At 39.8% G+C, this 144,179-nt stretch overlaps 5 protein-coding genes, 1 long non-coding RNA gene and 2 pseudogenes across 6 annotated transcripts; 5 read left to right on the plus strand and 3 right to left on the minus strand.

The window, feature by feature from the left end:
- Positions 1-7,632: 7,632 nt before the first annotated feature.
- LOC143870056 (putative pentatricopeptide repeat-containing protein At3g23330) lies at positions 7,633-9,447 on the minus strand. The gene is made up of 5 exons (XM_077376564.1): positions 9,120-9,447; positions 8,751-8,931; positions 8,449-8,667; positions 8,199-8,343; positions 7,633-8,061 (listed from the first exon to the last, which is right to left on the minus strand). The coding sequence occupies exons 1-5, from the start codon at positions 9,445-9,447 to the stop codon at positions 7,633-7,635; spliced, it is 1,302 nt and encodes a 433-aa protein (XP_077232679.1).
- Positions 9,448-14,085: 4,638 nt separating this feature from the next.
- LOC143864368 (receptor kinase-like protein Xa21) lies at positions 14,086-17,806 on the plus strand. Its single transcript, XM_077375300.1, has 2 exons — positions 14,086-16,832; positions 16,996-17,806. The coding sequence occupies exons 1-2, from the start codon at positions 14,123-14,125 to the stop codon at positions 17,442-17,444; spliced, it is 3,159 nt and encodes a 1,052-aa protein (XP_077231415.1). The 5' UTR covers positions 14,086-14,122; the 3' UTR covers positions 17,445-17,806.
- Positions 17,807-38,048: 20,242 nt separating this feature from the next.
- LOC143864378 (uncharacterized) lies at positions 38,049-59,776 on the minus strand. Its single transcript, XR_013241147.1, has 2 exons — positions 59,347-59,776; positions 38,049-38,345 (listed from the first exon to the last, which is right to left on the minus strand). It is a non-coding gene; the product is annotated as an uncharacterized LOC143864378 (long non-coding RNA).
- Positions 59,777-65,940: 6,164 nt separating this feature from the next.
- On the plus strand, positions 65,941-69,399 carry LOC143864384 (receptor kinase-like protein Xa21; annotated as a pseudogene).
- Positions 69,400-87,061: 17,662 nt separating this feature from the next.
- On the plus strand, positions 87,062-90,440 carry LOC143864393 (receptor kinase-like protein Xa21). Its single transcript, XM_077375325.1, has 2 exons — positions 87,062-89,752; positions 89,916-90,440. Exons 1-2 carry the CDS (start codon positions 87,334-87,336, stop codon positions 90,362-90,364), a joined length of 2,868 nt encoding a protein of 955 aa, XP_077231440.1. The 5' UTR covers positions 87,062-87,333; the 3' UTR covers positions 90,365-90,440.
- A 4,193-nt stretch (positions 90,441-94,633) lies between these two features.
- On the plus strand, positions 94,634-95,642 carry LOC143870057 (uncharacterized). The gene is made up of 2 exons (XM_077376565.1): positions 94,634-95,013; positions 95,096-95,642. Exons 1-2 carry the CDS (start codon positions 94,634-94,636, stop codon positions 95,640-95,642), a joined length of 927 nt encoding a protein of 308 aa, XP_077232680.1.
- A 36,273-nt stretch (positions 95,643-131,915) lies between these two features.
- Positions 131,916-135,236, plus strand: LOC143870058 (receptor kinase-like protein Xa21 pseudogene; annotated as a pseudogene).
- Positions 135,237-142,879: 7,643 nt separating this feature from the next.
- Positions 142,880-143,679, minus strand: LOC143870059 (pentatricopeptide repeat-containing protein At4g14170-like). The gene is made up of 3 exons (XM_077376567.1): positions 143,519-143,679; positions 143,217-143,435; positions 142,880-143,111 (listed from the first exon to the last, which is right to left on the minus strand). The coding sequence occupies exons 1-3, from the start codon at positions 143,677-143,679 to the stop codon at positions 142,880-142,882; spliced, it is 612 nt and encodes a 203-aa protein (XP_077232682.1).
- Positions 143,680-144,179: the final 500 nt, after the last annotated feature.

The following is a 144,179-nucleotide window of genomic DNA, read 5'->3' on the forward strand; positions in this document are numbered from 1 at the left end:
AATGATAAATAACATTAATTAGTCCAGACCAGCCGCTGGATAGCCTAATAAAGTAAAAGAAAACAATATTAAACACTTCTATGCCCAACCACAAACACCTCCCCAATATGGGGATGAAATCAGATGATGCTAAAGTAATCATCTGATATCATATACACATGATAATATTTCTATATCCCGCCTTGAGATCAGACAGTACTCATGTCGATAATATCGAATAAAGTAGTCATCTGATCTCCTTCTTCCTATTAAACAATTTATTTAAATAAAAAAAGGAATGAGTATAATAAACTTTGAGATAATCTCACCTGAACAATCCATTTATTACCATCTTCGAACCCTAACTCAAAGCTTAGTATGAAAGAGAAGTATTAAATTTCCAACAGATTATAGAAACACATTAAATGATATTTTCAATTTGTACATCCGAAAAGAAGAAAATCTCTAATTCATACATCCAACTCCTCTCTAAGAAATTCAGTGACTGAGCTGATATCAATATCAAACAAAAAATAAGCTCGTTTTTAATGTTTTGCAGATTAGAAACCTTTCATGAAAGCAAAAGTTAATCACAATCTCTCAGCTTCTTGAGAGGATAAGACCGCAGACAATTCCTTTTCTATCTCAATATATTTTTCCTAACTAATCAACATGCTGTCTGATGAAACAATTCCTGTAACTATCAATGGAAATAAGGACCAATTTGCAGAGCTCACATTGACACCATCATCATACAAATCATGGGTAAAAGGGAGAGGGGAAGAAAATTACCTGAACTAATTGGTATCGAACCTGTTGGATGCAGCAATTCCAAAATCAGTGATGACAAACGCAAGTCACAGAAGCGGCCAAATGAAATGAAAGCCAGAGATCGAGATGATAACGGCGGAATTGACAGATCCGACCGGAGAAGGAATGAATTCGCCGGAGATTTATTGCCAGAGATAGTAGAATTAGCCAGAACTTGTGAAAATAGATTGAATCTGTGGTGAATCGCCCAAATCGTCGGATCGAAAATGAAACTGATGACGAAGCAGAAATGAAGAAATTAAGCTAGAATCTGGCAATAATCGCCAGCGAAGATGGACCTTCGATCGGAGGATATGACGAAATTGCCGGAGTTGCAGAGATGATATTGCCAGAGAAAATGAGGTTTCTTCTTTCTAAATCAAGATCTCAATTCTCATATCTGAGATTTTCTTTTCTCAGATCTCGGTTCCTTCTTTCACTCCTTCTCAAAACCCTCTTTCTATATGTGTATATGTAGATCCACTAATTTTGCAAATGAATGATGGCTTGATGGTGATGATCGGAGGTTGATCGGAAAAGAGTAGCTCGCCGGAGAAGAAGGCTTTTGGCAGATCCTTGCCGGATCCACCAGATCTGAGATGAAAATGACTCTAATTCTCTGATTTCCTATGTAGATTGTGAAGAAAATTGATCGGATCTCCGGCTAACTGATCGGAAGAGGAGATCGGAATTTCTGCCCTCTTTTTCCCCTCTTTCTATGCTAGGGTTTCATAGTTTCTAAGGCTTGTGTAGAGGAAGGAGAAGAAGAGTACGTTGTAGCAGAGGTGGCTGGATCTAGAGAAAAAAGGAGGAACGGCCGGAGTTCGAACCTGTCGGAAAATGGAGATCGGAGAAGAAGAAGAAGAAGAAGAAGGGAGTTATGGTTTGACGAGATCTCTCTCTCTCTCTCTCTCTCTCTCTCTCTCTCTCTCTCTCTCTCTCTTTCTCTCTCTCTCTCTGTTTCACAAAGAAAAATGAGATCCCCTTTCTTGCAGACCTCGGATCTTGGATCTATATAAGAAAATGGCCGAAAAAAATCGCTCCTTGCCGGAGAAGATGATCAATCTGAGAATGAAATTCTACCGGGGAAGGAGCTTTAACCAGAGAAGAAGAAGTACGGTGATGGCCGGCCGAAGTTTTGCCGGAGAAGATTGGAGAAGAAATGGGTTTCGGCGAATTTCGGGATTTCTCTCCTCTCTCTGTGTTATATCTCTCTTAATCACCAAAATTTATTTTTTTTAAATGAGATTAAACGATTATTTATAAAGGAGTTTGGGTGTTGATATTGACACTCCATTTGATGAGCGCGCGATTTTGCGCGTCCCATTCGGATAAAAATTACACCATTCCAGAATAAAATCGCCCCCCTCTCAGGATAAACACACCCCCCTTTTCTGTTTTACACTACGACTTTGCCTGGGTTCGTTTGCTAGGCAAACGCGCTCGGTTTTCAACGAAATTTTACGGGGAGCCAGATGGGACCCTAAGCCAGCTTAGGGTGAAGTTTGGGACCCTAGCTCACTCATTTGATGGGTTTTTTTCGCAAAATTGGGTGGATTAGGGCACGGTCAAAATGGGGTGTCTACAGGACCACTGCAAAGCCAACACCAGTCTCTGCTAGGTATGACGCCTGGACCAATCGGGGACTTCCACCTGTCCCTCTTAGGGATGACACCTGGTCCACACAGGGGCTACCACCTGTCCTGGTAGGTGGCTCAGGATCACTATAAATAGCCTTCACTTGCTCAAAGGTGGGGGTGAACAAAAATCACCACTCAAGGCACTTAACTGGTCCTCTGCTGTTCGGACTTGTGACCCCTGCTCATACTGACTTGAGTGTCGAAGGGTCCATCCGGAGCAACCGCCCCGGTTCGGCCTTCTGACCTTATGTGTCTTGTGCAAGACAGGAAAGCGCCTTGCTCGCCAGCTGTGGCGTGCCAGATCAACCCTTCCGGCCCTACCATAACCTGTTACCAATTTTAGACCTAACAGATCTTGTTTGGATCAATAATCAATTGAATCGTGAAAATCAATGGTTAATCTTATTGGAAAGTATCCACTATTTCTTGGTCACGATCCGATCATATCCCTTTTCAGGTGGATTTCTTCAATATGCTTTTCGGATCATACATTTGAGTCACAATCTATTTCAATTCAGACCGTCCATGTCCTAGGTCCTACCTACGTTAAAACACAGTTTAAGAAAGGAAAATGAATTCCGAAAAGAATGGTGAACGAAATGAAGAGAAAGAAGAGAATTTATATGATGGGTGGCCGTGAAAACACGTAAAGTCTGAAAAAAGTAGGTACGGCCCACTTTTTTTGATGATCCAAACCGTTCATCTATTTGGGCACAACGTAAATAGGTTGTGCCCCAAAATTAATATTTTTAGTTGCTATTTATTCCTGAAAACAATGACAAAATGCTATAGCTAAAAAAGGCCATCTCTTGAGTAAAATGAATTGTTAATGCTATTGCCCATACACATTATCAATATGATGCCGGTGTTGGCTGATTATCACCCCATGTAAAATTAGTTAAGATCGTATAAACACCCTGCTCTTTCAATTGTGAAGAGATCGACTTACTGTAATGACTTTCTTAAGGGCAAATAAAAATATTAATAAAGAAGAGATACACGGGGAAGCCCCGGTGATTGAGATGATCAAAGGAATACAATGGGTCATCTCTGGGTAAAAAGAAATCAGATCTCCAATGTTTGATTCTCTCCCAGCTAACTCCGACTTTGCTTGCTCCTGAGGAACTGAATGGGAGGCGTTGGACCACCAAATTTCTAGACCAAACAGAGACCCCTCCACCAACCTCCTAGCTAGGCTCAGCCTTCCGGTCCCATCTCTAGGATTGAATGAGGATTACTTGGGGCCCACCCAAACAATCTCCAATCCTCTCCTTCCACCTCATATCTTCTACTGCCCTCTTCCCCTAACTCAGACCAATGCCCAATGCTAGGACTAGGAGTTACTGACTGACATTTCTAGAGTTATACAACTTGTTAATATAATTGTCCATGCAAATTAGCTATGTGATGGAGTTAGTTTTTCTGTTGACAGACTGTCGGCCATGTGGAACAAATAGTTGAAATGCTATGGACGGCTCTCTCTCTCTCTCTCTCTCTCTCTCTCTCTCTCTCTCTCTCTCTCTCTACCTTTTTTCTCTTCTCTTCCATTTTTGGGGTCATCTAGTCCCCTCTTTTATCTTAATCTTTGTTATCTCTCATGTAATTAAAATAACACTACTCTTTCGGTTGTGAAGAGTCCTACTGAAATGAGTTAAATTCAGATTGTTCAGTTTGGTATCAAACTCCCATGTAACAGTGCTAGACTACCAAGTTTCCATCAAAGTGACAATCTTCTAATGGAGGGTTACTTCATGTGGCGGACATGATGGAACTGAGCCACGTCTAAACGGTTAGATAGGATGCACTTAGACCAAGGTATTTCTCCTGAGTTGACCATATGAGATAGGAGTATATGAGATGTGTGTAGTGCCAATGTAAAGAATAAGTCAACTCTATGTCATCTCAAATTTGTAGGTGTTAGCTTCTTTTTTGGACCAAATGGATGTATGCGTTCTCCAATAGAGGTACATGAGGCGTTGTTCTTGTTACACACTTATTTCTTCTATATTGCGTTGCCTGAGCATCTCATGACATAATAACCCGCCATTCCTCCTATGTGTTGCAGAGACTGTCCACTAATTCAAATAGAAACATATTATGGAATTGTGCTATTCTGATCAAGGTCCCAAAAAATCAACCTTAATTACGTGAAAACACAGATGCCTACAGAAAATAGTATGCAAAATGTGTACATGGCTACATGCTACATCACCTGATAATTTTGGCAGCACCAAATCCAAGAGTGTCATGAAATAAATCTTTGAAGTTATTATCTTGTACAAGCAGCTGCAGCAGATCGGGGTTGTTATATATAGCCATGAGATATGCCTCACCATCATTGCTTTCATTCCAAAGTGTAGTGAACTTGAAAAGGTTCCAAGTGTCTTCTATTGTCCTCAAAATCCACTGCTTATATTGCTGCACGATAAAAAACATTTAGGCATAAGTTGTGGCAGAAAACACGCCATTTATGCCATCAGTGCCCAAAGCAAGAAACAACTATAAGATGCCTGTCCAAGAGAAATTAGTATTCAATTAAGGACAAAAGATCGATTTGGTAGTAATATATATCTTTTATAGCACGGAATCAACATGTAGAACAGAATATAAGAGTCATGTAGTATATCACATGAATAACAATAGAGTAATCAAAGAAAAATAATAATCTGAAAGAGTATGATGACATTCATGGAGTCAGCATCCAACAGCAATACCAGATTTATCGCTCACATGGACTAAAATTCTATTTTTCCCTTTTCTTTTTGACCTCATGTTAAACTTATGTTGTGATATGTACTTGTCAGGAATTTTCAAAAAAGAAGAAGATAGGTACTTGTTAGGAAAATCTGCTTGCTAGGCAGGAGAAGATAACAGTTGGACTAGGTAATATAATTCCTAGAGACACGACGTCAAGAACACAAAATGAAAGCAGAGAATCAGGTAGTCGGAACTCTTTTTTAAGCTCTTTTTTAGTTAGCTTATGAGTCAAGTTCTGCTTTGTATAGAAATATACAAGTCCCGTTCCCTCGCCTTGGAATAGGAACAAAGAGGATAGAGTAAAATGGGGTACGTAGACCATTTCAACAATATAATTGACATCAAATAGCCAATACGAAGAATATGAACTCACAGCCTATAGTAGTGCATGCATTTCGCAAATCACAATTGGTATCTAATCGTGTTTCTTGAACCCATATCAAGGATAAAACACCACTATATGTCATCTTTGACGATGTGCACAAACAGGCTCGGACCTGGCGAACATGATCTATGACGAACAATTTGCCCATGTAAAACTATCTTGCAAAGGCTTTGAAAATAGAAAAATCCCGAGAACTTGTGAAATGCAAGTCTAGAAGAAAAGAACCATTGAAAGAGAAAAGAGGGAGGTTTTTTTTTCTCCATGTATAAACAACAAGTCTCGCACTCAACGTCTCTCTCTCTCTCTCCCCTCTCTCTCTCTGTTTGGCAAAAAGAGTTACAAAGAAAACATCAAACAATGAACCAAAACGCTCAATGAAACAAGGTGCAAAATGTATAAAATATTAAAGAATTATAAAATCTTATAAAGAATTAAAATGGCATTGTACAACATTTGAAATGTGATTCACAAACTGACAAAAAAAATTAAATGCATTAAAATTCCAACAGCATATACACTTAAAATATAAGAACAAAAATGTAGAGACAAAATAAAATATAGAATAAACACTATATACAGTAAGTCTAAGGGACTCTTTGGATGCCACTAAAAATTATTTGCATATAAGCTTATATGCAAATGATTTTGAAGGTAGATATGATTATAAGCAAATAATGACTATAATTGTTTTATAAAATGATATAGTTAATGGCTTCCAACAAGGCCTTAATGTTGCCTTTGCAAATAAGATCAAACTAACATAATCCTATTTTCAAATAAGGAGAGATTTTGGTGGCATCCAAAGATGCGCCAAGGGTATCTTTCCAAGTTTCCTTACACGTAATAAAGGAATTCTACCAAGAGAGTGCTCCCCTTCGTCATAAGGACTCAGAGATGTGCTGCTCATAAGCTTGATCTGTCTGCGATCAGCGCAGGATACTCTAATTGTTCACCGTTATAATTGGGACCAAGGAAGCAGGAATCTCTAATCAGAATAGGGAAACGTGATTCTTTGAAACGCATTCGGAAATGGGACCTTCTTGATTACCCAATTTTTGAGATTCTCGTTTCAGAAACTTGGGAAATGCGATTCCCACTCTATGTGAAGCGTGTTTCCTATCAACCGTCCTTGTCACTTGCTGGTCCTCTTCTCTTCTTGGTGGTCCTCTTCTCTTCCTCTTCTTAGTTACATATAAATATAAGAATACCCCCCATTTCAATGTATTAAAAATAGTTTCAAGAGCTAAATTTAAAAGGATAAAAAGTCAACTTTCTAGTTCTAGTACAAAATTCGAAAAAATGGATCGGGTCAAAATCTTAACTTCCAAATGATGGTGTATTTTTCTAATTTTAAAAATTCATAAATCCTATCATGTACAAACATTATTAAAAATAAAAAGCCCGGTAAAAAAAACTCATAATTTGGTTTCTAAAATTTTTTCATCTTGTCAGGCACTCGTCAACAGACTGGTCAATACAGGCATTCAACAAATAGTGATTTTCCTTTAAGTAAATGTTGGATTTTTTAATAAAAAGTGTTTTTTAATATTTTGTTCATATAATTATTTCTTATATTTTTTAGTAATTTTTTATTTTTTAGATTTCTTAAATATTTAACTATTAAAAAAAAATCCCCCGATCCTTCCAGCTTTCCGCCTTCCTCGGAGCCTTTTCTTTCCGCTCTGGCACACATTAACACCAATGGAAACTAGAAATGCATCTCGCTTCCATGACACGAAGATGTAGCTATTCTATTTGGTGTCAATATCCTCCATTTCTATCACCATGAACCTCAACAATGTGAGTTGGGCACTAGATCGAATTTCTAGACATCAACAGGTTTTACACCCAAGAAATATCTCATAAGGCCAATATTAATGGAGCCCATAAGATTATATATCTGATTTTTGTCTATCAATAGATTGGTGATTCTTGTAACTGTCATAGTACATCTTCTTTCTTCTTCCTGCCCTATAAATTCATTTGGATTTGGTATTGCTTTTACCAGTAATCTACACATTTCTTGCCCAAAAAAATGAAAACGCCTAATGCTACAGCCAGCTACTCACAGTAATAAGAAATGATTGCTTCCTTTTGCGACTCATCAACGTCATGAACTGCCCGCTTCTCATATATCGCCTCCCTATTTTGTTGAGTAACATCTCCTGCTATGAAAATGTTCCTTCGGCTTCCAATGTCAATCCAGCTGAACCCAACGTCCCTCTTTAACCCTCTATCTTTCATCAGCCTCCTCACTCTTACTGCATCATCCCACATACCAAAGGCAGCATATAGATTAGCTAGAAGAATGTGAGTATGCTCATCTTCAGGTTCCATCTCAAGAATTCTTGTTGCAGCAAGCACACCAAGTTCGAGTTGCTTATGTGCATAGCACACCCCGAGTAACACCCTCCACAAGCTCAAGCAAAAGTTCCACTTAGTCCCAATAAGAGCAATGCTAGTCTCAACCAACTTTTCAGCTCTTCCAAACTGACAGGAATGCCCGAACATACCAACCATGCAAGCATAGTGCTCATTGCTCAATGCTCATGGAGCTGAAAAATGAGGGTTCCTTCTTTGACTAGGCCTGCATGAGCACAAGCAGTAAGCAATCCGAGAAAGGTTACGGAATTTGGTTTGACACCTTCTGCTTTCATCCTCTCAAAGAGATTGACTGATTCATAATCATGTCCAAACCCAGTAATCATGCCAGGCCATGAAAAAACATCTCTTCTTTCCATCCTTTCAAATACACTAATCGCATTGATGATGCTACCACATTTTGAATATATGGATACCAAAGCATTATTTATTGACAACACATGAGTTTGCTGATTAGGAATCTGAAACTGCTATTTTATGGTGAAAGCATGAAACTGTTTGCTGAACTGCAAGGAAGCCAATCTGCTGCAAGTTGTAAGAAGAAACGAGAAAGCCAACTGATGGAAATGCATTCCTTGCTCAAGCATATCTAGAAAGAGAATGATGGTGTCATAATAATGGCCACTGATGGAATACCCATTCATCAACACATTCCACGTGTAGAAATCTCTCTTGCTCATCGCTTTGATGATTTTCTTTGCATCGGTCAGCCAACTGCATTTTGAGTACATTGCTAAGATAGCATTAAGCTCTCAAATAATAAGGTTGATCTTCCTGCTTTTCAGCACTTATCATACATTGTAATAAGAGAATTGGATATGCCCATCTCATCTTCAAGTCCCGACTTGATCATCTGCACATGGACTTCTTGACCATGCTTTAGAGCTGAGGCGGCAGATATAGCGCTCAGGATGCTGGGAAATGTTATGAGGATTGGCATTACACATGATTCTGACATGACTAGTCCACGGAATAAATCTATGGCAATTTTGCTGCAACAAATTCTGTTCATATCCTGCGACAAATTTTTTTTTTTTTTTTTTAAATTGACTTTTATTACCAAGAGAAGATGAAAGGGGGACAAGTTGTCCCCACATACATTAGTTACACCCCCAGCTTAGAGATCATCAGAAAATGATAACACTTCAACATATTCTTTGCAATACCCTCCATCTCGGGCGCTATAAAAATGGACATGAATTCACGCAGAACACCATCCTTTGCCAGCTGATCAACGACCTCGTTAGTCGATCTCCTCCGATGTTTGATTGTTGGCATTATGACACTCACCAAATCCCTAATTTCAGTCACGAAGTTATGCAATCTCCAGGGTCTGTTTGAGTTTTTGGTTGCCCAAGCAATGGTGTTTGAGGAATCACCTTCTACAATTAGCGGTCCGAGCTTGCTATTAGCGAACCATTTAAACCCAAATAACAGCGCTGGTACCTCAGCTTCATTAGCATAACAGATGCCTGCCGGTCCTGAGAACGACATCAGTATCGTCTCATTGTTATCGCGAATGACTCCACCGATCCCTGCTTTTCCGGGATTTTCTGATGGAGCTTCCGTCGAAGTTTAGCTTGAACCAGCCAATCGGCGGAGGTTGCCATTTTGGGGTAACTTTTTCCTTGATCATCTGCTCCCAAATAATAGTATTCCAATTAATATATCCTCGATTCCATAATTAATTCTCATTCTATCTTTGATCCATGAAATTAATTTAATTTTAATCTGTAAGATGACCCAATTCAACCTCCTTTCTTTATATCCGGTTGTTTCTTTTGTTCCATACGTTCCAGATGATGACACAAGTAAGGAGTTTCCACATCGCTTGCCCAATATCTCCAAATGTACCACCACGCCAGTTCAATAAGGTCCTTCTAATGCCTTGTAAAAGCCCATGACACATCAAAGGATCTAAGAAAATTCATCCAAATTTGATATGTTAACGGACAATGTAGAAGTAAATGATCAATAGTTTCCTCCGCTTTCTTGTATAGAACACACCGGCTTGCCATCTGAAATTTCCTTCTCTTTAGTCTATCACATGTATTTATGCTTTTATGACTGATGGTCCAAGCGAAAGCCTTTTATGACTGACGGTCCAAGCGAATACCGCCACTCTTGGAGGTGCCCAAGTCTTCCAAACTCTCGCCTGACACTTAGCCTTCCTATTCCCACTGCACAAGGCCGAAAAGAAAGATCTAACGGAGAAACTCCCGTCCGGATCAGGTGTCCAAATTCTTTCATCCATGACAAAAATCGACCAATGACAAGAATTTACAAGCTGTAATTGCGCTGTGAAGCTCACAATTTCATCATCTTTAAGAGCCCTGAGTAGCCGAATATCCCAAAAACCCCTTCCATGCTCTGACCCCCTAATTAGAGAGTCTGAGATTTTGGACTCACTGCTGGTGGCAAGCCTAAAAATGTCAGGAAATAAACAATACATCGGGTTCTCTCCCACCCATAGATAAATCCAGAATCTTACCTCTTCCCCATTTCCCACCTTGAAGCGCACGAATTGCTCAAATTGATCCCGAGAGGCGCAGATAAACTTCCACGCTCCCCACCCTTTTCCGGCCGTAAGATTTTTAGCATTTCATGTACCCCATTCTTTCCCATATTTTCCCCCTATAACATTGTGCCAAAGAGTCCCCTTTTCCGCTCCATACCGCCACAACCACTTCGCCAATAATGCCTTATTCTAAGTTCTAATTTTCCCAATCCCCAGTCCTCCTTGTTTCTTCAATTTTGATACCTTCTTCCAATTGATCAAGTGCCTAGATTTCTTTAGTTTTCCATCCCCATCCAAAGGAAATCTCTTTGTAGTTTTTCGATTCTTTGAAGCGATCTTCGACGGGATTTTGTACAAGGTCATGAAATATACCGGCATATTTGCAAGGGAAGTTATCAATGTAATTCTTCCACTAAGAGAGATGTATTTTTTCTTCCATATGGCCAGCTTCCTTTCGATTCTCTCAACTACCGGATCCCATTGAGTAGCTGATGGAATTCCATAGCCAAGCGGGAGTCCCAAATATGTAATCAGTAACTTTTCCATTTTGCATCCAATGCTCACAGCATGACAGGCTTGTGTTGAACATTGATCCCAGCCATGACACTTTCAGAAAAATTAATTTTTAATCCGGATGTAATTTCGAACCATCGGAATAGTCTTTTAAAGTTTGCTACCGATCGCCCATCTTCCTCTATAAATGGCAGCGTGTCATCTGCAAACTGTAAATGGCTGACCGGTTTAGAAGCATGACAAGGCTTCAATCCTCTGATATACCCTTTTTCTTCAGCCTTCGTTATCATAGTGCTAAGCACTTCCGACAACTGTATTCAATGAAACTACATTCTTTGGGGATATCATCTCGAACATTCTGTTTGCATCTTTTAAATTCCTAGATGTTAGGAATTAACAACGAAGCAGAATAACGATGCAAAGATAAACGAAAGATTCACACACAGATTTACGTGGTTCACCCAACCAGTTTGGTATGGGCTACGTCCACGGCAGAGCGACAAGCCAACGATTCCACTGTTCTGAAGAAGAGATTACAAACCCTCACGCCTCTCTCACAATCGGGTCTCCTGATATCACATCCCTTTTATATGGCGTTCAGAAACGCGTTACAATAAAGAAAAAATACCTAATTCACGAAAGTACAAAACTACTCCTTGTATAAAAATAACAATCTTCCACTTGAAGACTGATATCTGCACTTCTACAGATAAAGATGTACAGTACTTTCCAGATTAGACTGAGATTAGGCTTCACCAATAACACTACACTTATAATAAAATGTAACGAGAGAAATCCCCATAGTAGTCCTGTTGAACAGCCCATCTGTGACGTTTTTTCCATGTATTATCCTCCCATACTCTTCTGCTCCAACAGAAGTACAAGCATTGAGCATGCTAGCATAAGGAATTATGTTGGACGAACAAGTCCTATGCAGAGCATGTCTAAAAACAAATGAAAGCCTTCACTCTAATTCCCATTTGAAACATTAGCGGATATGATCGAATTCCATGTCTGAATGTCCTCATGCAAAGGAAGAGGGACCTCGCAGAAAATCCTCCGAGCATCATCCAAGATTTCGCATTCTGAGTACATGGTTATGAGGGAAGTCCGCACACCAACAACTAATGCAAAACCAGTCCTTACAGACCAACCATGGAGCTTTTTGCAACCCATACATCACCTAGACCAGAGATCGCCTTAAGAAGGCTGCCCAAAGTGAATTCGTTGGGAATCAAACCCTCGTCCATCATCTCCTTAAACATATAAAAGGCATGAAAGAAATTCCCACAACGAGTATTTGCAGCAATAATAGGAGACTAGGAGACTGCTTTTCGTTCGGGCATTCTCTCGAACAGATAGTGTGCATCTTTTAGATTTTCCCGCTTTTGGGTTGTAACTTGTAAGTGAAAGTGTGGGGTCGAAGTGAGAGGGTCAATCATCTCCTGTGCTTTTTTATTAGTTTAATTATCCAATGTCCAATAATCATCAACTTATGGGCAGATGAAACGGTGGGTCCCACTGATTTGGATAGATGATCTCCATAAATATGAACAAGAATATGAAGGGTATTTTCATACGATGGTGTCCTGCATTTGGATAGATGATCTCCATCGGATTTTGTTACTAACTACCCGTCAAGATCCAAAATAATTTCAGACCTTAGGAAGTGGATCCAATGGACACATTTACAGTCCAACTGTTGTGCCCAAATTCAATTCGGATCCTTGAACACCACCAACCATTCTCAAGCATAAGTAATTTTACTCTTTCTAAATGTAGAGCGGAGAGAGACAAACCCTCTCTCCCTTGATTTTTAATCTAAGGGAGAGCACCGTTTTTTACTTTTCCTTGGTTTAAAAACTAAGGCAGCAGGTTTTGTCTCCTTCCGTCTTTTACATTTTGACGGTCGGGCATCATATAATTTCTCCTAAACGTATAATAAACGGGCCAGAGCCTATTTGTTTTGATAATGATACTCATACTTTCAACTATAGACATTGACTTGACTAATTAGTGTATGGTCACAAAGTGTTCTTGGAGGTAAATCTCTTTTGTCTTTTTCTGCGGAAAGACAACATCCATTCCAAACCATCCCTCGTGCATACGGCAGCGGAAGTCAAGTATTGCGGAGATAGGGTGACTCCAAGCATTGATGTATGAGCGTATTGCGGAGCTACAAAAATGCACCGAAGGGATAATCATAGCCGTCCATTTAGTAGGTTTTAAATGTTGATAAATCTAAGCCTCAAGAAGTGTTCACAATTCACAGGTTTCTTCATACCTTCACGTTCACTGAATCAACTTGTAAGAATAAGCTTTCTATTCTACGGCCTCTTTCTTCTCTTACGGTGTACAACCTATTTGCATTGCAGCGTAACAAATGAACGGTTTAGATCATCCTATGACATGGGCCTTTGTACGTTTGGATAAATACTAGAATTCATACGCCCACAGGGCAGAGCCTATAAAAACTCAGTTTAGTATCTTTGGACTATTGTGGTATATGCATGCTATAATTTTTGGTCCTTTAAACTTGATGAATTTTAATAGCTCCAATAGCTCCAATAGGGGGTATGATATATTTGCCCATTTTATTACTTGGGACAGCTCCTTTAGTGTAAAGAGGAGTCATAAATGCACTAGTAAGAACATGGATTGCAAATGATACAAGGGAAATGATATTTCTAGTTTTCTACCCCTTTCCCTAAATTTCCAAACTTCAATTTGTCTTTCCTAAACTAAATCAATGATCATGGAAGAATCATTTATGCCATACAACTTAACTCAAACTAGTTGGGGTCGGCTAATCCTAACGTGAGGAGACATGGCAACCAAAGTCAAGTAAACGTCGTGGGGCCCCACTTAAAGTAGAAGGCCTAACGTGGGGCCCCACTTATGCCATCTTTGACAAAAATGAAAAATCGGTAGAAGTCCAATATTAATGACAAAGATTAAACGGTAGAAGTCCAATATTAATGCCCATCTAGTCTTATCTTTCTATCGACCAGTCAGATCTCTCTCTCTCTCTCTCTCTCTCTCTCTCTCTCCCCCTATAAATAGAAGGGTTTGAAGGTGATTCTGCATCTTCAACCCAGGCTTGTTTTCTTAGGGTTTTAGAGTTTCTCTTCCCTTTCCATGGAGCTTCCAAGTAAACTGAGTTGTAGGTTATTGCCTTCATCGTTTCTCTTCCATGTCTTCCTCCTCTGTCTCCTCTTCTTATCTGTAGAATCTCTCACTCTAGGAAACGAAACCGATCGACTAGCTTTGCTTGCCTTCAAACATGAAATAACCCAAGACCCTAATGGGGCTTTAAACTCATGGAACAATTCTCTCCATTTCTGCCAATGGCTGGGAGTCACATGCGGTCGTCGCCATCCTCAAAGGGTCATTGCCTTGAAACTTGGCGATCAAGGCTTGGTCGGACCCATGTCCCCTCACATAGCAAATCTCACCTTCCTCCATGAAATCAACCTCGCAAACAACGGATTCTCTGGCCAACTCCCTCCAGACATGAGTGGTCTATTCCGTTTGCGTTCTCTCAATCTGAGCCTCAATTCATATGAAGGAGAAATACCAGCCAATCTGACTCCCCATTGCCCAAAACTCACGTCTATGAATTTAAGTTACAATAATTTTGTTGGGGGGGTTCCCTACAAGTTCCACTCGTTCTCTCAGCTCGCTTACTTAGACCTTTGGAAAAATAATCTCATGGGAAACATCCCAACTTCCCTTGGGAACCTTTCATCTCTCATCTATTTAGATCTAGGATATAATAGTTTGGAAGGAAGCATCCCGTATGAGCTCGGACGACTAACCAGCTTAGATTTCCTTCAACTCAGTGTAAATAATTTGTCAGGTATGATACCTCAACCAATTTACAATCTCTCGTCTATTTCTACTCTCTCACTGGCAGAAAATCAGTTGCATGGAAGCCTTCCACCCGACCTGGGCCTCTCTCTCCCTAATTTACAATTGCTTCTCACGGGTGTGAATCTATTCACAGGACTCATTCCAGTCTCTTTTTCTAATGCATCACGCCTTTTAGACCTTGATTTTGGTTATAATAGCTTTAGTGGACTTCTACCTATGAATTTGGGAAGCCTTCAAGATCTCTATCGTCTTAGCTTCGGAAGTAATAAGCTAGGAAGCAGAGGCAAATCCAACGACATGATTTTTCTCACTTCTTTAACCAATTGCTCTGGTCTACAAAAGTTATTTCTGGACAGCAATTACTTAAGTGGTGCACTGCCCGACTCTATAGCTAATCTCTCAACTCAACTGACAAAACTGACTTTAGGAAGAAACCAGATATTTGGGAGCATCCCTTCAGGTATTGAAAATCTTGTAGGTTTAAAGACACTAGGCATGGAGAATAATTTTCTCACAGGTACTATTCCTGTTGGACTTGGAAAGCTTAACAAGCTGCAATTATTGACCTTAAACAGAAATGGATTGTTCGGGCAAATTCCATCTTCCCTCGGTAACATAACTCATTTGTTAACACTCGATCTATCTACAAATAAATTACAAGGACACATTCCACCAAGTCTTGAAAATTGTGGAAATTTGGAATCCATATATCTTCATCATAACAGCCTGACTGGTACCATACCCAACCAAATTCTTAAGCTTTCCTCTCTATCAATGTACCTTGGATTATCATATAATTCTTTAACCGGGCCCCTTGCTTCAGAAGTAGGAAACTTAAAACAACTTGGGAGATTGTACATGTCTGGCAACAGTTTGTCTGGAGAAATTCCAGACACGTTAGGCAATTGTCTTAGTTTGGAATACCTTTATATGGATCATAACCTCTTTCAAGGAACCATTCCGTCATCATTGGGCAGTTTAAAAGGTATTCGAGAGCTAGATCTTTCACACAATAACTTGTCTGGAAAGATTCCAGAATACCTGGAAAAGTTTCGCGGCCTCGAGTATCTAAATCTATCTTTTAATGATCTTGAGGGTGAAGTACCAAAGGAAGGGATTTTTCAAAATGCAAGTGCGATTTCAGTTCACGGAAACAACAAGCTTTGTGGGGGTATCCTAGAACTACAGTTGCCAGCGTGCCCTCTCCACATTTATAACAAACGTGGAAAATCTCATTCTCTACTAGTAATAATTTCAATAGCAAGTGTGGTTTTATTTCTTATTATATTATCCTTTTTCTATATTACCTTCTATTGGAAAAGAAAGTCGGGGAAGAACCCTTTAGTAATGTCACCTTCGGTGGATCCATGCTTAAAGCTTTCCTATGCGGAGTTACTTAGAGCAACTAATGGGTTCTCTTTGGAAAATTTGATTGGTGCTGGAAGTTATGGTTATGTTTATAAAGGATTTTTAGACCAGAACGAAACGGTTGTTGCAGTGAAGGTACTCAACCTTCAACAACACGGGGCCACTAAGAGCTTCAACACCGAATGTGAAGCCTTGAGAAACATTCGGCATCGGAATGTCATTAGGATCTTAACTTCTTGCTCAAGTATTGATTACCAAGGCAATGATTTTAAAGCTTTGGTTTTTGAGTACATGCCTAATGGGAGTTTAGAGATGTGGTTGCATCAAAGTGGGGATGGGCAACATCCATTGGTGAACTTGAGCCTTATTCAAAGGCTAAATGTAGCCATTGATGTGGCCTGTGCATTGGATTATCTTCATCACCATGGACAAACACCACTTGTTCATGGTGATTTAAAACCGAGCAATGTTCTTCTTGATGATGACATGAATGCCCATGTGGGGGATTTTGGGTTAGCAAGGTTTATTTTTGAAGACACTGCAAATCACTCTAACAATCAAAGTAGCTCGCTGACAATAAAGGGATCTATTGGATATGTTGCTCCAGGTAAATGACTTTATCATTATTTTTTATTCTTTATTATTATCTTATAAGATTTTATTATTTTCATTAGCTTGATTACAAGATGAAGTTTTATTTGGCAACATCTCATAGTTTCTTTCTAACAAGATCAAAGCTTTGATTTTTGTATTCATGTTTAAATGGAAAGAGTATGGTATGGGTGGAAAGAGATCTACGCATGGAGACGTGTACAGTTATGGAATCTTGTTGCTGGAGATGTTCACAGGAAAAGCTCCTACCAATAACTTGTTTACAGATGGCCTAACTCTCGACCAGTTCGCTAAGACGGCACTGCCAGATCGAGTGATCGAGATTACAGACCCACAATTGATCTCAGAAGAAGTCCAAGTTGTCAACAATAATAACAATGAAAATCATACCATTATGAAAAATAGAATCCATGACTGTGTGGTCTCAATGTTCAGAATCGGTATCTCTTGTTGTGCAGAATCCCCAAGAGATCGAATGCAGATGGGTAATGTTGTCACAGAATTGCATGAGATCAAAAAATTATATCATGGAATTGGCATCCATCGAGACAGGAAAAATAGGATGCCAACTTTACGTGAGGGTTCATCGTATCTTAGCAACAACTAAGGTATTGATTGAAGTTGAATGGTTCAATGACAAGAATCGTTGGAAACATTTTCTCATACCCTCATCATGAGATATGCAACTTTAATGTGAGGGTGTTTATGCCATGCATTTATGTTGATTTTCACCTTCATTTGTTTGTATTCTCTTGAAAATTCCAGCTAACTTCTTTGTTTGTTCTTGAAAATAAAGTGATATTGAGGAAATAGACAAACAAACAATGCTGCTGAAGGGGGTTGAAATATCATTTCCCTTTTGAGAATGCTATAAAGTCCATCACTTGGCATAGTGGGTCTTTCCTCATTGTAGTACTTCAGTGGATTTAGCTTCGTTGATTGTTTAGTTCAATGTTAATTTAGGTTTATTCTGTAAAATAAAATTTTAATAATATCAGTCTTTATTCTTCGTACCGAGGGCCTCATTTCAAAAAAGTACGCTTAAGTTATGATTGATTTTGGGAAATGTTATCAGCACTACTGTATTTTGATGATCGCATTCTTCACTTTATTAAAAGTAAGGTCTGGCCTGCACCATAGGATGATCCAAACCGTCCATTGGATGGGCCATAGCCTAAATAGGTTGTGCCCCAAAAATCCTTTCCATATATAGGTTGTTCTTAACCCTCAGATCTGTAGAGGATTAGGATCAAACAGTCCCTCTACATATCGGAGGGTTAGGATCAACATATGGAAATAATTTTTTAATGAAACAGTGCTCCAATTTGTTAATGAAACTTTATTTAAGTGGGACACATAAGGAACCAACCCATAAGAAAAGGAAAAAGGAGGTGAAAGAGTCCAAAAGAGGGGTTTGTTGTGTTGTTAGGGAAGGTATTGGTGGAGACAAAAAGGGATGTTGGGTCACATGCTAGAGGGAATCTTCTTGAGTAAGGCACAAACGTAGGGCGTGCGTCTCATTCATATGTGTAAATATTGGAGTGCCATTATTGAAACAAGGGAGTGTGGATATCAACGATCACCCCGGGAGCCCGACAAAACTGTGGGTTTGTTTACACGCATTGATCTTAAGAGATTTCTCATGCTCTCTCCCCTCCCTTCTGCCCTTCATTCTCAGCTCCTCTCTCAGAATTGGACCCACAAATATTCCATGGAAGAAATTTTCATGGCTGCCAAACATCACCTTGGTATTTTTCAAGGGAAATGGCATCCCTACTCTCTTTTTTAATAAGTGTAACCCTTTATTTGTTTTATGTTGTTCTAATCTATACTACATAGAGGAATGCTAAACTGAAGGACATCCTTGCAAACCCTAGCTTAATGGCTCTTCATGGGGTCCACGCCACTCTCTTTTTTAGCCTTATTTCTTATAAACAAGAGACCATTCAAGATGGAACCAAGATCATGTGTGTCACCAATCTTAATTAATCTTGACAATGATCTGCCTCGATTAATTCAACCACATTGGGGCTGTTTGGAAGTAGGGAAATTTTTAATAGAAACTTATTAATTAAAATTTTTGTTCTAATCTTTTCATTCCGTTTTCAAGGAGAATCAGAATAGGATGCCAATTCTGATTCTTGATTCCAACAATCCAAACACCAATCCAAAGGGTTTTCATATTCTCATGCCCCCTTTTAAGTTATTTTTTAATTTTATTATACCACTTTGCCTACCCCAAGAAGAATCCCTCTCTTCCATTACATTCCATGTGAGAAGACGACAATTCCATTTTAATGTCATGTATAAGGTCTATTGACAGAAATATCCTTGTGTTTCTTCTGCCTCTCCACTCTTGCATTTTATATTAACTTTTCTACTGTTTTATCTCGTAAGAGGTAAAGGAACCATTAGAGATACTTACAAGGAAAACGATAAAAGTCATGTTTTGCTTTGATAGGGTGGCTCCCAACATTTTATACCCGAGCATAGAATGGGTGGGGCGGCCACCATTTAACACTTAATTTGATTGGCCCGGCATCTCTCTCCAAACCCATGCATATAATAGGGCCCACTATTTCACACCTCGTGCAATGATGGGTGTGGCCCACCATTTTACACCATATGTTTTATTGCGTGGGCCCACCATTTTACACCTCAGGTTTTTTTACGGGGTGTGGCTACCATCTCTACCCAAGCCTATGCATTAGGGTGGAACCCATCATTCTATTAAAGAGATTGAAGAACTTTTCCTACGTAGCTACATATAGTATGCACTTACATATAGTACGTACTTTGAAGAATATTAACGTTTACTTTGTATGTACCTCGAATAATATTTCCTTAGAAAGGACTTTCATATATCTTATATTGCTAAATTTATTTATTAAGTATTGGAAATAAGAAAGTATAAATTATCAGTAAAGGAGCAATGTCTGTTCTTTCTCTCATCGATAATGTGTAAGTGATTATAAATTTATGGAGCATTAATTATTAGAGCCTTAAACGTATATGTTCTTGAAACTTAATTTACTAAATAGTGATTGAGTTACGACTAAATTCTACCCATATAATATCTTCACCATCAAAACTGTTCATGCAAGACTTATGTTTGAAGTTACATTTTCTATATAATTTTGGCACTCTATTAAAAGTTTATATTTATCTTGCTACCTATATATTTTGAAATTTAAAATATTTATAAATTTAAAATTTAAATAATAAATGTCATGGGTTATTTAGTATTTTTTGATTATTTGATAGATTTTGAACACTGAAACAATATTCTTATCAGTTCCTTCTTATTTCTTTCCTCCAATTATTTAGTATCTTTTTTATTATTTGATAGATTTTGAGCACTGAAACAATATTCTAAGTCATGACTCACAATATATTTTCCTTCTTATTTCTTTCCTTCAATTATTTGAAAATAAGTTCAAAATTCTAATAATATATTGGGATGATTGGAATTATCAAATACAGCTGATTAACAGTGAATTAAATCAAAAATTCAAATAGGGTTTATATGAAAATTTTGAAATGCTGACTTCAACCGGAATGAAGCGAACCGACTAACCAGGTTACATAGATCCTGACTATCAATGTTCGGATTTTTTTACTAACAGTCGCCCTAGGAACCGTGAGGCGGGTAGTCTAGCTCATGGGAGTATGACTAGAGCCGAGCTATAATTTTTTGAATTTCTTCCTCTCTAAGAAATTATGTCTGTTTATTTGGCTTTTGTACTCCTAGGCCCATGACCCGCCTTGATCTTTGGCACTCTTTTTTCCTAAATAAAGTACCAACTCAACTCAACTAAGCCGTTGTCCCAAACTAGTTGGGGTCGGCTACTAAATCCTTTAGAAATTTTTCATGAAGAACTCGATAAAGTAACACCATTTCATAAAATAAAAAAATAAAAAACTAAGAGTCGCCCCATTATGAGGTCTGTTGATCCATTGAACAACCTCTGGTCCAGCCTAGATCAAACAATCAGAGTCCGTCTATCTAGGATGCAAATAGGATGCCCATTTAGCTGGCATGTGAGCTACCCTCATTATTGTTTCAATTCTCAATAGGATTTGCTATTGAATTTTTTGGAAAGACATTTGCGGCTCACTTTTGCAGTAGATAACACCCAGCTCAGATGAATCAAAAGAATAAGACAAAATCTGTTAAAAACTGAGAATATTGTTTGTTCTCTTGCACAATTAAGCCGAGAATTGACTTTCCCCAAAATTGCCTAGCAATTATCAACATTCCAAATCACTCAAATTTATGGAATCTTAGGCTGATGATTAGGATAAAATCCTACCAATGACCAATAGGCTAAATTGGGAGAGGAAAAGGAGTCATTAGGAAGACACTACATTTTTAGGAAGTTTGTAACAGCCCTCCCAGTTATACCACGTGTCTATCTACAAAAAGTTTAACACAGTTAAGGGTGTGTATAAAACTCTTTTTTCTTTATATATAATTTATGGAATTCCGTTTTCAAAGTGTTAATGTTGAGAAATTATATGGTGTAAGGGCTTACAACTAGGGGTGCAAGTTTGGCCCTGTCAGCCCTGACCCGCCCTGAGCCCGAACTGGGTCAGGGCTGGATTTTCCAACCCTGAGGGCGGACCAGGGTTTATTTTTTTAGACCCTGACTTAGGTCGGGTGTGGTTCTGGGTTAATGCCTCGGGTGTGGTTCTGACTTAGGGAAGGTATTGGTGGAGACAAAAAGGGATGTTGGGTCATATGCTAGCTGGAATCTTCTTGAGTAAGGCAAACGTAGGGCGTGGGTGTCATTCATATGTGCAAAGATTGGAGTGCCATTATTGAAACAAGGGAGTGTGGATATCAACTATCAGTTTGTTTTATCAGAAAAGTAAATGCAAGATAAGGTCTTAAACGTTCCACGATCACCCCGGGACCCCGACAAAACCACTCAACCACATTTAAAGCTGCATAGAAAAAATGCAGAAACTGAAGGAAAGATTAATGCGGTTGAGTGCAATGGGTCCAATAGGATGTCCTCGTGACTGGGTTTTTGCAAGAGCATACTTCAATTTAGCATTCCTCATATATGAGTGAAAGCCCCCCTCTTACCTTTTAAGGGGCTAATTAAAATCAATTTCCAAAGTTTGGTGAAAGAGGGTTTTACCTACCCATCCTTTCACTTCCTAATAAAACCCTAAACTATCTTGTAAACTGCTAGTATATAATTTGATGTTGACCTCTCCTTGATCAATCAAGCCTAGTGCTCAACTGGTTAAGGTTTTTCTTCAACCTTGAGGTCGGAGGTTCAATCCCAACTTACCAACTTAAAAAATCTAAACTTTTCTTTTCGCTTTTTTAGCCTTATTTCTTATAAACAAGAGACCATTCAGGATGGAACAAAGATCATATTCTCATGAATTATCTGCCTCGATGAATTTAACCACATTGGGGCTGTTTGGAAGTAGGGAAATTTTTAATAGAATCTTATTAATTAAAATTTTTGTTCTAATTTTTTCATTCCGTTTTCAAGGAGAATCAGAATAGGATGCCAATTCTGATTCTTGATTCCAACAATCCAAACACCAAAGGGTTTTCATATTCTCATGCCCCCTTTTTAATTATTTTTTAATTTTATTATACCACTTTGCCTACCCCAAGAAGAATCCCTCTCTTCCATTACATTCCATGTGACAAGACGACAATTCCATTTTAATGTCATGTATAAGGTCTATTGACAGAAATATCCTTGTGTTTCTTGTGTGGGGGCGGCCACCATTTAACACTTAATTTGATTGGCCCGGCATCTCTCTCCAAACCCATGCATATAGTAGGGCCCACTATTTTACACCTCGTGCAATGATGGGTGTGGCCCACCATTTTACACCATATGTTTTGATGCGTGGGCCCACCATCTCAACCCAATTTGGTGCCCACCATTTTACACCTCATGCTATTAAAGGGACGGGGCCGTCGTTTTACAAATAGTGACTGAGTTACGACTACATTCTATTAAGAGTTTATATTTATCTTGCTACGTATTGTGTGGAGAAGATTGAGTTTATATCATATCTATAGAATGATCCTAACCCTCTTATCTATGGAGTTTATATTTCTGAAATTTCTGTTTTGTAACCCTTTTGTGTCGGTCTCGACCAAAATCCGAAATTTCGGATTTCGGTCGAAATTTAAAACCATGCACATGATACAGTAGGAGTGAAAATATAATCTCACTTCTATTTGGTTGCCTATTTTGGAGGGATTGTAGGGCTTTCAAATGCTGGAAGATCTCTCAAAAGCATGTTTGGTTGGCATTTAGCCCTTTGACCACTAAACAACTTCTAGACATCATTGTTACTTTTTATCCTACCTGGCGCCTCCATCGTGGACATGTTTCCCCCCATAATCTTCTCCCCAAATTTGGTGAAATTTGTGTAGGAAGATCTCAAGAAGTTCTTATCTTATTTTTCTTTTCTCTCTTTCTCTCTCTTCCACCCTTCATTTTAGTAATGGCACCCCTACATCTTCCGCTAATCTTCTCGTGGATGCCACGCAACCAAACATAACAGTCAATCTTCAACTTTTCTTCTTCCAATCTAATCTTCTTGTCTTCTCCCCTTTGACGTTTTCTTCTCCTAATCCCCCACCCAACTTACAGCAACCTAACAGAACATAAAAAGAAAATGAAATGATATTTCCACTCCCTTTTCCCACATTTCCACCCCAGGCTCCTGATATACAATCCAAAAAAACATTTGGATTGGTGAGAATCCCTCTCTTCCATTACCTTCCATGTGAGAAGACGAAAATTCCATTTTCATGTCATGTATAAGGTGTCGAGATGTCGACAATGCCTTCTTTATTGACAGAAATATCCTTGTGTTTCTTGTGGCACTCCACTCTTGCATTTTATTTTAACTGTTCTACTGTTTTATCTTGTGAGGGGTGCACAAGGAGTTTCTTCTTTGGATTGGTTCTTCTAGAGGAAATGACCAAACACGCGGTGCACAAGGAGTTTCCAATTCTAATTTGGTTTCCAATTTCACCTTCAATTTCCACCAAACTCCTTCAACCATCCCTAACAGGGATTTGCTAGCGTCCATCGCAGAAGGCATTTCGTAATTAATGAGGTAAATGCTAGAATATGTTTCCCACCTCTAGAGGTAATATTTTGATTCGACTCCGAACATAATGAAATTTTTAATAGAATCTTATTAATTATAATTTTTGTTCTAATTTTTTCATTCGGTTTTCAACGAGAATCAGAATAGGATGCCAATTCTGATTCTTGATTCCAACAATCCAAACACCAATCCAAAGGGTTTTCATAGTCTCACGCCCCCTTTTTAGTTATTTTTTTGTTTTATTATACCACTTTGCCTACCCCAAGAAGAATCCCTCTCTTCCATTATTTTCCAGACGACAATTCCATTTTCATGTCATGTATAAGGTGTCGAGATGTCGACAATGCCTTCTCTATTGACAGAAATATCCTTGTGTTTCTTGTGGCACTCCACTCTTGCATTTTATTTTAACTGTTCTACTGTTTTATCTTGTGAGGGGTGCACAAGGAGTTTCCTCTTTGGATTGGTTCTTCTAGAGGAAATGACCAAACACGCGGTGCACAAGGAGTTAATTTCCAATTCTAATTTGGTTTCCAATTTCACCTTCAATTTCCACCAAACTCCTTCAACCATCCCTAACAGGGATTTGCTAGCGTCCATCGCAGAAGGCATTTCGCGGAGAGTTCATTCTATGAGAGAGCAGCCACATCAGATGAATTAAATGAAATAAGACAAAATCTGAGCCCATGTGGCTGCTCTCTCATGCAACGGATGCTCTGCGAAATGCCTTCTGTGGTGAACGCTAGCAAATCCCTCCCTAATAAATACTAGGGATTTTTCCTGATTAGTCCCTACATGGCAAAATAATTTCTTAATAGTCCTTAAGAAAAGCTTATTATCCAAGCAGTCCTACTTTTAGAAAATTATTGCTAAAAGGTCTCTAAAACTAACATACGTCTATTTTCTCCGTTTAAAATTTTAAAATGGCAATTTTACTGCCAGCCACTTTAATCCGTTTTAGCCTATTTTGATTTCCCTTCCAATATTTTACTCCCAACCCTAGCTCTTATTCCCAAAAGTTTGAAAGGAAAATATAGTCCTAAAATTTCTTACTTTATTTACACATGAAGAAAAGACAACTCCAACGGGCCCTATTTAATTTTTTTAGAGGGGTTTTCTATTTATTATGAAATTCATAAGTAACCTAAATCATATCATTCAATTTGCAATGAAAAAAGTTAACAACTTGTCGAATGTTTTTTTGTTTAAGGATTTTTGTCGAAAATCTATTTTCGCCTATTTCCTAATTTATTTCTGAAAATATTGGAAGGGAAATCAAAATAGGCTAAAACTGATTAAAGGGGTTGGGGGTATAATTGCCATTTTAAAAATTTTAACGGTGAAAATTGACGTATGTTAGTTTTAGGGACCTTTTAGCAATTATTTTTTAAAAGTAGGACTAATTGGATAATATGCTTTTCTTAGGGACTATTAAGCAATTGTTTTGTCTCTTTCTAATTTAATGGTGAAAATAGTCTATGGGGCCACATTGTAATAGTTTGCATGCCTCATCTAATTTACCAAATTTCTAACTCAACCACAAGAAGGGGTTTTTTTTTGGGCGATGATATTTTCACCTCTCTGCAGTACGCATTCACCCCCCTTTTAACGTGATCTGATGTCAAAGAGAGATAAAGTTGCCCGCTGTTCATGTTATAAGGGGGGCAAATGCGTACTGCAGAGGGGGTGAAAATATCAGCTCTCTTTAATAATCTAGGTGTCTTTTGGTCAAATTAAGTTCCTGTGACCAAATTGGCTTCCCACGATTCAAAACTGAAGTATTAGACTACTTGCATGACTATTTCCAACTTTTATTTCTCAATTTAAAATTTCCTTGAATTCATATTAATGGATTTTTTTTTCATCATTTTAAATTCATAAGAAGTCAATGCAAATATTCGTACTCAACCTCATTAGCATTCAAAAGAGTCAATATAAATGTATTATTTAAAAGCCTTTACTCGGATTCTTTGACCAACTCTTTTCACCCCTTTTATTTTGTCTCTTTCAAGCCATGGTTGTTAATCTCTTTCTCGAAGCCACTTTTTGAGCCCCACAGGTAGACCTGGCAAACGGATGGGTCGGGCCGGGTCAACCCGCGGGTGGTGCGGGTGCGGGTCACACGGGTCAGAATTTTGGTGACCCGCATTTTTGCGGGTCAGAAATTTGGTGACCTGCGCGGCCCGCGGGTGGGCCGGGTCAACCCCCGCAAATAATATAATATGGGATTGTAACTCTCCTGATTTGACGTGATTCGTGATTTGACATTTTGACCGCACAGAAGTTTTTCCCGTAATTGTAATAACTCTATACATGTTGTTGGTATTTTTCTCGTAATTTTATAATTTCATAACCATTTATCCGTAATTTTTCATTTAAGTAAGTTATTTTACTTTTCTTTCTCTAATGATTACTTTTTTTTTTACTTTTTGCTTTTGCTAGAAACCTTGCATCTTTACACAGAGTATTACCACATATTAAAAAAAAAAAAAACCAAATGTTATCAACACTACCGAGGGCACTCTCACTTTATTAAAAGTATGATATGGCCCACACCATCGGATGATCCAAACCGTCCATTAGATGGACCATAGCCAAAATAGGTTATACTCCAAAAATCATTTCCATAGGATGATTTTCCAAGTGCTGATAACATTCTCCAAGAAATTCATAAAAATTACTGTAAAAATGCGGGTGCCCGCGGGTTGACCCGACCCGGCCCGTGTTTTTGCGGGTTGGGTCAACCTGCTGTTTAAATTTGACGGGTCACTAAAAGTCAGACCCGTGCCCGCAAATTTGCAGGTGAGTCGGGTCGACCCGCGGGCACGGGTTGCTTTTGCCAGGTCTACCCACAGGTGCAAAACCTGGGTGTGATCCGAACGCCAATTACATCTAACCCATTGTCGCTTGACCTCTCCTTGATCGTATGACTCCTAGCACGTTCACCAACTAACTTCCTTTTAGGGCTCCTACAAACAAAGCTAAACGTTTCTTGGACTTGACCCTTGCGCTCAAATGATTAAGGCTCTGTTCTTCAACCTAAGGAGGCTGAACTTTTCACTTCTATTTTTTAGCCTTATTCCTTATAAACGAAATGACCATTCAGGTTGCATGTGTGCCACCAATATTAATCTTGACAATGATCTGCCTAGATGGATGTAAGGATTTTTTTATTTTTTGTTTTTTGTTTTTAAGGGGGTATATTTTTCCATGGAAATGAGTTTTCCAATGCTATAATCGGCATCATATTCCGATTCTGCCTGGTTCAACAAAATTCAACAAAATAAACAAAATCAAGGAGCAGGAATGCCATCATGGCGTAATTAATGAGGTAAATGCTAGAATATGTTTCCCACCGATAGAGGTAATATTTTGATTCGACTCCGAACATAATGAAATTTTTAATAGAATCTTATTAATTATAATTTTTGTTCTAAATTTTTCATTCGGTTTTCAAGGAGAATCAGAATAGGATGCCAATTCTGATTCTTGATTCCAACAATCCAAACACCAATCCAAAGGGTTTTCATAGTCTCATGCCCCCTTTTTAGTTATTTTTTTGTTTTATTATACCACTTTGCCTACCCCAAGAAGAATCCCTCTCTCCCATTACTTTCCATGTGAGAAGAAGACAATTCCATGTTCATGTCATGTATAAGGTGTCGAGATGTCGACAATGCCTTCTCTATTGACAGAAATATCCTTGTGTTTCTTGTGCATGGCACTCCACTCTTGCATTTTATTTTAGCTGTTCTACTGTTTTATCTTGTGAGGGGTAAAGGAACCTAACATTAAGGTGAGGGATACTTACAAGGAAAACGATAAAAGCTTTAAGCCAGATTATTTTAGGACAAATTTCCTCTTTGGATTGGTTCTTCTAGAGGAAATGACCAAACACGCGGTGCACAAGGAGTTTGCTTGCATTTGCTTCACACTCGTGAAAACTATGCTGCATACTGACTCACTGATTCTGTTCAACTATAACATCAAATGTTATTTGTTATATCTATTATGCTTTAGTAAGCATCTATTTATGGGTGAAATCTTCTGTTTTGCTTCAACCATCCCTAACAGGGATCTGCTAGCGTCCATCGTAGAAGGCATTTCGCGGAGAGTCCATTGCATGAGAGAGCAGCCACATCAGATGAATTAAATGAATAAGACAAAATCTGAGCCCATGTGGCTGCTCTCTCATGCAACGGATGCTCCGCGAAATGCCTTCTGTGATGAACGCTAGCAAATCCCTCCCTAATAAATACTAGGGATTTTTCCTGATTAGTCCCTACATGGCAAAATAATTTCTTAATAGTCCTTAAGAAAAGCTTATTATCCAAGCAGTCCTACTTTTAGAAAATTATTGCTAAAAGGTCTCTAAAACTAACATACGTCTATTTTCTCCGTTTAAAATTTTAAAATGGCAATTTTACTGCCAGCCCCTTTAATCCGTTTTAGCCTATTTTGATTTCCCTTCCCAACCCTAGCTCTTATTCCCAAACGTTTGAAAGGGAAATATATTCCTAAAATTTCTTACTTTATTTACACATGAAGAAAAGACAACTCCAACGGACCCTATTTAATTTTTTTAGAGGGGTTTTCAATTTATTATGAAATTCATAATTAACCTAAATCATATCATTCAATTTGCAATGAAAAAAGTTAACAACTTGTCGAATGTTTTTTTGTTGAAGGATTTTTGTCGAAAATCTATTTTCGCCTATTTCCTAATTTATTTCTGAAAATATTGTAAGGGAAATCAAAATAGCCTAAAACTGATTAAAGGAGTTGGGGGTATAATAGCCATTTTAAAATTTTAAACGGTGAAAATTGACGTATGTTAGTTTTAGGGACCTTTTAGCAATTATTTTTTAAAAGTAGGACTAATTGGATAATATGCTTTTCTTAGGGACTATTAAGCAATTGTTTTGCCATGTAGGGACTAATCAGCAAAAATCCCTAAATACTAATAATGTTTCTTTTCATTGTCCTTCATTTAATCGTTTTCTTCCCCAAGAAAAAATTAATTGGAAAAACGTTTCTTTATACCTCATGTTTTGCTTTGATAGGGTGGCTCCCAGCATTTTTTTTTACCTGAGCCTAGAATGGGTGGGGCGGCCACCATTTTACACTTAATTTGATTTGCCGGGCATCTCTCCCCAAACCCACGCATATAGTAGGGCCCACTATTTTACACCTCGTGCAAATATGGGTGTGGCCCACCATTTTACACCTCATGCTATTGATGGATGAGGCCACCGTTTTACACCTCATGTTTTTTATGGGGGTGGGGCCACTGATGCAGTGCCAACATGGCAGCCATGTCATGCCTAGGTGGTTTTGGTGGAGTTCCAAGGTGCAGTCCCTCATTAATGTTGCTGGCCCGTTTTGAACCTGATTTTTGAGCTTCTAAATGGAAGAATTATGGAAAGTGATAAACTACAAAGTTGTAGGTCTCTTTGAGATCTTTCCAACAATTATTTATGCTTGAAAATTGGACAAGAGGGTAGGAAGTTATGGCAGTTTTGGTGGACTGTGTCTGTGGGTTCCCAAAACAGTCAAAGTTAGTGAGTTCCAATGCAATTAATGTTATGTTAGTCCCTAAGCTAGCTAGTTCTTGAACGAATTTGCTTTGGTTTTCTTTTATTTAAAGAGTTAGAAACCATCTTTAGAGGGGATTTTGGATGTTGATAAACTTATGTAATTGATGGAATATCAATTGGGTTGAGCATTGCTCCCATTTTCTTCTTCTTCTCTTGTTGTGTTCTTGATTTCTATTTTTCTTCTTCTTCCCTCTTAAGCACCCGCATTATCTGGTATCAAAGCTAACGTTACTCTCTTGGGCTAGCTTCAATTTGATTTTCATGGCGGCACGAAGAGGTAGAGGAAGGCGTGGTAACCAAATGATGGAAGATTTGAGAGATGAAAGAGATGATGAACTTCAAGCACTTCGAAGACAAGTTGAGCAACTTACCATGCGACTTGAACGCCAAGAGGCTCGTAGTGAGCATGGTAGTTTAAGCCGTGGAGGTTCTAGTGATGAATCCGATGTGAATCCCTTCGCCAATACTCGTGAAGTGGCTAGGTTGGGAAGGTTCTATCGTGATTTCGACACCGTCAAGATTGACTTGCCGGAGTTCCATGGTCGTCTACAACCCGAAGAGTTTCTTGAATGGCTTAGTGCCATTGAGAAGTTCTTTGATTACAAGGAGACACCCAAAAGCCAACGTGTGAGGCTTGTGGCTACGAGGCTTGTGGCTACAAGGCTTCGTGGCTACGCTTCAACATAGTGGGATAAAGTTCAAGAGATGAGAATCCGCAAAGGAAAGCGTAAGATCTCTTCTTGGGAGAAAATGAAGTCAAGGCTGAAGGAGAAATTTCTTCCGTTGGATTTTTCCCAAATTATCTTTTCTCAATTCAACAACCTACGCCAAGAATCCAAGAGTGTGTTGGACTACATCGAAGAATTCTACAAACTCATGGCTCGTAATGATATTCAAGAGGGTGAAGATCAACTTGTGGCAAGGTATGTTGATGGTTTGAAGTTTTCCATTCGTGATGAGGTGGAAATGCACCGATCATTGAGCGTCAATGATGCTTATCAACTAGCCTTGAAGGTGGAGGCTAAGCTTTCTCGTCGTGGTGCTAAAAAGTATGTGGATGTTCGTAGTCTCTATCCTTCTTTCGAAGGTGAATCTTCACATGGTGGAGGTACAAAGTCAAGGTCCGAATATTTCAACAAAAATTCTACAAAATCAGCCCCTACATATCAAGTTGGAAATCAGCCCAATCGTCCCAACAATTCAAATGCTTGTTTCAAGTGTGGTCAAGTTGGCCATCGTTTCAAAGATTGTCCAAAGAGGCAAGTAGTTGCCTTCGGTGATAAAGAAAATGATGATAATTTTGTTGATGATTCAAATCAGCCCATATATGATGAGGATCTTATTGACTATTCAAATCAACCCATATATAATGAGGAAGATGGCATACAAAATGTAGAAATCGAACCTGAAGAAGGAGAAAGTTTGGTGATTCAAAGAGCACTTGCTACACCAAAGGTTGAATCCGATGATGATTGGCTTCGTTCCGATATTTTCAAGACTCGATGCGAATCTCATGACAAGGTTTGCTCCATTGTGATTGATGGTGGGAGTTGTGAGAACATCGTTTCTCATAAAATGGTGAACAAGCACAAGCTCAAAACCGAACAACATCCAAAGCCGTATCGGATTGCATGGTTCAAGAAAGGATATGAGAGTAACTTTTTTATTTCCAAGAACGAATTTGATCAAGAGACCAATGATAATGGTAAATTCAATTCTCTACTTGTTGTTGAAACTAACGAGGAGTACGAGGAACTTCAATGGCAATTCAATGAATTCATCACCAAAGAAATTGGATTCGATTGCATATTAGGTGAACCGATGGATATTGAAGTGATGGGTGAATGGAAAAATATTACATAAATTTTTTCATCCAATTACATCGATCCATTTTTATTCGATCCTATATTGAAGCTCACAGTTGATATTTATATATTCAAACATATTCAAAATCTAGACAAATTATCACTTCTTCATGTAGATTTTGAAGTGGAGTTTGATCTTGGGAAGTTTCAATTGATGATCATTCTTCGATACTTCAAAGTTCGAGGGCGAGTTTTCTCGAACCAAGGAAGTTTAGCAAATTTCAAGATCGTGTGGATGCCCCTTTTCAAGTGCTTAAGAAAATTGGGGATAATGCATTCAAGGTTGAGCTCCCTTCAAATATCACTACTCACCCAACTTCAATGTCAAAGACTTGACAACTTATCATGGAGAGCTTGATGAGAACTCGTGGGCGAGTTCTTTCTCACCCGGAAATAATGATGCAGTGCCAACATGGCAGCCATGTCATGCCTAGGTGGTTTTGATGGAGTTCCAAGGTGTAGTCCCTCATTAATGTTGATGGCCTGTTTTGAACCTTATTTTTGATCTTCTAAATGGAAGAATTATGGAAGGTGATAAACTACAAAGTTGTAGGTCTCTTTGAGATCTTTCCAACAAGTATTTATGCTTGAAAATTGGACAAGAGGGTAGAAAGTTATGGCAGTTTTGGTGGACTGTGTCTGTGGGTTCCCAAAACAGTCAAAGTTAGTGAGTTCCAATGCAATTAATGTTATGTTAGTCCCTAAGCTAGCTAGTGGAGGATCTTGAACGTATTTGCTTTGGTTTTCTTTTATTTAAAGAGTTAGAAACCATCTTTAGAGGGGATTTTGGATGTTGATAAACTTATGTAATTGATGGAATATCAATTGGGTTGAGCATTGCTCCCATTTTCTTCTTCTTCTCTTGTTGTGTTCTTGATTTCTATTTTTCTTCTTCTTCCCTCTTAAGCACCCGCATTAGCCACCATTTTACACCTCAGGTTTTTTCCGGGTGGCGCCAACATCTCTACCCAAACCTATGCATTAGGGTGGAACCCATCATTCTATTAAAGAGATTGAAGAATGTTTCCTACATAGCTGCATATAATATCCACTTACATATAGTACGTACTATGAACAATATAAATTTTCACTTTGTATGTACTTCGAATAATATTTCCTTAGAAAGGACTTTCATATACCTTATATCATTGAAGTTATTTATTAAGTATTAGAAATATGAGAGTATAAATTATCAGTAGAGGAACAATGTATGTTCCTTCTCTGATCGATAATATATAAGCGATTAAAATTTTATGGGGCTTTAATTATTACAGCCCCAAATGTACATGTTCTTGAAACTTAATTAACTAAATAGTGACCGAGTTAGGACTACGTTCTACCCATATAATATCTTCACCATCAAAACTATTCACTAAACATCCTCACCTATCTCATTATGTTCGTGAAAGACTTATGTTTGAGAGTTCCTCCTTCAAAATATAATTTTGGTACTCTATTAAAAGATTATGTTTATCATGCAATGTATATATTTTGAAATTTAAAATATTTATAATTTTAAAATGAAAATAATTCAATGTCATTGTTTATTTAGTATCTTTTGATTATTTGATAGATTTTGAACACTGAAACAATAGTCTAAGTCATGACTCACACTATATTTTCTTTTTTATTTCTTTTGCCTCCAATTATTAGAAAATAAGCTCAAAATTCTAATAATATATTGGGACGATTGGAATTATCAAATAGAGCGAATTAACAATGAATTAAATCAAAAATTCAAATAGGGTTTATATGAAAATTATGAAGTGCTACCTCAACCCGAATGAAGCGAACCGATGAACCAGGTTACATAGATCCTAACTATCACTGTTCGCATTTTTAACTAACAGTCGCCCTAGGAACCGTGAGGCGGATAGTCTCCCTCATGGAAGTGTGACTAGAGCCGAGCTATAATTTTTTGAATTTCTTCCTCCCTAAGAAGTTATATATGTCTGTTTTCTTTGCTTTTGTACTGTTAGGCCTGTGACCGCCTTCGTCTTTGGCACTCTTTTTTCCAAAATAAAGTAACACCAACTCGACTCGACTCGACTCGACTAAGCCTTTGTCCCAAACCAGTTGGGGTCGGCTAATGAATCCTTTAGAAAGTTTTCATGAAGAACTAAATAAAGTAACACCATTTCATAAAAAGAGAAGAAGAGACTAAGAAATTATAGCAACAAAAAGAGAAGAAGAGACTAAGAAAAAATGCCTCGAGTCTAGACACCATTTCATTGCAAACGAACCCTTGTCCCTTTTATACTAGGTTGCATTTCCTCTTAATCTAGACCGTCCTTTTTCTTTTTCTTTGATCTCATAGTTCGTATGGATTGCTTCTCAATTAAGTAACACGAAATGCCTGGAGTACCCTCCAAAAGAGGAAAAAATCATCCCCTCTTTTATCTGAAAGCTACTCTTCGTTGCAAGTTAGGAAATGCGGCCAGTATCTACTTGAGCCAAAAAAAAAAAAAAAAATGAAATGCGGGTATCCACAGGTTCACCCTACCCAACCCATATTTTGGCGGGTTGGGTGACCCACGGGTCATTTTTAACGGGTCACTCATATGCCAACCCATACCCACAAATTTGCAAGTGAGTTCGGTCGACCTGCGAGCACGGGTTGATTTTGCCAGGTCTAACTGTCGCCCTAGGCTCCACTATGAAGTCCATTGATCCAATGAACAACCTCTTGTCCCGCCTAGATCAAACAATCAGAGTCCGTCTATCTATAAGTCACTACTTGGATTCTCCCTAAAAAGGTTTATACTCTTGTTTTTTATAGGCATTAATCTTGCAAATAGGAAGTCCATTTAGCTGGCATGCGAACTACCCTCATTATTGTTTCAATCCTCAACAGGATTTGCTAGGCAATTTTGCGGAAAGACATTTGCGGCTCACTTTTGCAGTAGAAAACACACAGCTCAGATGAGTCAAAAGAATAGGACAAAATCTGTTAAAAAGTGAGAATATTGTTGTTCTCAACATTCCAAATCACTCAAATTTATGGAATCTCAGGCTGATGACCAATAGGCTAAATTGGGAGAGAAAAGAGAGTCATTAGGAAGACACCACATTTTTAGGAAGTTTGTAACAGCGCTCCCAATTACACCACGTATCTAACAACACAAGTATAACACATTATCATGCCAATAGTACCCTTCTTTTTTGTATAACACATTCGTCCAAGTGGCAGTATTATAATGCCTATTTTGGACGATCCTAAAACAACTGCATCATCCCTGCAGCTATGGAAAGACGAACAAATGCGAGGATGGCTTAGGGGTTTTGCTTGGCATTTGTATGGGTTGCCAATATAGCAACTAAATCTCTAAAGACTACCCTCCTGGTTTTACAATTTCATGTCTGCTGATTTGTCTCCCTTGTCTCCTTCCAAAGAGATCGAAGCCAAATTCTGCAAAGAGGTGGAATTTATCTTGAATTTCTTGGGAATGATGCTTTTCTTCTTTCTTTCTCCTTACTCTCTTCTCCTTGTATATTGGTAATGACCCTCCTTACCACTGCTCTATGAGGTTGACAACCAAGCACTTCTTACCACTATTCTACTAGGTAAGTTCCATGTACATCCAAGGCATGTCTAGTACTTACACCACCCCTCTACGAAGTAAATGCCTGCAGTCAAACATAGTCTAAATGGCAGGCATGGTTAAAACAAGGGTCGTTATCACCGGCCATCACTCAAATTACAAAGCTAATAATGTACATTTTTCATCCTTGTATATGGACGGTCAAAAACTATATAGTGGGAAACGGTTCACATTTAACAACAAAAGGTAAATTAGAAGTGCACGATTGGCATAATTTTTGGGTCACAATAGATCCAAAGAAAAGCAAGGCATGTCAAATGACAGATTGGATCAATCAAGCTAGACCAACTATGCTATAGTGAGGGAGTGCCGTACTAAAGTATTTCTTATAAAAAAAAATAATGTATCAGGCCCACCTAGTCCCATACCTAGGCTGGCCCCACTTAGGATTAAAACATTTCACCACGCTTCCGCATTTGCTACCCTCGACAGCCACTCTGTGGTGGCTTTCACTCTGGATTTTTTTTTTCCAGGTAACCCTTTTCACAACGGCCCACTCTGTGATAACTTCGCTCTGATAGGAACCTGCAATACCAAAGTCACAGGTGGAACCCGTTAGGCTACGCCCTTTAAACCTGTCCCATACCAGGCTGGGATCCAACTAGTCCCATACATAGGCAGGCCCCCATTTAGGAGCCTAACAGATTTTTAAGTTTAAGATGGGGGCAGGGGTGGGTCAAAATTATGGAATTTTTTCAAGAACTTTTCCGCTTAAACAAAGAACTTTTTTGTATTTAATCATAAAAAATGCACCAACAGGAGCATTCTTGGTATTTATAATTTCCCAAAATTTCAAATGACCAAGCAGATAAACATCGCTTATACCATACATAATAATATGCATATAACCAAAACCAATTCACAATGAAATTTCACAGCATCAAAGTTTTATTTTACATCGAGTAGGGCTCTACAGAAAAATGTCCAAATAAAAAAATTACAGTCATTGCAGGGTCTCATCCTGAATTCCTGATGATCCTCTTATCTCAATGTGGAGCTCACTGGGTAGCCACAAAAATGATAGGGACAGGAGAAAACTAACAGCACTTGTATTACCATTTCCACGAAAGAAAATGGACTATAATCTCTGTGATTTTATATAAACTACAGTAAGAAAAATTTTCAATCATCTGAAACTTTAGCAAGCCAATATCTTGAGGCTTATCACAAAGGAACTTCCTTAATAGCTGAAATAACTTGATCAATGGTTTGGAATCGGTGTCTTTCCTTAAGGAGCATTTTTGCAAACTCAGGAGCTCCACGTTAGCAATAGGCTCGCTTGCTAACATCATCAATCAAATCGAAATCCTCAGCATGAGTTACACCCACTATCCTCTTGAAACTCACAGATTAACCATTGATATTAGAACAGATTCAAAGTCCAGAACACGGATTTTTCACAAGTTAAATGAAACAGAAGATGACTGACCCTGTATAAGGTGATGATTGAATAAATTTCTATGGACTAAACATAGTATATAATGTACACTAACATAAGATCCCTGCAGTACTTTGAACATCACAAGTACATGTATAATTTGAAAGCTTCTCACAAAATGACCATTTTCAAATTAGATCTCCTGTATTTTCATGTCGGTGGAAATACTCCAGTCGGGTTTGAAATATATACACTTACACTTTCGTTTGAATGCTTTGGCATGTTTTTTGTTAGAATTTATTTTGGTTGCTATTTATTCCTGAAAACAATGACCAAATGCTATAGCTAAAAAAGGCCATCTCTTGAGTAAAATGAATTGTTAATGCTATCGCCCATACACATTATCAATATGATGCCGGTGTTGGCTGATTACCACCCCATGTAAAATTAGTTAAGATCGTATAAACACCCTGCTCTTTCAATTGTGAAGAGATCGACTTACTGTAATGACTTTCTTAAGGGCAAATAAAAATATTAATAAAGAAGAGATACACGGGGAAGCCCCGGTGATGGAGATGATCAAAGGAATACAATGGGTCATCTCTGGGTAAAAAGAAATCAGATCTCCAATGTTTGATTCTCTCCCAGCTAACTCCGAGTTTGCTTGCTCCTGAGGAACTGAGTGGGAGGCGTTGGACCACCAAATTGCTAGACCAAAACAGAGACCCCTCCACCAACCTCCTAGCTAGGCTCAGCCTTCCGGTCCCATCTCTAGGATTGAATGAGGATTACTTGGGGCCCACCCAAAAGATCTCCAATCCTCTCCTTCCACCTCATATCTTCTACTGCTCTCTTCCCCTAACTCAGACCAATGCCCAATGCTAGGACTAGGAGTTACTGACTGACATTTCTAGAGTTATACAGCTTGTTAATATAATTGTCCATGCACATTAGCTATGTGATGGAGTTAGTTTTTCTGTTGAAAGACTGTCGGCCATGTGGAACAAATAGTTGAAATGCTATGGACGGCTCTCTCTCTCTCTCTCTCTCTCTCTCTCTCTCTCTCTCTCTCTGCCTTTTTTCTTTTCACTTCCATTTTTGGGGTCATCTAGTCCCCTCTTTTATCTTAATCTTTGTTATCTCTCATGTAATTAAAATAAAACTACTCTTTCGGTTGTGAAGAGTCCTACTGAAATGAGTTAAACTCAGATTGTTCAGTTTGGTATCAAACTCCCATGTAACAGTGCTAGACTACCAAGTTTCCATCAAAGTGACAATCTTCTAATGGAGAGTTACTTCATGTGGCGGACATGATGGAACCACGTCTAAAAGGTTAGATAGGATGCACTTAGACCAAGGTATTTCTCCTGAGTTGACCATATGAGATAGGAGTATATGAGATGTGTGTAGTGCCAACGTAAAGAATAAGTCAACTCTATGTCATCTCAAATTTGTAGGTGTTAGCTTCTTTTTTGGACCAAATGGATGTATGCGTTCTCCAATAGAGGTACATGAGGCGTTGTTCTTGTTACACACTCTTATTTCTTCTATATTGTGTTGCCTGAGCATCTCATGACATAATAACCCGCCATTCCTCCTATGTGTTGCAGAGACTGTCCACTAATTCAAATAGAAACATATTATGGAATTGTGCTATTCTGATCATGGTCCCAAAAAATCAACCTTAATTACGTGAAAACACAGATGCCTACAGAAAAAGTATGCAAAATGTGTACATGGCTACATGCTACATCACCTGATAATTTTGGCAGCACCAAATCCAAGAGTGTCATGAAATAAATCTTTGAAGTTATTATCTTGTACAAGCAGCTGCAGCAGATCGGGGTTGTTATATATAGCCATGAGATATGCCTCACCATCATTGCTTTCATTCCAAAGTGTAGTGAACTTGAAAAGGTTCCAAGTGTCTTCTATTGTCCTTAAAATCCACTGCTTATATTGCTGCACGATAAAAAACATTTAGGCATAAGTTGTGGCAGAAAACACGCCATTTATGACATCAGTGCCCAAAGCAAGAAACAACTATAAGATGCCTGTCCAAGAGAAATTAGTATTCAATTAAGGACAAAAGATCGATTTCGTAGTAATATATATCTTTTATAGCACGGAATCAACATGTAGAACGGAATATATGAGCCATGTAGTATATCACATGAATAACAATAGAGTAATCAATTTCCCAGAAAAATTATCTTCATCCAATCAGAAAAGTGCTTAACAAATTGCAAAAAGTGGTGGCCGAGAAGCTCTGGAGATGCCGGAGGATTTTTTTCACAGTGGAGAGATCGATCGTTGAGATCGCCTCACCTAGAAGAAAAGAATGGAGCCTGGCTTTTTCCGATTGGGAGATGAAAAGGGGATCTGAGATCTGGCTGTGTGAGCCTGGCTTTTTCCGAATGGGAGAAGAAAAGGGGATCTGAGATCTGGCTTTTGCGACGCTTCTTCGATCAGCTGAGAAAAGGGAGCCTCCATCACAGGAATTGCAGAATAGGAAAGGGTATTCAGTTATCTCTCAGGTTTTGGATCGAGGGCTCGAACGGCACGATTTGGATCTTGTATTCTGAGAAATCTCGCCCAAGCACTCTTCTCTCCATCGTGGGTTTTGTCCTCCCCAACGATCCTCTGCTTGTGGGTGTTTTCGGCATCTTGTTGCTATTGGGTTGTATCTCTCGTTTGTTCCAGAGGAGGAGAAACAAGATTGTCCTCTCCTCGGTTGCATCTCCCGTTTTGGGGATTTTAGGTTTGCATCTTTCTCTTTCGTTCAAACACAGAGAGAGATTTCAACCTCTATAGTAGCTGATCCGGAGGAATGGAGCCTCCATGGCTGATCCAGAGGAATCGTAGGACAAAGAGAGTTGATAAAATGTGGAAAAGAAGGGGATCTCATAACCTTGGAGACTGGAAGTGTTGTAAATGTAGCTTTCATAACTTCAAGAGAAGGGTAGAATGTTGGGGCTGTGGAAAAATTTGGTCTTCTTTTGACATTAACTTAGCAGGAAAGGTGATGGATCCGAATCATAATGCTACAAACTCTCGAAGGATTGTTGATAAGGAGATCGTTGGACATCCTGGTACCAATATCTCTGATTCTTCTCTTAACATTGTTTTTGGCGAACCCGAGAGTAGCAATGTAGTCCCCCTGGTGTCTTTAAAAGGCTCTAATCGTAGCTTATGGGGCAGGATCGGACCGGGATGGTCTGGTAATGTGCAGGCGTTGGAGTTCTGGCTGAATCAAAGGAAGGTCTCTAAGGGGTCTATCAAGGTGTATAAACTTGATGAATTGGAAGTGATGATAATCCTAGAATCGGAGGCAGTTTTGATGAACGAAAAACTTACATGGTTTTCTGCCAGGAATTCGCCTTTTGTGGAGCTGAGTACCTGGTCGAAGAAGTTTGAAAACTTGGTAGAGACGGAGTGGTGGAGTATTTCTGGAGTTCCTCCTAATGCTTGGTGTGTGGAAAACTTTAAGAAAATTGGCATGAAAATTGGCAGGGTAATCGAAATAGATGAATCATGTAGAGCTGCAAGGGGATATCAAAGGGCTAGGTTGCGTATCGCGACCAGTTCGGAATGTCCGGTGGTGGTGTCTATCCCGGTGTGTATTGAGGGTTTAACGATGTGGGCAAAAAGCTCGAAGGAATCGGCATTATCCAATAAGGAGGCATATGCATCATTGTCGGATCGGAGCAGTTCGGAGGGATCCGAGGAGGATTTTAGCATCGATGGAGATTCCAGGAGTGTTGAAGGCAGTTTGGAGAGGGGGACAGAGATGGTGGAGGTGCAAACTAGCAAGGAGAGGGAGGGCGTTCAATCCATGGCGAATGATAGGCTTGGGGCGCAAAATAGCTATGAGTTTGAAAATCAAATTCATGAAACACATGTTAATTGCCAATTGGAGAGAAGTGGGCGGGAGGAGATCTCGGGATTTGCGGCTGTGGGTGACAGCTGTGTGGGGGTTGGTGATGATTATCTTTGCAATCAGCCTACCGGTTTGGCCGGTCATGATTTACCGAGATTTTATGGGCTGGATCTCCCTATGGCAGGTAGGAGGCCTATTGTGGACTCTTCTGTAAATGAACATGAGTTAGAATCTGTTGACCCGGTGGATGTACCATTAAATGGGCTGAGAAATCATTTGATCCAAATGGTGGATAATATAGTCAGCACTCTGAAAGCCAACGTGGGTCATGCTTATGGGCCCAAGTCGCCTTCTAATTCTAGATGCAGGGGATTGTCCCACGGGATTGCATTTCCACCTTTGATTGAGTTCTCTCCTATTCCAAACCAGTGTTTATCGCCTCCTGGGATAGGGATCGAAACTTCGGATGCTCAGGAACTTAGTTTTGGCGATTGGAGGGAGATATCTGTTGGGGCAGAAAGTGTAATTGGTGGTGAGGAGGTTATGGGGTGTGATTCCTCTATATTGAACCAGGGAGATCCTCGAGCGAGAAGAGGAGGCCATTATCAGGTGGAGAAGGATATTTCTACGGAAGTTATGTTCCATAGAATTAATGTTGCAACTTGCATAGCATCATCATGCGTAGATCAGGTTCTGATGTTCCGGGTGGAGATCTCTGTTTGGGCGAGGGAAGGAGTCCAAATCCTCTAGGCAGAGTAGGTGCAAATGAGCGGAACCATGCAATCAGGTTTCACATGGAAGATGATATTTGTAGCCCTTGCGGATCGCACGTAGAAGATAAAGAGGGTGGGAGTTATCGGGATCAATTCATCAGACCTCAACTGGTGTTAAGGGTTTGTATCCCTAGAGGCATGTCCGTCGAAGGTATGAGTTCCTTTAATTTGGTTTTGGCTAATGATTTTTCTTCTCCTTGTGTTGATGTGCAGAGAACTGATTTGGGCTATAGAGGCCTTTATGAATGTGTTGACAGATTAAATCCGGAAATTCCATTACCATATTCTGATTTAAATGGCGCTTATACTAGAAGCATAGCACTTGATTTGGAACATCCGTTAAGGGATCCTGATTCTTGTTCCCTGATTAGGGGTGCTTCTGTGGGAGGGTTGGAGAGTAGTGTAGGGTTAACTGGAGAAAAGAGGGCTAGAGAGGTGGATAGAATGGTAGATCATACTATCGAGGTAAGTAAAAAATTAGGAGTGAAGTATAGAGGCCCGGTGGAAAATTACCGTGAGATGATAAAGTCGGCAGAAATTAGAGAGGTGGAGGGGGATGAGTCAAGGAAGTCTAGTTTTGCTGAGTGTTCTAAGAGGTCGCTTAGGGAGTTAGCGAGATTGAAATCCGAGATAAATTACGAAGGGAAATCGAGTGAGGTGGAGGTGTTGGTCTCTCCATCCGCCAAGAAGTTGAGTGGAAGAAAGGGGAGGAAATTCATCAAAATTGTTTCATTATGAAGATTCTCTCATGGAACATTAATGGATTGGGGGCCCTGGCAAAAAGGGCCCAAATCAAAGACCTTGTTAGAAAAATAAAACCAACTCTGATATGCATTTTGGAAACAAAACTAGAAGTAATAGATAGGTTTACCTTGAAGAGTCTAGGGGTTAGGGGGATTGGAGTTTCTCATATATGGGTTCCAATGGGGCCTCGGGGGGTATTCTTGTAGCATGGGATGAGCTGTGTTGGATAAGTGTGGATGAATGGATAGGAAATCATTCACTTTCCGTTGTCCTCCAGCGGGTGGAGGATGCATCAAAGGTTGTTTTCACTGGGGTTTATGGGACTTCCTTAAGGGTGGAAAAGAGAAGGTTTTGGGAGGAATTAAATGTGGTTCGGGACCGGTGGGTCTTTCCATGGTGCATAGGAGGAGACTTTAATGAGATTAGATTCGTAGGTGAAAGAAGCGGTTGTAGGAGAACAACAAGAAACATAGTAGCATTTTGATGATTTCATTGCTATCCATGAGTTAGTTGATCTTCCGTTGGCTAGGGCTCGTTTTACTTGGAATAGAGGCGAGAGTCAGAGCAAGATTAATCGGTTTCTTATATGTCCCGGTTGGTCAAATCTGGTTCCTGATGTGTATCAAAGATCCTTGATTCACTCGGTGTCCGATCATTGCCCTATTCTTTTAGATCCTAGGCTTGAATCTTGGGGTCCTCCTCCGTTTAGATTTGAGATTGCATGGTTGCAAGCTCCTCATATGGAGGAAAGGTTGGGGAAATGGTGGAGTTTTCTTAAATCGGAAGGGCCTTCAGATGTGGTAATAGGTCGTAAGCTCAGATTTGCGAAGAAAAAGTTGCGGGAATGGGTCAAAGAGAAAAGAGCCTTTGATCAAAATCGTTTGAGATGGTTGGAGAGTAGGATAGGGGAAATAAATTTTCTTGAGGGTGAGGGGAATGGGACCAGCATCTTGAGAGAGGAGTTGGGTAGAATTAAGGCGGAGCACAATGGTATACTTCTGCATGAGGAAATATCCTGGGGACAAAAGTCGAGAGTTAAATGGCTAAAGGAGGGGGATAAGAACACGGCATATTTTCATGCCATGGCTAGTGTAAGGAGGAGGGGTAATAGGATTGAGTTCTTGGAGGCTGAGGGTGAAAAGATCACAGATAAGGATGAGATCACTGGGGTGATCTTGGAATTTTATAAGAAATTGTACTCGTCGGATGGTTCTTTAAGACCAACTCCGGAGGAGTTGGTTTTTAAGCGCCTAGACGAGGATCAATGCAGAGTTTTGGAGAAGCCTTTTGAGGAGGAGGAAATTGAGAGAGGGGTTTTCTCCTTGGGTAGAGATAAGGCTCCTGGGCCGGATGGTTTTTGTTTGGCATTCTTCCAAGCATGTTGGCCATATGTGAAGGAAGATATAGTAGGTTTCTTTAGGGAATTCCATTAGGGCATGGTGTTAGACAAGGGTACTGGGGCTACTTTTATTACTCTAGTTCCAAAGGTTGTGGGGGCTTCCAAGGTTTCTGATTTTCGACCTATTAGTCTTGTGGGATGTTTGTATAAGATCTTAGCTAAGGTGTTAGCTCCGCCTTAAAAGAGTGCTCCCTATGATTATCTCTGATAGTCAATGTGCCTTTGTGGCCAAAAGACAAATTTTGGATTGTTCCCTCATTGCGAATGAGGCTATTGATTATTATCGCAGGCTTGGGTTGAAAGGGATCTTGTGTAAATTGGACATGGAAAAAGCATATGATAGGGTGGAGTGGGAGTGTTTAGATATGTTACTCGATAGAATGGGGTTTGGGGGAAGATGGCGTCAATGGATTAGGATGTGCTTATCCTCGGCGTGGTTCTCGGTTCTGATCAATGGGTCTCCCAAGGGTTTTTTCAAATCCTCTCGGGGTCTTCGGCAAGGGGATCCGTTATCCCCTTTCTTGTTTGTAATTATGGCAGAAATTCTTAGTAGATTGCTGGCTAAAGGTAGCAGTCTGGAGATGTTTAAGGGTTTTAAAATAGGGGGTGATAATGTAGAGGTATCTCACTTACAATTTGCGGACGACACCCTTTTATTTTGTGAACCTCATAAGGATCAAGTGCTCAATTTGAAAGCTACTTTAAGATGTTACGAACTTATCTCTGATCAAAGATCAAGTCTAAAATGTATGCCCTAAATATTCCCTCGGCTGAGGCTTTAGAGATGGCCGGAATTTTAGGGTGTGATCTTGATTACCTTCCCGCTTCTTATCTTGGTTTACCTTTAGGAGTTAGTAAACCTGATAAAACTGTTTGGGAACCGATAATTGAGAAGATTGGGAGAAGGTTGGATACTTGGAAGAGAAATATTGTGTCTAGGGGAGGTAGGTTGGTATTGATTAAGGCTGTATTGGCCAATTTGCCTATATATTTTATGTCTCTTTTTATGTGCCCGGTTAGTGTTGCCTTGCGTATTGAAAAGATCCAGCGTAGATTTTTGTGGGGTGGAAATGAGGAGAAGAAAGGCATCTCTTTGGTGAACTGGAGCGATGTATGTGTGCCTATAAAGTTTGGAGGTTTGGGCATTAAGAGGTTTAGGGAGTTTAACCATGCCTTATTGGGAAAATGGTTGTGGAGATTTGGGGAAGAACAGTCTAATTTATGGGCTAAGGTGATTTGTAGTAAGTATGGCTGTATTCCGGGTGGGTGGGAATCAAAGGACGAATATAAGAAAAAGGGGTTGACTGCGTGGAGAGATATCTTGAAATTAGCTTGCTCCTTTAATCTAAAGGTGAGGTTCAGGGTCTATGGTGGTGATAGAATTAAGTTTTGGAGTGATGTGTGGTGTGGAGAGGAGCAGTTAAGGATCTTGTTCCCTAGGCTATATCGGGTGGCTGTTAACAAAGAAGCCTTCGTTTGTGAAAGTTTTGATCGTAGTGGTGGTAAGTTGATATGGTGTCCTGCCTTTAGAAGAATCCTTTTTGAGTGGGAAAGTGAGGATGAATCTCGGTTGCGGCGGCTCCTTAATAAGTGCTATGTAAATCGTGGGGGTCAAGACAAAAGAATATGGACAGTGGAATCATCCGGCATTTTCTCTGTCAAATCTTTTTATAATGGTTTGATGCCTCCTTCTGTTCCTGCATTTTCTGCAAAGGTATGGAATTTTCATTGCCCACCTCGGGTTAGTATCTTCGGTTGGGCCGTTTGTCGTCAAAGGATACAAACCATTAACTTCTTGAGAAACCGTGGGTTGTTGCTAATTGATCACTGCCGTCTTCGTCTTAATGATGGGGAATCTGTGGACCATTTGTTCATGCACTGTTCTTTCACCAGGATCATATGGAGATGTATCTTTCTGAGGTTTGGAATCACTTGGGTCTTCCCTAGAACTATTCAGAATCTTTTGAGTATGTGGGGGTTTACGCCATGGAAAAAGAGAGGGAAATTATTGTGGAATATGTGTTTGCTAGCTACGTGGTGGGTGGTTTGGAAGGAAAGAAACTCTAGGGTGTTTGAGGGTTTGGCCAAATCACCTTATTATTTGTACATGTGGATTATAGCATTGGTCATATCATGGGTTAGATGTCTTCCATCTTTTCTTTTTATATCGGCCTTTGATCTTTGGGAACATTGGAGGGAAGTGTGCTTTAGTACTGAGAGGAAAATTAACATAGTCCAAAGATGGGAGCCTCCGATGCTAAGAATGTTGAAAATCAACTTTGATGGTGCTTGTTTTGGAAACCCGGGTCCAGCGGGGGTGGGCGGTCTTTGCCGTGATGAGTTTGGTGAGATTCTTTGGGCTTTTTCTGGTCCTATTGGTGTGTGTGATTCTTCTGAGGCGGAAGTTAAAGCTGCCTATTTTGGGATCAAGAAGTTGAGCAGAGAAGTATTAGACCATATCATTGTTGAAGGGGATTCATTGAATGTCATTCGGTGGTTGAAGGGTGGTGTAGCTCCTCCTTGGAGATTTTTGGCGTTATTTGATGAAATTGAGGATTTTGTTGCAGGTTCGGCTATTGTCTTTAATCACATTTGGAGGTCGGCAAACGAAAAGGCGGATGGGTTAGCCAAGCAAGGAGTTGGGAGGGAGAGTATTCTCTGGTTCGATCATCTTCCCCCGTAATTTAATCTCGTTATTTTTATTGTATCGTTTCTTCTTCTTCTCTGTTTTTTCTTTCTTGTTTTTGTTCTCTGGGTTGCCCCTTCTCGGGTGCTCCCTTGTCATCTTTTCTTATTAATGCAATTCGCTATTTCAAAAAAAAAAAACAATAGAGTAATCAAAGAAAAATAATAATCTGAAAGAGTATGATGACATTCATGGAGTCAGCATCCAACAGCAATACCAGATTTATCACTCACATGGACTAAAATTCCATTTTTCCCTTTCGTTTTTGACCTCATGTTACACTAATGTTGTGATATGTACTTGTTAGGAATTTTCAAAAAAAAAGAAGATATGTACTTGTTAGGAAAATCTGCTTGCTAGGCAAGAGAAGATAACAGTTGGACTAGGTAATATAATTCCTAGAGACACGACGTCAAGAACACAAAACGAAAGCAGAGAATCAGGTAGTCGGAACTCTTTTTTAAGCTCTTTTTTAGTTAGCTTATGAGTCAAGTTCTGCTTTGTATAGAAATATACAAGTCCCGTTCCCTCGCCTTGGAATAGGAACAAAGAGGATAGAGTAAAATGGGGTACGTAGACCATTTCAACAATATAATTGACATCAAATAGCCAATACAAAGAATATGAACTCACAGCCTATAGTAGTGCATGCAATTCGCAAATCACAATTGGTATCTAATCGTGTTTCTTGAACCCATATCAAGGATAAAACACCACTATATGTCGTCTTTGGCGATGTGCACAAACAGGCTCGGACCTGGCGAACATGATCTATGACGAACAATTTGCCCATGTAAAACTATCTTGCAAAGGCTTTGAAAATAGAAAAATCCCGAGAACTTGTGAAATGCAAGTCTAGAAGAAAAGAACCATTGAAAGAGAGAATAGGGAGTTTTTTTTTTTCTCCATGTATAAACAACAAGTCTCTCTCTCTCTCTCTCTCTCTCTCTCTCTCTCTCTCTCTCTCTCTCTCTCTCTCTGTTTGGCAAAAAGAGTTAACAAAGAAAACATCAAACAATGAACCAAAAAGCTCAATGAAACAAGGTGCAAAATGTATAAAATATTAAAGAATTATAAAATCTTATAAAGAATTAAAATGGCATCGTACAACATTTGAAATGTGATTCACAAACTGACAAAAAAAATTAAATGCATTAAAATTCCAACGGCATATACACGTAAAATGTAAGAACAAAAATGTAGAGACAAAATAAAATATAGAATAAACACTATATACAGTAAGTCTAAGGGACTCTTTGGATGCCACTAAAAATTATTTGCATATAAGCTTATATGCAAATGATTTTGAAGGTAGATATGATTATAAGCAAATAATGACTATAATTGTTTTATAAAATGATATAGTTAATGGCTTCCAACGAGGCCTTAATGTTGCCTTTGCAAATAAGATCAAACTAACATAATCCTATTTTCAAATAAGGAGAGATTTTGGTGGCATCCAAAGATGCCCCAAGGGTATCTTTCCAAGTTTCCTTAAACGTAATAAAGGAATTCTACCAAGAGAGTGCTCCCCTTCATCATAAGGACTCAGAGATGTGCTGCTCATAAGCTTGATCTGTCTGCGATCAGCGCAGGATACTCTAACTGTTCACCGTTATAATTGGGACCAAGGAAGCAGGAATCTCTAATCAGAATGGGGAATCGTGATTCTTTGAAACGCGATTCGGAAATGGGATCTTCTTGATTACCCAATTTTTGAGAATCTCTTTTCAGAAACTTGGGAAATGCGATTCCCACTCTATGTGAAGCGCGTTTCCTATCAACCCTCCTTGTCACTTGCTGGTCCTCTTCTCTTCTTGGTGGTCCTCTTCTCTTCCTCTTCTTAGCTACATATAAATATAAGAATACCCCCCATTTGAATGTATTAAAAATAGTTTCAAGAGCCAAATTTAAAAGGATAAGAAGTCAGCTTTCTAGTTCAAGTACAAAATTCAAAAAAACGGATCGGGTCAAAATCTTAACTTCCAAATGATGGTGTATTTTTCTAATTTTAAAAATTCATAAATCTTATCATGTACAAACATTATTAAAAATAAAAAGCCCGGTAACAAAAAACTCATAATTTGGTTTCTAAAAATTTTTCATCTTGTCAGGCACTCGTCAACAGACTGGTCAACACAGGCATTCAACAAATAGTGATTTTCCTTTAAGTAAATGTTGGATCTTTTAATAAAAAGTGTTTTTTAATATTTTATTCATATAATTATTTCTTATATTTTTTAGTAATTTTTTATTTTTTTAGATTTCTTAAATATTTAACTATTAAAAAAAATCCCCCGATCCTTCCCGCTTCCCGTCTTCGTGGGAGCCTTTTCTTACCGCTCTGGCACACATTAACACCAATGGAAACTAGAAATGCATCTCGCTTCCATGACACGAAGATGTAGCTATTCTATTTGGTGTCAATATCCTCCATTTCTATCACCATGAACCTCAACAATGTGAGTTGGGCACTAGATCGAATTTCTAGACATCAACAGGTTTTACAGCTAAGAAATATCTCATAAGGCCAATATTAATGGAGCCCATAAGATTATATATCTGATTTTTGTCTATCAATAGATTGGTGATTCTTGTAACTGTCATAGTATATCTTCTTTCTTCTTCCTGCCCTATAAATTCATTTGGATTTGGTATTGCTTTTACCAATAATCTACACATTTCTTGCCCAAAAAAATGAAAACGCCTAATGCTACAGCCAGCTACTCACAGTAATAAGAAATGATTGCTTCATTTTGCGACTCATCAACGTCATGAACAGCCCGCTTCTCATATATCGCCTCCCTATTTTGTTGAGTAACATCTCCTGCTATGAAAATATTCCTTTGGCTTCAAATGTCAATCCAGCTGAACTCAACGTCCCTCTTTCACCCTCTATCTTTCATCAGCCTCCTCACTCTTACTGCATCATCCCACATACCAAAGGCAGCATATAGATTAGCTAGAAGAATGTGAGTATGCTCATCTTCAGGTTCCATCTCAAGAATTCTTGTTGCAGCAAGCACACCAAGTTCGAGTTGCTTATGTGCATGGCACACCCCGAGTAACACCCTCCACAAGCTCAAGCAAAAGTTCCACTTAGTCCCAATAAGAGCAATGCTAGTCTCAACCAACTTTTCAGCTCTTCCAAACTGACAGGAATGCCCGAACATACCAACCATGCAAGCATAGTGCTCATTGCTCAATGCTCATGGAGCTGAAAAATGAGGGTTCCTTCTTCGACTAGGCCTGCATGAGCACAAGCAGTAAGCAATCCGAGAAAGGTTACGGAATTTGGTTTGACACCTTCTGCTTTCATCCTCTCAAAGAGATTGAGTGATTCATAATCATGTCCAAACCCAGTAATCATGCCAAGCCATGAAAAAACATCTCTTCTTTCCATCCTTTCAAATACACTAATCGCATTGATGATGCTACCATATTTTGAATATACGGATACCAAAGCATTATTTATTGACAACACATGAGTTTGCTGATTAGGAGTCTGAAACTGCTATTTTATGGTGAAAGCATGAAACTGTTTGCTGAACTGCAAGGAAGCCAATCTGCTGCAAGTTGTAAGAAGAAACGAGAAAGCCAACTGATGGAAATGCATTCCTTGCTCAAGCATATCTAGAAAGAGAATGATGGTGTCATAATAATGGCCACTGATGGAATACCCATTCATCAACACATTCCACGTGTAGAAATCTCTCTTGCTCATCGCTTTGATGATTTTCTTTGCATCGGTCAGCCTACTGCATTTTGAGTACATTGCTAAGATAGCATTTAGCTCTCAAATAATAAGCTTGATCTTCCTGCTTTTCAGCACTTATCATACATTGTAATAAGAGAATTGGATATGCCCATCTCATGTTCAAGTCCCGACTTGATCATCTGCACATGGACTTCTTGACCATGCTTTAGAGCTGAGGCGGCAGATATAGCGCTCAGGATGCTGGGAAATGTTATGAGGATTGGTATTACACATGATTCTGACATGACTAGTCCACGGAATAAATCTATGGCAATTTTGCTGCAACAAATTATGTTCATATCCTGCGACAATTTTTTATTTTTATTTTTTTTTTGAAAATTGACTTTTATTACCAAGAGAAGATGAAAGGGGGACAAGTTGTCCCCACATACATTAGTTACACCCCCCGCTTAGATATCATCAGAAAATGATAACACTTCTACATATTCTTTGCAATACCCTCCATCTCGGGCGCTATAAAAATGGACATGAATTCACGCAGAACACCATCCTTTGCCAGCTGATCAACGACCTCGTTAGCCGATCTCCTCCGATGTTCGATTGTTGGCATGATGACACTCACCAAATCCCTAATTTCAGTCACGAAGTTATGCAATCTCCAGGGTCCGTTTGAGTTTTTGGTTGCCCAAGCAATGGTGTTTGAGGAATCACCTTCTACAATTATCGGTCCGAGCTTGCTATTAGCGAACCATTTAAACCCAAATAACAGCGCTCGTACCTCAGCTTCATTAGCATAACAGATGCCTGCCGGTCCTGAGAAAGACATCAGTATCATCTCATTGTTATCGCAAATGACTCCACCGATCCCAGCTTTTCCGGGATTTTCTGATGGAGCTTCCGTCGAAGTTTAGCTTGAACCAGCCAATCGGCGGAGGTTGCCATTTTGGGGTAACTTTTTCCTTGATCATCTGCTCCCAAATAATAGTATTCCAATTCCTTAATATATCCTCGATTCCATAATTAATTCTCATTCTATCTTTGATCCATGAAATTAATTTAATTTTAATCTGTAAGATGACCCAATTCAACCTCCTTTCTTTATATCCGGTTGTTTCTTTTGTTCCATACGTTCCAGATGATGACACAAGTAAGGAGTTTCCACATCGCTTGCCCAATATCTCCAAACGTACCACCACGCCAGTTCAATATGGTCCTTCTAATGCCTTTTGTAAAAGCCCATGACACATCAAAGGATCTAAGAAAATTCATCCAAATTTGACAGGTTAACGGACAATGTAGAAGTAAATGATCAATAGTTTCCTCCGCTTTCTTGCATAGAACACACCGGCTTGCCATCTGAAATTTCCTTCTCTTTAGTCTATCACATGTATTTATGCTTTTATGACTGACGGTCCAAGCGAAAGCCTTTTATGACTGACGGTCCAAGCGAATGCCGCCACTCTTGGAGGTGCCCAAGTCTTCCAAACTCTTGCCTGACACTTAGCCTTCCTATTCCCACTGCACAAGGCCGAAAAGAAAGATCTAACGGAGAAACTCTCGTCCGGATCAGGTGTCCAAATTCTTTCATCCATGACAAAAATCGAACAATGACAAGAATTTACAAGCTGTAATTGCGCTGTGAAGCTCACAATTTCATCATCTTTAAGAGCCCTGAGTAGCCGAATATCCCAAAAACCCCTTCCATGCTCTGACCCCCTAATTAGATAGTCTGAGATTTTGGACTCACTGCTGGTGGCAAGCCTAAAAATGTCAGGAAATAAACAATACATCGGGTTCTCTCCCACCCATAGATAAATCCAGAATCTTACCTCTTCCCCATTTCCCACCTTGAAGCGCACGAATTGCTCAAATTGATCCCGAGAGGCGCAGATAAACTTCCACGCTCCCGACCCTTTTCCGGCCGTAAGATTTTTAGCATTCCATGTACCCCATTCTTTACCATATTTTTCCCCTATAACATTGTGCCAAAGAGTCCCCTTTTCCGCTCCATACCGCCACAACCACTTCCCCAATAATGCCTTATTCTAAGTTCTAATTTTCCCAATCCCCAGTCCTCCTTGCTTCTTCAATTTTGATACCTTCTTCCAATTGATCAAGTGCCTAGATTTCTTTAGTTTTCCATCCCCATCCAAAGGATATCTCTTTTTAGTTTTTCGATTCTTTGAAGCAATCTTCGACGGGATTTTGTACAAGGTCATGAAATATACCGGCATATTTGCAAGGAAAGTTATCAATGTAATTCTTCCACTAAGAGAGATGTATTTTTTCTTCCATATGGCCAGCTTCCTTTCGATTCTCTCAACTACCGGATCCCATTGAGTAGCTGAGGGAATTCCATAGCCAAGCGGGAGTCCCAAATATGTAATCGGTAACTTTTCCACTTTGCATCCAATGCTCACAGCATGACAGGCTTGTGTTGAACATTGATCCCAGCCATGACACTTTCAGAAAAATTAATTTTTAATCCGGATGTAATTTCGAACCATCGGAATAGTCTTTTAAAGTTTGCTACCGATCGCCCATCTTCCTCTATAAATGGCAGCGTGTCATCTGCAAACTATAAATGGCTGACCGGTTTAGAAGCATGACAAGGCTTCAATCCTCTGATATACCCTTTTTCTTCAGCCTTCGTTATCATAGTGCTAAGCACTTCCGACAACTGTATTCAATGAAACTACATTCTTTGGGGATATCATCTCGAACATTCTGTTTGCATCTTTTAAATTCCTACATGTTAGGAATTAACAACGAAGCAGAATAACGATGCAAAGATAAATGAAAGATTCACACACAGATTTACGTGGTTCACCCAACCAGTTTGGTATGGGCTACGTCCACGGCAGAGCGACAAGCCAATGATTCCACTATTCTGAAGTAGATATTACAAACCCTCACGCCTCTCTCACAATCGGGTCTCCTGATATCACATCCCTTTTATATGGCGTTCAGAAACGCGTTACAATAAAGAAAAAAAACCTAATTCATGAAAGTACAAAACTACCCCTTGTATAAAACTAACAATCTCCCACTTGAAAACTGATATCTGCACTTCCACTGATAAAGATGTACAGTACTTTCCAGATTAGACTGAGATTAGGCTTCACCAATAACACTACACTTATAATAAAATGTAATGAGAGAAATCCCCACAGTAGTCCTGTTGAACAGCCCATCTTTGACGTTTTTTCCATGTATTATCCTCCCATACTCTTCTGCTCCAACAGAAGTACAAGCATTGAGCATGCTAGCATAAGGAATTATGTTGGACGAACAAGTCCTACGCAGAGTATGTCTAAAAACAATTGAAAGCCTTCACTCTAATTCCCATTTGAAACATTAGCGGATATGATCGAATTCCATGTCGGAATGTCCTCATGCAAAGGAAGAGGGACCTCGCAAAAAATCCTCCGAGCATCATCCAAGATTTCACATTCTGAGTACATGATGTTAGGCCAAAAATCGGTAACAGATACGGCAGTGACGTCAGAGCTGAGCTGGAGGACCCGAGGAGCCGAAGTTCACGAGATGAGTCCGGCGGGATCGAAGTGAAGGGGCTGAGTCCCCCGGGATTCGTCCCTCAGATCGAGTAGCTCAATCGGCAGCGATTCCACCGCATTTTTGCCCTTGAGTGCCATTGCATAGCACTCCCTGGACTGGGGTTGGTCTCCCCGAACTTCTCCCACGCCGTTTGGCGTTATGAATTTCATCTTCTGGTGATACGCTGAAGCGACTGCACGGATCAGGTTCTGGTCAGGCCGTCCCAAGATAGCGTTATAGACCGAAGTGGCCCTCACTACCAGGAAGTTGACCATGGCGAAGGCTTGACAGGGCGGTTCTCCGACGAGGACTGGGAGTTCAATCTGTCCCTCCACTTTCACGACCTCTCCTGAGAAACCGAACAGATCCGAGTTCGCCGGCCTCAAACGGTCGTCGCCTATCATCATTTTCTGGAAAGCATGATAGTACAAGATGTCTGCCGAACTCCCGTTGTCGACAAGGATTTTCTTTACTTCCCAGTTCGCGACGAGCATGGTTAAGACCAGGGCGTCGTCGTGTGGCAGTATCAGGTTGTCGAGGTCCGCATCTGAAAAGGATATCTCATTCTCCGTCTTCATCTTTTTGTTGCATGTGTGCACGGCGTTTACTCGGCGTGCATATGATTTTCGAGCAGCAGATGATGTGCCCCCAGCGGCCGGTCCACCCATCATTGTGCCGATGACTCCCCTTGGCTGGGATCGCTGTGCCTCTGGTTGTGAACTAGATGGCACGGGAGATTGGTTCCGGACAGGGGGCGGCTGTGACCGTCGAGGGCTCCGGCCCTGAGGACTCTTCTCTCGGCGCTCCCTTCTATGGTCGTCACCTATGACATACTTTTTCTAGTATCCCCGGCCAATCAGCAACTCAATTTCTTCCTTGAGCTGCCAGCACTCGTCCGTGTCGTGACCGTGGTCCCTATGAAACCGACAGTACTTCGACTTGTCTCTCTTGTTTCCCTTGGAGATCATCCTGGTCGGCCACCTTACGAACTCTTCTCCTCTGATTGCGGCCAGTATGTGTCTCCGGGATGTATTGAGAGGGGTAAAGTTTTCTTCCCTCCTCTGGGGGGACTTCTCTCTTCTGGGGGCCTTATCGTCCCTACGCTGCTTGGTAGGGTTCTTGTCTTCAGAGGTTCTCCTCCGATTTGAGTCCAGAGCTGCCAGCGTTTCCTCCACTGCTATGTATTCCTCAGCTCCGGCCATCAGATCCGCCAGTGAATGCGGATTTTAGCGAGCCACTGAGCGGCGGAAATCATTGGATCTAGCACCCGCGAGGAGCGCATTCATGGCGGCTGAGGGATCCAGATTCGGCACTTGAAGTGCCTCCCTGTTGAAACGGCTGACGAACACCTTCAGGGGTTCGTTGTCCTCCTGCCGTAAGGCCATCAAGGATGCTGTTGTTTTTCTTGGCCTACGGCTGCTCATGAAATGGCGGATCAGGTCGTCCCCAAAGTCTTCAAAGTTGCTGATGGAGTTCGGTTTGATCCTGGATTACCAGTCCTGGGCCGCACTAGTCAGTGTGGTAGGGAATGCTCTGCAGAGGAAGCCATCGGATGCGCCGTGGAGGAGCATCATCGTTCTGAACGTCTCCAAATGATCCACAGGGTCAGTGGTCCCATCATATTGCGGGACGGTTGGTATTTTAAACCCTGTGGGCGCCGGAGCGTTCATAACGTCGTCGGTGAATGGCGTTCTACTTGAGAATGCCCGCGCAGCAAGCCGGCTCTGATCTTTTGCCAGCTCTTCTATGCGGTGATCCATTTCTTCCATCCTTCGAAACATCGGATCAGCTTTACGGTCTGGTCGGTCCAGCGATCTGTTCCTCTCTACTGACGGGCTCGTCGCAGAGCCGAACTGACTTTCCGGACTCCTTCGACGAGGTCGGGATTTTTCTTGTTGTGTGCGGTCTTCATGAGCTCGGTGCCTTCGCGCAGAGCGGGAGCACGACCTTCGGTGGCGGTGAGGCTCTGTATGGGCACGCCTTGCCCTGGAGTGATGGGCTTGTAATAAGTGGTGAGTCTGGTCTTCATCGTGGCGCGCTGGCTCTCCCCTATGGGCATTCGACCTTTCCTGTACAGGTCGTGGAGCTTCTGGAGGATGTTGGGGAGGCGTTTGGAGTAGTTGTTGGTATTGACCGACGAGGGCCGTCATTTGTTGAAAGAGAGCTTGAACTTGATCCGGAGTCGGTGTAGGATTGAGGTGTTTGGAGTAGCAGAAGTAGCCACCATCTGTGAGGCGATTCGCTCACTCCGGGTCCTACAAGATAGCACAGCGCGGGTAGTCCGTGCAGTTGGTACTCGAGCATTCCTCCGTCCTGCCATTTTTGTAAGGGGATTTGAACAGCTTTTAGTTCGTGGTCCCACGGATGGCGCCAATCTGTTAGGCCTAAAATCGGTAACAGATATGGCAGTGACGTAAGAGCTGAGCTGGAGGACCCGAGGAGCCGAAGTGAAGGAGCTGAGTTCTGCACAAGAGCAAACGAGGTCAGAAGACCATCCCAGAGTCGTTACTCCTGACAGGCCCTTCGACACTTAAGTCAGTATGAGCAGGAGTGCAGAGCTAGTTTTAAGGATTAGGTTCAAAAGCTATCACCCATTGGTTTGAGCTTTGGACCTCCTTTTATAGAGGGAAGCCTGGGGTGGTTGGATTACCTACCCCAGGACAGGTGTCGGCCGGTTACAGGTTCGAGTTTACCTACGCCGAGGTATTTACCATAATACCCCTGGGCTGACGCGGATTTGGTGGTGGGCCATCCTGGGGCCACGTGTCGACAGCTAACTGGCTGCTGCTTTTATACCCCATCACATGATTATGAGGGAAGTCCGCATACCAACAACTAATGCAAAACCAGTCCTTACAGACCAACCATGGAGCTTTTTGCAACCCATACATCACCTAGACCAGAGATTGCCTTAAGAAGGATGCCCAAAGTGAATTCGTTGGGAATCAAACCCTCGTCCATCATCTCCTTAAACATATAAAAGGCATGAAAGAAATTCCCACAACGAGTATTTGCAGCAATAATAGGAGACTAGGAGACTGCTTTTCGTTCGGGCATTCTCTCGAACAGATAGTGTGCATCTTTTAGATTTTCCCGCTTTTGGGTTGTAACTTGTAAGTGAAAGTGTGGGGTCGAAGTGAGAGGGTCAATCATCTCCTGTGCTTTTTTATTAGTTTAATTATCCAATGTCCAATAATCATCAACTTATGGGCAGATGAAACGGTGGGTCCCACTGATTAATTACCAGCCATTGATCTTGTTTGGATCAATAATCAATTGAATCGTGAAAATCAATGGTTAATCTTATTGGAAAGATAACGGTGTCACTGCTGCTGCATCCCATGTATAGTTATCGCAGCTTGAAAATCTTAAAGATTGGATAATAATAGCCGTCGGATTGATGGATTAAAAGAAGAATGGGCAACGGTTAGGCTAATTTAGAGATTTTAGTATGTGTTGTATATTTATGCTGTATTTTTTGAACCTTTGAACTTCCCCACAGAGGCTCACTTTTCAGCAGAATTTGTGATCATTCAGGTGGCTGCCTTGACATGCGACAGATCATCTGCGAAATGCCTTTTGTGATGGACGCTTGTAAATTCATTCATGATTTTTCTAATCTTTTTAGTTTTGTTCAACCCTGTGCATTTTCATTAGTTTAATTAACCAAAACGTTAAATGATCAATTTATGGGCTGATGAAAGGTAGGGCTGCAACTCGGGTCGGGCGGGTCAGGTTTTGGAGAACCCAACCCTACCCGAGAAATATCTCGGGTCGGGTCGGGTTGGGTTTTTTCACGTTGACGCAATTTTTTAAGGAAAATTCTTGTTTGGCAAGGCAACTCAACTCATAGAAGTAGAAATTATACTCACATTACACTTGAATCAAACAATGATGTAATTACACTCACATTACACTTGAATCAAGCAATGCCGTAATCAAACAATGTTGTAATTACAATCAAACAATGCTGAATCAAACGCTTGAATCAACTCAACTCATAGAAGCAGAAATTACACTCACATACAATAACAGTGGGTGCGTGGGTTTTCACTTTTAACTTGTAACTAACAATAGAAAAAATGTACATACTATAACTTATGTAACTCGGGTCGGGTCGGGTCGGGCCCCTTCAAACCCGGCTCGACCCGAGATTCATGCGGGCTTTTGAATGCTAAACCCGACTCGACCCGAAACCCATGAAACCTGAACTCGACCCAGGTTATTTTCAGGTCGGGTCGATGCGGGTCGGGAGGGTTCATCTTATCTTAGCAATAAATAAGGTATTGTTTGAAGTTGAATGGTTCAATGACAAGAATCGTTGGAAACATTTTCTCATATCCTCATCATGAGATATGCAACTTTAATGTGAGGATGTTTATGTCATGCATTTATGTTGATTTTCACCTTCATTTGTTTGTATTCTCTTGAAAATTCCAACTCACTTCTTTGTTTGTTCTTGAAAATAAAGTGATATTGAGGAAATAGACAAACAAACAATGCTGCTGAAGGGGGTTGAAATATCATTTCCCTTTTGAGAATGCTATAAAGTCCATCACTTGGCATAGTGGGTCTTTCCTCATTGTAGTAATTCAGTGGATTTAGCTTCGTTGATTGTTTAGTTCAATGTTAATTTAGGTTTATTCTGTAAAATAAAATTTTAATAATATCAGTCTTTATTCCTCGTACTGTGGGCCTCATTTCAAAAAGTACGCTTAAGTTATGATTGATTTTGGGAAACTAGCACTACTGTATTTTGATGATCGCACTCTTCACTTTATTAAAAGTACGGTATGGCCCGCACCATCTATAGGATGATCCAAACCGTCCATTGGATGGGCCACAGCCTAAATAGGTTGTGCCCCAAAAATCCTTTCCATATATAGGTTGATCCTAACCCTCCGATCTGTAGAGGATTAGGATCAAACAGTCCCTCCTCTCCAGATCGGAGGGTTCGGATCAACCTATGGAAATAATTTTTGGGGCACAACCTATAGAATAAAAAGAGTCACGGTGGTCATAATGTTGACATCTGGTGAAAGTCTCATAAGAAACCAAGACAAAACAATACGGAGAAAAAAACAGTGCTCCTATTTGTTAATGAAATTTTATTTAACTAAGCACATAAGGAACCAACCCATAAGAAAAGGAAAAAGGAGGTGAAAGAGTCCAAAAGAGGGGTTTGTGGTGTTGTTAGGTAAGGAATGGTGGAGATTAGGGTGCCATTATTGAAACAAGGGAGTGTGGATGTCAACCATTAGATTGTATTATCAGAAAAGCAAATTCAAGATAAGGTCTTAAAAGTGCCACGATCACGGCTGAAAAGATGAAAAGCAAATTTTCATGGCTGCCAATCTTGGTATTTTTCAAGGGCAATGACGTCCCTACTCTCTTTTTTAATAAGAGTTACCCTTTATTTTTTTGAATTTGTTCTGATCTATACTGCATAGAGGAATGCTATACTTAAGGACACCCTTGCTACACCTAGCTCATTGGTCCCTCATGAGGTCCACACCAGTCAACCGTATTTAAAGCTGCACAGAAAAAAAAAAAAATGCAACTGGATATCCTTGTGACTGGGTTTTTGCAAGAGCATCATTCAATTTAGCATTCCTCATATACAAGTGAAAGCCCCTCCTACCTTTTAAGGGGTTAATTAAAATCAATTTCCTAAGTTTGGTGAAAGAGGGTTGTACCTACGCATCCTTTCACTTCCTAACAAAATCCTAAACTATCTTGTAAAAAATGCAAATTCCATTGGTTCGAAAAAGAAAACTCATTGATAATCCCTAAAAAAACCCCATATTGACATGAAACAACAGATGATAAACCCCAAACTAAAATGTGAAAAAATAATCAAAATATTAAATGCATTAGAAGATACCCCAAACTAAAATGCATTAAATGAGTGTGAATTTATCACTGCCCAAAACTTCGAACCAAAAACTGAAATATATTATCTCATCATCCACTCTACTATCATCTTCCTCTTACATTTTTTTTGAAATTGAGAGAGAAATGAATGCAACACAGACGATACAAAGACCAAAACAGAGATCAAATAGCAAGGATCAAAGACATCAACGAACAACTCGGTATTAAGAAAATAGAAAGCAAATAGAAATTGGAAAGGGGATCTATGAACCACATAAACAAATGACAAAATAAGAGTGGAATTAGAAAGGAAGAATGAGAGGGATGTTACCTATTTCGTTGTCTTCTTCTTGTTGGAAGGAAGGACGATGATCAAACCCTTCGCACTGATCCTTATACTCGTTGTGGCTCAGATTAAAGTGATTTCTGATGAAGCGAAATCTGTTTGGGGGTATTTCCAGAAAAATGGGGTCTGATGGAGGTGGAATGGTTTGATCCCTGACTTTGGGAGATGGGGTTTGTGGCTAGTGGTGGTGGAGAGGCACGGAGATAGAGGTGGTGGTGGAGGCCGTGTGTTTTGGGGGTTCCAAAACCTCTTCTTCTTCCTTCAAACCCTAAAAACCCTTGCCAACCTCTACTTCAGAAAGCCCTAAAAACGAAAAAAATAGGTGAAACGGAATAATAGGAAGTCTCGAGGATTTCGATTTGGAGGGGAAAAAGGGTCTTTCTAGGGTTTCGATTTCGAAGGGTCTGTGGGAAAATAAAAATGGCGAGGGTGCGAAAACAGGATCGACTTTTGATTAACTTTAATCTTTATTTGATTAAAGTCGTTCAATTAATATCGTCGGTGGTTATCACTTCACCGACAGCTATCTAACGTCGGTATTTCCCAATGCAATTATCAAATTGATTGCTGACGTTTTATTCACAAAACGTTGGTGAATACATATATGAGTGACGTTCAGTAAACGTCGGTAAATATATACGGGCATCTTTTTGGGCGCGAGAAGTTAGTAGCGCGGAAATAATCCTTCACGGTCATTTTGTTTATGAACGTTGGTGCATATATAGTTTTAGGGACGTTTTTTGTAGACGCCGGTAGCTTATATTACTTTACCCAAATGATACGGGCATGATCTGAGTCGTTCCGTTGAGGACATCTGGCCCATTGATGACTTATAATGTGAAAATTACTCGGTACGAATATTTTTTTGAAATGGTCTTGGTACGAATATTCTTAACCATTTAATTCTTGAACTTGAATATAAGTCAATGAAAATTTAATTAGGGCCCGTCTGGATACCTCATATTTTGTATTTGGATTTGGAATTGAGTTTTAAATACAAAATGAATAGATCCTCCAGCTCATGTTGAGAGAGCCAGAGAGTGCAGGGGTATTTCCTACTGGAGGGGAGACGTTGATGAGCAAAGATGGTGAAAGAAACTGCCGGATCTCTGGATTTCCAATTATTTATTTTCACAGCATATTTGGAAATCTGAATTTTTCCACCCTCGGTCACTGAATTGGAAATCCCAAAATTTGATTCGGATCCAATTCACATTGCAAACGGTGCTGCAAATGTGAGAAATCCAAATCAAAATCTTCTCGGCATCCAAACGAGCTCTTAGGGAATATTTGGCACCCATGAAAAAAGGGTCCATGGAATATTAGTGGAGACAGTTGAGGAATTGGAACCGGGGCATTCAAACCCCCCTTAGGGAATATTTGGCATCCATGAAAAAAAAGTCCATGGAATATTAGAGGGGCCAGTTGAGGAATTTGGTGGGGTGGGGGGAGGGGTGTTAATTGTGTGTTTTTTACTGTTTTAAGGGATTTCCCATGCTCTCACCACACCTATCCTCTCAAATCTCTCTCCACTCCCTTCTGCCCTTCATTCTCAGCTCCTCTCTCAGAATTGGACCCACGAATATTCCATGCAAGAAATTTCAAGTGAAATGGCATCTGTACTCTCTGACTTTAATAAGAGTAACCCTTTATTTTTGGGTGATGATATTTTCACCCCCTGCAGTACTTGCACACCCCCTGATAACGTGATTTGTCATAAAGTTGCCCACTTTTCACTTCAAATCAGGTTATAAGGGGTGTGAGCACATAATGCAGGCGGGGTGAAAAAATCATCTCCCTTCTTTTTCTTTTTCTTTTTTTTTTTATATATGTTGTTCTAATCTCTACTACATAGAGGAATGCTAAACTTAAGGACACCCTTGGGAAACCTAGCTCAATGGCCCCTCATGAGGTCCACACCAGTCAACCGTATTTAAAGCTGCAGAGAAAAAAATGCAAAATCTATGCCACTCAACCACATTTAAAGCTGCATAGAAAAAATGCAAAAAGTGAAGGAAAAATTAATGCGGTTGAGTTGAGAGGCATGGATCCAATAGTTTAGCATTCCTCATATACAAGCGAAAGCCCCTCCTACTTTAAAGGGTTTAATTAAAATCAATTTGCTAAGTTTGGTGAAAGAGGGTTGTACCTACCCATTCTTTCACTTCCTAATAAAATCCTAAACTATCTTGTAAAGTGCTAGTATATAATTTGATGTTGAACAAATCAGGTAGAAAATGTAATATTATGAGCCATGGTTGTTAAGCTACTTTTTCAGCAACCTGGGTGTGAACCGATCCGAATGCCGACTATAAGTCTAACCCAATGTTGTTGACCCCTCCTTGATTGAATGATCCTAGCATGTTGATCAATCAAGCCTCATTTTAGGGTTCCAACAAACAAAGCTAAACTTTTCTTGAGATTGGGCCTTGCGCTCAACTGGTTAAGGCTTTTTATTGAACCTTGAGGTCGGAGGTTCAATCCCAGCTTACCTACTTAAAAAAGCTATACTTCTCTTTTCTTTTTTCTTGCCTTATTTCTGATAAATGAGATGATCATTCAGGATGGGACCAAGATCATGGGTGATCTTGACAATGATCTGCCTCTATGTGGGGAATTTTTTTAGGATATTTTTCCTATGAAAATGAGTTTTCACATGTTTGGTAAACTCATTTTTCTTGATTTTTTTCCCCAAAGTCAAATGAATTAATTGTTTTTCAAGGAAACTGCAAGATTACTAGATCCCGGATTTTTTCCATAGAATGTTTTTTCATAAAAAAAATTATATTTCATCATTTTTTCCCTAGATCCAAACATCCCCCTAAGGGTGCATTTGAATTGCTGGAATCAAGCGCTATAATCAGCGTCATATTCTGATTCTCCCTGATTCTGATTTTTGGTTCAAAAATAGAAACAAAATCAAGCAGCAGAAATGATAGCTTGGCTTAATTAGAGAGGGGAAAATGCTAGAACATGTTTCCTACACCTAGAGGTAGTATTTTGATTCAACTCTGAACCTGATAAAAGTTTTAATTAGAATTTTTTTAATTAAAACTTTTGGTTTACATTTTTCATTCCATTTTCAAGGAGAATCAGAATAGGATGCCAATTCTGATTTTTGATTCCAACAATCCAAATGGTTTCCATAGTCTCATGCACCTTTTTAGTTATTTTTTGTTTTATTATACCACTTTGCCTACCCCAAGAATAATCCTTCTCTTCCATTACCTTCCACGTGACAAGATGTTACTCTCCTAATCAGCCGTAACACAAGCAAACAAACGGAAAATAGAAAAAGAGGTTGGGAAAGGTTGATTCGAGGCAACCGGACCTCTAGTGGTTCAAATCGAGAGGAACAATAACTCTCCGAGAAACATAAGTCTCTTTGCTAGAAATTTCTCTCTTTTTTCATTTCAATAGATTGCTATTACATAAATACAAGCAAGAGAGATTGCCACATTAGGTGAGGGATACTTACAAGGAAAACGATAATAGCAGGGGGTGTGGAAATATCAAATCCATCACTGCTTTTTTATTTTCAATAGAAATTGATATTTCCACACCCTTTCCTCCAAACCTATCCGGTGCCAAGTTTTATTGGATATAAATACAAAAAAAAAAAATGAAGGACATTTTCATACATTAGAGCCCTTCATTCAGAGCTATCGGACCTTAGGATAGAAATCCGATGGACACGGTTCAGATCCAACTGTTGTGCCCAATTCATGCCCTTTAACTCTGGGAACCTTTGGATCCATTAGGTCCAATGACATCATAATAAACTAATAATGGTCAAGCTTATATTGAAGGTTCAGAAACTTCCGTTTTGATAATGACACCCCTTCTCTACTAATTAGTGTGTGTACTCGGTTTCTGTCGTGAATGCACATGACGCTCCCAGACTAGTCAAGTAAACGTCGTCGGGCCCCACTTAAAGCAAAAGGCCTAACGTGAGACATGGCAACCTAAGTAAACGTCATGGGGCCCACTTAACCTAAAATTTCTTTCATATCCTAAATCATGAAAACGTGGACGGGCCCCACTTAAAGTAAAAGGCCTAACGTGAGACATGCCTAGACCTGGCAAACGCGACCCGTGCCCGCGGATCGACCCAACCCACCCGCAAATTTGCGGGCACGGGTCTAAGTTTTAGTGACCCGTCAAAACTAACCCGCGAGTGACCCAACCCGCAAAAACATGGGTTGGGTCGGGTCAACCCGCGGGCACCCGCTTTTTTAAGGGTGCGGATTTTGTTATGCTAATCTAGTTAGATGGCTTTTTTTTTTCTAACGCCAAGGATGGTGATTTTGTCATGCTAATCTATTTTTTAAGGGTTTGATGCCTGAATAAGTTATGGCTAGCACCATAGGTTGATCCCAACCCTCCGATTTGAATGTTAGAGGGTTGAGCACTTGATCCTAACCCTCTATAGATGGGAGGGTTAGGATCAACCTATTGAAATGATTTTTGGGGCAACACCTATTTAGCCTGTGGGCCATCTAATGGACGGTTTGGATCATCCCACGGTGCCAGCCATACTGCCCTCATCAAAATCCAGTGATAACATTTCCCAAAATAAGCAACTGTTTGAATTTGCGGGTGACCCGCGGGTTGACCCGGCCCACCCGGGTGGGCCGCACGGGTCACCTAAATTCTGAAGCAATTGATTATTTGATTGTGTTGGAGTCATAGTATTCAATTTCGAATGAGCCAAGTGTGAGATTCACAAGGAACAATGTTATGGAACAAAGGCAAGTTAAAACCGATAAAATCATAGTTCACAATTTCAATAGGTTCTTAGAGAGATCAAACATGTTTATAAGAGAGTCGAAGGTCAAAGATACTTAGAAAAGCAAAGCACTAAATCAATACGCTATCACGTACCTCGAATGTCGAATTTGTAACCTTCTTCATACCTTCACGTTCACTAAATCAACTTGTAAGAATAAGATTTCTATTCTACGGCCTCTTTCTTCTCTTACAGTGTACAACCTATTTGCATTGCAGCGTAACGAATGAACGGTTTAGATCATCCTATGACATGGGCCTTTGTACGTTTGGATAAATACTAGAATTCATACGCCCACAGGGCAGAGCCTATAAAAACTCCGTTTAGTATCTTTGGACTAATTAGTGTGTGGGGTCTCGGTTTCTGTCGTGAATTCAAATGACGCTCCCTGACTAGTCAAGTAAATGTCGTGGGGCCCCACTTAAAGTAGAAGGCCTAACGTGAGACTTGGCAACCTAAGTCAAGTAAACGTCGTGGGGCCCACATTATTAGCTCTCCTTGATTGTCTTTAGGGACAGGATATCAGCACTCCTATGTTTTGACATCCACACTCTCCTTGATTGTCTTTTAGTATTTAATGGGCTTGTGAGAGCTTTTTGGGAACTGTAATAACCAGTTGACATCCTTTTAAATACTAAAAGACAAAGTAGTAGAGTGTGATATCAAGACATTGGACTGTTGATATCATTTCCCTAAAAAAACATAGATCTATAGTTTCACCGATAAAAAAAATACGTGAGATGCAGTGACTCTGATGTATGAGCATATTGCAGATGGATGATGCTCCAAAATATGAACCAATTGGATAATCATAGCCGTCCATTTGATGGGCTTTAAATGTTTGTTAGAAAATGAAAAATTATTAATGACCAAGATTAATCGGTACAAGTCCAATATTAATGCCCATCTACTCATATCTTCCTATCCACTCGTCAGATCTCTCTCTCTCTCTCTCTCTCTCTCTCTCTCTCTCTCTCTCTCTCCTATAACTAGAAGGGTTTGAATAGGGGTGTAAACGGATCGAATTCGGAGCGGATATGGCTATATCCGAATTCGATTACAGTATACACTATCCGAATTCGGATTCGGATTCGGATTCGGATTCGACGGATATTTAATATCTATTACCGAATTCGTATCCGTCGGATATTGTTCGAATTAGGATATTATCCGTATCCGTTTATCCGGTAAATTCGAACATTTTATTGCAGCACTTTATCTTTTTTCTCCTACTTACTCGAATGAATTTTCCAAACCCTAAAACTAAACATCTATATTCTCTTTACAAAATTAACTCTCAAACCCTAAAATATATGAGATCATCTTCTTCCTTTTAAAACAAAGGCAGAGAGAGAGAGGGAGGCGATGGGGATCGATGATAGTGTTGGTAATGGTCTTTGGGTTTTTCCTTTTTTTTTGTATATGATGGAATGGGTTTGGCCTATTTTTGTTTTTATTTTTATTTTTCTAAAAAGAATATTCACTTTTCTTATAGAAACAACAGCTAGTGTGTCGTTACTAAAAATAAATATTAATAATATTATTAATAATATATAAAAAGGATTTACTTCTCGGATTCGGATGTTAAACGGATCGGATATACCATTTACCAGATTCGCATCCGCTAAGAGCCGGATATCTCATAAACGGATTCGGATAATATCCGCTTGAAACGGATTCGGATAATATTCGCTTTAAACGGATTCGGATGCGGATGGTAATCGAATTTCCGAATATCCATTTACACCCCTAGGTTTGAAGGTGATTCTGCATCTTCAACCCAGGCTTGTTTTCTTAGGGTTTTAGAGTTTCTCTTCCCTTTCCATGGAGCTTCCAAGTAAACTGAGTTGTAGGTTATTGCCTTCATCATTTCTCTTTCATGTCACCCTTGTCTCGTTCCTCTTCTTATCAGTAGAATCTAGCACTCTAGGAAACGAAACCGATCGACTAGCTTTGCTTGCCTTCAAACATGAAATAACCCAAGACCCTAATGGGGCTTTAAACTCATGGAACAATTATCTCCATTTCTGCCAATGGCTGGGAGTCACATGCGGTCGTCGCCATCCTCAAAGGGTCATAGCCTTGAAACTTGGCGATCAAGGCTTGGTCGGACCCATGTCCCCTCACATAGCAAATCTCACCTTCCTCCATAAAATCTACCTCGGAAACAATGGATTCTATGGCCAACTCCCCCCAGACATGAGTCGTCTATTCCGTTTGCGTCATCTCAATCTGAGCCTCAATTCATATGAAGGAGAAATACCAGCCAATCTGACTGCCCATTGCCCAAAACTCACGTCCATGAATTTAAGTTACAATAATTTTGTTGGGGGGGTTCCCTACAAGTTCCACTCGCTCTCTCAGCTCGCTCGCTTAGACCTTTTTAAGAATAATCTCACGGGAAACATCCCATCTTCGCTTGGGAACCTTTCATCTCTCATCATTTTAAATCTAGGATTTAATAGTTTGGAAGGAAGCATCCCGTATGAGCTCGGACGACTAACCAGCTTAGATTTCCTTCAACTCAGTGAAAATAATTTGTCTGGTATGATTCCTCAACCAATTTACAATCTCTCGTCTATTTCTACTCTCACTCTGGCAGAAAATCATTTGCATGGAAGCCTTCCACCCGACCTGGGCCTCTCTCTCCCTAATTTAGAATGGCTTGTCATGGATGGGAATCTATTCACAGGACCCATTCAAGTCTCTTTTTCTAATGCATCACGCTTTTTAGTTCTTGATTTTGGTTATAATAGCTTTAGTGGACTTCTACCTATGAATTTGGGAAGCCTACAAGATCTCAATTTTCTTAGCTTCGCAGATAATCAGCTAGGAAGCAGAGGCAAATCTAACGACATGATTTTTCTCACTTCTTTAACCAATTGCTCTAGTCTAGAAATGTTACAACTGGACACCAATTCCTTAAGTGGTGCACTGCCTGACTCTATAGCTAATCTCTCAACTCAATTGACACGACTGACTTTAGGAAGAAACCAGATATTTGGGAGCATCCCTTCAGGTATTGAAAATCTCGTAGGTTTAACGGGACTGGGCATGGAGGTGAATTTTCTCACAGGTACTATTCCTGTTGAACTTGGAAAGCTTAACAAGCTGCAAAAATTGGCATTGCACACAAATGGATTGTACGGCCAAATTCCATCTTCCCTTGGTAACATAACTCATTTGTTAACACTCGCTCTATCTACAAATAAATTACAAGGACACATTCCATCAAGTCTTGAAAATTGTGGAAATTTGGAATCCATATATCTTGATCAAAACAGCCTTACTGGTACCATACCCACCCAAATTCTTAAGCTTTCCTCTATATCAAAGTACCTTGGATTATCATATAATTCTTTAACCGGGCCCCTTGCTTCAGAAGTAGGAAACTTAAAACAACTTGGAGGATTATACATTTCATACAACAATTTATCAGGTGAAATTCCCAGCACGTTAGGCAATTGTCTTAGTTTGGAATACCTATACATGGATCATAATCTCTTTCAAGGATCCATTCCTTCATCATTGGCCAATTTAAGAGGTATTCGACAGCTAGATCTTTCACGCAATAACTTGTCTGGAAAGATTCCAGAATACCTGGAAACGTTTCGCGGCCTCGAGTATCTAAATCTGTCTTTTAATGATCTTGAGGGAGAAGTACCAAAGCAAGGGATTTTTAGAAATGCAAGTGCCATTTCAGTTTATGGAAACAACAAGCTTTGTGGGGGTATCCTAGAACTACAGTTGCCAGCATGTAACAACCTAAATAGTCAGTGTGATTTTATTCCTTATTATGCTATCTTGTTTCTTTGCTCCCTTCTATTGGAAAAGAAAGTTGAGAAAGAATCCTTTTGTTTCGATGCCTTTGGAGGATCTATGTTTAAAGCTTTCTTATGCGGAGCTCCTAAGAGCAACTAATGGGTTCTCATTGGAAAATTTGATTGGTGCTGGAAGTTATGGTTCTGTTTATAAAGGATATTTAGACCACAATGAAACGGCTATTGCAGTGAAGGTACTCAACCTTCAACAACACGGGGCTACTAAGAGCTTCAACGCCGAATGTGAAGCCTTGAGAAACATTCGGCATCGAAATCTCATTAGGATCTTAACTTCTTGCTCAAGTATTGATTACCAAGGCAATGATTTTAAAGCTTTGGTTTTTGAGTACATGCCTAATGGGAGTTTAGAGATGTGGTTGCATCAAAGTGGCGATGTGCAACATCCGTTGATGAACTTGACCCTTATTCAAAGGCTAAATGTCGCCATTGATGTGGCCTCGGCATTGGATTATCTTCATCACCATGGACAAACACCACTTGTTCATGGTGATTTAAAACCGAGCAATGTTCTTCTTGATGATGACATGAATGCCCATGTGGGGGATTTTGGGTTAGCACGGTTTATTTTTGAAGACACTGCTAATCACTCTAACAATCAAAGTAGCTCGCTGACAATAAAGGGATCTATTGGATATGTTGCTCCAGGTAAATGACTTTATCATTATTTTTTATTCTTTAGTATTATCTTATAAGATTTTAAAATTTTCATTAGCTTGATTACAAGATGAAGTTTTATTTGGCAACATCTCATAGTTTCTTTCTAACAAGATCAAAGCTTTGATTTTTGTGTTCATGTTTAAATGGAAAGAGTATGGTATGGGTGGAAAGAGATCTACGCATGGAGACGTGTACAGTTATGGAATCTTGTTGCTGGAGATGTTCACAGGAAAAGCTCCTACTAATAACTTGTTTACAGATGGCCTAACTCTCGACCAGTTCGCTAAGACGGCACTGCCAGATCGAGTGATCGAGATTACAGACCCACAATTGATCTCAGAAGAAGTCCAAGTTGTCAACAATAATAACAATGAAAATCATACCATTATGAAAAATAGAATGCATGATTGTGTGGTCTCAATGTTCAGAATCGGTGTCTCTTGTTGTGCAGAATCACCAAGAGATCGAATGCAGATGGGTGATGTTGTCAGAGAATTGCATGTGATCAAAAACTTATATCATGGAATTGGCATCCATCGAGACAGGGAAAATAGGACACCAACTTTACGTGAGGGTTCATCTTATCTTAGCAATAACTAAGGTATTGATTGAAGCTGAATGGTTCAATGACAAGAATCGTTGGAAACATTTTCTCATACCCTCATCATGAGATATGCAAATTTAATGTGACGATGTTTATGTCATGCATTTGTGTTGATTTTCACCTCCATTTGTTTGTATTCTCTTGACAATTCCAGCTCTATTCTTTGTTTGTTCTTGAAAATAAAGTGATATTGAGGAAATAGACAAACAAACAATGCTGCTGAAGGGGGTTGAAATATCATTTCCCTTTTGAGAATGCTATAAAGTCCATCACTTGGCCAAGTGGGTCTTTCCTCATTGTATTACGTCAGTGGATTTAGCTTCATTGATCGTTTAGTTCAATGTTAATTGAAGTTTATTCTGTAAAATAAAATTTTAATAGTATCAGTCTTTATTCCTCGGCCTCATTTAAAAAAAGTACGCATAAGTTATGATTGATTTTGGGAAATGTCATCAGCACTACTATATTTTGATGACCTCACTCCTCACTTTATTAAAAGTACGATATGACCCGCACCGATGATCCAAACCGTCCATTGGATGGGCCACAGCCTAAATAGGTTGTGCCCCAAAAATCAGTTCCATATATAGGTTGTTCCTAACCCTCAGATCTGTAGAGGATTAGGATCAAACAGTCCCTCTACATATCGGAGGGTTAGGATCAACCAACATATGGAAATAGTTTTTTGGGGCACAACCTATAGAAAAAAAAGAGTCACGGTGGTCATGATGTTGACATCTGGTGAAAGTCTCATAAGAAACAAAGACAGGACAATTAATACAGAGAAAAAAAAACAGTGCTCCAATTTGTTAATGAAACTTTATTTAAGTGGACACATAAGGAACCAACCCATAAGAAAAGGAAAAAGGAGGTGAAAGAGTCCAAAAAAGGGTTTGTTGTGTTGTTAGGGAAGGTATTGGTGGAGACAAAAAGGGCTGTTGGGTCACATGCTAGCGGGAATCTTCTTGAGTAAGGCAAACGTAGGGCGTGGTTGTCATTCATATGTGCAAAATATTGGAGTGCCATTATTGAAACAAGGGAGTGTGGATATCAACTATCAGTTTGTTTTATCAGATTAGTAAATGCAAGATAAGGTCTTAAACGTGCCACGATCACCCCCTGTGGGTTTGTTTATACGCATTGATTTTAAGAGATTTCTCATGCTCTCTCCCCTCCCTTCTGCCCTTCATTCTCAGCTTCTCTCTCAGAATTGGACCCACAAATATTCCACGGAAGAAATTTTCATGGCTGCCAAACATCACCTTGGTATTTTTCAAGGGAAATGGCATCCCTACTCTCTTTTTTAATAAGTGTGACCCTTTATTTGTTTTATGTTGTTCTAATCTATACTACATAGAGGAATGCTAAACTGAAGGACATCCTTGCAAACCCTAGCTTAATGGCTCTTCATGGGGTCCACGCCACTCAACCACATTTAAAGCTGCATATAAAAAATGCAGAAACTGAAGGAAAGATTAATGCGGTTGAGTGCAATGGGTCCAATAGGATGTCCTCGTGACTGGATTTTTGCAAGAGCATACTTCAATTTAGCATTCCTCATATATGAGTGAAAGCCCCCCTCTTACCTTTTAAGGGGCTAATTAAAATCAATTTCCAAAGTTTGGTGAAAGAGGGTTTTACCTACCCATCCTTTCACTTCCAAATAAAATCCTAAACTATCTTGTAAACTGCTAGTATATAATTTGATGTTGAACAAATCAAGTAGAAAATGTTTTATGAGCCATGGTTGTTAAATCTCTTTCTCGAAGCCACTTTTTGAGCCGCACGGGTGCAACGTGGGTGCGATCGGATCAGTTGATCTGAATGCCGACTACAAGTCTAACCCATTGTGGTTGACCTCTCCATGATCAATCAAGCCTCATTTTAGGGCTGACAAACAAAACTGAATTTTTCTTGGGCTTGAGCCTAGTGCTCAACTGGTGCCCACCATCTCAATCCAATTTGGTGCCCACCATTTTACACATCATGCTATTAATGGGACAGGGCCGCCGTTTCACAAATAGGGACTGAGTTACGACTACATTCTACCCACTATTTTACACCTCATGCTATTTGGAGCGAGCCTCAAACGTACATGTTCTTGAAACGTACATGTTCTTGAAACTTAATTATGTTCATGCAAGACTTATGTTTTGGAGTTTCTCCAAATTTTATTCAAGTTACATTTTCTATATAATTAAAAATTTATATTTATCTTGCTAGGTATTGTGTAGAGAAGATTGAGCTTCTTCTTGGGGTTTGTTCCCTATTGTCTTTGGATTATTGATTTCTTCTTTCTTCCGCTTGCACCAACTCAGCTCAACTCAACTAAGCCTTTGTCCCAAACTAGTTGAGGTCGGCTACTCAACCCTTTAGAAATTTTTCATGAAGAACTAAATTTTTCATGAAGAACTAAATTAATAAAGAACTAGTGTGTAGATAACTTATCTACACTAGTGTGTAGAAACTCTTTTCTCTTTCATAAAACAAATAAATAAAAAAACTAACAGTCGCCCTACGTCCCACCTAGATCAAACAATCAAAGTCCGTCTATCTATATGGCACTACTTAGGATTCTCCCTAAAAAGGTTTATACTATTGATTTTTATAGACAATAATCTTGCAAATAGGATGCCCATGTAGCTGGAATGTGAGCTACCCTTATTATTGTTTCAATTCTCAACAGGATTTGCTAGGGAATATTTTGGAAAGACATTTGCGGCTCACTTTTGCAGTAGATAACACCCAGCTCAGATGAATCAAAAGAATAAGACAATCTGTTAAAAACTGAGAATATTGTTTGTTCTCTTGCACAATTAAGCCGAGAATTTTTTTTCCTAATCCCCGAAACTTTTTTTTTCTCCGAAACTTCGGCTGAAATTTTGTAATTTCTGAAATTTCTGTTTTGTAACCCTTTTGTGTCGGTCTCGACCAAAATCCGAAATTTCGGATTTCGGTCGAAATTTAAAACCATGCACATGATACAGTAGGAGTGAATATAATCTCGCTTCTATTTGGTTGCCTATTTTGGGGGGATTGTAGGACTTTCAAATGCTGGAAGATCTCTCAAAAGCATGTTTGGTTGGCATTTAGCCCTTTGACCACTAAACAACTTCTAGACATCATTGTTACTTTTTATCCTACCTAGCGCCTCCATCGCGGACAGGTTTCCCCATAATCTTCTCCAAATTTGGTGAAATTTGTGTAGGAAGATCTCAAGAAGTTCTTATCTTATTTTTCTTTTCTCTCTTTCTCTCTCTTCCACCCTTCATTTTAGTAATGGCACCCCTACATCTTCCGCTAATCTTCTCGTGGATGCCACGCAACCAAACATAACAGTCAATCTTCAACTTTTCTTCCTCCAATCTAATCTTCTTGTCTTCTCCCCTTTGACGTTTTCTTCCCCTAATCCCTCACCCAACTTCCAGCAACCAAAAAGAGCATCAAAATTGTACTAAAAAAAAATGAAATGATATTTCCACTCCCTTTTCCCACATTTCCACCCCAGGCTCCTGATATACGTGCCACTAAGTTTTGATAATTGCACTAATTGACCTCATCTGTTACCATTTAACCAGCAGTCAAACGTCATCACAATTTCGAAAAATGCTCCCGTAAGCAAATTAGGAAAGAAACGTCAACTTGTGTTATTGCGAATGTACGATAATCAAAACAAGGTAGTGGCAATCACAGTCGCCCTTCTTATTTGTCTCTTTCAAGCTGTGTTTTCAATTTTCCAACTTTTCCCTCTGTATTTTCACCCCTTTTATTTTGTCTGTTTCAAGCCATGGTTGTTAATCTCTTTCTCGAAGCCACTTTTTGAGCCCCACAGGTGCAAAACCTGGGTGTGATCCGAACGCCAATTACATCTAACCCATTGTCGCATGACCTCTCCTTGATCGTATGATTCCTAGCACGTTCACCAACTAAGCTTCCTTTTAGGGCTCCTACAAACAAAGCTAAACGTTTCTTGGACTTGACCCTTGCGCTCAAATGATTAAGGCTCTGTTCTTCAACCTTGAGCTCACAGGTTTACCTACTTAAGGAGGCTGAACTTTTCACTTCTATTTTTTAGCCTTATTCCTTATAAACGAAATGACCATTCAGGATGGGACCAATAGCATGTGTGCCACCAAAGGATTTTTTATTTTTTATTTTTGTTTTTAAGGGGGTATATTTTTCCAACAATCCAAACACCAATCCAAAGGGTTTTCATAGTCTCATGCCCCCTTTTTAGTTATTTTTTTGTTTTATTATCCACTTTGCCTACCCCAAGAAGAATCCCTCTCTCCCATTACCTTCCATGTGAGAAGACGACAATTCCATGTTCATGTCATGTATAAGGTGTCGAGATGTCGACAATGCCTTCTCTATTGACAGAAATATCCTTGTGTTTCTTGTGCATGGCACTCCACTCTTGCATTTTATTTTAACTGTTCTACTGTTTTATCTTGTGAGGGGTAAAGGAACCTAACATTAAGGTGAGGGATACTTACAAGGAAAACGATAAAAGCTTTAAGCCAGATTATTTTAGGACAAATTTCCTCTTTGGATTGGTTCTTCTAGAGGAAATGACCAAACACGCGGTGCACAAGGAGTTTCCAATTCTAATTTGGTTTCCAATTTCACCTTCAATTTCCTTCAACCATACCTAACAGGGATTTGCTAGCGTCCATCGCAGAAGGCATTTCGCGGAGAGTCCATTGCATGAGAGAGCAGCCACATCAGATGAATTAAATGAATAAGACAAAATCTGAGCCCATGTGGCTGCTCTCTCATGCAACGGATGCTCCGCGAAATGCCTTCTGTGATGAACGCTAGCAAATCCCTCCTAATAAATACTAGGGATTTTTCCAGATTAGTCCCTACATGGCAAAATAATTTCTTAATAGTCCTTAAGAAAATCTTATTATCCAAGCAGTCCTACTTTTAGAAAATTATTGCTAAAAGGTCTCTAAAACTAATATACGTCTATTTTCTCCGTTTAAAATTTTAAAATGGCAGTTTTACTGCCAGCCACTTTAATCCGTTTTAGCCTATTTTGATTTCCTTTCCAATATTTTACTCCCAACCCTAGCTCTTATTCCCAAAAGTTTGAAAGGAAAATATATTCCTAAAATTTCTTACTTTATTTACACATGAAGAAAAGACAACTCCAACGGACCCTATTTAATTTTTTTAGAGGGGTTTTCAATTTATTATGAAATTCATAAGTAACCTAAATCATATCATTCAATTTGCAATGAAAAAAGTTAATAACTTGTCGAATGTTTTTTTGTTGAAGGATTTCTGTTGAAAATCTATTTTCACCTATTTCCTAATTTATTTCTGAAAATATTGGAAGGGAAATCAAAATAGGCTAAAACTGATTAAAGGAGTTGGGGGTATAATTGCCATTTTAAAATTTTAAACGGTGAAAATTGACGTATGTTAGTTTTAGGGACCTTTTAGCAATTATTTTTTAAAAGTAGGACTAATTGGATAACATGCTTTTCTTAGGGACTATTAAGCAATTGTTTTGCCATGTAGGGATTAATCAGCAAAAATCCCTAATGACTAATAATGTTTCTTTTCATTGTCCTTCGTTTAATCATTTTCTTCCTCAAGAAAAAATTAATTGGAAAAACGTTTCTTTATACCTCATGTTTTGCTTTGATAGGGTGGCTCCCAACATTTTTTTTACCTGAGCCTAGAATGGGTGGGGCGGCCCCCATTTTACACTTAATTTGATCGGCCGGGCATCTCTCCCCAAACCCACGCATATAGTAGGGCCCACTATTTTACACCTCGTGCAAATATGGGTGTGGCCCACCATTTTACACCTCATGCTATTGATGGGATGAGGCCACCGTTTTACACCTCATGTTTTTTATGGGGGTGGGGCAACCATTTTACATCTCAGGTTTTTTCGGGTGGCGCCAACATCTCTACCCAAACCTATGCATTAGGGTGGAACCCATCATTCTATTAAAGAGATTGAAAAATGTTTCCTACATAGCTGCATATAATATCCACTTACATATAATACGTACTATGAACAATATAAATTTTCACTTTGTATGTACTTCGAATAATATTTCCTTAGAAAGAACTTTCATATATCTTATATCATTGAATTTATTTATTAAGTACTAGAAATATTAGAGTATAAATTATCAGTAGAGGAACAATGTATGTTCCTTCTCTGATCGTTAATATATAAGCGATTAAAATTTTATGGGGCTTTAATTATTACAGCCCCAAATGTACATGTTCTTGAAACTTAATTAACTAAATAGTGACCGAGTTAGGACTACATTCTACCCAAATAATATCTTCACCATCAAAACTATTCGCTAAACATCCTCACCTATCTCATTATGTTCGTGAAAGACTTATGTTTGAGAGTTCCTCCTTCAAAATATAATTTTGGTACTCTATTAAAAGATTATGTTTATCATGCAATGTATATATTTTGAAATTTAAAATATTTATAATTTTAAAATGAAAATAATTCAATGTCATTGTTTATTTAGTATCTTTTGATTATTTGATAGATTTTGAACACTGAAACAATATTCTAAGTCATGACTCACAATATATTTTCTTTTTTATTTCTTTTGCCTCCAATTATTAGAAAATAAGCTCAAAATTCTAATAATATATTGGGACGATTGGAATTATCAAATAGAGCGAATTAACAATGAATTAAATCAAAAATTCAAATAGGGTTTATATGAAAATTATGAAGTGCTACCTCAACCCGAATGAAGCTAACCGATGAACCAGGTTACATAGATCCTAACTATCACTGTTCGCATTTTTAACTAACAGTCGCCCTAGGAACCGTGAGGCGGATAGTCTCCCTCATGGAAGTGTGACTAGAGCCGAGCTATAATTTTTTGAATTTCTTCCTCCCTAAGAAGTTATATATGTCTGTTTTCTTTGGTTTTGTACTCTTAAGCCTGTGACCGCCTTGGTCTTTGGCACTCTTTTTTCCTTAATAAAGTAACACCAACTCAACTCGACTCGACTCGACTAAGCCTTTGTCCCAAACCAGGTGGGGTAGGCTCGACTCGACTCAACTCTAAGCCTTTGTCCCAAACCAGTTGGGGTAGGCTAAAGAATCCTTTAGAAAATTTCCATGAAGAACTAAATAAAGTAACACCATTTCATAAAAAGAGAAGAAGAGACTAAGAAATTATAGCAACAAAAAGAGAAGAAGAGACTAAGAAAAAATGCCTCGAGTACCCCCATTGCAAACGAACCCTTGTCCCTTTTATACTAGGTTGCATTTCCTCTTAATCTAGACCGTCCTTTCTCATTTTCTTTGATCTCACGGTTCGTATGGATTGCTTCTCAATTAAGTAACACGAAATGCCTGGAGTACCCTCCAAAAGAGGGAAAAATCCCCTCTTTTATCTGAAAGCTACTCTTCGTTGCAAGTTAGGAAATGCGGCCAGTATCTACTCGAACCAAAAAAAAATAAAAATGCGGGTATCCACGGGTTCACCCTACCCAACTCATATTTTGACGGGTTGGGTGACCCACGGGTCATTTTTAACGGGTCACTCATATGCCAACCCATACCCACAAATTTGAAAGTGAGTTCGGTCGACCTGCGGGCACGGGTTGATTTTGCCAGGTCTAACTGTCGCCCTAGGCTCCACTATGAAGTCCATTGATCCAATAGGAAGTCCATTTAGCTGGCATGCGAGTCACCCTCATTATTGTTTCAATTCTCAACAGGATTTGCTAGGCAATTTTGCGGAAAGACATTTGCGGCTCACTTTTGCAGTAGAAAACACCCAGCTCAGATGAGTCAAAAGAATAGGACAAAATCTGTTAAAAAGTGAGAATATTGTTGTTCTCAACATTCCAAATTACTCAAATTTATGGAATCTCAGGCTGATGAATAGGGTAAATTGGGAGAGAAAAGAGAGTCATTAGGAAGACACCACATTTTAAGGAAGTTTGTAACAGCCCTCCCAATTACACCACGTATCTAACAACACAAGTATAATAACATTATCATGCCAACAGTACCCTTCTTTTTTGTAATAATAAGACAAATAACCCTTACATTCGTACAATTGGCAATATTATAATGCCTATTTTGGACGATCCTAAAACAACTGCATCCTTCTCATGCAGATGGGTGATGTTGTTAAAGAATTGTATTTGATCAGAGACTCATATCATAGAATAGGATGCCATCTTTACATGAGGGTTATCTTATCTTAGCAATAACTAAGATAAGAATCGTTGGAAACATCATGCAGATTGAAGTTGAATGGTTCAATGACAAGAATCGTTGGAAACATCATGAGATATGCAACTTTAATGTGAGGATGGGTTGATTTTCACCTCCATTTGTTTGTATTCTCCAAAGAATTCCAGCTCTCTTATTTGTTTGTTCATGAAAATAAAGTCATATTGAGGATATAGACAGACAAACAATGGTGAGAGGGGGTTGAAATATCATTATATAAAGTCCATCACTTGGCATAGTGGGTCTTTCCTTATTTAGCTTCGTTGATCGTTTAGTTCAGAGTTAATTTAGGTTTATTATGTAAAATAAAATCAGTCTTTATGCCTCGTACCGAGGGCCTCGTTTCAAAAAAGTACGCTCAAGTGATGATTGATTTTATAGCCCTTGCTTTGGATGTGATATGGCTCAAAAATCATGCCAATCATTCAAGGAAAATGATAAATTCACCCTTTTATTTACCAAGCCAACCCTACTAGTGACTTCATAGCTATGGAAAGACGAACAAAAGCGAGGATGGCTTAGGGGTTTTGCTTGGCATTTGGATGCCACATCAGCGAAACCCAACGTTGGGTTGCCAATATAGCAACTAAATCTCTAAAGACTACCCTCCTGGTTTTACAATTTCATGTCTGCTGATTTGTCTCCCTTGTCTCCTTCCAAAGAGATCGAAGCCAAATTCCGCAAAGAGATGGAATTTTTCTTGAATTTCTTGGGAATGATGCCTTTCTTCTTTCTTTCTCCTTTCTCTCTTCTCCCTGTATATTGGTAACGACCCTCCTTACCACTGCTCTATGGGGTTGACAACCAAGCACTTCTTACGACTATTCTACTAGGTAAGTTCCATGTAAATCCAAGGCATGTCTAGTACGTACACCACCCCTCTATGAAGTAAATGCCTGCAGTCAAACATAGTCTAAAGGGCAGGCATGGTTAAAACAAGGGTCGTTATCACCGGCCATCACTCAAATTACAAAGCTAACAATGTACATTTTTCATCCTTGTATATGGACTGTCAAAAACTATATAGTGGGAAACGGTTCACATTTAACAACAAAAGGTAAATTACAAGTGCACGATTGGCATAATTTTTGGGTCACAGTAGATCCAAAGAAAAGCAAGGCATGTCAAATGACAGATTGGATCAATCAAGCTAGACCAACTATGCTATGGTGAGGGAGTGCCGTACTAAAGTATTTCTTATAAAAAAAAATAATGTATCAGGCCCACCTAGTCCCATACCTAGGCTGGCACCATTTAGGATTAAAACATTCCACCACGCTTCCGCATTTGCTGCCCTCGGCAGCCACTCTGTGGTGGCTTTCACTCTGGATTTTTTTTTTCCAGGTAGCCCTTTTCACAACGGCCCGCTCTGTGGTAACTTCGCTCTGATAGGAACCTGCAATACCAAAGTCACAGGTGCAACCCGTTAGGCTACGCCCTTTAAACCTGTCCCATACCAGGCTGGGATCCAACTAGTCCCATACATAGGCAGGCCCCCATTTAGGAGCCTAACAGATTTTTTAAAGTTTAAGATGGGGGCGGGGGTGGGTCAAAATTTTGGAATTTTTTCAAGAACTTTTCCGCTTAAACAAAGAACTTTTTGTATTTAATCATAAAAAATGCACCAACAGGAGCATTCTTGGTATTTATAATTTCCCAAAATTTCAAATGACCAAGCAGATAATCATCGCTTGTACCATACATAATAATATGCATATAACCAAAGGTCCAAAACCAATTCACAATGAAATTTCACAGCATCAAAGTTTTATTTTACATTGAGTAGGGCTCTATAGAAAAAAGTCCAAATAAAAAAATTACAGTCATTGCAGGGTCTCATCCTGAATTCCTGAGGATCCTCTTATCTCAATGTGGAGCTCACTGGGTAGCCACAAAAATTATAGGGACAGGAGAAAACTAACAGCACTTGTATTACCATTTCCATGAAAGAAAATGGACTATAATCTCTGTGATTTTATATAAACTGCAGTAAGAAAATTTTTCTATCATCTGAAACTTTAGCAAGCCAATATCTTGAGGCTTATCACAAAGGAACTTCCTTAATAGCTGAAATAACTTGATCAATGGTTTGGAATCGGTGTCTTTCCTTAAGGAGCAGTTTTGCAAACTCAGGAGCTCCACGTTAGCAATAGGCTCGCTTGCTAACATCATCAATCGAATCGAAATCCTCAGCATGAGTTACACCCACTATCCTCTTGAAACTCACAGATTAACCACTGATATTAGAACAGATTCGAAGTCCAGAACACGGATTTTCCACAAGTTAAATGAAACAGAAGATGACTGACCCTGTATAAGGTGATGATTGAATAAATTTCTATGGACTAAACATAGTATATAATGTACTCTAACATAAGATCCCTGCAGTACTTTGAACATCACAAGTACATGTATAATTTGAAAGCTTCTCACAAAACGACCATTTTCAAATTAGATCTCCTGCATTTTCATGTCGGTATGTCACCTGAGATGGAAGTCATTTTACAATATTCACTGATTTCTTAATATGGAAATACTCCAGTCGGGTTTGAAATATATACACTTACACTTTCGTTTGCATGCTTTGGCATGTTTTTTGTTAGAATTTATTTTGGTTGCTATTTATTCCTGAAAACAATGACCAAATGCTATAGCTAAAAAAGGCCATCTCCTGAGTAAAATGAATTGTTAATGCTATCGCCCATACACATTATCAATATGGTGCCGGTGTTGGCTGATTATCACCCCATGTAAAATTAGTTAAGATCGTATAAACACCCTGCTCTTTCAATTGTGAAGAGATCGACTTACTGTAATGACTTTCTAAAGGGCAAATAAAAATATTAATAAAGAAGAGATACACGGGGAAGCCCCGGTGATTGAGATGATCAAAGGAATACAATGGGTCATCTCTGGGTAAAAAGAAATCAGATCTCCAATGTTTGATTCTCTCCCAGCTAACTCCGAGTTTGCTTGCTCCTGAGGAACTGAGTGGGAGGCGTTGGACCACCAAATTGCTAGACCAAACAGAGACCCCTCCACCAACCTCCTAGCTAAGCTCAGCCTTCCGGTCCCATCTCTAGGATTGAATGAGGATTACTTGGGGCCCACCCAAACAATCTCCAATCCTCTCCTTCCACCTCATATCTTCTACTGCCCTCTTCCCCTAACTCAGACCAATGCCCAATGCTAGGACTAGGAGTTACTGACTGACATTTCTAGAGTTATACAACTTGTTAATATAATTGTCCATGCACATTAGCTATGTGATGGAGTTAGTTTTTCTGTTGACAGACTGTCGGCCATGTGGAACAAATAGTTGAAATGCTATGGACTGCTCTCTCTCTCTCTCTGCCTTTTTTCTCTTCTCTTCCATTTTTGGGGTCATCTAGTCCCCTCTTTTATCTTAATCTTTGTTATCTCTCATGTAATTAAAATAACACTACTCTTTCGGTTGTGAAGAGTCCTACTAAAATGAGTTAAATTCAGATTGTTCAGTTTGGTATCAAACTCCCATGTAACAGTGCTAGACTACCAAGTTTCCATCAAAGTGACAATCTTCTAATGGAGAGTTACTTCATGTGGCGGACATGATGGAACTGAGCCACGTCTAAAAGGTTAGATAGGATGCACTTAGACCAACGTATTTCTCCTGAGTTGACCATATGAGATAGGAGTATATGAGATGTGTGTAGTGCCAACGTAAAGAATAAGTCAACTCTATGTCATCTCAAATTTGTAGGTGTTAGCTTCTTTTTTGGACCAAATGGATGTATGCGTTCTCCAATAGAGGTACATGAGGCGTTGTTCTTGTTACACACTCTTATTTCTTCTATATTGTGTTGCCTGAGCATCTCATGACATAATAACCCGCCATTCCTCCTATGTGTTGCAGAGACTGTCCACTAATTCAAATAGAAACATATTATGGAATTGTGCTATTCTGATCATGGTCCCAAAAAATCAACCTTAATTACGTGAAGACACAGATGCCTACAGAAAATAGTATGCAAAATGTCTACATGGCTACATGCTACATCATCTGATAATTTTGGCAGCATCAAATCCAAGAGTGTCATGAAATAAATCTTTGAAGTTATTATCTTGTACAAGCAGCTGCAGCAGATCGGGGTTGTTATATATAGCCATGAGATATGCCTCACCATCATTGCTTTCATTCCAAAGTGTAGTGAACTTGAAAAGGTTCCAAGTGTCTTCTATTGTCCTCAAAATCCACTGCTTATATTGCTGCACGATAAAAAACATTTAGGCATAAGTTGTGGCAGAAAACACGCCATTTATGCCATCAGTGCCCAAAACAAGAAACAACTATAAGATGCCTGTCCAAGAGAAATTAGTATTCAATTAAGGACAAAAGATCGATTTCGTAGTAATATATATCTTTTATAGCACGGAATCAACATGTAGAACGGAATATATGAGCCATGTAGTATATCACATGAATAACAATGGAGTAATCAAAGAAAAATAATAATCTGAAAGAGTATGATGACATTCATGGAGTCAGCATCCAACAGCAATACCAGATTTATCGCTCACATGGACTAAAATTCCATTTTTTCCTTTTCTTTTTGACCTCATGTTAAACTTATGTTGTGATATGTACTTGTTAGGAATTTTCAAAAAAGAAGAAGATAGGTACTTGTTAGGAAAATCTGCTTGCTAGGCAGGAGAAGATAACAGTTGGACTAGGTAATATAATTCCTAGAGACACGACGTCAAGAACACAAAATGAAAGCAGAGAATCAGGTAGTCGGAACTCTTTTTTAAGCTCTTTTTTAGTTAGCTTATGAGTCAAGTTCTGCTTTGTATAGAAATATACAAGTCCCGTTCCCTCGCCTTGGAATAGGAACAAAGAGGATAGAGTAAAATGGGGTACGTAGACCATTTCAACAATATAATTGACATCAAATAGCCAATACGAAGAATATGAACTCACAGCCTATAGTAGTGCATGCATTTCGCAAATCACAATTGGTATCTAATCGTGTTTCTTGAACCCATATCAAGGATAAAACACCACTATATGTCATCTTTGACGATGTGCACAAACAGGCTCGGACCTGGCGAACATGATCTATGACGAACAATTTGCCCATGTAAAACTATCTTGCAAAGGCTTTGAAAATAGAAAAATCCCGAGAACTTGTGAAATGCAAGTCTAGAAGAAAAGAACCATTGAAAGAGAGAAGAGGGAGTTTTTTTTTTCTCCATTTATAAACAACAAGTCTCGCACTCAACGTCTCTCTCTCTCTCTCTCCCCTCTCTCTCTCTCTGTTTGGCAAAAAGAGTTACAAAGAAAACATCAAACAATGAACTAAAAAGCTCAATGAAACAAGGTGCAAAATGTATAAAATATTAAAGAATTATAAAATCTTATAAAGAATTAAAATGGCATTGTACAACATTTGAAATGTGATTCACAAACTGACAAAAAAAATTAAATGCATTAAAATTCCAACAGCATATACACTTAAAATGTAAGAACAGAAATGTAGAGACAAAATAAAATATAGAATAAACACTATATACAGTAAGTCTAAGGGACTCTTTGGATGCCACTAAAAATTATTTGCATATAAGCTTATATGCAAATGATTTTGAAGGTAGATATGATTATAAGCAAATAATGACTATAATTGTTTTATAAAATGATATAGTTAATGGCTTCCAACGAGGCCTTAATGTTGTCTTTGCAAATAAGATCAAACTAACATAATCCTATTTTCAAATAAGGAGAGATTTTGGTGGCATCCAAAGATGCGCCAAGGGTATCTTTCCAAGTTTCCTTACACGTAATAAAGGAATTCTACCAAGAGAGTGCTCCCCTTCATCATAAGGACTCAGAGATGTGCTGCTCATAAGCTTGATCTGTCTGCGATCAGCGCAGGATACTCTAATTGTTCACCGTTATAATTGGGACCAAGGAGGCAGGAATCTCTCATCAGAATAGGGAAACGTGATTCTTTGAAACGCATTCGGAAATGGGATCTTCTTGATTACCCAATTTTTGAGAATCTCGTTTCAGAAACTTGGGAAATGCGATTCCCACTCTATGTGAAGCGCGTTTCCTATCAACCGTCCTTGTCACTTGCTGGTCCTCTTCTCTTCTTGGTGGTCCTCTTCTCTTCCTCTTCTTAGTTACATATAAATATAAGAATACCCCCCATTTGAATGTATTAAAAATAGTTTCAAGAGCCAAATTTAAAAGGATAAAAAGTCAACTTTCTAGTTCTAGTACAAAATTCGAAAAAATGGATCGGGTCAAAATTTTAACTTCCAAATGATGGTGTATTTTTCTAATTTTAAAAATTCATAAATCCTATCATGTACAAACATTATTAAAAATAAAAAGCCCGGTAAAAAAAACTCATAATTTGGTTTCTAAAATTTTTTCATCTTGTCAGGCACTCGTCAACAGACTGGTCAATACAGGCATTCAACAAATAGTGATTTTCCTTTAAGTAAATGTTGGATCTTTTAATAAAAAGTGTTTTTTAATATTTTGTTCATATAATTATTTCTTATATTTTTTAGTAATTTTTTATTTTTTAGATTTCTTAAATATTTAACTATTAAAAAAATCCCCCGATCCTTCCCGCTTCCCGCCTTTCTGGGAGCCTTTTCTTTCCGCTCTAGCACACATTAACACCAATGGAAACTAGAAATGCATCTCACTTCCATGACACGAAGATGTAGCTATTCTATTTGGTGTCAATATCCTCCATTTCTATCACCATGAATCTCAACAATGTGAGTTGGGCACTAGATCGAATTTCTAGACATCAACAGGTTTTACAGCCAAGAAATATCTCATAAGGCCAATATTAATGGAGCCCATAAGATTATATATCTGATTTTTGTCTATCAATAGATTGGTGATTCTTGTAACTGTCATAGTATATCTTCTTTCTTCTTCCTGCCCTATAAATTCATTTGGATTTGGTATTGCTTTTACCAGTAATCTACACATTTCTTGCCCAAAAAAATGAAAAGGCCTAATGCTACAGCCAGCTACTCACAGTAATAAGAAATGATTGCTTCCTTTTGCGACTCATCAACGTCATGAATTGCCCGCTTCTCATATATCGCCTCCCTATTTTGTTGAGTAACATCTCCTGCTATGAAAATGTTCCTTCGGCTTCCAATGTCAATCCAGCTGAACCCAACGTCCCTCTTTAACCCTCTATCTTTCATCAGCCTCCTCACTCTTACTGCATCATCCCACATACCAAAGGCAGCATATAGATTAGCTAGAAGAATGTGAGTATGCTCATCTTCAGGTTCCATCTCAAGAATTCTTGTTGCAGCAAGCACACCAAGTTCGAGTTGCTTATGTGAATAGTACACCCCGAGTAACACCCTCCACAAGCTCAAGCAAAAGTTCCACTTATTCCCAATAAGAGCAATGCTAGTCTCAACCAACTTTTCAGCTCTTCCAAACTGACAGGAATGCCCGAACATTCCAACCATGCAAGCATAGTGCTCATTGCTCAATGCTCATGGAGCTGAAAAATGAGGGTTCCTTCTTTGACTAGGCCTGCATGAGCACAAGCAGTAAGCAATCCAAGAAAGGTTACGGAATTTGGTTTGACACCTTCTGCTTTCATCCTCTCAAAGAGATTGACTGATTCATAATCATGTCCAAACCCAGTAATCATGCCAGGCCATGAAAAAACATCTCTTCTTTCCATCCTTTCAAATACACTAATCGCATTGATGATGCTACCACATTTTGAATATATGGATACCAAAGCATTATTTATTGACAACACATGAGTTTGCTGATTAGGAATCTGAAACTGCTATTTTATGGTGAAAGCATGAAACTGTTTGCTGAACTGCAAGGAAGCCAATCTGCTGCAAGTTGTAAGAAGAAACGAGAAAGCCAACTGATGGAAATGCATTCCTTGCTCAAGCATATCTAGAAAGAGAATGATGGTGTCATAATAATGGCCACTGATGGAATACCCATTCATCAACACATTCCACGTGTAGAAATCTCTCTTGCTCATCGCTTTGATGATTTTCTTTGCATCGGTCAGCCTACTGCATTTTGAGTACATTGTTAAGATAGAATTTAGCTCTCAAATAATAAGCTTGATCTTCCTGCTTTTCAGCACTTATCATACATTGTAATAAGAGAATCGGATATGCCCATCTCATGTTCAAGTCCCGACTTGATCATCTAAAAACAATTGAAAGCCTTCACTCTAATTCCCATTTGAAACATTAGCGGATATGATCGAATTCCATGTCGGAATGTCCTCATGCAAAGGAATTCCATGTCGGGCATCATATAATTTCTCCTAAACGTATAATAAACGGGTCAGATCCTATTTGTTTTGATAATGATACTCATACTTTCAACTATAGACATTGACTTGACTAATTAGTGTATGCTCACAAAGTGTTCTTGGAGGAAAATCTCTTTTGTCTTTTTCTGCGGAAAGACAACATCCATTCCAAACCATCCCTCCTGTATACGGCAGCGGAAGTCAAGTATTGCGGAGATAGGGTGACTCCAAGCATTTTTTTGAAAAGGGAGGGTGACTCCAAGCATTGATGTATGAGCGTATTGCGGAGCTACAAAAATGCACCGAAGGGATAATCATAGCCGTCCATTTGGTAGGTTTTAAATGTTGATAAATCTAAGCCTCAAGAAGTGTTCACAATTCACAGGTTTCTTCATACCTTCACGTTCACTGAATCAACTTGTAAGAATAAGCTTTCTATTCTACGGCCTCTTTCTTCTCTTACGGTGTACAACCTATTTGCATTGCAGCGTAACGAATGAACGGTTTAGATCATCCTATGACATGGGCCTTTGTACGTTTGGATAAATACTAGAATTCATACGCCCACAGGGCAGAGCCTATAAAAACTCAGTTTAGTATCTTTGGACTATTGTGGTATATGCATGCTATAATTTTTGGTCCTTTAAACTTGATGAATTTTAATAGCTCCAATAGCTCCAATAGGGGGTATGATATATTTGCCCATTTTATTACTTGGGACAGCCCCTTTAGTGTAAAGAGGAGTCATAAATGCACCAGAGGGAGGTTTGTCCCAGTAAGAAAATGGAGTGAAAATGATACAAGGGAAATGATATTTCTAGTTTTCTACCCCTTTCCCTAAATTTCCAAACTTCTATTTGTCTTTCCTAAACTAAATCAATGATCATGTTGGGGTCGGCTAGTCCTAACGTGAGACATGGCAACCAAAGTCAAGTAAACGTCGTGGGGCCCCACTTAAAGTAGAAGGCCTAACGTGGGGCCCCACTTATGCCATCTTTGACAAAAATGAAAAATCGGTAGAAGTCCAATATTAATGACAAAGATTAATCGGTAGAAGTCCAATATTAATGCCCATCTAGTCTTATCTTTCTATCCACTCGTCAGATCTCTCTCTCTCTCTCTCTCTCTCTCCCCCCTATAAATAGAAGGGTTTGAAGGTGATTCTGTATCTTCAACCCAGGCTTGTTTTCTTAGGGTTTTAGAGTTTCTCTTCCCTTTCCATGGAGCTTCCAAGTAAACTGAGTTGTAGGTTATTGCCTTCATCGTTTATCTTCCATGTCTTCCTCCTCTGTCTCCTCTTCTTATCTGTAGAATCTCTCACTCTAGGAAACGAAACCGATCGACTAGCTTTGCTTGCCTTCAAACATGAAATAACCCAAGACCCTAATGGGGCTTTAAACTCATGGAACAATTCTCTCCATTTCTGCCAATGGCTGGGAGTCACATGCGGTCGTCGCCATCCTCAAAGGGTCATAGCCTTGAAACTTGGCGATCAAGGCTTGGTCGGACCCATGTCCCCTCACATAGCAAATCTCACCTTCCTCCATAAAATCTACCTCGGAAACAATGGATTCTATGGCCAACTCCCCCCAGACATGAGTCGTCTATTCCGTTTGCGTCATCTCAATCTGAGCCTCAATTCATATGAAGGAGAAATACCAGCCAATCTGACTGCCCATTGCCCAAAACTCACGTCCATGAATTTAAGTTACAATAATTTTGTTGGGGGGGTTCCCTACAAGTTCCACTCGCTCTCTCAGCTCGCTCGCTTAGACCTTTTTAAGAATAATCTCACGGGAAACATCCCATCTTCGCTTGGGAACCTTTCATCTCTCATCATTTTAAATCTAGGATTTAATAGTTTGGAAGGAAGCATCCCGTATGAGCTCGGACGACTAACCAGCTTAAATTTCCTTCAACTCAGTGTAAATAATTTGTCTGGTATGATTCCTCAACCAATTTACAATCTCTCGTCTATTTCTTCTCTCTCTCTGCCAGGTAATAAGTTGCATGGAAGCATTCCACCCGACCTGGGCCTCTCTCTCCCTAATTTACAATGGCTTCTCATGGACATGAATCTATTCACAGGACCCATTCCAGTCTCTTTTTCTAATGCATCACGCCTTTTACACCTTGATTTTGGTTATAATAGCTTTAGTGGACTTCTACCTATGAATTTGGGAAGCCTACACGATCTCAATTTTCTTAGCTTCGCAGATAATCAGCTAGGAAGCAGAGGCAAATCTAACGACATGATTTTTCTCACTTCTTTAACCAATTGCTCAAGTCTAGAATTATTACAACTGGACACCAATTACTTAAGTGGTGCACTGCCCGACTCTATAGCTAATCTCTCAACCCAATTGACACGACTGACTTTAGGAAGAAACCAGATATTTGGGAGCATCCCTTCAGGTATTGAAAATCTTGTAGGTTTAGAGACACTGGGCGTGGAGAATAATTTTCTCACAGGTACTATTCCTGTTGGACTTGGAAAGCTTAACAAGCTGCAATTATTGACCTTGAACACAAATGGATTGTTCGGGCAAATTCCATCTTCCCTTGGTAACATAACTCATTTGTTAACACTCGATCTATCTATAAATAAATTACAAGGACACATTCCACCAAGTCTTGAAAATTGTGGAAATTTGGAATCCATATATCTTCAACAAAACAGCCTGACTGGTACCATACCCAACCAAATTCTTAAGCTTTCCTCTCTATCAAAGTACCTTGGATTATCATATAATTCTTTAACCGGGCCCCTTGCTGCAGAAGTAGGAAACTTAAAACAACTTGGGGAAATAAACATTTCTTATAACAGTTTATCAGGTGAGATTCCGAACACGTTAGGCAATTGTCTTAGTTTGGAATACCTATACATGGATCATAACCTCTTTCAAGGAACCATTCCGTCATCATTGGGCAGTTTAAAAGGTATTCGAGAGCTAGATCTTTCATACAATAACTTGTCCGGAAAGATTCCAGAATACCTGGAAAAGTTTCGCGGCCTCGAGTATCTAAATCTGTCTTTTAATTATCTTGAGGGAGAAGTACCAAAGGAAGGGATTTTTAGAAATGCAAGTGCCATTTCAGTTTATGGAAACAACAAGCTTTGTGGGGGTATCCTAGAACTACAGTTGCCAGCATGCCCTGTCCACGTTTATAACAAACGTGGAAAATCTCATTCTCTACGAGTAATAATTTCAATAGTCAGTGTGATTTTATTCCTTATTATGCTATCTTGTTTCTTTGCTCCCTTCTATTGGAAAAGAAAGTTGAGAAAGAATCCTTTTGTTTCGATGCCTTTGGAGGATCTATGTTTAAAGCTTACTTATGCGGAGCTCCTAAGAGCAACTAATGGGTTCTCATTGGAAAATTTGATTGGTGCTGGAAGTTATGGTTCTGTTTATAAAGGATATTTAGACCACAATGAAACGGCTATTGCAGTGAAGGTACTCAACCTTCAACAACACGGGGCTTCTAAGAGCTTCAACACCGAATGTGAAGCCTTGAGAAACATTCGGCATCGAAATCTCATTAGGATCTTAACTTCTTGCTCAAGTATTGATTACCAAGGCAATGATTTTAAAGCTTTGGTTTTTGAGTACATGCCTAATGGGAGTTTAGAGATGTGGTTGCATCAAAGTGGCGATGTGCAACATCCGTTGATGAACTTGACCCTTATTCAAAGGCTAAATGTCGCCATTGATGTGGCCTCAGCATTGGATTATCTTCATCACCATGGACAAACACCACTTGTTCATGGTGATTTAAAACCGAGCAATGTTCTTCTTGATGATGACATGAATGCCCATGTGGGGGATTTTGGGTTAGCAAGGTTTATTTTTGAAGACACTGCTAATCACTCTAACAATCAAAGTAGCTCGCTGACAATAAAGGGATCTATTGGATATGTTGCTCCAGGTAAATGACTTTATCATTATTTTTTATTCTTTATTATTATCTTATAAGATTTTAAAATTTTCATTAGCTTGATTACAAGATGAAGTTTTATTTGGCAACATCTCATAGTTTCTTTCTAACAAGATCAAAGCTTTGATTTTTGTATTCATGTTTAAATGGAAAGAGTATGGTATGGGTGGAAAGAGATCTACGTATGGCGACGTGTACAGTTATGGAATCTTGTTGCTGGAGATGTTCACAGGAAAAGCTCCTACCAATAACTTGTTTATAGATGGCCTAACTCTCGACCAGTTCGCTAAGACGGCACTGCCAGATCGAGTGATCGAGATTACAGACCCACAATTGATCTCAGAAGAAGTCCAAGTTGTCAACAATAAAAACAATGAAAATCATACCATTATGAAAAATAGAATGCATGACTGTGTGGTCTCAATGTTCAGAATCGGTGTCTCTTGTTGTGCAGAATCACCAAGAGATCGAATGCAGATGGGTAATGTTGTCACAGAATTGCATGAGATCAAAAACTTATATCATGGAATTGGCATCCATCGAGACAGGAAAAATAGGATGCCAACTTTACGTGAGGGTTCATCTTATCTTAGCAACAACTAAGGTACGGTATTGATTGAAGTTGAATGGTTCAATGACAAGAATCGTTGGAAACATTTTCTCATACCTTTTCTCAACAACTAAGGTACGGTATGCAACTTTAATGTGAGGATGTTTATGTCATGCATTTATGTTGATTTTCACCTTCATTTGTTTGTATTCTCTTGAAAATTCCAGTTCACTTCTTTGTTTGTTCTTGAAAATAAAGTGATATTGAGGAAATAGACAGACAAACAATGCTGCTGAAGGGGGTTGAAATATCATTTCTCTTTTGAGAATGCTATAAAGTCCATCACTTGGCATAGTGGGTCTTTCCTCATTGTAGTACTTCAGTGGATTTAGCTTCGTTGATTGTTTAGTTCAATGTTAATTTAGGTTTACTCTGTAAAATAAAATTTTAATAATATCAGTCTTTATTCCTCGTACCATGGGCCTCATTTCAAAAAATTATGCTTAACTTACGATTGATTTTGGAAAATTAGCACTACTGTATTTTGATGACCGCACTCCTCACTTTATTAAAAGTACGGTATGGCCCGCACCATATATAGGATGATCCAAACCATCCATTGGATGGGCCACAGCCTAAATAGGTTGTGCCCCAAAAATCCTTTCCATATATAGGTTGATCCTAACCCTCCGATCTGTAGATGATTAGGATCAAACAGTCCCTCCTCTACAGATCAGAGGGTGAGGATCAACCTATGGAAATAATTTTTGGGGCACAACCTATAGAATAAAAAGAGTCACGGTGGTCATAATGTTGACATCTGGTGAAAGTCTCATAAGAAACCAAGACAGAACAATACAAAGAAAAAAACACTGCTCGTATTTGTTAATGAAATTTTATTTAACTAAACACATAAGGAACCAACCCATAAGAAAAGGAAAAAGGAGGTGAAAGAGTCCAAAAGAGGGGTTTGTGGTGTTATTAGGGAAGGAATGGTGGAGATTAGGGTGCCATTATTGAAACAAGGGAGTGTGGATGTCAACCATTAGATTGTATTATCAGAAAAGCAAATTCAAGATAAGGTCTTAAAAGTGCCACGATCACAGCTGAAAAGCTGAAAAGCAAATTTTCATGGCTGCCAAACATCCCCTTGGTATTTTTCAAGGGCAATGGCGCCCCTACTCTCTTTTTTAATAAGAGTTACCCTTTATTTTTTTGATGTTGTTCTAATCTATACTACATAGAGGAATGCTATACTTAAGGACACCCTTGCTACACCTAGCTCATTGGCCCCTCATGAGGTCCACACCAGTCAACCGTATTTAAAGCTGCATAGAAAAAAAAATGCAACGGGATATCCTTGTGACTGGGTTTTTGCAAGAGCATCCTTCAATTTAGCATTCCTCATATACAAGTGAAAGCCCCTCCTACCTTTTAAGGGGTTAATTAAAATCAATTTCCTAAGTTTGGTGAAAGAGGGTTGTACCTACGCATCCTTTCACTTCCTAACAAAATCCTAAACTATCTTGTAAAGTGCTAGTATATAAAGGCTTTACAATTGTGAAAGAAGAAATTAGAGAGATGGAAGGCTTTGGACGGGGTGGTGTTTGGCTAAGAATGGTGTTTGACGGCGATGATCGTTGTGTTCCCCGGTGGGCGAGTGGTGCAAATCTTGTTTCTTTAGGGGTTTTGCAGATTCGTTCGGAGGGGTGGTCTTGCCAAAACCGGGAGAGTGGAGATGTCGATAATGGTGCTAATTTAGTCTCAGGTGGAGAAAATTCTCGTAGGAGAGTCGTTCCAGAGAATCGGCGGTCCTTTGCAAAGAATAGGAAAGAAAAAAGAATTGATAGAGTTATTCAAAGAAGGAGGGCTGGATCCCTTGGGGATTGGAGGTGTTGTCGGTGTGGTTTCAGGAATTTCCGAAAAAGGACTTTGTGCTGGAAGTGCAAGAAGATCTGGTCAAATCTGGATTTCAACTTTCCTCCATTAAACCCAGCAAACAAGAGTAGAAAAGAAGTTTCTGAAAATAGAGTGCAGAATCCATTGGCTTCGAGAGGAGGAATGATCTCGTCGTTAACATCGGAAGGAGTTGCTTTTAATATTGAAGTGGTGCCTATCAAATCCATTAGCAATGCGGATATTGGAATCTGGGGTAGCATCAAACCAGGATGGCCTGGAGATTTGGCAGCTCTTGAGAGATGGCTTGTAAGGAAAAGTATTATTTCCTGCGAGGTGGTGGTGTATAAAATTTCCAAGCTGGAGGTGCTTATTACCCCTTCTATCGGCGTAAATAGGTTTCAACTTATGTCATCATGGAAGTCTGCATCGAATTCCCCTTTCGTTGATATGCTTTTGTGGGATTCTAAATTCCCGAAGAAGGGCAATCCTTTCTGGTGGAGTATTTTTGGGGTGCCTCCGGAGGCTTGGTGTGAAGACAATTTTAGAAGAATAGGGGAAAAAATTGGTAAAGTTGCAGATCTGGATCCCTCTTGTCAAGCTGGTGCGGGATACTCCTCTGCTAGATTGTCAATAATCTCATTAGGTGAAGTAGGAAATGAAATTTCCATACAAATTTCTATGGATGGATCTGTTAGATGGGTCCTTTTGAAAAAAGAGGTGGTCAGTGGTGAGTCTTGCTCAAACAGTCTTTGCAGCTACTCAGAAAGTGGTACCGAGGAGTGGACCGAAGAGAGAAGAGGCCTTGTGTATGATGGGTCTATTGGTGGGCAGTTGGAGTTGGGTGTGGAGGTGCCTTCGGAGGTTGAGGCGGCCGGAGTCGAGATTGGCGTCTTGCCGGAGGTGGTGATGGAACCGTTGGCTCATGATAGCAATTATCTTTATCCTGCGCTACATGTGGTGCTAGATAGTAGTGGCCCATCTGGCAACTTGTTTGAAATTCAAAACTCTGTGTCCCCAGTTGAGTACAGATGGAGGAGTGTGTGTTGTGCAGATGGCTATACCTCTGATGTCGTGGGCCCCACTGTTGCTATAAATAGTTTTTATGATATATTGCAGGCGATCTCTCCGAGGTCTGTTGGTCAATCGGCGGAGCCAACCCCTGATGGTCAGAATTCAAATTTAGTGGACCCTTCTCTATCCCCAAATGGCGACGTGGAAGGAATCTTGCAGATCTGGGCCTCAGCCCATTTAGAATTTGATAGCGGGCCCAGGATTTTGGACCATTCGGATGGTAGCGGTGGGCATGGATACCAGCCCAGCGAGTGTTATTTTGAAGACCCTACTACGATATTCTCAGTTAGAAGTTTTAAGGAAGGATCTTTTTCTTCACCTCTGGATCAGGCTCGCATTTTTGGGGATTTATCTGTGGGGGTTGACGATGGTTCTTTTTGGTCTTCAACTTTTGCATCTGCGGAGACTATGGATCAAGACTCTTTAGGGAGGGGTAGCAGGAGGGAGAACCTTCATCTTAGGATGGTTCGGAGTGGTATTGTTTCTCATCTGGATTTCAGTAACATGGAAGATCCTGATGTCCTGACTGCGGTTGATATCCAGGCAAATTGTTGCTCTGAAATAAATTGGTGCTCCAGGAAAGAGGTTTCTATTTTCAGTGGTGGCTCCGGTCATGTTTCTTGCCACAGCTTGCACTCGTCTTATTTTACTTTCTATTGTGGTTTGAGGAAGATATCTTTGAACCTATGTGATAGTTCGGAGGAGAGTTGGGCAATCCGGAATCATCTTATGGTGTGGTCCTTCGATAATCTTGTGAAGATTGAGTTGAGGATTTGGTCTTCTTCTTTGGACTCTGATGGCTTGCTGGCCGGGAGTAAGAGTTTTTTGGGTTTGTCTGAAGTAGTGGGGAAGTTCTTGGGAGGGCACCAGTCTCCAAATTTCTCTAGGAAGCAGTTAGTTTCTAGGGCAGTTGTTGTGGTAGCAGCCCCCGATTCTAGCCGCCAAGTGGGGCTTGCTCTCCCTAAGAATAAGGTTATTTTGCAAAATTATTCTTCGGATTCTGAGGAGGTCTATGATTGCTTTAAGCAGTGGGAGGATTCTTCTGAAGAAGCTGGTGATTTCTTTGTCAGTCATACTCTAGGTGTTAGTAAGAAGCTGGGTCTGATTTATGCAGGCCCTGAAGAGGAATTCGGATCTGAAATCATGGCTGCTAAGTTAAGGGAGTCTGAAGGTTTTGGACAGCCAGTAAACTGTCCAAAGGAGAGTGCCAGGAAAAGAGCCAGGGAACTCCATAGATTGAAGTCAGATATAGATTATGATGCTGTTGTGAATGGTAATGGCTCATTACCTAAGTCTGTGGGTCGGAAAAAGAGTGTTAGGAGGGGGAGGAAGACCAGAAATATTGGTGATCTATGAAGATATTGTCATGGAATATCAATGGGTTGGGGTCTCAGGAAAAAAGAATCCAGGTAAAAGAAGTTGTACGGAGGATGAAACCTGATCTTATTTGTTTACAAGAAACCAAGTTAGAGGTTATAAACTGGCTTGTTATAAGAAGTTTGGGGGTTAAAGCAGATTGGGATTTCGTGTTTGTAGCTTCATCTGGTGCTTCAGGTGATATTCTGATCTTGTGGGATAAAATCAGTTGGAAGAAACAGGAGGAATGGCGGGGTAAATTTTCATTATCTGTGTCTCTTCGAAAAGTGGTGGACAACTCGATGTGGCTATTTTCTGGTGTTTATGGCCCTGTTCTTAAATCAAAGAAAGGGTTATTTTGGGAGGAGCTGGGAAGGTGAGAGACTTGTGCTCGTTCCCCTGGTGTATAGAGGGGATTTCAATGAAACGAAAGAAGTGGGGGATCGCCTGGGTTGCAGGAGGGCTAATCAGTATATAAGAGATTTCGCTGATTTCATAGCTATGTTCGAATTAGTAGATTTACCATTATCAGGTGCATCCTTTACTTGGTCTAGAGGTCAGAGTCGAAGTCGACTTGATCATTTTCTTCTCAGCCAAGATTGGGTTGAGGCGGTTCCGGAAGTTTATCAGAAAGTTCTTGCTCATTCGGTCTCTGATCATTGTCCACTTGTTCTTGACCCCAGATTGGAATCATGGGGTCCTCCGCCGTTTAGATTTGAAATTGTTTGGCTTAGAGATCCTTGTATGGAGGAAAATTTGGGAGGTTGGTGGGCTTCTTGTCACGCGGAGGGCCCGGATGATGTGGTGATTGGTAAGAAGTTAAGATATGTGAAGAAAAAGTTAAAAGAGTGGGTTAAGGTAAAGAAGTTACAATCTTTTGGGAGAAAACAATGGTTGGAGAAACGTATATTGGAGTTGGTTGCTTTAGAGGAGAGTGGTCTGGATTCAGAGGAGGATGGGGAGGAGTTGGGGAGGGTTAAGCTAGATGTAGACACCCCATTTTGACCGAACCCTAATAGAGTCGTTAGAGTAGAAACTCTGTCAAACTAGTGTTTTAATATCCCAAATTTGTTCTCAAGCTAGGTTATGGTCCCACTAAAGTTCACATTAAATTTCGTCCGAATCCGTCGTTGTTTGCCTAGCAAACGGGCGACTTTTGTGGTGTAGCATAGTGTAGGAATAAGGGTGGCGATTTATCCAGAAATAGGGGTGCGCTGGAACCTGGAAAACCAATTCAAACTTTCCGTAATGGGTTGTCCAGGGAGATATAGGGGGTATGTGGATTAGTGTGTAACAAAATTAGTTAAGGGAGAATCTTTGGAAGCTTCCTAGGTGGTTAGGATTTCTTTGATCTTAACCCTTGAATCAAAAGGTGATTTGAAGGGTTAAGATCAAAGGGAGAGAAGATATTTTTTTTGCAAATTTTTTCCCCCTGTTTTCTACTTGGGCCGCCTCTTATAGAATAATAGTTGTCCTAAATTTGCCAAGGGGGCTGTCCTGGAAGGTTTGGGGGTACAAATATATCATTTCTCTTTTTCTTCTTGGGCACCCCCCTGTGTGTTAAAAGGTATTAAAAATACACTGAAGGTGGTTGTCTCAGAGGAAAAGGGGGGGTCGAATTTTTGCTATTTTCGTCTAATAAAACCCCAACCGATTAAGGTTTTGGGGAGGAAGAAAAAGGAGAAAAAAAAAGTCTCATTCGCAAGAGAGAAATCACAAAGAGAGAGAGAGAGGGGAAGGAAAAGAAGAAGGAGAAAACCACCATCTCCTACCTCACTTCCCGCCGGAAATCCGGCCAATACCCATCTCCGGCCACCGACCTTCACCTCTACAACTTCAATCACCGACCCTCACCTCTGTTTTAATCCCATCCTCCAACCACTAAAACCCAACCCTCAAACCCATTTCTACCCAACCTAAACTCCACCGCCACCTTCTTTCACCCAAATCCGTCCCCTCTTCTCAGCCGTACCACCTCCTACCACCATCTTCTTCAACCTCCATTGAAACCCACCTCCTCCATCTTCCTTTCCCTTCAACCTCTAAAACCCACCGTCACTATCTCCTTCCATTTTTCGTTCAAAACAGAGAGAAAGGGAAAACCATTTTTGCAGAGGGAGAAGGCAAATTGCAGAGAGGAAGGAAAGGGAGCCACGACCACCTTCTTCCCCGGAAATCCGATCGGCTCCCCACCACCATTCCACCATCACCTCTTCCATTGCAGCCACCAGCCATCTCTCCATCCCAAATCCCCAACTCTTCTTCTTCTTCTTCTTCTAATTTTTATTTCTACCCTTACCCTCTCACACTGGCCAATACCCCATTTCTGGCCACCACCACAAACCCATCTCATCTCTTCACCCTAAACCCTCTTTCATTCCTTCAACCTCTAACCACCACCTCCATTGATTCCGGCAATCTTGCCCGAATCCGACCAAAAACCATCTTCTCCCACCCTTCCGGCAAGTTCGCCGGAGCTCCGGCCATCTCTATTAACACCCCATCTCAGCCACCAATTTCACCATCAAACCATCTCCACTTTCTCCTTCATTTTTCCTTTTCCTCTTCTGCAAAACCCAAACCCCTCTTCGAACCCATCTCATTTTCTACCCAGAATCCCCATAAACCCTCTTCCATTTTCTCTGCTAATCCATCTCCCACTCATTTCTCCTCCTTTAACCATAGCCCATCATCTCCTCTCCCAAGAACCCCATCCATTGAAACCCACTTCTTTATCTCCTCAAACCCTTTTTCATCTCCCCTTCTCTTACATCGACCATCATCTTCTGTCAAATTCCGGCTGGGTCCTATTATTTTTGTCTACTTCATCAGGTAATACACTAAACTCCTTTGTAGATATTTCTTTGTGATTGCTACTACTGCATGTTTGAGCTAATGGAATTATACCAATTAGTATGATACAGTTGCAAATTACCTTTCTCTATTCATGGATCTGATTTTGGTTCCATATTGCTGCAACTAATGTGGAGCAAGGAGAACACTTATAATAATGGGAAGCAAGGACAACAATTTCTTGTGCCCATTAGATCCTTGTGTTCCAGGCGACTCACTCGAGCATGCCTCTCACAGTTCATTGGCATAATAATCAGATCTTTTACATCTTGGTTAAGGAGGCAAAGCAGAGATTTCTATCTCTATTTCTCAGGCAACTCATCACTCTCTTTATGTCTTTGTAGATTTTGTCCTCTCAGTGCTCTTTTTTATTTTTTTTCTTTTTCTTGGGCGTCTTAATTCTCCCTCAAGGTGTTTTCCAAATTGCATGAGTATGAGGATGTTGGTATTCCTTTTCGTTTAAGCATTGTTTAACCTTGGTAACCACCTGAAACTAGTTCTTGTGTTCATTCCAGCTCAATTTTCTTTGTATATCTTAGGTTGGGTCTTGATAACCCCAATGGTTATTTGTCAATTTTTGTGGGGATGGGTGTAATACCATCGTGAAAATCAATACATCAGCCTTGTGGGTATCCTTTGGTTAATTGGGCCATCGAAGTATAGCAAGGTTTCCCTCGTTGTTTGAGTCAGTCCTTGTTAGTCCTTGTTATTGCTGAGAGCCACCTGTTGGATCTCCATTCATGTTCGTTGCAAGTTTACATAATCTTTCTTTGAGTATATGGGACTGATTTACATTTTTGTACAATACTAAAATTTGCATGGCAGCAGCGACTGTAGTGATTTCATTTGGAAATCAATGAGGGCAATGAGATATTTCCACGAGTGTTATATATTTCTGTTGTGCCATGTCTGATAGAAAATGCGCACTTAGCTTTTGAGTGAGTATAATCAATATGGTCATGTTTGTTAGTTGATTTACCACATTCTATTTCATTTTGTTCAAGGAGCTATCGAACTCATTACGTACCCTCCCCAAATAATCTTGTGCACTGGAAATGACTTGTTACATTTACATTTTCTTATTTGCTTATGTTCAGTTGCAACATGGTGGGGTTTCAGTGGCAAACTCAAGTTAATTTTGTAAAATCCACAAATGATTCATGGGTCTTAATATCTCACTTCAAACAAATGATCCTCGTATTTCACTTTGGCTGCTGATTGAATTGATAATGAAGTAATGGTTGTGCTAATTTAAGCGCGGAGTTTTATGGTAAAAGGAATCTTATCGAATAAAGTTGCCTTACTATTGTTCATAGTAGCTCTATTGTGTGCATTTTTCAAAATAGAGTTAATCAGATTGGATCACTTTAATTTTTTTTTTAAAAAGAAAAAAAGGAAAAGGTTATTACAGCGGAGTTTAAAGCTTTCTTGAGTTCTGTTATTCAATTGAGGTGATTCTTAATCATTTGACTGAACTAGGGTATCTGCATTAAATGGGTTTGTCTCTTTTAGTGTAATGACTTTTAAGGATGTCTGGTGTTGTAGGTATCCTATGATACCTATCTTTTTCTCGAATCATTAAGGTCAAGATGATTTCGCATAGCTATCGGATTAGGACAATATCCCTTTCTATTCTTATCTCCTTCGGTGTCTTATGGTTCTCACCAAATTAAGGGCTTCTTTAGTCTCAGGTTTATCTTCATGCATTCCTCGGGATTTTCTTTAGATTTTTTGGATTTAATCGGCCCTAGGAGCATCCTCTTCAGGACGGGGTGATGAAGGCGCTAGCCCAAGCCCATCCTTAGGGGACTTGCTCAGTCCAAGTAGCGCTCCCCTCCTTTGTATATAGGAGACTTGCCCAGTCTCATCAGAACCCTTGTTTACGTCATTTGTGTCTCGGAGACAAGCCTTGTCTCATATAGAGAGTTTCCCCTTTAGGAGGCTTACCTAGCCTCATGTTAGAGTGGCCTCCTCTTTGAAAGCGAGTCTTTGACTTGGTAGTGTTATTAGAGAGTCTCTGACTCATTTGTACTCCCTCCCTAGTGTTATTAGTTAGGAGTTTTTCCATTAGAGACTAACTCAGTCATATAGAGCCTTCCCTGCTTGGGATCTTAGATTGTCTTCTCTGTTCTTGGGGCACTAACTTTCTTGTTGTGGATCGTCTCTTTGAGGCGTTAGTTGCTTGTTCGGGATTTCCCCTTTGGATTTAGGGCTTTGCCCTAGTTTGTGGTGTTACTTGTGTGTTCCCTTTAAGATTGAAAACATTTAAAGGTCCAGAGCATTGGAAAAGCTTTAAAATCCAAAAACATTAGAAATTTGAAACTCAAAAACATTTGAAAACTTTAAAAATATCAAAAACATTTAAAAAAATACATTAAAAACCCTTAAATCATTTGGAGTGTTAGGTTTTAGTTAGGAGAGTTCGATTTTTGAACTATGTTGGCTTGATCCTCTTCCACGAGGTACGTAGTGCAGCTTGGGATCTTTATCCCAAGTCCAGCCAAACTTTTGTAAATAAACTTTGAAAATCTTTCAAAAACCTTTGAAAACCTTGTTTTCCAAAGATCTTCCTCTAGAGTTAGGAGTTTGTCCTAGATAGAGAGTTTTAGAGTTAGGAGTTTGTCTTTTGTTGTGTGCTTGTTGTGTGTTTGTGTTAGAGTTAGGAGTTTGTCCTAGCTGAGAGCGCATCCGTCTGGTCAGTTGGCGATTCACATCACCGACTGATGACTAGGTCTAAGATGCGTTAGTGATCCCATTATTTTCCTTAGGACGCACAGCCTAGTTACACATAGGTTGTAGGAACCACCTGCATTAGCTTAGGGCTAACCCACATTTAGCTAGGGCATATAGGGTGTCCTAAAATTCACAATCCACTGAAATTTAAATAATCTTTCAAGAAGCTTTAATAACTAGTCCGGTCTTTTAGATCGAGTCTAAGATAGAGGTCTAGGTGTCTTAGGCATCATAGCTTAAAATAGGCACGAAGAACTACGTTGCCTTGATTCTCGTGGAGGCGGGGATACGTAGGCTTCTTTGGATGAACATCAGACCATCCAAGGACTCAGGCTAAATCGTTTAGAGTCTTAGGATTTGTTGTGTTGTTATATTGTATATTTTGTTGTGTTTTCTTACTTTCTTGTGCAGACCCTATACCTGTAGCTGTAGCATGCATGTGTTTGTCCACCAGAACTCAGACACCAGTTAGGTATGTCACTCATAACCTAGTTGTGATTATGAGACACATTTTTTTATTTTTGTTTTGTATGTGCTTATTATTTCATCCCTTGGTCATGCATGATTAGGTAGACGTCTTTCCGGGGATATTTTGTTCCTATTTCACATGATTTTACCCAAAATTCTTTGGAGTTAATAATAAATGGCATAAGAGACCAAGTGTTCGCACTCGGGCGAATTGGGGGTGCTCTTCGGACCTTCTCCATTCGTCATCAGGCACGGAACTTTTGTATCTTTGGTTATTCATTGCAAACAGAGCATTTGTTTTGGTTCCATGGCGTATCCATGGATGACGATTCTGAGTTATTTTTAGATATATCTTGGTCTCGAGCCTTGGCTCCGGATCAGGATGTATCTCTTTCTTTTTTATATCGCCACTCATGCTATGTTGTGAGGGTGGCACATATTTTGAGAGTTCCTTGGTAGAGCTCTCCTTCACATTGTGGAGATCTAGAGGATGTAGGGACTCGTTTCCTCGCCCCTCTCAGATCGGGGTCCACACTAGAATATAAAGATGTGCTTCTTTATGAGGAGATTTCTTGGCGGCAAAAATCAAGGGTGAAGTGGTTGGCTGAAGGTGACAAAAACACTGCATATTTTCATGCTATGGCGAGTGCTCGAAGGAGGAGGAATAGAATTGAATTCCTCAATGAGAATGGAAAAATATTGTCTGGGAAGGAAGATGTTTCAAAGGCTATCCTTGAGTTTTTGAAGTCTTTGTACTCCGCTGATGACATTACCCGTCCTATTCCGGAAGAGATGGCTTTTGGTAATCTGAGTTTGGAGGAAAATAATATCTTGGAGAGGCTTTTTGAGGAAGAAGAAATTGAAAGAGGAGTATTCTCTCTAGCTAAAGACAAGGCCCCTGGCCCTGATGGTTTTAGCTTAGCCTTCTTTCAATCTTGTTGGGCTATTGTTAAAGATGATATTCTAAGATTTTTTAAAGATTTCTTCGAGGGATTGTCACTTGATCGAGGAACAGGAGCTACCTTCATAGCGTTGGTACCTAAGGTGGAGGGTGCTTCGAAGGTGTCTAACTTTCGCCAGATTAGCTTGGTGGGGTGCCTCTATAAAGTGCTAGCAAAAGTTTTGGCTGAGCGCCTTAAGATAATTCTTCCTTCTATTATTTCGGATAGTCAGAGTGCTTTCGTAAGTAAGAGACAAATTTTGGATTGCTCCCTAATTACTAATGAAGCTATTGATTCTTACTTAAATAGTGGTAAGGGTGGGGTGTTATGTAAGCTTGATATGGAGAAAGCCTATGATAGGGTGGATTGGAATTGCTTGGATTACTTACTTGGGAAAATGGGTTTTGGTTGTCGGTGGAGAGGATGGATGAGGAAATACATCTCTTCAGCTTGGTTCTCTATTCTAATTAATGGCTCTCCTAAGGGTTTCTTCAAGTCATCTAGGGGCTTAAGGCAGGGGGACCCTCTTTCCCCCTTTCTATTTGTTATTGTTGCTGAGACTCTGAGTAGATTGATGTATAAAGGAAGCATGATGGGTTTGTTTGAAGGATTCTTTATTGGGAAAGATAAAGTGGAAGTGTCTCTCTTACAGTTTGCAGATGATACACTCCTCTTCTGTGCTCCTGATATTAGTCAAGTTCTAAACCTTAAGGCAACTCTTAGATGTTAAGAAATGATTACTGGCCAACGCTCCAACTTTCTAAAGTCTAGGTTGTATGCTCTTAACACCTCCCCATCTGTTGCTTGTGGCTTTGCAAAGATTTTGGGTTGTGCTTTGGATTCCCTGCCCTCTTCTTACTTAGGTCTTCCCTTGGGGGTAGGTAGACCACATAAATCTTTATGGGATCCTATAGTACAAAGAATTGAGAGAAGACTGGAAACTTGGAAAAGAAATTTAGTATCTAAAGGATGAAGGTTGACTTTGGTTAAGGCAGTGTTGGCTAATATTCCTGTATAGTATCTTTCTTTGTTTAAATGTCCTGTGAGTGTGGTGTTAAGAATTGAGCAAATCCAGCGTAGGTTTCTTTGGGGAGGCTCTGATAAAAAGAAAGGCATCCCTCTGGTGAAGTGGAATCGGTTTGTCTTCCGATCAAGTGTGGAGGTTTGGGTATTAGAAGAGTAAAAGAATTTAATCATGCTCTCTTAGGTAAATGGTTTTGGCGTTTTGGAGTGGAGCAATCCTCTTTGTGGGTTAAGGTGGTTGGGAGCAAGTATGGTTTTCTGAATGGCAACTGGCAATCTGCCTGTGTTTTGAAAAATACAAAGTTGACAATTTGGAGAGATATTCAAAGGCTGAGTCATGAGTTTGAGAAAGGTATTTAAAGTTTATTTGGGTGATCGTATCAGATTTTGGCTGTACCCGTGGTGTTAGGCTGAGCCGCTTAAGGAGCTCTTTCCAGAACAGCCTCCATATTGCGGCCGATCTGCTCCCTGAACAGCCTGTTGACGAGCCGCTGGTAGGTGGCCCCTGCGTTCTTCAGTCCAAAAGGCATAACCCGATAGCAATAAGTCCCCTGATCGGTTACAAAGGATGTCTTCGGAATGTCGGACTCATGCATTCTGATCTGATTATATCCTGAAAAGGCGTCCATGAAGCTTAGCAGCTCGTGACCTGCAGTAGCGTCGATGAGCTGATCAATCTTTGGGAGCGGGTAGCTGTCCTTCGGGCAGGCCTTATTCAGGTCTGTGAAATCTATGTAGGTCCTCCACTTCCCATTAGGCTTCTTCACCATCACCACATTCGCGAGCCAGTCCGGATACTGGATCTCGCGGATGAAGTCGGCCTTCAGAAGCCTTTCCACCTCTTCTCTGATGGCCCTTCGCCTCTCCGGTGCAAAGTGCCTCCTCTTCTGTTTTACAGGCTTGCAGGTCTGATCAACCCCAAGCTCATGGGTGCTAATTGCAAGGTCAATGCCGGGCATGTCTGAAGGAGCCCAGGCAAAGACATCTGCATTGGCTCTGAGGAACTGAGCGAGATCCTGCTGCGCGGCCTCAGGCAGGGCAGAGCCGATCTGGACAACCCTCTGGTCGTCATCGTTGTACAACTGGATAGATATAAGGTCCTCGGCCGGTTCGTTTACTATGGTCCGGGCTTCATCCCTTAGATCAAACAGCTCGATTGGCAGAGACTCGGACGCATTCTTCCCTCTTAGTGCCGCTGCGTAGCACTGCCTCGACTGGGGCTGATCCCCTCTAACTTCCCCTATACCCCCTGGTGTAGCGAACTTCATCTTCTGATGATAGGCGAAGGGAACAGCTCGGAGGAGATTCTGGCCGGGGCGGCCCAGGATAGCATTGTAAGCCGACTTGGCCCTTACCACCAAGAAGTTCACCATGGCGAAGGACTGGCAGGGCGGCTCCCCTATAAGAACTGGAAGCTCGATCTGCCCTTCAACTTTGACAACTTCTCCAGAGAACCCGAACAGATCAGAATTGGCCGGCTTCAGACGGTCAGTTCCGATCAGCATCCGCTTAAAGGCGAGATAATAGAGGATGTCTGCGGAGCTCCCGTTGTCGACCAAGATCTTCTTCATTTCCCAGTTCGCCACCAGCATGGTGATGACCAGGGCATCATCATGCGGGAGGATCAGGCCGTCGAGATCTGCATCTGAAAAAGATATCTCGCTCTCTAGCCTGGCCTTCTTGCTGCAGGTGTGGACGGCGTTGATCTGCTGGGCATAAGTCCTGCGGGCTGATGAAGAGGTTCCTCCTGCGGTCGGCCCTCCTGAAATGGTACCAATAACACCGTGAGGTTGAGGTTGAGGTACCTGAGGAGGAGGGGGGCTGGCCGGCGCAGGAGCTTGTATGCGGTCCCCCAGGGGTTGGGCGCTCCGGGGGCTTCTGCCTCTGGTCCTCGGCTTGTCCTTGCGCTCTCTTTTGTTGTCATCATTTTTTAAGTACCTTCCGAGGTACCCTCTGCTAATCAGCTGCTCGATCTCCTCCTTCAAATGGAGGCACGCATTTGTGTCATGGCCGTGGTCCTTGTGGAACCTGCAGTACTGGGACATGTTTCTTTTTCCCGACGAGGTCTGCCTTTCCGGCCACCGAATGAAATCCTCTTCCCGAATGGCTGCTAGGATCTGTGCTCTCTCGGGTGGGGACTTCTCCCCTTTCGAGAAGGGCTTCTCTCCCTGCGGGGAGGGCTTCTCTCCTTCTTCTGAGACTTATCATCCCTACGCTGCTTGGTAGGGTTCTTATCCTCAGGCCTTCTCTTGCTAACAGAGTCCAGGGCGGCGAGAGTTTCTTCCACCGAGATGTACTCCTCCGCCCCGGCCATCAGGTCTGCGAGGGATTGCGGATTACGCCGGGCCAATGCTCGCCTGAAGTCAGTTGATCGGGCGCTGGCCAGAAGGGCATTCATGGCCGCAGAGGGATCCAGGTTGGGAACCTGAAGGGCTTCCCTATTAAAGCGACCAACGAACACTTTTAAGGCCTCATCATCTCCCTGCCTGAGGGCCATCAGCGAAGCCGTCGTCTTCCTGGGTCTTCGGCTGCTCATAAAGTGACGGGCCAGGTCGTCCCCAAAGTCAGCAAAATTATCCACAGAGCTGGGTTTAAGTCGCGAGTACCAGTCCCTCGCGGCTCCAGTTAATGTGGTGGGTAACGCCCGGCAAAGGAATCCATCCGACGCCCCGTAGAGGAGCATTGTAGTCCTGAAAGTGTCCAAGTGATCCACGGGGTCGGTGGTCCCGTCATACTGCGGAATCTGCGGCATCTTCCAGCCCGCGGGGGCTGCAGCACTGAGCACTCTGTTAGAAAATGGAGTAGTACTTGCGAAGAGCCGGGAGGCTGGCCGGCCCTGATCTCTGGCGAGCTCTTCGATCCGGTGGTCGATCTGCTGAATCCTTAGTAACACCGGGTCGTCTCTCTCTGCCCGTTGAACGGACCTCTCTCTTCTCTCCGGCGGGCTTATAGCAGAGCTGGACTGACTGGCCGGACTTTTTCTCCGGTGCCGCGATCCCTCTCCGTGCGCAGGGTCTCTCCTGCTGCCATGCCTTTGTACGGAGGGAGATCGTGACCGGTGATGTAGGCGAGGCTCGGGGCGCACATGCTTGTCCCGGGAAAGGTGATCTCGTCTTGTGGAGTGGCGAGTCTGTTCCCGGGGCAGGGGCGTGTGCTCTCTGCGGGAGCTTCCCCTCCTCTGGGTGGGCTGAGAAGCCTCGACTGGGCGCTGCTGGAGTGCGGGGGCCGGATTCCTGAACTGCGCAATCACAGCGGTCATTTCTTGGAAAAGGGCCCGCATCTCCCCTGGGGTCGGGGTAGGGTCTGAGCGGTCCGACCGGATCGGACTTTGCTCCCCTATTGCCCCGGCCTCTATCTGCGAGGCCAGTCGCTCACTTCTTCCTTCACGGGGGGGCTGTAGCCCGGGTCGTCCGGAAGGTTGGCGCATGCTTTCCGTTTTTTCCTACCATTGATTGAGTGCGGTTCCGAACAGCTTTTTGTTTCGGGTCCCACGGATGGCACCAAATCTGTTAGGTCTAAAATTGGTAACAGGTTATGGTAGGGCCGGAAGGGCTGATCTGGCACGCCGCAGCTGAAGAGCTGATGGAGTCCTGCGCTGCACAGGGGCACAGACAAGAAAACAAAGGGTCAGAAGACCAACCCGGAGTGGTGCTCCGGACAGGTGCTTCGACACTCAAGTCAGTATGAGCAGGAGTGCAAAGCAATGTCAGAGCAAAAAGCTTAGGGTTTTCGATCTCAGATCCTCACCTTAGCACAAATGAGGGCTATTTATAGTGGTTCTGAGCCACCTGTCCAGGACAGGTGGTAGCCCCTGTATGGACCAGGTCTCATACCTATGAGGGGCAGGTGGAAGTCCCTGATCGGTCCAGGTGCCATGCCTAGCAGGGACAGGTGTTGGCTTTGCAGTGGTCCCTGTGAGGGCCACGTGTCAGCAGCCAATTGGTTGCAGATTTTGGACCCCATCACCACTCAACCACATTTAAAGCTACATAGAAAAAATGCAGAAATTGAAGGAAAGATTAATGCGGTTGAGTGCAATGGATCCAATAGGATGTCCTCGTGACTGGGTTTTTGCAAGAGCATACTTCAATTTAGCATTCCTCATATATGAGTGAAAGCCCCCCTCTTACCTTTTAAGGGGCTAATTAAAATCAATTTCCAAAGTTTGGTGAAAGAGGGTTTTACCTACCCGTCCTTTCACTTCCTAATAAAATCCTAAACTATCTTGTAAACTGCTAGTATATAATTTGATGTTGAACAAATCAATTAAGTAGAAAATGTTTTATGAGCCATGGTTGTTAAATCTCTTTCTCGAAGCCACTTTTTGAGCCGCACGGGTGCAACGTGGGTGCGATTGGATCAGTTGATCTGAATGCCGACTACAAGTCTAACCCATTGTGGTTGACCTCTCCTTGATCAATCAAGCCTCATTTTAGGGCTGACAAACAAAACTGAATTTTTCTTGGGCTTGAGCCTAGTGCTCAACTGGTTAAGGTTTTTCTTCAACCTTGAGGTCGGAGGTTCAATCCCAACTTACCAACTAAAAAAATCTAAACTTTTCTTTTCGTTTTTTTAGCCTTATTTCCTATAAACAAGAGACCATTCAGGATGGAACCAAGATCATGTGTGTCACCAATCTTAATTAATCTTCACAATGATCTGCCTCGATGAATTCAACCACATTGGGGCTGTTTGGAAGTAGGGAAATTTTTAGGGATATTTTCAAGGAAAGGGAAATGCTAGAATATGTTTCCCAATTCCCACCCATATAGGTAGTATTTTGATTCCACCCCGAACAAAATGAAATTTTTAATAGAATCTTATATTTAAAATTTTGTTCTAACTTTTTCATTCCGTTTTCAAGGAGAATCAGAATAGGATGCGAATTCTGATTCTTGATTCCAACAATCCAAACACCAATCCAAAGGGTTTTCATATTCTCATGCCCCCCTTTTAAGTTATTTTTTTATTTTATTATACCACTTTGCCTACCCCAAGAAGAATCACTCTCTTCCATTACATTCCATGTGACAAGACGACAATTCCATTTTAATGTCATGTATAAGGTCTATTGACAGAAATATCGTTGTGGCCCACCATTTTATACCCGAGCATAGAATGGGTGGGGCGGCCACCATTTACACTTAATTTGATTGGCTCGGCATCTCTCTCCAAACCCATGCATATTGTAGGGCCCACTATTTTACACCTCGTGCAATGATGGGTGTGGCCCACCATTTTACACCATATGTTTTGATGCGTGGGCCCACCATCTCAACCCAATTTGGTGCCCACCATTTTACACATCATGCTATTAATGGGACAGCGCCGCCGTTTTACAAATAGGGACTGAGTTACGACTACATTCTACCCACTATTTTACACCTCATGCTATTTGGAGCGAGCCTGAAACGTACATGTTCTTGAAACTTAATTATGTTCATGCAAGACTTATGTTTGGGAGTTTCTCCAAATTTTATTCAAGTTACATTTTCTACATAATTTTGGCACTCTATTAAGAGTTTATATTTATCTTGCTGTGGAGAAGATTGAGCTTCTTCTCGGGGTTTGTTCCCTATTATCTTTGGATTATTGATTTCTTCTTTCTTCCGCTCGCTCCAACTCAGCTCAGCTCAACTAAGCCTTTGTCCCAAACTAGTTGAGGTCGGCTACTCAACCCTTTAGAAATTTTTCATGAAGAACTAAATAAAGAACTAGTGTGTAGATAACTTATCTACACTAGTGTGTAGAAACTCTTTTCTCTTTCATAAAACAAAAAAATAAAAAAACTAACGTCGCCCTAGGTCCCACCTAGATCAAACGATCAGAATCCGTCTATCTAAAAGGCACTGCTTAGGATTCTCCCTAAAAAGGTTTATACTATTGATTTTTATAGAGGATGCCCATTTAGCTGGCATGTGAGCTACCCTCATTATTGTTTCAATTCTCAACAGGATTTGCTAGGGAATTTTTTGGAAAGACATTTGCAGCTCACTTTTGCAGTAGATAACAACCAGCTCAGATGAATCAAAAGAATAAGACAAAATCTGTTAAAAACTGAGAATATTGTTTGTTCTCTTGCACAATTAAGCCGAGAATTGACTTTCCCCAAAATTGCTTAGCAATTATCAACATTCCAAATCACTCAAATTTATGGAATCTTAGGCTGATGATTAGGATAAAATCCTACCAATGACCATTAGGCTGAATTAGGAGAGACAAAGAGTCATTAGGAAGACACTACATTTTTAGGAAGTTTGTAACAGCCCTCCCAGTTATACCACGTGTCTATCAACACAAAGTATAACACATTTTCATGCCAATAGTACCCTACATTTTTTTAATAATACGACAAATAACCCTTGATGCCTATTTTGGACGATCCTAGAACAACTGCATCTTTCTCTTTGTAGCTTTTCCTTTTGTCGAAATTTTGATATTGACAAATGATCAAGGTTTTAAATTTCGATTTCGTCCGAAATAACTAAATTTCGGTCGAAATTAGGTACTAGCACAAAATACCGCTTTTTCTAACCGAAATTTCGGTCTAAAATTTGGCAAAGTAATAAAATAATAAAAATTTAGCTTTTATTTAGCCGAAATTTCCAAAATCCCGTCAAGATCCAAAATAATTTCAGACCTTATGAAGTGGATCCAATGGACACATTTACAGTCCAACTGTTGTGCCCAAATTCAATTCGGATCCTTGAACACCACCAACCATGCTCAAGCATAAGTCATTTTACTCTTTCTAAATGTAGAGAAATTATATGATGTCCGACCGTCAAAAAAAAGGGCGGAGGGAGACAAACCCTCTCTCCCTTGATTTTTAATCTAAGGGAGAGCACCGTTTTTTACTTTTCCTTGGTTTAAAAACTAAGGCAGCAGGTTTTGTCGCCTTCCGTCCTTTACATTTTGACGGTCGGGCATCATATAATTTCTCCTAAAATTAGTAATGACCAGGATTAATCGGTAGAAGTCCTAGTCATTAATAATGTTATGGAACAAAGGCATGTTAAAACCGATAAAATCATAGTTCACATACCTTCACGTTCACTAAATCAACTTGTAAGAATAAGCTTTCTATTCTACGGCCTCTTTCTTCTCTTATGGTGTACAACCTATATGCATTGCAGCGTAACAAATGAACGGTTTAGATCATCCTATGACATGGGCCTTTGTACGTTTGGATAAATACTAGAATTCATACGCCCACAGAGCAGAGCCTATAAAAATTCCGTTTATTACCTTTCTGGGTTTGCTCATCTCCTGTGCCTTGTTATTACTTTAATTATCCAATGTCCAATAATCAATCTATGGTTCCCACTGGTTAATTCCCAGCCATTGATCAATAATCAATTGAATCGCGAAAATGAATGGTTAGTCTTATTGGAAAGATAACCGAATAATGCAACCGTCACTGTCACTGCTGCTGCAACCCATGTATAATTATGGCGGCTTGAAAATCTTAAAGATCGGATAATAGTAGCCGTCAGATTGATGGACTAAAAGAAGAATGGGCAATGGTTAGGATCATTGAGACTTTTCTCAAAAGGTAATCTCTTCTCTACAATTCCTATACTCAAAACAATGCTTTTATCATAACAGCCTATTTGCAAGAGGTCAATTTAAGGGTTTGGTTATAAGCATTCAAATGGCAAAATCTTAACAATCGAATAATGGTAGCTGTTGGATCGTATCCACTATGTCTTGGTCACGATCCGATCATATCCCTTTTCAAATCAAGCCGTCCATGTCCTGCGTCCTACCTACATTTTACACAGTTTAAGAAAGGAAAATGAAGTCCGAAAAGAATCATCAGCGAAATGAAGAAAAAGAAAGGGAGATGATATTTTCACTCCCCCTGCATTACATGCACGCTCCACTTACAACGTGATTTGACTTGAAAAGTGTTGGTGAATTCAAGGGTACTGTTTGAGATAGAAAACAAAAAATAAAGACTGTTGCTTCAAGGCGTGATATCACTTTCCTTAAGACAAGATTCGCGCCCACCAGTAGTGTGCAAAGGGGATCCGCAAATTGCCTCCAAGATACAATGAAGCTTAGTAGGGAAGCCCTACTAACGTTTGATGACGCCTCGCACTAGCGGAATCAAACCTGAAATGCCCTTCAGAAATTTCAAGCCTTAGAGAAATATCCAGATACTGTTTCTGCAGAAGAACAGTATCTAGAATAATAAAACAAAAGAAAACAGTATGTACAAATATTTGGGGAATTTGTAAGAACGTAAAAGTGTGTTTAGAATCTGTCAGAATAGCTGAAGGAAAATTGGTAATTCGATTATGTAATGAAATGACCGAATTCTGCACATTTTACAGACCACCAGGTGTCTATTCAGTGTGTAAAACACCTCTACAGGGCACATTTCCAGAATGATTGAAATCTGACTGTTAGATCGCACCTATTTGAAATTGAACGGTCCTGATCGATCTTAGAGGTGACTGTTGGTTTGAGCAAAACCTCTCTCCAACCCCTTTATCGTTAGATCAATTATCTATGGTGCGGATCGCACCCCCTTGGCTCTTGACCGTTGAGGGAAGGGACACAATCCATTTGATCACACTCCTTGACCATTGGAGTTCTGGGCCCGTTGGGCCAACCGTTAGGCCCGAGTCGAAGCCCAACCGAACCGAACCATTCGGCATTGGGTTTGATGGGCCTACGAACCATTTGATTCATCCATCCGACCGGTCCACCTTCATCTTAATCCAGCGGTCCAGATCAAATCTGAAAAAATTAAAGGCTTCAATCGCTCCTCGCGACGTTGCATAGTGCAAAGTGCGCCTAAAAAAGCTCCCTATAGCCCACGCAGCGTGCGCTTATGCGTATGTGCGAATGGTGCGTTGCACCGTCCTGCGGGTCCAACCATGGGTTCAACCCAATGTGCAACCAAACAAGTAGTAGAAAAGTATAGTGCTTTATAAGCTCTTCTCTTTTCTTTCTCTCTTTCGGTACAAGCCTATCTTTTCAACTACACTTCTACATCCTTTTGTAAAAAGCAAATCTTTACAAGAAAACATTTTCTTTTTCCAAACGCTATTGAGAAAACATTTTCCAAAAACACTAAAACATGGCAAAATATAAGATTTTGAAAATCCAAAATCACTAAGAAAAAGTGGGCACCTTTAATGCCATTTTACGTCAAATCATGTTATAAGGGGAGCGTACATGTAATGCAGGGGGAGTGAAAATATCATCTCCCGAAAGAAAATGTTCTAGTTTTGAATATAGTTTTATAAAGTTACAAAAATGCCCTTGCTAAACAAAAATACGAACGGTATTTTCGTACGATGGTGTCCTGCATTTGGATTATTGGATATATGATCTCCGTCGGATTTTGTTACTGCTTACCCTTGAGGATCCAAAATAATTTCGGATCTTAGGAATGGATACAATGGACACGGTTTTAGTTAGACCTGGCAAACGGGTGGGTCGGGCCGGGTCAACCAGCGGGTGATGCGGGTGCGGGTCACACGGGTCGGGTCAGGAGATCACCCGCATTTTTGCGGGTCAGAATTTTGGTGACCCGCGTGGCCCGCAGGTGGGCCGGGTCAACCCGCGGGTCACCCGCAAATTCAAACAGTAGTTTATTTTGGAAAATATTATCACTGGATCCACCCTCCACCCATCAGGGTATCTTCTGAAGATTCTGGAAAGCATCGACAAGGAAGAATTTGATAATCTCAAACCTTCTGTGCAGGAAAAGATGAAATTTTTGAAAGAAATTGACAAAGAAATCAGTTTTTCTCATGCACTATCTTCCCCCAAAGAAAGCAGTTTGAGCTCGAAAAAGAAGAAGAGAAATAGGAAGAATTCAAAGGTTTCTCTTCAACATCAGATTGATGATGAAGAAAGCTTGTTATCTTTCTCTCAGGAAGTTTTTGAAGAGGATCTTGAAATGGAGAACTCCTCTAGTTTTCCAGCAAAAACCACAACGGTTTTGAATGGGAATACCACCCCGGTTTCAGGTTCTAATACCACCGCAGGTTTTGAAGGCTCTGGTTTTCCCTCTTTGGTGCTAAATCCAAATTCAAAGTCCTTGGCCTCTTCTATAGACTTCTCCAGCCCAACCCGCACATTTAATGCAGTCTTAAATGTTTCTACTCAAAAGGACAAGCTCCCTCTTGATTACTCACAGGTCCTTAGCATGAATGACTCTTTACCCGGTTCTATACCCTTGGGTTCCTCTTTATTGAATCCTGATAAAGAGTCTTTTGATAAAGGCAGCCCCATTAAACCCTCTCTTGACGTACACTGTCAGCAGCAGACATCATTGCATTAAATGGAGAAGACAATACCATTAATGCTATTACCAGCCCAAAGTCTCTATCTAGTGAACAATTCATCACCTCTTTCTCTCTTGAGAAGAATCCCGCCAATCTCCAGCTTTGCCGCCCATCAGGAATTCAAATTAAAAACACTCAAACGGCGGGTGCCCGCGGGTTGACCCGACCCGACCCGTGTTTTTGCGGGTTGGGTCACCCGCGGGTTAGTTTTGACGGGTCACTAAAACTCAGACCCGTGCCCGCAAATTTGCGGGTGGGTCGGGTCGACCCGCGGGCACTGGTCGCTTTTGCCAGGTCTATCTACACGGCAGCCTAAGTCAAGTAAACGGCCCCACTTTAAGTAAAATTTCTAACTAGAGATAGGGTGACTCCGGGCATTGATGTATGTTCATAATGAGGATAGTTTGTGTGATCTTTTAGTTTTTTTTTTAATTTATAAAAATTTATTGATTATTGTATAGCAATATTGTTTGAACAAACTGCCCATAATAGGCATTGGTTTAGAAATCTTATAGGTATAGTGTAATTTTAGAGATTTTAGTATGTGATGTATATTTATGCTATATTTTTTGGACCTTTGAACTTCCTTGAGTCCCTCACCACATGTCAGTGCAACCACAGAGGCGCACTTTTCAGCAGATTTTGTGATCATTCATGTGGGCTGCCTTGACATATATATATATGCGACAGACCATCTGCGAAATGCCTTTTGTGATGGACGCCAGCAAATCCCTTCATGATTTTTCTTACCTTTTTGGTTTTGTTCAACCCTGTGCATTTTTATTAGTTTAATTAACCAAAACGTTAAATGGTCAATTTATGGCTTGGATTTGGTAGCAATGGGATAATCACCAGTGAAAATCGGCATTCGTCTTGGATTTTGAGAATTGATTTTTTTTTTTCTCTTTTTTTTTTGTTTGAATGGTGATTTCAGCTTGCTCAGTTTTGAGAATTGATTTTGAGTCCAAAACTGATTAGTTTTGGACTCAAAATCAATTCTTAAAATCCAAATAGAATAGGTTGGAAAGATTAGATAGTAATGGGCAAAACTCATGCTCACATACCTACCAAAAAAAAGAAAAGTCTCTGATTGGCTGCTTAGAGGCTTAGAGCTTCATGGGATATTGCAGTGGCCTGGTTAAAACATGTAAAACAAGGTCAGTAAGCCTCATTGTCAAAACTTGGTCGTGGGGATAAACCACCTTTTTTTGTCCTCGCTTTCTACTCTTTTTCCGTTTTCTACACGGACATGGAACCGAAGCTTCTTCTAAACGCCTCATTAACTTTAAACTTTCTCCATTTTCAACCCTGTATAAAGAGAATCAACAAATCTTCGTATTCAAATCAGGCACCTCGTCTCTTTGTCTTTTCATGGAAAATTTGTACCGTCAAATGCATAAAATACTATGAGATGAAAAACGGTACGTACACACATCTTCTTGTGTCTTTACCTTGAATTCCAAATGTAAAGACAAAGCATGAAGATTCCGGGTCAGTTGAAAAAACAAGCCACGATACAAGTATTTAAAACTATATTATGTGACCAAGACCAATCGATGGTGATTAAGCAATTTTACAGGTGCTTAAACAAGTAAAACAAGGTGAGTTCGTCCCATTATCAAAACTTGGTCGTGAGGATATCAGTAGTCTAAAACCGTTCTTCTTTTTTTTCCTCCGGGGATTTCGGCATCAATCTTCTTTCTTTTTACTCTTCTTCCTTTTTTTAACAGAACCGAAGCTTCTTACTTTTAACTTTCTCCATTTTCAACCCTGTAAAAATATAAGGGAATCAACAAGTCTTCGTATTCAAAGCAGGCACCTAATCGGTTTGTCTTTCCATGAAAATTTGTACCGTCAAATCCATAAAATACTATGAGATGGAAAACCGTCCACATCTTCTTGTGTCTTTATCTTCAAAATGTAAAGACAAAAACATGAAGATGGGAACATGAACGTTAAACACTTTTTTGGTAGGTATGATGGGATTTTAAGTTAAACACAAACCACTTCCACAGCCACATGAACGTTAAGTAAAACCAACTGATATATCCGGAAATCAAATGGTTAATTTTATTGCAAAGTGAAGTAGAGTCTAACCAAAGTTGACTGTGATATCTTTGAATAATTAGTGTGAGACTGAAATATTGTGGTGAACTAGTTGTCCCCAAAATCACAGATAAATGCAATCCAATACAGCAAATAATAGAAGGAAATTAAAGTGCTATCATTATACATGGGATGGCATGGGTTGTAAATAGTAGAAAAAGCAAGGGCACTCTGGGTGTTGATTTTCTTAGAAATAAATCACGTCTTACAATGAGAAACCCTTAACAAGAGGAAAAAGAGGGTGAAAGAGTAATTGTAGACATGATGGTGATGTGTAGCCAATACGAGAACCCTTTTACCTCTTTTTTGCAAGGGCTCCCTTCAGTTTAGACTTCCTCTAAATAGAAATATATCTTATTTTTTTGCCTATTCTAATTTATCACCGGTTTCAAAGGAGAATAAATAGAATCGTTTTAAGATTTTTTTTATATACGAAAAAGAGAGGGAGTGACACTCACAATCAGTTTTCAAAATCCAAAACAAACAATGCCTTGAGATATTTCGATGAGGAAGAATTTTGGTGTATGCGCTAGAAGAATGCCTAGTAGATAAATGGTTTGGATCACTCAACAAGTGTGCCTCACTTTTACTAATGCTCGCTCATATTTTACAACCTGTTTCCTTCTCTCCCCCAAACCATTTTAAAATCACATAAAGTTTATTTAATATCTAAAAACATTACTGGAGTTAACATATTCTTGGTGGTATCTAAAACTTCATATCAAAATGTTGAACTCATATTTCTATCAACAAGATAGTCATTGAACCAAAAGAAATAAGTGTTGCTTTGATACTCAACAAGATGGTCATTGAACCAAAAAAAAAAAAAAAACAAGTGTTGCTTTGATTCTCCACAAGATAGTCATTGAACCAAAAGAAAATAAGTGTTGTACACCACTTCATTGGAGTGCAACTCAATTCAAATCCAGATTGGAGAGACACAAGCAAAGGGAATTATTTGATATAAGCACACAAAATCTCGAATATTATGAGCAGATTTCAAGAAGAACCGTAACTTTATAATCTCGTGTATCATATTGCTAGACCAGGAACCGACATTGTTCCTACAATGGTAATTTATAATCTCTTATTTCTATTACTTAATAAAGAAAAACATAAAAATCTAGTACTATAAGATATAAAAGAGTACCTTCTTAGAAAATGTTGTTCAAATACATTTATTTTATTTTATTCATTTTAAAAATAAAATAAAAATACATATATTTTATAAAAACTATATCTTCATTTTTCAAGACCAATACTCTCTCTTCCATCTTTGAAGACAAACCCGTAGTGGGGCTGTTATTAACATTACTTTAGTGATCCCTTGGATCTTTGTCAATGAAATCAATGAAACTCCCAGCAAATAATAAGAGAAGAAATCAATCAATAAAGATTGAATAAGATGCTGAAAATAATTTTACTAAAAAATATATATATCTCTCAATTCATTTATTTTTAAAAAATGAGGGAGCACTTGGATTCTCTTGATATTCTGTCATGGATGTATTCAATATAAATTTTTTCCAAGGGACAAAATCAGTGAAACAAAAGTTTTAAACAACATTAATAACTGCAGAATAGTTGCATCAACACTTAATTAAACCTAAGGAAATCAACAGGTAAACCTTTAAAAAAGAAGAAGAAAAACATACCAAAAAAAGAAAAAACAAAGATGCCTTGATTAAATGTAAAGACCATAGTATTTCCAATTAAAACGCACTGCATGATGTATAGCCAGTTGTCATGTAGCGCACCACATAACGCCAATCAAAAGCAATGTTGCAGTTGTTGGGATAAATTCCGGCCTTAGATGGCCTTTGCAAGGATCAACGGCCAGGATCAATTTGTGATAAAAACTATCTTTGTGGTTGATAAAACACAACTCCTAAAGATGAGGAAACGTGACTAATGTTGAGGAGAAGTTGGGGAGTGGAAAGGAGGCGCGATGGAGAGTCTCTCTTTCCTCCCAACCTCTATAAAATCTGGGCTCCTCGGGCCCCCTGCCTGCGCATGATAAGGTGCGTTCTATCTTGCTCAACCATCCACGTCGGAATGTGAGAATGGAAGCCGGTTCCCATCACCGATCTCCACGAAGCAAGGAGAAATCTGGAGAGCAGTTCATCTCTTCAATCTTCTGCTATTTAGTGCCATCTCCGGACATCGTTTGTACAGAAAAAGAAACGGTGATAGAATCTGGTAAGTCGGTTTATAAAATTTTATTAAGAGACGCTTAAAGTAATGGTTTCTTCAAAATTTTGTGTCCAAGATCGTCTTTGTGCTCCTCTAGATTGAGCACTTTCAGTGGTTGCAACTTGAAAGAATGTGATGATCATGCTGCAAAAAAGAAGTAATAGTTAATATTGGCAAGTTACGAATTGAAAGAGTTCTCCAAGAGGATTCTCGAATGAAAACTTAATATGCGTACCTTTTAATGAGTTAGGAGTATGAATGAAAACCTAATATGCGTACCTTTTAATGAGTTAGGAGTATGTTGTTGAGGGTTGAGAGAGAGAGAGAGAGAGAGAGAGAGAGAGAGAGAGAGAGAGAGAGAGAGAGAGAGAGCTTGTAAGCTTTTATCACTATGAGAGAAACACATGAACGTTAAGTAAAACCAAGTGATAAGTCCGGAAACCAAATGGTTAATTATATTGCAAAGATATAAAGCAACCAATAAGATGAACAATCACGATTGCTAACTGCATCCCATGGATGGTTTAGCAATAGGTTTTAAAAATCCAAAATAAACAGAGATGAGAGAGAGAAAGCATACACAGAATGAATGAAAACCGCCCGCCGGAAAACAACATGAAAGGAAATAATGGGGGATTGAGATTGAGAGACTGAGAGGGAGGGAGAGATGGAGAGATATGACAAAATAGTAAGATATTCAAATCGTGAAGAACGATTGTTTTGGAAACAAAACCCTAAAAGATAGGGCGTTGTTATCTTGGAAACTCAGGATTCTGCTTTGGAATGAAAAGGGCAATGTAATTAAAAGAAATACATTTGTCCCTTCACTAAAATTGAGAAATTGAAAGAGGGCAAAGGGTATAATTGGAAACATGGCACCTATATTAAAAGGGATGCTGCAAATCATTGGGGGGGGGGGGTGGGCACGGCCCCCCTCACGCTATACGTGGTTCTGCCCCTGCATGTATCAACATATAGTAGTGTTGAAATCATTTCCCTATCGGTTATAAAAGAAACCCATCAAACCACAAGTTCTTCCTACAGATTCTTCCTATTTAACACCATAAGTTAGCGGAATATTATGAACATATGTTCTATTTAGATTGTATCTATTAAATAAGCCATTATTTTGCAAGATAAAATAAATTATATATTTCTAACAATAGAGAATATTAGACAAACAGATGGTACCTAGATTCTCCAACGTAGAAGCCATTCATTGGAGCCCTCCGGATATCCTTGATTAGGTGGTGGGGGATAATTGTACCCCTTATCCAAATTCCTCATATTCCCAATGACATGAGATTCATCAATCTATTCAACATACAAAGCACATTAGGTCAATATTAAAACTATAGAAATGATATAGCACTTGACACCACACGAGATTCATCTATCTATTCAACATAAAAGCATGTGTATGGAGATTTACATCATTCTTTCGATTGAAGCCCTTCTGATCTCCTTGCTTAGGTGGTGGGGGATAAATGCGTCGCTGATCCAAACTCCTCATATTCATGGCATGAACTTCATCAAACTATTCAACATAGAAAGCATATTAATTAGATCAATATTAAAACTAGAGAAATCATATAGCACTTGACACCACACCAACCTTAATTCATGAATAATTCTTCAAAAATATAGGGGAAAACCCCTCCTTACTGGGTTGATCATGGCTGGATTTTGGTTTTGAAACCCCCCAAAATGTGGCTGACCCAACGGCGAAAAACCCTGAAATTGTGGCAACTATATATTGTTGTTGCTCTAGATGCTACTGGAACTCTCTCTGCAATCTCCCATATCACCACAGGTCCACAAGCCTTTTCTTTAAATGTTTGGATTCAAAGGAAAGTGTACTCAAGAGCGAATATCTTCATATGGATTCTTCCAACTTCCATGATTATTCCATCATGTCATGGTCTTTATCCTTAGTGGATGAGATGCTCCCTAGGCATTACACCCTCATTTTTTTTCTTAAATAAGTATAAGAATTCTCTAGTGCTTTAAAGTACTTCTAGGATGAGATGGCCAAGCGATTTGTGCTCCTACCGCGTCTCTCATACATGTGAAGAATTCAGCGAGGCCTGGGTGCCTATTGCTTTTTTCTTTTCAATTTCCATTTTTAAAAGCATTTAGAAGAATATATTAAGTACGGTCTTCAGAAATATTTCATCTATCAGAAAGAGTCTTACAGTCTAACACTTCAAAAGACAGAAATTTTCATTAAAATGATCCAATAAAATCAGCTACTTGAGCATTAAGTATCTAATAGAAAAGCAGGGAAATGGATTACTACTGTCATGCAGAATTGATATAGCCGAATAAGATGATTCAACAAAAGCATGTACTTTGAGATGGATTACTTCTGCTATATAGTGTGTGTGTGTGTGTGTGTGTGTGTGTGTGTGTATGTGTGTGTATACTAGTGGGACACCCGTGCGATGCACGAGTGCAAGTAATTTTAGATCTAAAAGAAACTAAAAGAAAATTAAAGAGATAGGTTAGCAAAATAAACAACAGAATTGTGGTGGGGAACAAAAAAAAGAAAAACATGAAGGAGAAAATTTAGCTATGGTGACAATAGAGAAGATTTAGCTTATCTTGCAAGAGCAAGATTGGGGATGTGAAAAAAAAGAACGAAATAAAAAAGGCATTCAAGAAACCACAGTAAATCCCCCAATGTGCAAACAAAGATTAACTTATGTATTTTCTTAGAGATAGAGGAAAACGTTGGCATTTCGTACAGTAGGGATATAATTATTGGATATTGCAAGCCCATGAAGAAATTAAGAACTAACAAACACATAGCAGGATAACTTATCAACACTTCAGTAACAATGAAACACATTGAAATGTCTCAGGTACAAAGAGGACCATCCGTGTGATGCACGACTTGCAAGTTATTCAAGATTAAAAAGAGAATGAAAGACGAAAGTTGATTAAAAAACAGTACAGATGAGTGGAGGGATGCTATGAGTTTAACACTCGTAGACTTTGGTAGGGTCATGTTACATGTAAAAGGAAGATAAAGAGCAAAACAGATTTCTACCATTCCAATAGGTTAAATTGATAATGGAGAAAACAAATGGGTGGGGCAATGTCATGACTTTTACACTTAGCCAGGGTCATTGAAGAGGGAGATAAAGATAGAAACCGATTTCTACTGCTAAATAAGTTAAATACAACAATTTATCAAAATTAGGAAGAAAAGGGAGTGTCAATAAACCCACATTGATTTTAATCAACCAAATTGGTTATATATGAGTGTATGAAAATTTTGACGTACAATTCATATCAAGACCGGTACATGTGAACCCCTATATCACAGAATAGGATAAGACCATCATAAAAAATTAAAGACCAATTTTGTTGAGAATTGACTTTACATCTATTTGACCTGTTGAGCCCAACAGTTGCATATAAGGCTCTTGATAGATTAGCAAAATGATGTGCATCTAATCGACTCAGAACGACGCAGTCGAGTACTTGGATGACACGGCTTAGTACTCAGTTGACGTGATCATGTTAACTCGAAAGAGTCAATGGAGTTTTGATTGTATTTGTAGGCCAAAATACTCACTTGGACAAGACCAGGGTAAAAGGCAGTCGACTCAGGGAAGTCCACGATGACGCAGGGGAGTTTCGAAACAATGGATGAAGCATATGCAGACATCTTTGTTCATATACATACATACAAAAATGTATGTATTAGTGCGCCGATTTAGGGCTCTTCATGTGGAAATGCAGGGGATTTAGGGTGATTTGAAGTGTAGAATTAGGTTTAAGAAGAAAAGTAAGGAATAGAGATCTCAAATGGTATGCAATGATGCCATCTCAGGAAATAAAGACAATGGTGTGCAATTATGGTTGTAAATTTATCTAGCATTGCAAAAATGCCTTCCACCTGTTAGAAAAAAATAGCCAATCAAATATCACTCATGAAAGGCACATGAAGACATTGTCATGATTCTATTCGCACATTAAGACTCTACTTGTTCCACTCCATAAGAAGGCTAATTACAATTGTGAAATGCAACTTGATTCTAAAAATAATCTATCAAGGAATTAGAAGTTGAGATAATTAGCAAGCATATTTATATCGGCATTGCAGAGTTTATTAACTTGCCAATCTGCAAGAATGAATTACATGAAGAATAAAGTCTTTACCACATATATGATCAAGGACTTCACCCCTTGCTTTGTAGAAAGTGGCTAACTAGGGGGATAGTCATTGTAGCTCACACAAGGACATGTATGTGTAATCAAGATTGTTGATCATCTATAGACCATCAATGTGAGGAAAATGACAGCTCATCTGTAACATAAAGTACTAAAACAATCACCAACTTATCTTTTCTAAGGTCCTATTTGTTGTAGATTCTAAGAATCAATCTTGAGTCGAAAACTGATTATTGGATTCAAAATTGATTCGTAGAATCTAAAACAAACAATGCCCAAGAATAACCCCAAGGCGAGGTTTGATGGATTAAGAGGCTAGTATCATCCAATATGTTAAACAAAGACATGACAAGCTAAAATATCAATAAAAAAAATAGAACAGATTAATTAAGACCGAGGATGATGCTTGCTACTTACAACAATACAAATGGTGATGGAGACTGCATATCTCTGCATATCAAACAAATCAAATGGACAATGGTAAGCTAGTGGTTAAAATGAAAGAAAGATTATGAGACATTTTGAAAATGATAGCATGAATAGATAGAATACTACAGTGTAGATTTTCGTGCTTTGGGAATTCAACACCGTTTGTAGTTTATCTTAATGAATACAACTGATTTGGTTCTTCATAGGTGCTAGAATCACTAATTCGATTGGCTCCCAAATGGCATGCTTTATAGGGATAACAACAAGAGGGTGAAAGAGAACTAACCTTGTTCTTACCCCAATTCTTGATCCCAGACCAGCAGTAAAACAATGAGAAAGAAGATCAACCTATTGGGAGAAAATGGTGAGAAAAGATTTGCAGATGAATAAGACACATTCAGAAGACAAAAATCATGATATTCGTTTGAAAAATAACAACCCATGAAAATCCCAACAGAAACCCCATAAAAGTTTCAAAATCACCCATGATAATTCCAAGAAAAACCTAAAATATTATATGGAAATAGTTCCCACATTCTACCGTTAAAAATACCCCATGATAATAAGAAGAAAAAAACCCAATTCCATTGGTTCGAAAAAGAAAACTCATTGATAATCCCTAAAAAAAACCCCTATTGACATGAAACAACAGATGATAAACCCCAAACTAAAACATGAAAAAATAATCAAAATATTAAATGCATTAGAAGATAGCCTAGCTAGACTGAATAAAATCGAACAATGACTTTAAACTATATATATACCCTAAAAATCAAACTAAATGCATTAAAATAAAGCCCTCAGAACTAAGAATGGAACATTTATCAAGCCCTCACAACTAAGAAATGCTCATACCCAACCAGATCTCAAATTTTTTCTCTTACTGGAACATTTTTTCTCTTGAAACCCTGAACAACTAAAAAATGCTCATACCCAGCCAGATCTCAAATGAGAGTGAATTTATCACTGCCCAAAACTTCGAACCAAAAACTGAAATATATTATCTCATCATCCACTCTACTATGATCTTCCTCTTACATTTTTTTTGAAATTGAGAGAGAAATGAATGCAACACAGACGATACAAAGACCAAAACAGAGATCAAATAGCAAGGATCAAAGACATCAACGAACAACTAGGTATTAAGAAAATAGAAAGCAAATAGAAATCCGAAAGGGGATCTGTGAACCACATAAACAAATGACAAAATAAGAGTGGAATTAGAAAGGAAGAATGAGAGGGATGTTACCTATTTCGTTGTCTTCTTCTTGTTGGAAGGAAGGACGATGATCAAATCCTTCGCACTGATCCTTATACTCGTTGTGGCTCAGATTAAAGTGATTTCTGATGAAGCGGAATCGGTTTGGGGGTATTTCCTAAAAAATGGGGTGTGATGGAGGTGGAATGGTTTGATCCTGACTTTGGGAGATGGGGTTTGTGGCTAGTGGTGGTGGAGAGGCACGGAGATAGAGGTGGTGGTGTAGGCAGTGTGTTTTGGGGGTTCCAAAACCTCTTCTTCTTCCTTCAAACCCTAAAAACCCTTGGCAACCTCTACTTCAGAAAGCCCTAAAAACAAAAAAAATAGGTGAAACGAAATAGGGAGTCTCGAGGATTTCGATTTGGAGGGGAAAAAAGGGTCTTTCTAGGGTTTCGATTTCGAAGGGTCTGTGGGAAAATAAAAATGGCGAGGGTGCGAAAACAGGATCGACTTTTGATCGACTTTAATCTTTATTTGATTAAAGTCGTTCAATTAATATCGTCGGTGGTTATTCCCAATGCAATTATCAAATTGATTGCCGACGTTTTATTCACAAAACGTTGGTGAATACATATATTAGTGACGTAACGTCGGTATTTCCCAACGCAATTATCAAATTGATTGCCGACGTTTTATTCACAAAACGTTGGTGAATACATATATGAGTGATGTTTAGTAAACGTCGGTAAATATATACGGGCATCTTTTTGGGCGCGAGAAGTTAGTAGCGCGGAAATAACCCTTCACAGTCGTTTTGTTTATGAACGCTGGTGCATATATAGTTTTAGGGACGTTTTTTGTAGATGCCGGTAGGAGAACGTCGGCAATAACCTTTTTTCTTGTAGTAATTACTTCACCCAAATGATACGGGCATGATCTGAGTCGTTCCGTTGAGGACATCTGGCCCGTTGATGACTTATAATGTGAAAATTACTCGGTACGAATATTTTTTTGAAATGGACTTGGTACGAATATTATTAACCATTTAATTCTTGAACTTGAATATAAGTCATTGAAAATTTAATTAGGGCCCGTCTTGATACCTCATATTTTGTATTTGGATTTGGAATTGAGTTTTAAATACAAAATGAATAGATCCTCCAGCTCATGTTGAGAGAACCAGAGAGTGCAGGGGTATTTCCTACTGGAGGGGAGAGGTTGATGAGCAAAGAGGGTGAAAGAAACTGCCGGATCTCTGGATTTCCAATTATTTATTTTCACAGCATATTTGGAAATCTGAATTTTTCCACCGTCGGTCACTGAATTGGAAATCCAAAAATGTGATTCGGATCCAATTCACATTGCAAAAGGTGCTGCAAATGTGAGAAATCCAAATCAAAATCTTCTCGGCATCCAAACGAGCTCTTAGGGAATATTTGGCACCCATGAAAAAAGGGTCCACGGAATATTAGTGGAGACGGTTGAGGAATTGGAACAGGGGCATTCAAACCCCCCTTAGGGAATATTTGGCACCCATGAAAAAAAAGTCCATGGAATATTAGAGGGGCCAGTTGAGGAATTTGGTGGGGTGGGGGGAGGGGTGTTAATTGTGTGTTTTTTGCTGTTTTAAGGGATTTCCCATGCTCTCACCACACCTATCCTCTCAAATCTCTCTCCACTCCCTTCTGCCCTTCATTCTCAGCTCCTCTCTCAGAATTGGACCCACGAATATTCCATGCAAGAAATTTTCATGGCTGCCAAACATCCCCTTGGTATTTTCAAGTGAAATGGCATCTGTACTCTCTGACTTTAATAAGAGTAACCCTTTATTTTTGGGTGATGATATTTTCACCCCCTGCATTACTTGCACACCCCTCTGATAACGTGATTTGTCATAAAGTTGCCCACTTTTCACTTCAAATCAGGTTATAAGGGGTGTGTGCACAAAATGAAGGGGGGGGGGGGGGTTGAAAATATCATCTCCTTTTTCTTTTTTTTTAATGTTGTTCTAATCTCTACTACATAGAGGAATGCTAAACTTAAGGACACCCTTGCTAAACCTAGCTCAATGGCCCCTCATGAGGTCCACACCAGTCAACCGTATTTAAAGCTGCAGACAAAAAAAATGCAAAAACTACGCCACTCAACCGCATTTAAAGCTGCATAGAAAAAATGCAAAAAGTGAAGGAAAAATTAATGCGGTTGAGTGGCATGGATCCAATGGGATATCCTTGTGACTGGTTTTTTGCAAGAGCATCCTTCAATTTAGCATTCCTCATATACAAGCGGAAGCCCCTCCTACTTTTAAGGGGTTAATTAAAATCAATTTGCTAAGTTTGGTGAAAGAGGGTTGTACCTACGCATTCTTTCACTTCCTAATAAAATCCTAAACTATCTTGTAAAGAGCTAGTATATAATTTGATGTTGAACAAATCAGGTAGAAAATGCAATATTATGAGCCATGGTTGTTAAGCTCTTTCTCGAAGCTACTTTTTCAGCCCAACCGGTGCAACCTGGGTGTGAACCGATCCGAATGCCGACTATAAGTCTAACCCAATGTTGTTGACCCCTCCTTGATGGAATGATCCTAGCATGTTGATCAATCAAGCCTCATTTTAGGGTTCCAACAAACAAAGCTAAACTTTTCTTGAGATTGGGCCTTGCGCTCAACTGGTTAAGGCTTTTTATTGAACCTTGAGGTTGGAGGTTCAATCCCAGCTTACCTACTTAAAAAAGCTAAATTTCTCTTTTCTTTTTTCTTGCCTTATTTCTGATAAACGAGATGATCATTCAGGATGGGACCAAGATCGTGGGTGATCTTGACAATGATCTGCCTTCTATGTGGGGAATTTTTTTAGGATATTTTTCCTAGGAAAATGAGTTTTCACATGTTTGGTAAACTCATTTTTCTTGATTTTTTTTCCCAAAGTCAAATGAATTAATTGTTTTTCAAGGAAACTGCAAGATTACTAGATCACGGATTTTTTCCATAGAATGTTTTTTCATAAAAAAAATTATATTTCATCATTTTTTCCCTAGATCCAAACATCCCCCTAAGGGTGCATTTGGATTGCTGGTGTCACGCCCCGAACCCAGAATCTAGGGTCCGGCACACGTGACAGCCGCCGCACGCCCATAGGGTCGCCCCCACAAGCATGCAAGGCTCCTTTTTCGATCAACTATTCTCAACAATCAGAGTAACTAATAAATGCGGAAATTTTAGTCTCAATAGTTCAAATGAATTACAAATATAGATTAGGTCCATAAGTCTAAATCCAACAATAATTATTTCAAGACAATCACCTTAATAAAATATCAAAAGTTTCTAAATTGGAACAATGAAATAAAGAACAAATCTCCTAGGCTCCAATCCAAGTGCCCGATCTCAGCAAATCTACTGCCGCTCCTCTGTATCTGAAATTTGTTAAACCACATAATGAGCTAACAGCCCAGCCGGTTTTCCAAATCCAAGCCAGCTAATAGGAAAACAATTAAACCACATAATGAGCTAACAGCCCAGCCGGTTTTCCAAATCCAAGCCAGCTAATAGGAAAACAAAAACAAATTTGTGCGGAAAAGACGTAACATGCCATAAAATTTAGTCAATGCAGAAATTGATAAGAATTAAAAAGATCATTTCTACATAAGCTATATATAAAAAAAAATATACATGTTTTTACTAAACAGTTCCAACCACTCGGTTATGCAATTTTTCACTTGAAAATCAATGACAAGAATATATATTTTCAAACATAACAGTCTTCTCTGTGGCCAATTTCCAACCTTATTGGCAAGTAGCGTAACCCAAGGCGAACACTCGTTCGCAGGACTCACAGGTCCAAAAGTGCGCAATGTCACAATATCAATAGCCAGAGGACTCCCTACTGGCCGCCCGAGATCAACCTTACGGGTAGATAAAATTTGACCGGTCTACGTGATCACGTCCAGTGTACTCACCCACTGGTAGGTTGGGCACTAGATTCCCACCAGAGATCAACCTTACTGGCGGAATCCATTCCATACCAAGACTGTATACAAATATAGAGAAAAGCAATTTAATGTCTGTAATTCCATGCTATAAATTTTGTAGATGTTTCAAGCCATAGGGGACTCCCCCCATTCCAATCTATGAAAACCATATCGTAAACAAAGTGCTGTTCAAATTGTTTGCTTCATGAATTCTAGTTTTCAAAATCATGTTCTTCATAAATCTTTTTATGTATATGAATGGAAACATTTTAAGACTAAAGGATATCATGCATAATGACATTCAACTATTTAGAATGACATGCTCAAAACAGTCAGTGAGAATCTTCTCCAAAATAAGTTCCAATTGAGAGTAGATATGCAAAAATTGTAATAGAAAGCTTTCAACTTAGCAAAAAGTAAATATTTGATAATACACTGACATAGGGTAGGATCACCTACCTCAAGCAAAATCTCCAAAAGTTCACTTGCAAGGTTAGGTCCACGAAGAAGATCTTCCTAAAGCTTAGATAATTATGGAGTAAAGTACGTGGCTGAAATCATATAAAATCTTAGAGTCACATAGGATTTCTTGGGTTGTGAATTACACCCAAGAATATTAGCTATAAAAACTGTTTGTAATAATTTCACTTACCCGAAATTTTGGTTATAAAAAATAAGGCACACAACTGTTAACATGCTTCCAAAACAAGTATAGTGGTTGATGGAGACAATTCCCAAAAACTGATTTGGAACTTGTGGCTGCTATATGGATGAATTTCAGCAGCATATGGATGAATTTCAGCAGCATATGGATCTTAGAACAAGTCCGGATGATGAAGGACAGCCGGATGATGAAGGACAGCAAGGGCTTCAAATGGATCAGAGAAGTGTTTTCTTGGACGAAGGAACTGCCGGATGAATTTCAGCAGCATATGGATGAATTTCAGCAGCATATGGATCTTAGCACAAGTCAAGATATGGCAAAGAATTCCATTATAAAGGCTAGGTTAGAAGGGAAAGTCATTAGGTTCTTGCTCCTCCAAACTCACGACCACTTATTTTCAATCTAGAGGTTTTTCTATACCATCTATAGAGGCACTCTTATTAGAAGGTATAACACAATGAGTAAGCCACCACTAAAAAAAATAGAATCTCATTAGCATAGGAAATAGCTAATTTCCAAACACTATGGTTGTCATACAACATTTCCAACAACAACAAGGTCCACCAATTAGTATAGAAAATAGCTAATTTCCAAACAATACATGTCCTAGCAATACTTTAGGGGTTATGAGGTTAGTGGAGGTTAGTGGCTTCATAAAATAATATGATGTGGGGTTCCACCAATTAGCATAGAAAATAGCTAATTTCCAAACAATACATGTCCTAGCAATACTTTAGGGGTTATGAGGTTAGTGGAGGTTAGTGGCTTCATAAAATAATATGATGTTCTAGCAATTATGAGGTTAGTGGCTTCAACGACACCCATTAGAAACAAATAACCATGATTTAAATTTGCTAAGGACAACCATATATGTAAAAAAAAAAATTATTACTTTGAACCTACTTGGAACCGGGTATTACATTATACCTCCCTTAAAAGAATTTCGTCCTCGAAATTAACATACCTGGCGCTTGAAAAAGTTGGGGGTACTTCTTCTGCATCTCCTCCTCAAGCTCCCAAGTTGCCTCTCGCTCAGAGTGATTTCTCCACTGTACCTTGACATAGGGAATGGTGCGTCTTCTAAGAACTTGGTCCTTTCGATCAACGATACGCACCGGGTGTTCCTCATATGACAAATCCTCTCTGAGTTGCAAAGGGGCCAATTCTACTACACGGTCCGGGTCCGGGACATACTTCCTCAGCATAGAGACATGGAAGACATTATGCACCCCAGCCAAACTGGGTGGTAGTGCAAGGCGATAGGCAACTGTCCCGACCCTTTTAAGAATTTCGTATGGTCCAACATACCTGGGATTCAACTTTCCTCTAATGCCAAATCTGACTACTCCTTTAGTGGGAGACACTCTCAAGAAAACACGATCTCCAACCTCAAATTCAAGCTCACGCCTCCTGACATCAGCGTAGCTCTTCTGCCTACTTTGTGCGGCTCGGAGACGCTCTCTGATCAATTGAACCTTTTCTTCTGCCTGATGCACTAGCTCCGGGCCCAAAATCTGCCTCTCACCAACCTCATCCCAATGGATGGGAGACCTGCACTTTCTACCATAGAGGGCCTCATAAGGGGCCATCTGAATGCTGGATTGGTAGCTATTGTTGTATGCGAACTCCACCAAAGGTAACTGCCGATCCCAAGAACCTCTAAAATCCAAGGCACATGCTCTCAGCATGTCTTCCAATATTTGGATCGTCCGTTCTGACTGGCCATCGGTTTGTGGATGATACGCTGTACTGAAGTTCAACCTAGTTCCCAAAGCCTTATGGAAACTCCTCCAGAACTGAGACACGAACCTCGGGTCTCTGTCAGACACAATCGATACTGGCACTCCATGTAGCCCGACCCCCCTGTAGATATTGTCCGTTCAAGGCCACTGGCCCGCCCGGTTTTGTTTTTCTCGAAAGGAAAACGCGTCATTCAAGAAAGTCCAAGCACGTCACATATAAAGCACTTCAAACTTCCCATCCGTTCCGATGTGGGATCTCACAATCCACCCCCCTTGGGGACCCAGCGTCCTCGCTGGCACACCGGGGTACGGCGTGGTCGGCTCTGATACCAAATTGTAACGGCCCGACCCCCCTGTAGATATTGTCCGTTCAAGGCCACTGGCCCGCCCGGTTTTGTTTTTCTCGAAAGGAAAACGCGTCATTCAAGAAAGTCCAAGCACGTCACATATAAAGCACTTCAAACTTCCCATCCGTTCCGATGTGGGATCTCACAATCCACCCCCCTTGGGGACCCAGCGTCCTCGCTGGCACACCGGGGTACGGCGTGGTCGGCTCTGATACCAAATTGTAACGGCCCGACCCCCCTGTAGATATTGTCCGTTCAAGGCCACTGGCCCGCCCGGTTTTGTTTTTCTCGAAAGGAAAACGCGTCATTCAAGAAAGTCCAAGCACGTCACATATAAAGCACTTCAAACTTCCCATCCGTTCCGATGTGGGATCTCACAATCCACCCCCCTTGGGGACCCAGCGTCCTCGCTGGCACACCGGGGTACGGCGTGGTCGGCTCTGATACCAAATTGTAACGGCCCGACCCCCCTGTAGATATTGTCCGTTCAAGGCCACTGGCCCGCCCGGTTTTGTTTTTCTCGAAAGGAAAACGCGTCATTCAAGAAAGTCCAAGCACGTCACATATAAAGCACTTCAAACTTCCCATCCGTTCCGATGTGGGATCTCACAATCCACCCCCCTTGGGGACCCAGCGTCCTCGCTGGCACACCGGGGTACGGCGTGGTCGGCTCTGATACCAAATTGTAACGGCCCGACCCCCCTGTAGATATTGTCCGTTCAAGGCCACTGGCCCGCCCGGTTTTGTTTTTCTCGAAAGGAAAACGCGTCATTCAAGAAAGTCCAAGCACGTCACATATAAAGCACTTCAAACTTCCCATCCGTTCCGATGTGGGATCTCACAGCTGGAATCAAGCGCTATAATCAGCGTCATATTCTGATTCTCCCTGATTCTGATTTTTGGTTCAAAAATAGAAACAAAATCAAGCAGCAGAAATGATAGCTTGGCTTAATTAGAGAGGGGAAAATGCTAGAACATGTTTCCTACACCTAGAGGTAGTATTTTGATTCAACTCTGAACCTGATAAAATTTTTAATTAGAATTTTTTTAATTAAAACTTTTGGTTTACATTTTTCATTCCATTTTCAAGGAGAATCAGAATAGGATGCCAATTCTGATTCTTGATTCCAACAATCCAAATGGTTTCCATAGTCTCATGCACCTTTTTAGTTATTTTTTGTTTTATTATACCACGTTGCCTACCCCAAGAATAATCCCCCTCTTCCATTACCTTCCACGTGACGAGATGTAACGCTCCTAATCAGCCGTAACACAAGCTAACAAACAGAAAATAGAAAAAGAGGTTGGGAAAGGTTGATTCGAGGCAACCGGACCTCCTGGTGGTTCAAATCGAGGGGAACAATAACTCTCCAAGAAACATAAGTCTCTTTGCTAGAAATTTCTCTTTTTTTTCATTTCCTTAGATTGCTATTACATAAATACAAGCAAGAGAGATTGCCACATCACAAGCACACTTACCCACTAACAAGACACCTCATAAATAACTAACTCTCACTACCCTACAACACATAGCGATATAACTAACACCCAAAAACACACATCCATCCACTAAATGAACATACCCTCGTGAATAGATATAAATGAACAAAACTTGGCTCCAGAGTCCGGACAGGTCTGGAGGAAGTTGCTCGAGCCCCTCTAATAGCAGGGGGTGTGGAAATATCAAATCCATCACTACTTTTTTATTTTCAATAGAAATTGATATTTCCACACCTTATATTGGTCAAGCTTTATTGAAGGTTCAGAAACTTCCGTTTTGATAATGACACCCCTTCTCGACTAATTAGTGTGTGTTCTCGGTTTCTGTCGTGAATGCACATGACGCTCCCAGACTAGTCAAGTAAACGTCGTCGGGCCCCCGCCCCACTTAAAGCAAAAGGCCTAACGTGAGACATGCCAACCTAAATCATGAAAACGTAGAGGGAGATGCCGTCCACCCGACCTGGGCCTCTCTCTCCCTAATTTACAAGTAAATTAGGTACAAGTCCAATATTAATGCCCATCTAGTCATATCTTTCTATCCACTTGTCAGATCTCTCTCTCTCTCTCTCCCCCCTATAAATAGAAGGGTTTGAAGGTGATTCTGCATCTTCAACCCAGGCTTGTTTTCTTAGGGTTTTAGAGTTTCTCTTCCCTTTCCATGGAGCTTCCAAGTAAACTGAGTTGTAGGTTATTGCCTTCATCATTTCTCTTTCATGTCACCCTTGTCTCGTTCCTCTTCTTATCAGTAGAATCTAGCACTCTAGGAAACGAAACCGATCGACTAGCTTTGCTTGCCTTCAAACATGAAATAACCCAAGACCCTAATGGGGCTTTAAACTCATGGAACAATTCTCTCCATTTCTGCCAATGGCTGGGAGTCACATGCGGTCGTCGCCATCCTCAAAGGGTCATTGCCTTGAACCTTGGCGATCAAGGCTTGGTCGGACCCATGTCCCCTCACATAGCAAATCTCACCTTCCTCCGTGAAATCCACTTTGGAAACAATGGATTCTACGGCCAACTCCCCCCAGACATGAGTCGTCTATTCCGTTTGCGTCATCTCAATCTGAGCCTCAATTCATATGAAGGAGAAATACCAGCCAATCTGACTGCCCATTGCCCAAAACTCACGTCCATGAATTTAAGTTACAATAATTTTGTTGGGGGGGTTCCCTACAAGTTCCACTCGTTCTCTCAGCTCGCTTACTTAGACCTTTTGAAGAATAATCTCACGGGAAACATCCCATCTTCGCTTGGGAACCTTTCATCTCTCATCATTTTATATCTAGGAGATAATAGTTTAGAAGGAAGCATCCTGCATGAGCTCGGACGACTAACCAGCTTAGATTTCCTTCAACTCAGTGCAAATAATTTGTCAGGTATGATACCTCAACCAGTTTACAATCTCTCGTCTATTTCTTCTCTCTCACTGGCAGAAAATCAGTTGCATGGAAGCCTTCCACCCGACCTGGGCCTCTCTCTCCCTAATTTACAAGGGCTTCTCATGGATCTGAATCTATTCACAGGACCCATTCCAGTCTCTTTTTCTAATGCATCACGCCTTTAGACCTTGATTTTGGTTCTAATAGCTTTAGTGGACTTCTACCTATGAATTTGGGAAGCCTACAAGATCTCAGTTTTCTTACCTTCGGAGAAAATCAGCTAGGAAGCAGAGGCAAATCTAACGACATGATTTTTCTCAATTCTTTAACCAATTGCTCTAGTCTAGAACTATTAGAACTGGACACCAATTACTTAAGTGGTGCACTGCCCGACTCTATAGCTAATCTCTCAACTCAATTGACACGACTGACTTTGGGAAGAAACCAGATATTTGGGAGCATCCCTTCAGGTATTGAAAATCTCGTAGGTTTAAAGGCACTAGGCATGGAGAAATTTTTTCTCACAGGTACTATTCCTGTTGGACTTGGAAAGCTTAACAAGCTGCAATTATTGAGCTTGAACACAAATGGATTGTTCGGGCAAATTCCATCTTCCCTTGGTAACATAACTCATTTGTTACTACTCGATGTACAAAAAAATAAATTACAAGGAAGCATTCCAACTAGTATTGAAAATTGTGGATATTTAGAAGGAGTAATCCTTCATCAAAATAGCCTCAGTGGTACCATACCCACTCAGATTTTGAAGCTTTCCTCACTAACAATAACCCTTGACTTCTCGTATAATTCTTTCACAGGATCCCTTGCTTCAGAAGTAGGAAACTTAAAACAACTTGGGCATATAAACATTGCTTATAACAGTTTATCAGGTGAAATTCCCAACACGTTAGGCAATTGTCTTAGTTTGGAATACCTATACATGGATCATAACCTCTTTCAAGGAACCATTCCGTCATCATTGGCCAATTTAAAAGGTATCCGAGAGCTAGATCTTTCACACAATAACTAGTCCGGAAAGATTCCAGAATACTTGAAAACGTTTCACTTCCTCGAGTATCTAAATCTGTCTTTTAATGATCTTGAGGGTGAAGTACCAAAGGAAGGGATTTTTAGAAATGCAAGTGCCATTTCAGTTTATGGAAACAACAAGCTTTGTGGGGGTATCCTAGAACTACAGTTGCCAGCATGCCCTGCCCAAGTTTATCAGAAACAAAGAAAAACTCATTCTCTGAGAGTAATAATTTTAACAGTCAGCGTGGTTTTATTCCTTACTATACTATCTTTTTTCTTTTCTACCTTATATTGGAAAAGTAAGCCGAGAAAGAATCCTCTTGTTGTGTCGCCATTGGAGGATCGATGTTTAAAGCTTTCTTATGCGGAGCTCCTTAGAGCAACTAATGGGTTCTCTTCGGAAAACTTGATTGGTGCTGGAAGTTATGGTTCTGTTTATAAAGGACTTTTAGACCACAATGAAACGGTTGTTGCAGTGAAGGTACTCAGCCTTCAACAACACGGGGCTACTAAGAGCTTCAACGCTGAATGTGAAGCCTTAAGAAACATTCGGCATCGGAATCTCATTAAGATCTTAACTTCTTGCTCAAGTATTGATTACCAAGGCAATGAGTTTAAAGCTTTGGTTTTTGAGTACATGCCTAATGGGAGTTTAGAGAAGTGGTTGCATCAAAGTGGAGATGGGCAACATCCATTGATGAACTTGACCCTTTTTCAAAGGCTAAATGTAGCCATTGATGTGGCCTCTGCATTGGATTATCTTCGTCACCATGGACAAACACCACTTGTTCATGGTGATTTAAAGCCGAGCAATGTTCTTCTTGATGATGACATGAATGCCCATCTGGGGGATTTTGGGTTAGCAAGGTTTATTTTTGAAGACACTACTAATCACTCTAACAATCAAAGTAGCTCGCTGACAATAAAGGGATCTATTGGATATATTGCTCCAGGTAAATGACTTTATCAATATTTTTTATTCTTTATTATTCACTTATTAGATTTCTAAAATTTTCATTAGCTTGATTACAGGACGAAGTTTTATTTGGCAACATCTTATAGTTTCTTTCTAACAAGATCAATGCTTTGATATTTTGTATTCACGTTTAAATGGAAAGAATATGGTATGGGTGGAAAGAGATCTACGCATGGAGACATGTACAGTATGGAATCTTGTTGCTGGAGATGTTCACAGGAAAAGCTCCTACCAATAACTTGTTTACAGATGGCCTAACTATCGACCAATTCGCTCGGACGGCGCTCCCAGATCGAGTGATTGAGATTACAGACCCACAATTGATCTCAGAAGAAGTCCAAGTTGTCAACAATAATACCACTGAAAATCATACCATTATGAAAAATAGAATGCATGACTGTGTGGTCTCAATGTTCAGAATTGGTGTCTCTTGTTGTGCAGAATCACCAAGAGATCGAATGCAGATGGGTGATGTTGTCAAAGAATTGCATGTGATCAAAAATAGGATGCCGACTTTACGTGAGGGTTCATCTTATCTTAGCAATAACTAAGGTATTGATTGAAGTTGAATGGTTCAATGACAAGAATCGTTTGAAACATTTTCTCATACCCTCATCATGAGATATGCAACTTTAATGTGAGGATGTTTATGTCATGCATTTATGTTGATTTTCACCTCCATTTGTTTGTATTCTTTTGAAAATTCCACCTCTCTTCTTTGTTTGTTCTTGAAAATAAAGTGATATTGAGGAAATAGACAAACAAACAATGCTGCTGAAGGGGGTTGAAATATCATTTCCCTATTGGGAATGCTATAAAGTCCATCACTTGGCATAGTGGGTCTTTCCTCATTGTAGTACTTCATTGGGTTTAGCTTCGTTGATCGTTTAGTTCAATGTTAATTTAGGCTTATTCTGTAAAATAAAATTTCAATAATATCAGTCTTTATTCCTCGTACCGAGGGCCTCATTTCAAAAAAGTACGCTTAAGTTATGATTGGTTTTGGGCAATGTCATCGGCACTACTGTATTTTGATGACCACACTTTTCACTTTATTAAAAGTACGGTATGGCCTGCACCATAGGATGATCCAAACCGCCCATATGATGGCCCACAACGTAAATAGGTTGTGCCCCAAAAATCAGTTCCATTTATAGGTTGTTCCTAACCCTCAGATCTGTAGAGGATTGGGATCAAACAGTCCTTCGCCAGATCAGAGGGTTAGGATCAACTTATTTCATTAGGTTCTTAGAGAGATCAAACATGTTTCTAAGAGAGATGAAGGTCAAAGATACTTGGAAAAGCAAAGCACTAAATCAATACGTCATCACGTACCTCGAATGTCGAATTTGTAACGTTCTTCATACCTTCACATTCACTAAATCAACTTGTAAGAATAAGTTTTCTATTCTACGGCCTCTTTCTTCTCTTACGGTGTACAACCTATTTGCATTGCAGCGTAACAAATGAACGGTTTAGATCATCCTATGACATGGGCCTTTGTACACCTAAAGACACAAAAGACAAAACTATGGGCATTTTGGTCGCTCCAACAACATACCAAACACATGAAAGAGTTAGGAGCCTCATCTTCTTTACCTTCTTCAGCTTAACAATATCGTCTTTGGTGGGAATGTCACGTGACCCACACACCTGGAACACCTCCTCACGTGCCACCTCCTGCCACTCTGGGTGAATGGCTAATAGTACAGTTGTCCAGGTCAGCAAATTGGAGGTGGTTTGTTTCCCTGCAAAGAAGAAGGTCTTGCACTCCTCTACCATGTCTTGGACACTGATCTTCAATGGCGAGGAGAGACTTATTGGTTCTTCTTTCCGCCGATTTATTAGTATTTGCATTAATCATGAGTCCTAGTAAGTCCTTTGCGGACCCATCGCCGGAGTTCTCTTTCCGCCGGCCGATCAGCTGCACCACTCTGGGGTGGCTTTCACTCTGGATTTTTTTTCCAGGTAGCCCTTTTCACAACGGCCCACTCTGTGGTAACTTCACTATGATAGGAACCTGCAATACCAAAGTCACAGGTGGAACCCGTTAGGCTACGCCCTTTAAACCTGTCCCATACCAGGCTGGGATCCAACTAGTCCCATACATAGGCATGCCCCCATTCCCCCATTTAGGAGCCTAACAGATATTTTAAAGTTTAAGATGGGGGGGGGGGGGGGGGTCTCAAAATTTTGGAATTTTTTCAAGAACTTTTCCGCTTAAACAAAGAACTTTTTTGTATTTAATCATAAAAAATGCACCAACAGGAGCATTCTTGGTATTTATAATTTCCCAAAATTTCAAATGACCAAGCAGATAAACATCGCTTATACCATACATAATAATATGCATATAACCAAAACCAATTCACAATGAAATTTCACAGCATCAAAGTTTTATTTTACATCGAGTAGGGCTCTACAGAAAAAGTCCAAATAAAAAAATTACAGTCATTGCAGGGTCTCATCCTGAATTCCTGATGATCCTCTTATCTCAATGTGGAGCTCACTGGGTAGCCACAAAAATTATAGGGACAGGAGAAAACTAACAGCACTTGTATTACCATTTCAATGAAAGAAAATGGACTATAATCTCTGTGATTTTATATAAACTGCAGTAAGAAATTTTTTCTGTCATCTGAAACTTTAGCAAGCCAATATCTTGAGGCTTATCACAAAGGAACTTCCTTAATAGCTGAAATAACTTGATCAATGGTTTGGAATCGGTGTCTTTCCTTAAGGAGCATTTTTGCAAACTCAGGAGCTCCACGTTAGCAATAGGCTCACTTGCTAACATCATCAATCGAATCGAAATCCTCAGCATGAGTTACACCCACTATCCTCTTGAAACTCACAGATTAACCATTGATTTTAGAACAGATTCGAAGTCCAGAACACGGATTTTCCACAAGTTAAATGAAACAGAAGATGACTGACCCTGTATAAGGTGATGATTGAATAAATTTCTATGGACTAAACATATATAATGTACACTAACATAAGATCCCTGCAGTACTTTGAACATCACAAGTACATGTATAATTTGAAAGCTTCTCACAAAACGACCATTTTCAAATTAGATCTCCTGCATTTTCATGTCGGTATGTCACCTGAGATGGAAGTCATTTTACAATATTCACTGATTTCTTAATATGGAAATACTCCAGTCGGGTTTGAAATATATACACTTACACTTTCGTTTGCATGCTTTGGCATGTTTTTTGTTAGAATTTATTTTGGTTGCTATTTATTCCTGAAAACAATGACCAAATGCTATAGCTAAAAAAGGCCATCTCTTGAGTAAAATGAATTGTTAATGCTTTCGCCCATACACATTACCAATATGATGCCGGTGTTGGCTGATTATCACCCCATGTAAAATTAGTTAAGATCGTATAAACACCCTGCTCTTTCAATTGTGAAGAGATCGACTTACTGTAATGACTTTCTTAAGGGCAAATAAAAATATTAATAAAGAAGAGATACACGGGGAAGCCCCGGTGATTGAGATGATCAAAGGAATACAATGGGTCATCTCTGGGTAAAAAGAAATCAGATCTCCAATGTTTGATTCTCTCCCAGCTAACTCCGAGTTTGCTTGCTCCTGAGGAACTGAGTGGGAGGCGTTGGACCACCAAATTGCTAGACCAAAACAGAGACCCCTCCACCAACCTCCTAGCTAGGCTCAGCCTTCCGGTCCCATCTCTAGGATTGAATGAGGATTACTTGGGGCCCACCCAAAAGATCTCCAATCCTCTCCTTCCACCTCATATCTTCTACTGCCCTCTTCCCCTAACTCAGACCAATGCCCAATGCTAGGACTAGGAGTTACTGACTGACATTTCTAGAGTTATACAGCTTGTTAATATAATTGTCCATGCACATTAGCTATGTGATGGAGTTAGTTTTTCTGTTGACAGACTGTCGGCCATGTGGAACAAATAGTTGAAATGCTATGGACGGCTCTCTCTCTCTCTCTCTCTCTCTCTCTCTCTCTCTCTCTCTCTCTCTCTCTCTCTATCTATCTCTGCCTTGTTTCTCTTCTCTTCCATTTTTGGGGCCATCTAGTCCCCTCTTTTATCTTAATCTTTGTTATCTCTCATGTAATTAAAATAAGACTACTCTTTCGGTTGTGAAGAGTCCTACTGAAATGAGTTAAATTCAGATTGTTCAGTTTGGTATCAAACTGCCATGTAACAGTGCTAGACTACCAAGTTTCCATCAAAGTGACAATCTTCTAATGGAGAGTTACTTCATGTGGCGGACATGATGGAACTGAGCCACGTCTAAAAGGTTAGATAGGATGCACTTAGACCAAGGTATTTCTCCTGAGTTGACCATATGAGATAGGAGTATATAAGATGTGTGTAGTGCCAATGTAAAGAATAAGTCAACTCTATGTCATCTCAAATTTGTAGGTGTTAGCTTCTTTTTTGGACCAAATGGATGTATGCGTTCTCCAATAGAGGTACATGAGGCGTTGTTCTTGTTACACACTCTTATTTCTTCTATATTGTGTTGCCTGAGCATCTCATGACATAATAACCTGCCATTCCTCCTACGTGTTGCAGAGACTGTCCACTAATTCAAATAGAAACATATTATGGAATTGTGCTATTCTGATCATGGTCCCAAAAAATCAACCTTAATTACGTGAAAACACAGATGCCTACAGAAAATAGTATGCAAAATGTGTACATGGCTACATGCTACATCACCTGATAATTTTGGCAGCACCAAATTCAAGAGTGTCATGAAATAAATCTTTGAAGTTATTATCTTGTACAAGCAGCTGCAGCAGATCGAGGTTGTTATATATAGCCATGAGATATGCCTCACCATCATTGCTTTCATTCCAAAGTGTAGTGAACTTGAAAAGGTTCCAAGTGTCTTCTATCGTCCTCAAAATCCACTGCTTATATTGCTGCACGATAAAAAAACATTTAGGCATAAGTTGTGGCAGAAAACACGCCATTTATGCCATCAGTGCCCAAAGCAAGAAACAACTATAAGATGCCTGTCCAAGAGAAATTAGTATTCAATTAAGGACAAAAGATCGATTTCGTAGTAATATATATCTTTTATAGCACGGAATCAACATGTAGAACGGAATATATGAGCCATGTAGTATATCACATGAATAACAATAGAGTAATCAAAGAAAAATAATAATCTGAAAGAGTATGATGACATTCATGGAGTCAGCATCCAACAGCAATACCAGATTTATCGCTCACATGGACTAAAATTCCATTTTTCCCTTTTCTTTTTGACCTCATGTTAAACTTATGTTGTGATATGTACTTGTTAGGAATTTTCAAAAAAAAAGAAGATATGTACTTGTTAGGAAAATCTGCTTGCTAGGCAGGAGAAGATAACAGTTGGACAAGGTAATATAATTCCTAGAGACACGACGTCAAGAACACAAAATGAAAGTAGAGAATCAGGTAGTCAGAACTCTTTTTTAAGCTCTTTTTTAGTTAGCTTATGAGCCAAGTTCTGCTTTGTATAGAAATATACAAGTCCCGTTCCCTCGCCTTGGAATAGGAACAAAGATGATAGAGTAAAATGGGGTACGTAGACCATTTCAACAATATAATTGACATCAAATAGCCAATACGAAGAATATGAACTCACAGCCTATAGTAGTGCATGCAATTCGCAAATCACAATTGGTATCTAATCGTGTTTCTTGAACCCATATCAAGGATAAAACACCACTATATGTCGTCTTTGACGATGTGCACAAACAGGTTCGGACCTGGCGAACATGATCTATGACGAACAATTTGCCCATGTAAAACTATCTTGCAAAGGCTTTGAAATTAGAAAAATCCCGAGAACTTGTGAAATGCAAGTCTAGAAGAAAAGAACCATTGAAAGAGAGAAGAGGGAGTTTTTTTTTTCTTCATGTATAAACAACAAGTCTCGCACTCAACGTCTCTCTCTCTCTCTCTCCCCTCTCTCTCTCTCTCTCTGTTTGGCAAAAAGAGTTACAAAGAAAACATCAAACAATGAACCAAAAAGCTCAATGAAACAAGGTGCAAAATGTATAAAATATTAAAGAATTATAAAATCTTATAAAGAATTAAAATGGCATTGTACAACATTTGAAATGTGATTCACAAACTGACAAAAAAAATTAAATGCATTAAAATTCCAACAGCATATACACTTAAAATGTAAGAACAAAAATGTAGAGACAAAATAAAATATAGAATAAACACTATATACAGTAAGTCTAAGGGACTTTTTGGATGCCACTAAAAATTATTTGCATATAAGCTTATATGCAAATGATTTTGAAGGTAGATATGATTATAAGCAAATAATGACTATAATTGTTTTATAAATTATATAGTTAATGGCTTCCAACGAGGCCTTAATGTTGCCTTTGCAAATAAGATCAAACTAACATAATCCTATTTTCGAATAAGGAGAGATTTTGGTGGCATCCAAAGATGCCCCAAGGGTATCTTTCCAAGTTTCCTTACACGTAATAAAGGAATTCTACCAAGAGAGTGCTCCCCTTCATCATAAGGACTCAGAGATGTGCTGTTCATAAGCTTCATCTGTCTGCGATCAGCGCAGGATACTCTAATTGTTCACCGTTATAATTGGGACCAAGGAAGCAGGAATCTCTAATCAGAATGGGGAAACGTAATTCTTTGAAACGCGATTCGGAAATGGGATCTTCTTGATTACCCAATTTTTGAGAATCTCGTTTCAGAAACTTGGGAAATGCGATTCCCACTCCATGTGAAGCGCGTTTCCTATCAACCCTCGTTGTCACTTGCTGGTCCTCTTCTCTTCTTGGTGGTCCTCTTCTCTTCCTCTTCTTAGTTACATATAAATATAAGAATACCCCCCATTTGAATGTATTAAAAATAGTTTCAAGAGCCAAATTTAAAAGGATAAAAAGTCAACTTTCTAGTTCTAGTACAAAATTCGAAAAAACGGATCGGGTCAAAATCTTAACTTCCAAATGATGGTGTATTTTTCTAATTTTAAAAATTCATAAATCCTATCATGTACAAACATTATTAAAAATAAAAAGCCCGGTAAAAAAAACTCATAATTTGGTTTCTAAAAATTTTCATCTTGTCAGGCACTCGTCAACAGACTGGTCAACACAGGCATTCAACAAATAGTGATTTTCCTTTAAGTAAATGTTGGATCTTTTAATAAAAAGTATTTTTTAATATTTTGTTCATATAATTATTTCTTATATTTTTTAGTAATTTTTTATTTTTTTAGATTTCTTAAATATTTAACTATTAAAAAATCCCCCGATCCTTCCCGCTTCCCGCCTTCCTAGGAACCTTTTCTTACCGCTCTGGCACACATTAACACCAATGGAAACTAGAAATGCATCTCACTTCCATGACACGAAGATGTAGCTATTCTATTTGGTGTCAATATCCTCCATTTCTATCACCATGAACCTCAACAATGTGGGTTGGGCACTAGATCGAATTTCTAGACATCAACAGGTTTTACAGCCAAGAAATATCTCATAAGGCCAATATTAATGGAGCCCATAAGATTATATATCTGATTTTTGTCTATCAATAGATTGGTGATTCTTGTAACAGTCATAGTATATCTTCTTTCTTCTTCCTGCCCTATAAATTCATTTGGATTTGGTATTGCTTTTACCAGTAATCTACACATTTCTTGCCCAAAAAAATGAAAACGCCTAATGCTACAGCCAGCTACTCACAGTAATAAGAAATGATTGCTTCCTTTTGCGACTCATCAACGTCATGAACTGCCCGCTTCTCATATATCGCCTCCCTATTTTGTTGAGTAACATCTCCTGCTATGAAAATGTTCCTTCGGCTTCCAATGTCAATCCAGCTGAACCCAACGTCCCTCTTTAACCCTCTATCTTTCATCAGCCTCCTCAATCTTACTGCATCATCCCACATACCAAAGGCAGCATATAGATTAGCTAGAAGAATGTGAGCATGCTCATCATCAGGTTCCATCTCAAGAATTCTTGTTGCAGCAAGCACACCAAGTTCGAGTTGCTTATGTGCATGGCACACCCCGAGTAACACCCTCCACAAGCTCAAGCAAAAGTTCCACTTAGTCCCAATAAGAGCAATGCTACTCTCAACCAACTTTTCAGCTCTTCCAAACTGACAGGAATGCCCGAGCATACCGACCATGCAAGCATAGTGCTCATTGCTCAATGCTCACGGAGCTGAAAAATGAGGGTTCCTTCTTCGACTAGGCCTGCATGAGCACAAGCAGTAAGCAATCCGAGAAAGGTTACGGAATTTGGTTTGACACCTTCTGCTTTCATCCTCTCAAAGAGATTGAGTGATTCATAATCATGTCCAAACCCAGTAATCATGCCAGGCCATGAAAAAACATCTCTTCTTTCCATCCTTTCAAATACACTAATCGCATTGATGATGCTACCACATTTATAATATATGGATACCAAAGCATTATTTATTGACAACACATGAGTTTGCTGATTAGGAATCTGAAACTGCTATTTTATGGTGAAAGCATGAAACTGTTTGCTGAACTGCAAGGAAGCCAATCTGCTGCAAGTTGTAAGAAGAAACGAGAAAGCCAACTGATGGAAATGCATTCCTTGCTCAAGCATATCTAGAAAGAGAATGATGGTGTCATAATAATGGCCACTGATGGAATACCCATTCATCAACACATTCCACATGTAGAAATCCCTCTTGCTCATCGCTTTGATGATTTTCTTTGCATCGGTCAGCCTACTGCATTTTGAGTACATTGTTAAGATAGCATTTAGCTCTCAAATAATAAGCTTGATCTTCCTGCTTTTCAGCACTTATCATACATTGTAATAAGAGAATTGGATATGCCCATCTCATGTTCAAGTCCCGACTTGATCATCTGCACATGAACTTCTTGACCATGCTTTAGAGCTGAGGCGGCAGATATAGCGCTCAGGATGCTGGGAAATGTTATGAGGATTGGTATTACACATGATTCTGACATGACTAGTCCACGGAATAAATCTATGGCAATTTTGCTGCAACAAATTCTGTTCATATCCTGCGACAATTTTTTTTTTTGAAAATTGACTTTTATTACCAAGAGAAGATGAAAGGGGGACAAGTTGTCCCCACATACATTAGTTACACCCCCCGCTTAGAGATCATCAGAAAATGATAACACTTCTACATATTCTTTGCAATACCCTCCATCTCGGGCGCTATAAAAATGGACATGAATTCACGCAGAACACCATCCTTTGCCAGCTGATCAACGACCTCGTTAGCCGATCTCCTCCGATGTTCGATTGTTGGCATGATGACACTCACCAAATCCCTAATTTCAGTCACGAAGTTATGCAATCTCCAGGGTCCGTTTGAGTTTTTGGTTGCCCAAGCAATGGTGTTTGAGGAATCACCTTCTACAATTAGCGGTCCGAGCTTGCTATTAGCGAACCATTTAAACCCAAATAACAGCGCTCGTACCTCAGCTTCATTAGCATA

The sequence above is a fragment of the Tasmannia lanceolata genome, unplaced genomic scaffold (assembly GCF_043159265.1).
Source record: "Tasmannia lanceolata isolate RefF3 unplaced genomic scaffold, GAP_Taslan_0.1 ptg000003l, whole genome shotgun sequence".
Taxonomy (NCBI): domain Eukaryota; kingdom Viridiplantae; phylum Streptophyta; class Magnoliopsida; order Canellales; family Winteraceae; genus Tasmannia; species Tasmannia lanceolata.

What these genes read in the sequence shown, in the direction of transcription:
- LOC143870056 (XM_077376564.1), bottom strand. Translation starts at nt 9,447, where the DNA reads ATGTCGTTCTCAGGACCGGCAGGCATCTGTTATGCTAATGAAGCTGAG. An exon ending in TATAGCGCCCGAGATGGAGG is followed by an intron (nt 8,932 to 9,119) that starts GTATTGCAAAGA and finishes AAATTGCCATAG; the next exon opens with ATTTATTCCGTGGACTAGTC. An exon ending in TCCTTGCAGTTCAGCAAACA is followed by an intron (nt 8,344 to 8,448) that starts GTTTCATGCTTT and finishes AAAATGTGGTAG; the next exon opens with CATCATCAATGCGATTAGTG.
- LOC143864368 (XM_077375300.1), top strand. Translation starts at nt 14,123, where the DNA reads ATGGAGCTTCCAAGTAAACTGAGTTGTAGGTTATTGCCTTCATCGTTT. An exon ending in TATTGGATATGTTGCTCCAG is followed by an intron (nt 16,833 to 16,995) that starts GTAAATGACTTT and finishes TTAAATGGAAAG; the next exon opens with AGTATGGTATGGGTGGAAAG.
- LOC143864393 (XM_077375325.1), top strand. Translation starts at nt 87,334, where the DNA reads ATGTCCCCTCACATAGCAAATCTCACCTTCCTCCATAAAATCTACCTC. An exon ending in TATTGGATATGTTGCTCCAG is followed by an intron (nt 89,753 to 89,915) that starts GTAAATGACTTT and finishes TTAAATGGAAAG; the next exon opens with AGTATGGTATGGGTGGAAAG.
- LOC143870057 (XM_077376565.1), top strand. Translation starts at nt 94,634, where the DNA reads ATGAAGATATTGTCATGGAATATCAATGGGTTGGGGTCTCAGGAAAAA. An exon ending in TTTTGGGAGGAGCTGGGAAG is followed by an intron (nt 95,014 to 95,095) that starts GTGAGAGACTTG and finishes CCTGGGTTGCAG; the next exon opens with GAGGGCTAATCAGTATATAA.
- LOC143870059 (XM_077376567.1), bottom strand. Translation starts at nt 143,679, where the DNA reads ATGTCAGAATCATGTGTAATACCAATCCTCATAACATTTCCCAGCATC. An exon ending in TCCAATTCTCTTATTACAAT is followed by an intron (nt 143,436 to 143,518) that starts GTATGATAAGTG and finishes CTCAAAATGCAG; the next exon opens with TAGGCTGACCGATGCAAAGA. An exon ending in TCCTTGCAGTTCAGCAAACA is followed by an intron (nt 143,112 to 143,216) that starts GTTTCATGCTTT and finishes TAAATGTGGTAG; the next exon opens with CATCATCAATGCGATTAGTG.